The 121323-nt window shown below is 42.7% G+C and overlaps 5 protein-coding genes across 9 annotated transcripts; 4 read left to right on the top strand and 1 right to left on the bottom strand.

The window, feature by feature from the left end:
* The first annotated feature begins 42498 nt into the window (after positions 1-42498).
* Positions 42499-69369, top strand: LOC134879396 (prickle-like protein 1). Of its 2 annotated transcripts, none has more exons than XM_063905884.1 (8): positions 42499-42712; positions 61292-61489; positions 62721-62834; positions 63870-64007; positions 65778-65981; positions 66084-66270; positions 66420-67406; positions 67503-69369. In XM_063905884.1, exons 2-8 carry the CDS (start codon positions 61304-61306, stop codon positions 68489-68491), a joined length of 2805 nt encoding a protein of 934 aa, XP_063761954.1. In that variant the 5' UTR covers positions 42499-42712; positions 61292-61303; the 3' UTR covers positions 68492-69369. The 2 variants fall into 2 exon arrangements, with proteins under 2 accessions (XP_063761954.1, XP_063761953.1); XM_063905883.1 differs by lacking the exon at positions 42499-42712 and adding an exon at positions 57657-57991.
* Positions 69370-69519: 150 nt separating this feature from the next.
* Positions 69520-86266, bottom strand: pphln1 (periphilin 1). Of its 4 annotated transcripts, none has more exons than XM_063905885.1 (11): positions 86158-86266; positions 85479-85517; positions 85003-85067; positions 84607-84822; positions 84295-84356; positions 84061-84177; positions 82846-83024; positions 82389-82475; positions 79439-79494; positions 75984-76124; positions 69520-70317 (listed from the first exon to the last, which is right to left on the bottom strand). In XM_063905885.1, coding segments are annotated over exons 2-11 (1188 nt in total). In that variant the 5' UTR covers positions 85480-85517; positions 86158-86266; the 3' UTR covers positions 69520-70053. The 4 variants fall into 4 exon arrangements, with proteins under 4 accessions (XP_063761955.1, XP_063761957.1, XP_063761958.1 ...); XM_063905887.1 differs by having other exon boundaries at positions 82852-83024; XM_063905888.1 differs by lacking the exon at positions 82389-82475.
* Positions 86267-86805: 539 nt separating this feature from the next.
* On the top strand, positions 86806-89592 carry zcrb1 (zinc finger CCHC-type and RNA binding motif 1). Its single transcript, XM_063905890.1, has 8 exons — positions 86806-86982; positions 87422-87524; positions 87724-87752; positions 87902-88013; positions 88637-88744; positions 88861-88970; positions 89052-89130; positions 89251-89592. Exons 2-8 carry the CDS (start codon positions 87441-87443, stop codon positions 89401-89403), a joined length of 675 nt encoding a protein of 224 aa, XP_063761960.1. The 5' UTR covers positions 86806-86982; positions 87422-87440; the 3' UTR covers positions 89404-89592.
* Positions 89593-90553: 961 nt separating this feature from the next.
* On the top strand, positions 90554-106348 carry yaf2 (YY1 associated factor 2). The gene is made up of 4 exons (XM_063906014.1): positions 90554-90731; positions 91036-91161; positions 102370-102525; positions 103715-106348. The coding sequence occupies exons 1-4, from the start codon at positions 90706-90708 to the stop codon at positions 103965-103967; spliced, it is 561 nt and encodes a 186-aa protein (XP_063762084.1). The 5' UTR covers positions 90554-90705; the 3' UTR covers positions 103968-106348.
* Positions 106349-108350: 2002 nt separating this feature from the next.
* Positions 108351-117122, top strand: gxylt1b (glucoside xylosyltransferase 1b). The gene is made up of 7 exons (XM_063905054.1): positions 108351-108655; positions 109728-109932; positions 110215-110346; positions 110489-110740; positions 111001-111124; positions 111682-111854; positions 115684-117122. The coding sequence occupies exons 1-7, from the start codon at positions 108456-108458 to the stop codon at positions 115843-115845; spliced, it is 1248 nt and encodes a 415-aa protein (XP_063761124.1). The 5' UTR covers positions 108351-108455; the 3' UTR covers positions 115846-117122.
* Positions 117123-121323: the final 4201 nt, after the last annotated feature.

Below are 121323 nucleotides of genomic sequence, written 5' to 3'. Positions count from 1 at the left end.
TTTACATTTTGTCTGTATGTGGTATTTTTTAAACGGGAACATGATTGGAGTTGTGTGAACCAGCCAATGCCGGCACTAGATACGGAGCTAGCTAGCTTGCGTTAAAAAAGGATCAATGAAATCCTTTAGAGTAATTCAAATAATTGTGGAACACTGTGGTGCTCACAAGGGAGCCTGCTTAATCATCTTTCCATTGCTTAATGGGAACTAAACGTGCATCATGCTACCTTGTAGAAGAAAGCTATGTTTGCGTTGTGAACACAGCTCCATACACGCATTATCTGTGTTAGTATATTACCATGACCATCTGACTGAAGGCATTAACTGAAAGGATTTTCCTTCATTGAAACCTCCTCTTTCCACTTCCACATTGGATTCACTTTTCTTCCTTGGAGGTCGTCCCTAAGTTGCTACCTTGACCTTAAGTATCACCCAAAGGTGCTGTATTGCGTTCTTAATGTCTTTATTGTTCGCAGTGTGAAGAGGACAGATGACAAGAACAGGAGGAGTAAAGGTGCCTCTCTGTCTGTCAGATGTTTTAGACATTTTGTATCTTAAATCCAGATGGAGGAGCTTCGTTACGCAGTCGGTCATATCAATTCTTGGGACATAGGTTTGGTTTAAGCGTGGAAGGAAGGAAATAAAGGGTCTTCAGATATTAAAGACACTAACCGTGGAAACAGAGGAGACACACAGTTAGATGCATTTCCTTCAGACATAAATCTTTTCCTTCATCCTAAAGATTTAGGGTTTAATGCAGGATCTGCACAATGCTTTTCACACTTCCTCCTCATCTTCCGTAAAGGTGCGTGTCCAAAAGGAGGAAAACCAATCATAAAGGGAAGGAGAAAGAAAAAGCGCTAAAGGGAGGCTGCTCAGACAGGATGGGGAGGTTACGGCAACTGGGAGAGCAAAGGGCAGGGAAGGTAGACAAGGGTGAGAAAGGGGAGACAGAGAGGAGAGGGATATGAAGTGGATGGGAGGTGGAGAGGAGGAGGGGAATGCTTTAAAGTGTCTGGGACAGATTATCCTTGGAAGGCAATCAATCTTCCCTGGGATTTCGACAACTGCAGTAGGGTGAATGGACACACACACACACACACACACACACACGCACACACACACACACGCACACACACATATTGAGAGATCAGCCCTCTTAACCTCGTCTGTCTCTCTTTTTTTTTAATCTGTCCTTCCACTCTTCCCTCTCCCTGAACCTCTCTCTTTACACACTTGAAGTTTAAAGTCAATTGTGGATAATAGTGTTGTTTCTCAAGGTGTGCGTTTGATCCGCGCAGAACACATGGCTGCAATTTCGGAAATGCAGGGCGAACACGGAGAGGGTTACAGAGACAACGTGGTGCAGGGGGGTTCTGTTTCGGGGGAACATGAGGGTGCGTTTAGCCGAGTGGAGAATGGCAGGATCCATGTGAGGGGCTGGAAAATAAAGACAGTCTGCAGATGGTTGAAGCACAGTCCTGTATTGTGTCAAAAATAAACTGTGGCATCCTGGTTGGAGACATCCAGGATTCTCCACGTACAAACAGAGTACTATTTCTCCTTTTAGTTTAAAGGGACCCTATTACACTCATCAGGATCATATTAGTATGTTTTTGTGTCTCTACTGTGACATGTCTCCATGCTTCAATGTTCAAAATTCTTTCTGCAGCACCTCTTTTCACCCTCTGTCTGAAACCAGGGCGCAGTCTGCTCTGATTGGTTAGCCGGCCGGCTCTTTTGTGATTGGTCAACAGCTTCAAGAAGTCCCACCCCTTAGCCTATCACGTGCAGTGCGTTGGAGCTAATACAAGAGCAAGTGTTACATTGTGATGTCACTATGTTATAGAATCAAACAAAAGAGATACATGCAGTTTTTTCAGGCAGGGAGGGAACTTCGGGATTTTTGCCTTTGCAGACCATTGACATGCACAAAAAACAATATAATACACTACAGGGAAGGGAAAATCCCAAAAGGCATAAGGGCCTCTTTAATTCTACAATGTAAAATAGCCTAGCCTTGCTTTACCAACATTCTTCCATTCCTCCTTGACAGCTTCTTGTCTCCACACACACCAGAGGCCATCTGTGAATCCATTAAGTCCAACTACTTAGTATGGATGCCATCATGACACCCTATGTATGCGAGAAAATCAATCTGCAGGTAAGACATGGTCGGACATGCAGACAAAATATGCTGAGAGAGGAAAGAAAATGATTTAATTAGCTTGACGTGTCAAACGCTGGAACAAATCATCTCAAGGTGATTGAAGCTAATAGACAATTTGATTTGTATTTGATGATTGGGCAATAACCGCCACACTATCTGAGATTATGCAAATTAAAAAATGCTCATTAACTTATACGGACGTGAGGGGAATGTTAAAACGTCCCCCTCCTAAACTTTGCGCACTCGAGGAAAAACTTGCATTGAGCTCAAGATTCTCCTCATGACTGTTTCAGTTCATTCTCAATGTAGAAGAGGCTCTTGAATCCAGGGTTTGCAGGAAGTAGTTTCAGGTGTTTGTTGTGAGGGTAAGCAGACTCTTCACGTAGAAATATAGTTTGAACAACTTCAAAAGCCTCTTCACAAGCAATGCGTCTTAGCATCTGTCAGCGAGAAGGGTTTATTATCTGTGTCACTTTAAAAGAGCATGGATTTCAATAATTGTTTAATTCCAATTATGCTAACTCCCCTTGAACACACCACTGCAGGGTCATCAGCAACACTATACTATGACAATGTAGGCTCGGATAATTGCCTTTATACTGTATGAGAAGGAGAAGGAGAAGGAGAAGGAGAAGGAGAAGGAGAAGGAGAAGGAGAAGGAGAAGGAGAAGGAGAAGGAGAAGGAGAAGGAGAAGGAGAAGGAGAAGGAGAAGGAGAAGGAGAAGGAGAAGGAGAAGGAATGACTAAGCACTTTTCCAGAGGATATTTTGTTTGATGTCTTACTGAATAATAATTCTTCAATCTTCAGATCCTTATTTGAATAATGATATTCAGGTGAAAGAGTTTCATGCTCTCTAGACGTTCACTTTTTGAATATTCCCCTCCGTGAAGAATGGACTCCTTGTTGAAATACCAGCCAAGAGTGGCTCCACACACTGTGATAAATTGATGCCATGGATTCTGAGCTAAAACCCAAATCCCAGGATTAAATATCTCTCTTTTTGCTGTGTAGGACCGATTGATTCCCAAAGTGGTAGAGAGCGTTTGGCAGAACGTGGAGGATGACAAACTCTTTCTGTGTGCTCACCTCCAAGGCATGCTTCTCAGGTTGTTGTTTTAGATGTGCGGATGGTACTTTAAGTGGTAGAAGTTACAGAAACACTCACAAGGCGTGAAAGGAGGCCATGAAAAAGAAAGCAGCGCTGTTTTCCGGTGAAGGCCTTGTCCTTGGTTTTGTGCATTTTTCCAGCTGTGAGATCACTGCGAGCATCCATCTTCTTCTTTTTTTTTGGTGTGTGCCTCATCCACACACACATGTGGACACACACAGATGCAATCACTCTGTCTGTTCAGCTGCCAAGGCTAAGTGCCCTGAATCTGCTAGATCTCTATCAAATTTGCAGACCTACCGAGTGCAATTTCTCAGTGTGATTGCACATGCATGTTTCTCCTCAGTGTGTATCTCTCTGCATTTGTGTGTGTGTGTGTGTGTGTGTGTTGATCCTCAGTCTGAGTACACTCAACTCGGACCTCTGCCACAGCGTTTGTTAGCATTTCTTTGTGCTCAGCCTTTAGACAAACATCTCTTGGCAGATTGCATCACATGCTCTCCCTCAATTCTTAACCCACACACACACACACACACACACACACACACACACACACACACACACACACACACACACACACACACACACACACACACACACACACACACACACACACACACACACACACACACACACACACACACACACACACACACACTGCGGTCTGCTGTCCCTGATTGATAAGATGTCTGCTGTGAGGTCTATCTGATCATTTCAACATGGTTGTGTTGACTGTGGCTTTGCCCGGCTTAACTCGCCTCCTTTTCTTCTTTCCTTCTTTGGGTCGGCTTCACTTTCACTCTCTTTTCTTTACTTTTCTCCAGTTTTCAGTGCTTATCATTTGCGGAAAGTCAAAAAAGCACTGATAAGGATTGTTTCTGATTCATCTGATCTTGCCTCATTCTGGAGAAACAGTGATTCATACTTACGGCTAAAAAAGTTGGTCATCTGAAAAATGAAGCTCAATTGTTGCTCTTAATTTGGATAAGAGCATGAGGAGGACGACTGGGATGTAAATGTTTATACAGAGAATACAAAGTTGCAATGCATTGCTTGAGATGTAAGGCCTAATGAAAGATCTGGCAGGAGTTCAAAAGGGGTTTTTTTGTCTCAAGTGTAAAAGCAAAAAGTAAATGTTGACTTATTTTACCTTAATAGTACTTAATTCACGGATCTGAACTTAACTTAAGTTACTTACCCAAAGCTCAATGTTGACTTGTTTTAATTTACGTGTAGAACTAAACTTATATAGTCTGTGTATTGTTTTAAACTCCCGTATCTGGGTACAAAATCATTTGAACTCAAACCCTGATCTTCAAACCACACCAAGGAGGGGTTTTTAAAAAACAATTTACAACATAAACAAACAAACAACAAAAGAAAATCAGCTTTTGAGAGCTTGTTTTTGTTGTATGGGACATTGATATTTAGGAGATAGGGTTCACGTTTCATTAGTTTTGTGTTGAAACACGCATTCGTGCCGGATAAATATCCTGGCTGCGGTTTCCTTGCTATACCACCGATCAACAGTTGGTGGTGGAAATGCATCCTAAAGACAGGAGAATGGGGCTGTAAACAAGTTATTGATATGAAGGTTGAATATATTAAAAACATAAGCCTTGCAAATGTGTTATCTAGGCGAAACACATTTGAAGTGTTTGCTCGGGACACACACAAAAAAATGCTGAGACATTTGAAAGTGAAACCTTTAAGGTCAGTGCTGAAACCAACAAGGAACCAGATTTAATATAACAAACATACAATAATCACATGTAATTCTCTATAGACTGTCTTAAGTGTGCTTTAATAGTATTTAGCACACTCGACAATGATAAAGAGTGAAGTTTTATACCTTCCGCGACCCTCTCCATCTGTCTTTCCGTCTCCTCCTCAGTCCTCATCCTCACTCACAATGTGTCTGACCTCTCTCCCCGTCACTCATCTTTTGTCAGCACTGTTAACCGCTGCCACTCATTCTTTTGTTGCTGTCCGTCCGTAGAAATCCTCCACACATGTCAGGCGCTTTCCTGCAGCTACTTGGGGTGTTGTTTAAAGTGTGAGAGACTCTCTGCGAAGCCGTGAATCATATGTCGCTGCCTTGATAGATGTTTGAGGAATGCCCCAAGGCTATTTCAGTCTCCCCGTCTCCAGGCCTTTCACCATATCTCCCCCTCTCCTCGTCTTCTCTTCTTCTGTGAACTCTCTAATGTGACTTTCTCTTCCTCTTTCATCAATCTAAACTCCACTTTGACAGACAGACAGGAGGGATCTCTCTAAAAGAGGCCCAAGTGTCTGTGTATTTGTGTGAGTGTGTCCGGGTCAAGCAGAAAAGTATTCCTTTCCTCTGTCATAAATCTGCCATGAAGTCAGACACTGCATATTATTTTGGAGGCAGACACAATAGCGTCGTATCAGCATGACAGGGTGTTAATAACCTCTGATAAATGATGCTACAATCAGAAGTTGATGTTGTTTATACTTCCTCAGCAACTAAGAAGTGTTATTTTCAGCAATAAATCAGGATAATCTCGCCTTTTATTTGGTGTGTTTGTTCAAGTATTACTCTACTTCTAAGGAGGCAAATGCATAAATGCAAAAACATATAATGCATTTTACTAACACTTTGCCAGAATCCTGTTCCTATAAATGCATACACACATGCCTTGTACACATCTTTAGGAAGATTGGGCTTCTATCCAACTTTTTTTAGGCTGCTAAACTAGCTAGGAGATGTGCTAGCTAAATGCCAGGTACCATGTTCACCATCTTTAGTTTAGCATTCTAACATTTGCTCAAAGCATTAACCACAATGTACAGCTGAGGCTAATGGGTGTGTCGCTAGTTTTACAGGTATTTTAACCAAGAGAACATTATACATTTCACCTAATGATGACACTAGATTAAGCATTAAGGGGTTGCTCAGTTATTAAAAGTTGGTCTTGAAAGCGACCATGAATTTCTGTACCAAGATTAATGACAAATCGATCCAACTGTTGTTGAGATATTTCTCTGAAATCAACAAGTATAACCTCAAGGGGGCGCTAAATGAAAAGTCAAGGGGTCACTAAAGTCAATAAGCATTGGATTGCCTTCTCTGATCTCGATCAGGACTCAATCTTGACTTTTCCTGACTGCCTTTGGACTCTGTTTTGATTCAGACTGGGTCTGGTCTTTCTTGGACATTATTAAGTTGGCTTTCTAAATGTCATTGTGGCTTCAGCTGCAGTTTGTCAGAGCCCATCTGAAACCATTTCTCGTCCCTTAATTATTTTTCCACTTCCTTTGTCTTCTCTCCTTCCCTTCTGATCTCATCCTTTCTTAAATTGAGCTACATAAACACAATCTTAATCCTCTTGTTTCTTTTCTTCCCCCCCCCCCTGTAGTCCACTTCCATATTATCGGAGCACTTCTTGAAATCACATTAACCTAAACCATGGGGGCTTTATGAACCTCTATGGATGAGAGCTGAACTCTAAGCATTATTATTTCCTCCCGGTGAATCCAAGATCAACACATGCTCCGTGATGTCTAGTTCCTGGTTCTTCAGTCTTCCTATTGGGTGGCCCTTTCTCACCCTTTCTCACCAGAGAAAAAAAACATCTTCAAAACCGTATGTCCATTTTTAAGACATTCTTTCTTCTGTGTCACACCAGTACAGGTCATCTCACTCTGGTGTTGTAACTCCATCAATCTCTCCTTTCATTGGTTACCCACTGACCTCTGACCCCTGTCTGCTGACCTGCTCCAGGGGTTGTGGGTTTATGGTGTAATAGTGAGCCAACAAGCACACTGAGGGTGAGATAGTTATGTTTTGGAGTGTCTGGAGGAGGGGTTTGTTGGTGCATGTTTGTGTGTAGGTGATGGGTGGCAAATCCTCCTGTGACAACTGGAAGGAGCATTCTCCTCCCATCAGTAGATCCCCATTGTCTGCCGTTTTTGTTCATATGATGTGTCTCAAACCATCCCAATGCAAAGTGTGCTCAAAATGCACTTCTTTTTAAATACATCTTTATATTCTGACGTTAAACTCACCTCTCCAATACTTTTTTAATTGATTTAAGTTATATTCCGAATAAATGTGTGTGTGTGTGCGTGTGCTTGTGCGTGTGCGTGTGCGTGTGCGCGCCTGGTGTCCCTGTACCTCAAGGTCTGATAATCCACTTGTCAACTGACCGTAAACTCAAGAGTGTGTGGTCGCCGTGACGGCTGCTGCGTCTGCGTGTGTGATGTGTGACATTCCTGCCATACCAGACGATCACGCAGACTGGGAGAGAGAGAGAGGTAATGGGAGAAAAAAAGGAGAGAGTGAGAGATCAGACCGTTCTCCAACATGTAAGTCACCAGTGTGATCTCAGCAGAAGCCCATGTTGCTTGAAACATGAGTGTTAAAAAATGGAAGTCTGAGGGGGGGGCATAAAGGTGTTGACATCGAATCCGATGAAAGAAGTGACATTGAAGCGAATGAGCTGCAGCTGGAACTGGACTTATGCTAGACGTTGAACACTTGAAACACAGTTAATGTCTATGCATGTTGACTTTGCAAATATGATGCAGTGATGACATATTTTGGAAGGCCGACCCAGGAAGTTAGCATCGCAACGACTCGCTTTGACAAAAAGCAAAGGGACTTTCCATTTCATTATACTGAGGGAACAGGAAGTGGTAAAAGTTCTCGATCAATCCAGAGAATGCCTGATGCTCCTCCATAATATGCAAGCTCAACATTTCTCACACCCAATTTTGGTAATGACCAGACAGATTACATCCTGCAAAAGCTGAAAAATGCATGCATTGGATTTGTAGCCACCATTGAGCTCTCCTTCATCACGCTGGTGTTCATGTCAACCAGCAACAGTGAACACAACAGCTGTGTGTGCAACTCTATTATTACCGGTGGGTACATCACCACGACCAACACCATGGAACGTACACGTAGATCAAATGTTATCTCCCCCCAAGGAAGTGAAGTTTTTTGGTTCGGTTTGTTGATTTTTCAGCAGGATCAAGAAATACAAATGCCCCCAATTTTCATCAAAATCGTGGTTGGGTTAACTTCATTTTGGGAGATGGCCTTGGCTGATGTCGGTGCTCTCCAAGTGCCCTTCAAGTCAATGAAAAATATGATTGTAGCTGCTTGACATGATTCATTCTTTAAGGAATTAGGGTTAGCTGTGTGTGACAGCCAAGGATATACATTGCTTTTTAACGTGTTGACATTTTGCAATTTTGATCGGTGTATAATCCGTTCTATATAGCAGATTATTTGGTTGCTCTCTAATCTTCAATAAAATTCCTCCATTCTCATTCCCTACATCCCCCTGTGCTCCTTAAAGCTTGCAGGATATTCGTTGTTAAGCCTCTCAAGATGGGCCAAGAAAGAGCAAGAGCATCTTAAAACAATTACGGGCCTCTGCGTCATTAAAATAAATCTGTGTTTCAGCGGACAAACGAGCATCATACAGTTCATAACCAGAGGTAACCCACTGATAGGGATAATGTGACTGAAGGATCAGAGGGAACACGTTTAGACATATCATTCCTGTTTTGTAACTTAAGCCAGAGATGCAAACACACACACATAAGTGCGTGCACACACACTCAGATTTATGACATCCTCCAACATACAGAAGACAAATGGTAGTGCATAGTTGTGTGAAAGGGAAGATGAATGGTGAAGCTATAAAGCAACACATAGGGACCGAGCAGCTGACATTGTATGTCTTACCCAGTCCTGCTGCCACGTTGCATAAATCAGATGTTGTACCACTATGCAATGTTTATGGTTCTTTTTTCTATCCACATTTGTGAGATTTCCTTGGCCTTCGTTTGATGCATTCGATTCTAGTTGGAAAATAAAGAATCCAACGTTAAATGATAGCCAAGTTTCAACAATGCAAATCTCATTCCTCCGTGCAAACATCTCTTTATTGATTTAAAGCGCTCTCAGGTACCTAGCTCACTTTCACTGCTGCGTCTTATAAAAAAACCACATCCTCCTCCCATTGGACGGATAACCGCCTCTTAAATCACAGCAATAAAAAGTCCACTGTCTTGTTTCTTACATATTCCCTGGTTTCTTTCTCTCACAACAGTTATTTCCTCTCCTCCCTTGTTCTAAATTATCATGTCATTATCCCCCGCCCTCCATTATTCTCTCAATGTATTTATTTTAATTATTCTGCACACAAGCTTACAGTTTCTGGGCAGAAGTGCAGCGTTCACAACAGACTGAAAGGAAGAAATACTGCTCTGCTAAGTGTTCTGCAATGAGCCTTTCAACACTTACTCAGAAAACCAGCAGGAGGTCTGAGCCGATGTGAGAAGCATTTTCACGACTTCTTCCTGCAAGCCATGACTTTTAAAAAAAACAATGTTGGTCGCAAAACTATTCACTTCAGTGTAACAATGAGAGGTGGTTTGGAGCCAGAATCTTCTGGTTGGATGATCCCCTGTGAGACGACTATGGGGATATGATATCTATACGGTGCTATAGCGTTTCTTTTTTCACCAGAAAGGAAGCACTCTTTGTTGTTCTTGGCAGTCCAGACACATTCACAGAGCACATACAAAATTAAGTCCTGTATGATTAGATGACTTACCCATCCCACAGTTTTCACGCTGCAAGCAACACCATCAGCAAGAAGTCTAATCACTTCCTTTTGATAAGCGACCCAGCTAATAAAGGAGACGATGAACAAGTTTGAAGAAAAAAATGATCAAAGTGAGTTTCTTATGACAATCACCCAACGACAGCCAATCTGGTTTTCAAAATTTGAACTTTTTGGTGTGTTTTTGTTTCCTTTTGGTAAACTTTCTGTTTAAATTACCTTCATATATTTGCTTTCACCTCATTGTTAAGGGCGTAAGTTCAAATCTCTAAACAATAAGCTTGACTTTTCAATCTACCGTAAGGACTTGTCAACATAACAGAAGAACAAGACTGATTTCCTTACTGCACGTGGCTATAAGTAACACCCTCCAATTTAATCAATTGATTCAAGTAATAGTTTGACAATTTAGGAAATGGGCGTATTCTGTAAATCTTGCCAGACGTTAGAAGATTGTTTTTACTCTGTTTGGAGCTTGAGCTAGCAAGCATTAGCTTAGTTTATCACCAAATTCAAAAGTGGCAAGCTAAGCTAATGCCACCATTTGTGTAAAACCACAATTTTCTGTGTTAGTGGTTGAGTAAAAAAGGTAGATCATAATAGTGATTGAGCTTATGGGTATACTTGTTTTACTTTAGAAAGACAGGCTAGCTGTTTCCCTGTCTCTAGTATGCTAGGTTAAGCTAATCGCCACCTTTCCCCAGCTGTGGCCGTAGGCTACTTAGAAGGAATACACGAGTGGTATCGCTCTAATGTTCTCACTCTCAGCTAGTAAACAAATAAACATATTTTCCAAATTACAAAACTACTACTTTTTACTATATGTATTAGAAAGCAGCTGCTCATACAGTAGCTAGTAATTGTTAGCTTAGGTGAGGTTCCTAAGGTCTCAAACTGTACTGTAGTGTAATAATTAAGGTTTAGCATTTGCAGAAAGCCAACGTCCTCAGGCATTTTCTCAGTCAGCGTGAGTGATTTACTGTCTACTGGAGTGAGGAAAATGCCTGCCAAACAGATAGTATCAGCCCTACCTGCAGACGTATTAGGGCCCATCCCCGTCCATTAGTCCATTATCTCTCATTCTTTCTTTATCACAACTTCTCTCGACATTAATCAACAATTTCAAACAATACATCATTTGTATCAGCCCGGTTCTCTCTCTGTTTCCTTCTTCCTCCATCCCAAGTTATCTGTCCAGACATTTTTCAATCAGGCTGTTATTCAGACGACTGTGGGGTCATGCTAGTTCTCCGCCCACGGCTACATTTCACCTCATGGGGAAAGACTGATGAGCTCTAAATGTAATCACAAACCTGCACAGAGGCCATATTTCCCACTTAGCTTCCATTTCTCGGTTGTTTGAAAGTATTACATTACAGTCTTTAAAAAAAATGTGGCAACATCTCCAATGACTCGTACAGATTGCTGCTATAATTCATATTAGGGAGTTTATAGCAATGAATCGCTGTCAAGTGAAAACTGCAATATCTGTAAATTGCTTTTACATACTTAAACTGAACATTCGTGCAATTTCAGATGCACCATTTTGATAAGAAACACTGAGCCGGGTGAGGCTACCTAGCCTGTTATTAACTGGGGAAAGTGTTGCTGGACATCTCCTATCACCAAATCACAGAGATAACGGCTGCAATAGCAACATCCCAGAGACACAGCGAGGAGACATAGTGCTGCAGTGAGCTGGAATTTGACACCGACCCAGATAAGGAAACTGCATGGACAAGTTACAAAGAGAGACGTGCACTAATCATATCTTTCTTTCCCAAACTTCACTCCTCATGTATGTCAATTTTTCATACCCTGTGCTCCTGCTTCAGTCTCTTACCCTCTCCCTGCACCTTTTACCCTTTTAACCTCTCTCCTGTGTCTTTCTCCCAGTCTCGGTGCAGATGAAAAAGAGTCAGGAAATGGCCTGTGACACTCTTATTAAGTGCGTAAATCCAACTGTCGCAGTGTCACCGGGTAATATCGCCTTGTCTGCCCACACACTGCTGGCTGGCCCCACAATGATAATATGCAAAGGTACAGGGACTGCCCGTACATTCACACCCACTCACACAGATAAACACACATTCATAGTTGAACAATAACGTGTGTGAGAGTGCTTGTGATAATACTTAAATGCCCAGCACATGGTGGCACCTACTTCCCTCTTCCTCTTTTCCATTTTTCGGATGTTACGCTGAGGTCAGTGTTTGGCATTCAGTGCCTGATCGGCCATCTTGGTCACTCGCGTGTTTGTAGATGTGAAAGTACTCAAACCTGCGTGCCTTTGCCCACAGCTGGAGCCGGCACATTGTGTTGGGGGGAAAACATTAGTAAATCTAGGCCAAGCAGACCACATCCTTCACCTTAAAGCCCTGCAGGTAATGAGACAGGGGGGTTTACCTCTCAGAGGGGCAGCAGGATATGACATGGGCAAGTGAGAAACATTGCCAAACATGCCTTCCTACTAAAAGGTTCCCGGCTGCGCAGGAGGAATTAGCTTCGAATTTATTGCGCTGTGTTGCTCCCTTCCAATTCATTATTCTGTGTATTAACCTGCAGAAAGGTTTCTGAACTGCACAATTTCACTGTTTGCTTAATGAGAAACCCCCCAGCTGAGGGTATAAATGTCGACTTTTAAAAACTCTTTTTTTCTTTTCAAACTTCAGATTTTTTTTCAAATTTGAATTGCTGACTTTTTCTTCAAAATTATCACGTTTTTTTCAAAATTCTGATTTAAAAAGAAATAAATTTCGGCTTTTAAAAATCCTAACTCCTTCTTCAAGTGGTCCTAATCATCTCCCAATGTTTTTCCTTTTGATTTTCTTTTAAAAATGTTCGAAATTTCGACTTTTTTGAATTTCTGACTATTTATTCAAAATTCTGCCGTTTTTTCAAATTTCAGATTTTCTTCCTAAATGTCGACTTTTAAAAATGACATACTTTTTTCAAAATGATCACTTTTTCCTAAAAATTCTGCTTTTAAAAAAAATGCCCTTAGAGTTATGTGAACTATTTTAAAAGGCGCATCATGACCTGTCATCAAATTAGCTTCAGCTGCACAACACACCTAATGGGCACCATTTGAATCAGATTTGCATTCAAGTAAGGGAACAGCCAAACAAAGCGTAGCCATGAATGACAACTCCAATTATAATTTGAGCGTGCGACTGGGCAGACAGCAACTTCAATGCCCTGCAAGCACATGATTAGAAAGGCACGGAGCATCCGGTTAGTGTCATGTGAAAGTGAGAGGCCACAGTTTAAAACGGATTTGCTTAAGTGGCAGTATGCAGCACCATGGGGAAAATAGACTTAAGGAAACAGAATCTGTGTGTTTTTTTTTTTAGCTAAATGCTAATGTCAGCATGCTTACATGTTGTTACATCAGTCGGACATTATCCTCTCCCGTTGTCGTTGAGATACTTCCATCAAATTGGGTGAACAATTGACATGTGCTCATTCTCACCGCACTGCATTGAATAGAAAGCATTGTCCCAAAGTTCAGAAAACAAAACCATCCTTTTTCCAGAGTTTGTTGCAAACATCAACACATACATCACTCAGATATTGCATTGTATGCTATTTTGTTTCACAGAGCGAGAAGTTGTGACCACATCCTCTCCTCAGTAAAGGCTTGTGTTTAATCCCCTTGGTTTGATTCCGTTCCTCTTTGCTGTTTGTCTTTAGCTTAGCGGTACAACACTGTGTCCACATCCTGTCTTCTGAAGCTGCGAGGAAGAAAATTCGGCATAAATATGCTTTGCAGTTCACATGCATGTGTATTGGAGTCGCACACTGTCCATCTCCACATATTGTGGGGGACTGCCAGTGAACTGCCAAACGTTAAGCTTCAAACACAACATGCAATGCCTGTTCCAGTGCCAAGTTTCTCGTATGGAAAAACACAGCGATTAGTGCTGTTTATAGCGCAGCACGATGCAGGTATCCCATAGTGACGGACATTCTACTTAAACATTCCACATGTAGCAATCAAAGAAGCTTCAATCCGACTGCATTTCACTTTAAGAAGTGGAATTATTTCTGTGTTTGCAGTGAAGAGAGGACTGTCAGTCTGACTTTAGGAGTGAAAAACATGAATATATTTGGTTGTGAAAAAGATGCCAACTGAGGACAAGTCAGAGGGGAGGAGAGCAGCGCAGAGGAGAGCTGGCTGTTAGCAGACATAATGGGAACCAGGCCTGGTGGTGGAGAGGTAATTAAACTGCACAGCACAATGGCGTCACCACTCATAAACTCTCCCTTCAACAGTTTTTACCTCCTAGCGCTTCGTTCTTTTTCTTTGCACTATTGTGTATCTGAGATCCGTAAAAAGTAAGTGTGTTGAACATGGTGACAGGATTCAGGTATTATGTTCAGCTGCAGGAGGACAATCCCAGTTAATTCCCTGGAGGAATATGAAGTGACAAAGATAGACTGAAGTATGTAGTCTTAAGAGCATTTTCATGAAAAACAATCAGAATACTTCGGCCTTGTCAGTGTTGTTGATTTTCCAATTCACCCGAAGCCAAACAAACTCATGATGCTGTTTTCTGTAACTATTTTAGGATGACACTAGACAAGTTTAGCCCATTTATTGAAGGTCTAGTTATGTCGCAATTTGCAAAGAAAATCTGTTCCAGATTCCAGAGATGACAGCATCAATAAGCAATATTTCCATGATAACAAAGGATCTTGTAATGTGAACAAGAGTTGATTTATCATTTAGCTGCTAAGAAACCAAATATCCCTTTCAGGAATCAGGGATAGGGTCAGCTAGGGTTTACATCTTGGCAGAACAAATGTATTTATCAATGAATCAAATAGTATTAACGTACACCGTATCACAAACAAGAAGGTGCCTTTGGGGGTTTAACCATCTGTACAGCCTAAGAGACGCTCTGGTTATAAATCCAGCTTTAACGTGTTTGAAAGATGTTCATACTGCTAAGGTACGGAAAAAGACACAAAAGTTATATTGCATTGCAAGTAAACATATGTGCAGTGGCAGTTAATGTGTGTACACAGGGAGAGGGTAGACTCAATATATACTTAATAATAAGATATTCATTATTGACTTTATAAATGTGTAGGTAGATCAGCCATCTTTGGAGAGGTGTTACGGTGTATCTTGTTCCCTCTTTTATGGAAGTGAATCCATAAATTCCAGCTAAGCTAACAGCTCAACATGTCTTCATACATAATACAAAATAAAAGCGAATCCAACACCTAACCGAGCTTTCTGCTCAGCTTCAGATTCACTTTCACTTTTCTCTCACTCACTGAACCGGTACAGTGAAGGACCCACCTTCGCACCCAAGGCTGTGTGTGTGTGTGTGTGTGTGTGTGTGTGTGTGTGTGTGTGTGTGTGTGTGTGTGTGTGTGTGTGTGTGTGTGTGTGTGTGTGTGTGTGTGTGTGTGTGTGTGTGTGTGTGTGTGTGTGTGTGTGTGTGTGTGTGTGTGTGTGTTAGCCCCGAGGAGAGCGTCAGGGTTCAGGGGGCATCAGCGGGGTGCAGGTCACGACCGCCATGTCACGCTCTAATTGTGATTGTCATGTTGATGGAGAGGAAAGAGACTGGAAAATTAGCAAGCTAACATACATTTTAATAATAGGTCCTGGGCCGTGGAGATGTGTGTCTGAAAGTGTGTGTGCAACTGACAGTGTAAGAGAGAGAGTTTGTGTGTGTGTGTGTGTGTAGGCGAGGTGGGGAGTGAGTTATTTGGTCCTGGGGCAAACGGAAACCATTGTTTAAGCCACAGCTCTTGTCTCATAAGTGTTTGCTGTTGTGGGAATGCTGCGGTTTTTGCAGTCACAGAAGAAGAAAGCAATGCAACACTAACAGAAACAGAGAGAGGAGAAGAAGAGAGAAAGAAAGGAAGCGGTGGAGCTGCAGAGACAGTATGAGGAAAAGACGTAATGAGACACAGAGAGACAGAGAGCTGGGAAGAGTTGGAAATGAAATATGAAAGAGAAATGAGAGACAGAAAGAGGAAGAGCAGAGAGAGAATCGACTACACAAAACACAAGAAAATATAGAAGGGACAAGACAGAGGTGTTCCTCCCAGGATCCTTCTTTCTCAACCCCGGGCTGTGCGAATCCCCAGGCCAGCCCGCTGTAGGAATTTACAGTCCGCTCGGCCTGCCTGCTAATAAAACACATGTGGACTTGTAGAGGAATGGGGAGGAACGGGGTCCTGAGAACAGCCTCTCTCTGTATCCCAGTTTTTCTTAAAGCACACAGACATGCACAGGAACAAATTCATTCATACACACTGTATATACCGGCTAATGCAAATGCAAACACATGTTAAAAGCTTGTATACAGCACTGCGCATTCATAGCAATTCTGCTTCTATGATATCTCTCCTACTGCTGCTATTGTTCTGAATAAGTCCACATGTGGATATACATATGCAAACTTATTTATAAAAGCATCAATTCTCAACAGGCTGTGTTTTAGTCAAAGTTAAGGGCTCAGATCTTAGAATTAAATAAAATACATACAGGAATGTTGTATGTGGTGGTCACAAGCCCCTAGGAAGTGCTCCAGACTTTGAGAGAATATTCGTAGTGGCCAAACAGCAGGTATTACAACTTCCGTATCAGTCCGTGACGTCACCCGGCCCGGAGAGACTTTTTCCCATTGACTTACATTGTTTGTAAATTGGTGGAAATCGTTTTTTGAAAACCAAATAAACGACCCAGTATGAACCATTTTGCATCCCTTATTAAAAACACTAGGCCCTTAAAGTTTTACAATGCGCATTCATTCTACAGAGCCGAAGCGAGAGATCGGGGGCGGGGCTTAAGGGGAAACTCAACTGCACATGCTCTCGACAGCCAGGCATGATGGGTCATTTGTGACGTTTTGCTCTCGAAAATCTCACGCCATTTTGTCTTCATGCGCTAATGACCTCATAGGAATGAACGAGGTCCCATCTCCAACGCTGTATCCAGGTCTTATTATACATCCATGGGTGATCAATATCAATGCTTTGAACCAATCAGATTGCTTGATTTGAGCTACCCATTCTGTAATTACAGAGGCCCTACTATGATGTTTCCCCTTTCCAGTAGTATAGGTTTGTGTGCATGTAAATGGTCTGCAAAGTCTAAAATCCCAACGTTTCTTCTTTTACTTAGATGATAAAAGGCATATTGGACCATTACTCTTACCTGAGCATAATAGGGCCCCTTTAATTTAACTTGAAATGCTATTCCAAGACATAAAACAAAGGCAAACACATTTCAAGTTACTGAAATGATCTCCTGAGTATCATTGATAAACATTTTCTGAGACACAAATAGCTCTCCTGGGATCTAATGAAACCAAATTCCAAATTTGTAAAGCATCATTGGGGGATTAGGCTACAAATGTTCCACACGTGTCATTGATTTTCACTCGACAATGCATGGAAAGTGGCCTCAAGTCTAACTGAAATGAATCCTGCCTGGGCTCTGCTGTAAATATTGCAAAATAACTGTCATGAAAAACATATGCAGCTCTTCTTTATCCATTCACAAAACCACTGGTCGTAAAAGGACTCCGTTGTGCTTCTTCTTCTCTTTTTTCACGTCCTATTATTTCACTGTGATTCATCCTCCAGCTGTCCACAAAATATGTCCTCGCCAGGCAGACACACTCAAGGATTATCCCCTGCGTAGAGCAGCTCGCAATTTAATGTTTTATATACTCGCCTCAAGAGGAGTGTGTGTCTGACAGAGGGAAGAGATAGTGTGTGCTTCCAACTGGGGCCCTTCAGAGTTTTGTGAGACTCCAGGGGGGTCAGGAAGGGACGCATAGAGAGCCCTGTCACCGAAACGCTCCCATCATTAATCTGCAGTCCTCAGAGAGAGCGCGGAGATGAATGTGTGTGTTACAGAAATATGCTCAAAGTGGCCCTTTGGTCACGTATATGTTAAGTGATGAGTACACAGGCGTCCTCACTGTATGGGTAATACAAACCATCACTCACACTTGGTGGGAATATTATCTGAAAGACTTTGTAAGACAGTGGTTAAAGGCCATTGTAGGAAGAAGATATTTTAAAGGAGCCAGGGGAAGGGTGTGATAGCCATTGGAAAAACTCCCAGGTTAAAGTTGTAAATTAACCAGGAAAACAATGAGAAAAAAAGCTTCAAATGTACAAGAATTTCTCTAAATATTCTCTTAAATTATAAAAGGTTTGCGGTTGTCATATCACAGCTCAGAACCAATCAGATTGCCTGATTTGAGCTACATATAATGCTACCACACATCAACACAAGGACAGGAGATTACTGTTGGATATTGTCTGAGATTAAAGGGGTACATTTAAGTAAAAAAGGCTCTACATTTATGAGTCACAGCTGAGAACCATCCAGTGTAGAGGGGCTATTCTAGGTAGAAAAATAACTTACACGGTCAGGGACGTGGCTTTTTATTCATGGGAATAACTCCAAGATAAAAGTTGTACTTTGAAGAGAAAAAACACTTAACATTTCTGAGGTTTTTTTGTAATTCTCTCCTAAATAATAAAAGGCTATGTTTGCATCAGAAATCCCAACTTTCCTACAAAGAAATCTGTTTTTTCTGTAAAGGCGTGACAACCACGTGACACCGTAGACGCCGCCTCTTGCCGTTTATTATGCATGCAGTGGACGACCTCATAAAATTGTACTTTGCAAGCTTATTCTTGTGACTACAGCCCAAAAGCACCATATCAACATCGCATCAGCTCTGAAATCTAACTCTAAATGTGACCTTACAGATACCATCTATCACATGTTCCATAATTAGGAGGATGTAAACAAAGAGACAGGGGCAGAGAGGCCTCAGTTCCATTGTTTCTCCGAGCTGTCCCGCATCATCTGTACATACAGACGGGGGTGGGGGATGGGATGCGGCTGGGGTCAAATTAAGGCTAAGGCTCAGACTGTATATTATGAAGGCAGATAATGAGGGGGGATATAGTGATTACGTAGACTGCAGAACTGTCTTTGAGGGAAAGTTGGACATGCAATCGGCCGAAATGTATACAAGAATGGTGTGCGGTACAGTAAGGGAGTACAGTATGCAGGTTCCATGTCAGGGAGGGGCGCTTATTAGCTCGCAGTGTGTGTATTGTCTTTGTCTAATGTGTCATAATGAGCAGGCTGCAAGTATATAGGGCACAGAGCTAGACATCCAGTCACCTCCGTCCGCTGCAAATTAGTGAACTCTCATTAAAACATATAGATTATTCATGCTGTAGTTTAGGAATACTAAACCCTGAGATGTGTGTCATTTCGTAACAGCACCTTTTGTCCATGATGGATTTCTCATTATCAGATGAAACCAGTGGGGCCCAGCAGCAGACATCGGAGGAGCTTTTGACCCACCACTCCTTCAGCCGTGTCTGACGGCAAATCTCTAGAGACTCATAGGGAATCTTCTTCTGCATGTAAAAAGGAAATTGGTATTACATTTGGGAGCCCCCCCCCTTACCTCTACCGTGCCCTTTATCACGCCTGATTTAAGGTACGTCCCATGACTTGTTCCTGTTTGTGTGCAGGTTTTTTCCACATGTCTCTATTTGTTTGTTTTAATACCTGAGTTGTGTGTACGATAGGCTTAATTTTGGGCTGGGCTTGTGTAAATGTGGTTTACAGAAAAACCTATTCACATCTTTCACATCCCTGATCTGTGCCGCGGGCCTGTTCCTCCCGTGCCAGCAGCATGCCAACACAAGCTGCTACCCTCACCGATCGATCTCCATGATGAAGTGGCACCGAAGAGTCATCGCCCTGCTTGATTCCCAGGTTTTTTATCGTAATTGTGTAATAATAACGAGATTAAACTCAAAAACCCAAACAGGAAATGGAAATGAGGCGAGTAGTGAGTGCAGCTGAGACCGGTGAACCTGACACAATGATTTGCTTAAAGGCCACTGTGGTCCAACGTATAGATGCATTATCCTAATGGATGTATATTTATGTAGAGGGACCGCGTTCAATAAAGGAAAATGTTTTAGAATTTTTCATTTCATAATGACCAAAAAGCTGGAGGCCATAGGTCCCATCTATTTATGTCCTTCCTAGTAACAATGGTTACATCTGAATCAATGAAGGGTGCATACTGAAGCAATTAGGATGAGAGTGGACACCAGCTTTGAATGTTATCAGCGTCATAGATAGGGATAAAAAGGGGCCTCCTACACCTGCTAGTAGGTTCAGAATGCCATTATCATTTATTCACAAGTAGTCTACCAGAAGACTGTGACCTCGAGTGACTATAGTTTCCCATTTTGAATGTTATCAGTCCATTAAATGGCCATTATCAGTGATTAACACTACTACTCTAGTGCTTCAGAAGAGGCAAACCGCACCCCACCAGTACGCTAAAAACTGCTTATTAAACTTTATAAAACAGTTGGAATTTGTCCAGGTTTATTCACGGTTTTGGCGCCACAAATACTTGGTTTAGTTTAGGCGGTTTAGGTTAAAATACGGGTAAAACAAATGCCACATGCTCCACTTCGGCTGTGGAATCGCTTGTATGGAACAGCTTTTTCCTGAATAAATCATAAAGCAGCAGGTGCGTTTTTGAGCCTGAATCGCTCTATATATATAAACCATAACAATCATTTTGCTTTCAACTGTGAAATGGCCTGGAGTTAGTGCCACAGTTTGTTCAAATAAACCCTCGTTGCCACAGGTGCACATGTGTTTCGAGGTCTGATGGGTTGAGGAGAGCTGCAGGTTGACAGTAACAAGCTGAGACTGATGGGCTTTTGCTGGAGGACTGATGGGAAGTCACTCAGAGTTCAGACACAGCTAGCTGTATATATGTCTGTCTGTGTGGTCGGCAGATGATCGATGGGAAGCGTCTTTTCTGGATGTAGAAAAACCCCAGTTCAGTCGGCAAGAAAAAGCAATGCTGAAAGGTTAAAACCCACTGTGCAGCATGGCACTGAAACTGGACGATTTTGGCATTCAAATGAAAATAAAGTCATCAACATTGAAGAGGCAAACCTTGAGGAATGGAAATGGATGCACATGTATGTTTATTAATGTCTCAGGAATTATACCTGTGGATATTTTCCCATATTGACCTCCGCCAATGGGGTTAGGTGTAGAGGTTTAGTTTGCTGTTTTTTTGGGGGGTTTGTAATCAGTTTTATGGAGTAATTACTTTCCCAATTTTCATGAAACTTGGTGGAAGCGTCTAGCATGGACGTTGGACAAACCCATTACTTTTTGAAGCAGATACAAACCACGGCTTCACTTCACTTCACTTCACAAAGTCTGCAATTTGCAAGGTTGAAATGTATACAATATATCTCTTATTAGTTGTACTAGACCAATAGGGAGTAGAGAAATGTCAGCACACCCAGCGTGCCTCGAGAAATAGACGGGATATTGACATTTTGCCAATTCCTGATGTGTTTATCTGGCTATTATAACGGCCGTTTCTAGGTACAGCAGGAGTGTAATAGCTGGGCATGGTGGGGGAAATGATATAAGTGACACACAGTGCGACCAATAATCTAAATATACACACTAATAATTACTTTTGGCTACGGGCTCCGATGATATGGTCAATGTGTTGTGTGAGAGAGGGACGACGTGTCATCCTGTTGCCGATTGATTGGCCCTACAGCGCTCATGGTGATACTATGGACTCTTCTGATGAGGACGAGCATGTGACTGGATGGATTCATCTGACACACAGTGCTTCCCATGTGAAAGTAAATGGCACATTCAACATGTAATCTAACCTGTCAAGCCTTTGCATGCTAGAAGAAGCCTGTAGGAAGGAGGGTAGATAGATAGATGCATTTATAAGTCCTATGAAAACAACAAGGGAGCCTTCCATAATGACCATTGTTTTAGCATTTTCTAATATGGTGGCTCTATTGGGAAGAAGGTAGTTGCCAATGTCTTCTTAAATGCACATAAATAAAGATTGTTATCAATGTAGATTTTGCAGCGTGATGATGTCATACTTTTCCTCGGAAAGTATACATTTCGTGTTAAACCCACTTTTGAGACCCAGATAAATGTAAACATGTCAAATTTCTCTTAATCCTATAATCCTTTACCCTGTTTTACAAGGCTTCTCATTTAAAAAAAGTCTTGTTACCACAATAAAAGCTTTGCATGTTAATTCAGTGAGGACATAGAGGGTGTTTTATTTTGTTAAGCAGTGTATTTTCTGTTTAACTTAAAGATGTTTCATTAAATAGACTGCAACTTGTGGTGGTGGCCTAAATTGCCTGTGGGAAAACTGTAAACACTTGTGTTTATACTAGGACTAAAAACATCATTATACGTTAAGCCTTTATGTCTCCTTGCCCTCAATATAATCGCTCATTGTACAGTAAATCTACATAATGAACATGTGCCATACCTAATCCTGAATGCATAGATTATAAAACAAAGGGCCGGCTAATCCTGTGTCTCTGCAGAATTTGGAACATCACTTGTTAGTGTGTGTAGGTCTTTGTATTAATGAGTCTACGGTGCAACACTTTTACTACTTTCTCTAACTGTGCCAAACATTACAGCCACATCACTCACAATGGCTGTCTTAATGTGGTTGATGTGGGGCCGCCCGGTCCCCCAGGCTGCGGAGTGATGTCGTCTGTTGCTCTGCACAGCACCTTGTAATTAACCTGTTTATTTTTAAAAACGCTTTGTAAATAAATGTGGCTTTGCTTGATGTGATGGATGTGCGGTTAGCATTGTAGCCGACTTCTGAAGAGCTCAAGGCTCCGAGTGCAAAAAGGCCCTTATATGTACTGTGAGCTTTTAGCTGCAGGGGGCCACGCCACTGGTGCGGCTTTAATGAACGCCATTGCACAACAGCAGGCAGTTACCCACACACACATGTAAGCACACAAACAGTAGCATACATTGGCTACACAATGAGAGAAAAACACATGCACGGATGTATGTGCACGCAATATTGTGGTCACTCAAGCAAACCAGGTTAATCAAGCTAGCATGATTTAGCCCCCCTTCTTCACAGTCTGCGGTGCTGGGTGTACATATTTAGCTTAACCTCCATTTTTCCTTGTTTTGTTTATACATGAAGGAGATTTGACTGTTTTATAGTTTAGAGTGAACTGGGAGAGTTAAGATAAAACATTAGAAGTCATTTTTTTACACAAGCTTCCTTGATTTAAGCTCGGGGGAAAGACAAGAGCATTCGAACATCCAAAGTGAGGTTGCAAAAACGGAGTTAACCCTTTTTGTAACTAGTTAAACCATATCTAAAGGTCCCCTATTATGCAAAATACACTTTTTGCTGTCCTTTGTACATAAATATGTGTCCCCTGTGTGTAAGGAGAATCACAAAGTGTCAGAAAATACAACCCTCTCTCTTTTCCTCCGTACCCACACCTCTAAAAATGCGGGTACAAACAAGCTGATCCAGATTTGCTGCCGATATGACGTCATAACAGAAATGTGGGCTGGCTTTACATTGAACTCCTGGCAACGTCCCGCCCACGTCCCAACCTGTCGTCCGCAATATACTGTTTTACCAGTCCATGTAGTCTACACATAAAAGTGTTGCAGTGTAGCTAGGTAGACCTAGTGTTGTCATCACAATATGGAAAAATATACTATTGTTGTTTAGCTTATATAAATGGACATGCAAGACAGGAAAGGTTTTTAGGATAAGGACCTTATCATCTATAGCTTGGGTGGCTAGTTGATGTGCTCCTTAGGAACTATGCTGTATTTTTCCTAACCTATAACCTCACAAGATGACAAAATATCAAATGATGCTGGCCTTCCTAGAGCAGACAATTACACTGGTAATCCATTTGGTTCAAAATACGAAATGCCCATCCAACTGTACATACTGTACAAACATTATTATGCTACTAATTAGTCCCCAGAACAACACATCAATGTGTGGACAAATCCGTAGCTTGACAGGCCTGCCATGCCCGGTTGAGCAAACAATCAATTAGTAGGTTCAGATGGACATTATTGCAGACTGTAAATAATTAAAATATTCCAGTATGTCAGTGAGAGTTGTCACATCCTGATATAGGAGCATAGAACTGCTTTTAAATGTAGTGTATGAGTCCTTTTCTGGGACCTTTAGCACAATCAATAACAAGATTTCATCCTGCTTCCAAGCAAAACAAGCCTAGCCAATGATATTGTGGAGCTCAGGGAGGGAAACAAGTGTACAAACTGTACCTTATGTTAACCACAATGGTAATTTTCCTTCCTCCTCTATATAACTAACCCCCCTTTTAGGCCCGGAGAGTGTAGCTGTGCTGCTAAGCGGACTTTGCGTTTGGCCCAACGTTGGGTTTCATTGTGAGTCAATGGGGTGTGAATAACAAGCATGGGCTTTCTGTAGGACACAGTTGGGCATTAGGGGATGATCTGCAGTAAACAAAGGATCATAGGGTGTGAGGGACAAACTGAGCAGGACTGGAGAGGTTTACACACACACTTAAAGATCACACAATACAGTAGAGAGGTCAAACGAGAACAGATTATCTCGAGTGAGCCAGAAGCCATTCTTTTGTATGTGTTTTAAGTATGAGGGAATGCTGTTGAATGCATTAGGTGAAATGGATAGTGTTCTCAAATCGTAGAGCTAGACAGCTTACTCGGGACTCACATTTTGAATTCATCCAGGCAGTGGAGGTTTAAATCAGCATGTGTTTTCATGTTTTCTTCCCCCTCTGCCTAAATCAACAGGAATCGGGCCAGTACGTCAATGAATGGTGTCTTTATTCCACATGGCTGACTGCAGCATGGATCTACTCTCACTAAAATATCACCTAGGTGGTCTTGTTTCAAATGCAGACTGGAGCAGGGCTGAATTACTGACCAAAAGCGTTTCTCTTTATTCCAAACGACAAGATTAGCCATGCGTAAAACAAGAAAGTTCGAGGGTAGCCTTTAAAACTGGATTTAGAGTGAGCCCAGTAACAGCATTAGGAGCTTGTAATGTGATTAGCGGACTATCGGTCGGCACATGAATGTGACTTAAAAAGCTTCGGACTTGTGATTGTAAGGCTTCTCGGTAGCAATCAGTTTAACTAGAGATGGTGTCAGAGTTGTAGGGCGCACTAAGAGGGACATAATCAAACATGATGTATGGTTTTGGGTTGGACTCGGAGCTAGTTGGCAGGAAACACACATCCATCAAACCAACTGCCAACCCATTTAGACTCTGACTGAACACTTTAAACTATGCTTAATTTGATTGACTTTTGCAGAAAGGGGGTGACCAAACCAAATTTGCACGTGAATCGTATTAAGTATTGCTTTGTCTTGTGTTGCTGCATTTTGGCAGTTGAAGGTCGTTCAATATAGAAGTCATTTGTAGGTACATTTAGCCATTTAGGTTGATTAAGTTTAAGACAAAAACCCTGTAAAGATGTTTTTGATGTTAACTGGCAATCTACATATAAGTCAACCCATTTAAATTTCCCGCATTTTTCATGTTTTCGTCATTTGTGGTGAATTAATTGAACTCTTAGCTTGAATTCTCAATGTCAGGTTGCTTTTCTTATAACAGTTTAAAGCATATTTTACTCTAATAACCTTAAGAATGTATATTGATCTTATTAGATAGGAGACTAGGAGTCAAGTGTCAGTAGATGTGGAAATGAGAGAGGTGAAATCAATGGTGGTATGAATGAAAACACTCGATCAGCCATGTTAGAATCTCTGTTAGGCGTGAGGTATACTTGCTCCGGTGATTAGAGGAGTACCAAAGGGCTTAATATTCACCCTCGGATGACCATGAATGAGGATACAAATTGTCATGCCGATCCATCCAATTGTTGCTGAGATATTTCAGTGTGGGACAAAGGTGGTGGACCAGGTAAAAGTTCACCTTCGACCTCCATAAAGTATCATTATTCATTGGTATATAAGAACAGTTAATGGACCTTTACATATCTCCAAACGGCTTCTTTTTCTCAGAACTGTTGGTAAGAAAACAGTAAAGGGCTCAAAACATTTCAAAACCGTTTAATGTACCACGCGCGACCTTGGGAATGTCTTTGTTTTGGTTGCAGTGAACTGAGGTCACTGTGTGCTGTGTCCTCGGGCTAATGGCGGGTTAAATGAGCATGGCGAGTTGCAAAGAGGGCAAGAGTCCGTCTGAAGGGGTCTCAGAGCTCATTATCCTAGCAGATGTGGTCCAACACCAAGCAGTTTATGCGATTAATGAATCTGTTGGGATGAATAAAAAGGAAACTTTGTTGGACGTTACTTTAAAGTTCAGGCTGTCAAGTTCGATGTAGTGTTCAGACTCTTGAGTCTAGCCTGTAGGTCCAGAGTGTCGCCACTGGTTCCCCCGGGGACGAATGACCTTTAACCCCCCTGGTAGCCGAGGGGTCACCAAGCTTTGACCTCGGCAGTTACAAGGGCGCATTCCCACTGAGAGGGTTGAAAGCCGGAGACCCCAAGGCCGCAGACACACACACTCAGACAAACAGATGCACACAAACACACATTCACAGACATAAACACCTCCAGAATATCTGCTGCTGCTGCGCTCCTCTGCTGAATCAGCAAAAAAAAACCCACTCCCAGGCTGCTTCGTCGAGTTTGACTTTGAAGGGTTTTTCTTTCTGTGAACATTATTAAATTTCCCCCCCCAGAGTCACAAAGTCTGGCACGACTTTATTAATTAGTGCAACGCGTAGCGAGTGATTTACAACACAAGTCTTTGGTGTCAGAGTTTAGAGTGGTGCAAATAGGTATCATTAGTCTGCGAGACGCTCTAAGTAGTGGCCATATACATACACATAATGAGAGCTTTCATTAGGAATCTGGGAAGATCGGTTGAGCGAGGTGAGTAAGGGTGTGTGTGTGTGTGTGTGTGTGTGTGTGTGTGTGTGTGTGTGTGTGTGTGTGTTGTGGCAGCATGATATGCATGAGAGTATGCACGCATGTTTGTGTATACCTTTTCATCTGGCTTTGTTTCGCTTCTTTTATCATCAGGGTTACTGCATTGGGCAACAAGTGTCGCACGCATGAATGATTTATTCTCCTTCTTTTCATCCTCTTAATCCCACATCCAAAAACGACCAAAAAGTGGTTATTATTTGGCAATTCTTCCCATTTATGTACCTCATGTACCAGTCTAACATTGTTCATGTTCTCAAGCTATATCCCACTGCTACAGTACTTTATATTTACAGCAGGTTGATGATGTTACCAGGTTTCACAATCCTGGGAATGTACAATGTGCTACTGTGCACTGGTGTGAAGCAATAACTGTTTTACATGGTGGATCTGATTTATGCGGTAATAGATGAGGCTTTGTTGCCCAAGGGCCTCTCAGGTGAGGCTACTATGTGTGTGTTCAGATCAATTGATTAAGATTGCGTAAGAAGTGGAGGTAAAAGCAAATGGCTCTAGGTTTGGATTATTATTTTGTATAGTTATGTCCGTCTGTTCCTTCCTGCACGTCTGCTGTGTTGAGCTAAGATGTTAGCATACTCTCACAATAGTCTTTTTCAAATCGAGTAGAAGATAAGAACCTTTAGCAGTGTGGTTTTTACTGATGTCCTACAACAAAATGTGAACTTTTCTTAAGTTTCTGTTAACCATGGAGGATTTCAGGCATTTACCACGTTCCAAACACTGCTAACTTCGAGACGATGGAACCAGAAGTGGTAAATTGCTGAGTAATTTCCGGTTGTTAGGACTCATTCCTGCGTCACTCTGCTAACATACTCAACTATGATAGTAAATGACATGCATGTGTCAGGGTTGGGGAAACAGGACCCAAGTGCAGTAATTCAAGGGGAGGCAGGTAAGGGTCCAAACAAAAAGCGAGCTCTATTCAAAAGCTGTTGACGAAAACACGAAGCAAGGGGAACACAGGACATGAAAAACACTTAGCTCCAGACATGAAGGGCGACAGGAACAGGCAGGTATCATGGACAAGATCAGGGAAGAAATGACGACGACCAAACAAGAGACAAAAGGGAAACAGGGACTAAATACACATGGGTAATCACAAGACGACAGACAGCTGGAAGGGGGAGGAGAAACACAGGGGCAACAGGTGAACACAATCAGGCACAGGAGGGAAACGCAGACAGGAAGTGAAGCTTAACATGACACGAGAGGGGAAAACATTTCAAAATAAAACACAACACCAGGACATGACAGACACGAAACAAGGATCATGACAGCATTAGCTTCTCAGCATCGTCATTATAAGCACGTTAGCATACCGATGCTAGCAATTAACTCGGAGCACTGTTGTGTCTAATGACAGCCACGTAATGCAGCTAGCATGGTCAGACTCGTTGTCCTGTTTACGCAACTTAAAATTATGTTGAACAGTGAGATTGGCGAGCAACCCTGCCACCAAAACAATTACAAAACCGGAATAAAAAAACGGTTTAAAAAAAAGTAAGTAAGTATTTTTCCCGCGTAAAATCTACAGAATAGAAAAGTATAAACGTAATCCAGGAGGCCACCTGCCTCATGGTAAAATATCCAATGACCTCTTTACATTGTCTCTCTGTAAGATGTAAATCTATGCAGCACAATAACACTAAGTGGTATTATGAGCAATGCTTCCTGCCCACATGTGTGCTGCTTTGCTGCCAGTGGATAAAACTACATAGAGTCTGCACTTACATGACACAGCTCGGCAAACACTCTCTCTGTGTGTCACACACAAGCACACGCACTGCCAGTAAAAGCAGCCAATTAACTGCAGACCACACCAGTTCATCATTAACACTGTGGGTCTCTCGGTGTGTGTGTTTGTGTGTAGACAGAGGGATCTCTAACCTTATGTAATCTGTGTGTTTCCTGTAGGCTTGTCATCTGTTGGTAAATTAATCATTAAGTCCTGCTGCTGCACCGAAGCAGCTCTGGCCTCTATGTTTTTATCAAGCTGTGCGTCAAGCTGTTCTTTTATATAACACTAAAAATATATCACACTTTCATTCCTTCTTTCTGCTGATTGTTTAAAAATACATGCCTTCAGTGGATCTGCACTCGATGCGAACCAGGCAACGTTTAAACACCTTCAAAGGAAATTAACTAAATTAGACATAAACCAAAGGCTCTGGGAGACGGAGTCGCATTTGGGATAAATTTAAGAGCTTATCCACGGGGGCATCTTCTGATGGCTCTGGTCCTCGGAGACTCATTGATCTCAGCGGCAGGTTTTATCTCAATTTCTGTCCTTCCGGCTGCTGCGCACAGATGGTAACAATCCTGCAAACAGCTTGAAAGGTTCCTTAAAAAGCACCTTGAGTGCATATTTTTTGGTCAGTTTGGGTCGTTTCTCTGGATGTAGATTATTGTCTTTTTTTCCTTTGCTCTTACACACTCTCAAACACACACACACACACACACACACACACACACACACACACACACACACACACACACACACACACACACATACTGTGGGAGTTGGTTGCCAGCGTGTGTGTGGTGCCAAGGCAGCAGCCTGGTGCGGAGATGATGGTGAGTCATAGCTAGCAAGAACATAGCAAGGAGCCATGGCACCCAGTCATTACAACACACACACACACACACACACACACACACACACACACACACACACACACACACACACACACACACACACACACACACACACACACACACACACACACACACACACACACACACTGAAGGGATACAGACAGGGTAGAAAGCAGTCATTTCTCTGGTTGAAGTTAGAATGTGTTTGTTGAACTGATTCCTCCATCACTCTTCCTCGGTCTGTTTGTATATCGCTCTCATTCCTCCGTGTGTATTTATTTCTTCTTCCTCTGTTCTCACGTCAAAGTTACATGATTTCCAACCTACAAGAACACTGAGTATTAGCACCATCAAACAACTCAATTTTGCAGTTGTGAGCATGATCAACTAAACAAAAACCCTCAGCAGAAGAAAACTTTGGGCTCCAACTCAGAGCCTGGTGCCAGTTTTTGCAACTTGAGGGAAGCGCCTTCCATTTCCATGTGAATGCACTGTAAAAACACCAGGGTTTCCCCATTGACAATCAGATGAGTTGAGAAGCAGGCCTTTTCAGCATTGGCTGTTCCTAGATATTGGAGCTACAGTATATGACTTTACCGACTGTAGTTGGCAAGATTTGAACAGAATACAGAGGGGGAAAATTAGCACTGTTTTGGGGGATTTTTGTTGTGTTTTTTTACCCTGGCTCCAAAATTATGGAACGAGCAAACCATTGATATCAGGATAGCAGAACATCTACACGTTTCAGACTCAAAACCCACCGGATTTGGCCTTCTCCTTGGCCTACAGCATTTACAATGACTTGGTTTTTCTATAATGTACAAGCTAGTTCCTTGCTTCTCTGAATTGAAATCTTCACGGTCTATCGCACTTTTTTGAAAGTAAAGTCAAGCTGCTTTCATCAAATCTAAAACGTTATTGGATTGATTGTTGAGAACTAGATACTACAAAAAAGAAACCTGAAAGACAGTGCAGTTCATCTATTCAACCTTCAAAACCCTCCGTCTGATCAGGGCCTCAATCCTTTCATGATCACTTTGTTTGCATACTTGAGGAGACGGTGATGCCATGCTTGGTTGCAGAACTCTATGGTGGTTGCGCCACATGTCTGACTTTATGTCTGTGGGCCTGCATACACACTCCAGCGTTCATGCTGCGTTCACATCAAAGGCCCCAATTAATGATTCAGAGGTGTGAAAACACATGCAGCAATCGATGACTTTTCCCTCCTCTCCATTGGCTGACCTGTAGAGATCAGCTGAGGCGAGCACAGCTGGAGAGTGCAGCACCGCCTGGCACTGCTCTGGTTGCTCTACGCCTCATTGGACTCTAATGTAGCGTGGTGAGCAGCAACACAGCACACATCAGGTGGAGTGAGTCGGTCTTATCGCAAATGAAGAACTAATTCAGATCATTTGTGAAGACTGGGTGGAAATGAAAAAGACCCCGATAGCAGTAAATACCCTTTAAAATGCTGTTAATGCCAATGCGTATCATGCAGGAGCTTATTTACCCCAGATAGCAAATGGTAAATCATCCTTTATGTACATTAACAAGCAGTCAGTGTGGACAAAAGGTCCCTAGAACTCTCCTGCAGAATATAGGTCACAAGTTCACGCTATACAGCTTCCCATGTGTTGCCATTACGAGCCAAGTATTCGTTCACTCTGCGGTCGCTGCTGTCAGTGTTTACCATGAAAGATAAGAGCTGATGAAATGATCCAAGAGTCCTCATAACAAGTATTCTGTGTCCCCTGATCTGCATCGGCGAGGTCGTAAACAACATATGGGTTCCCAAGGGTGCCGTCTTTACTTACAGGAGATGCACTGTGGGTAGAAGAAACAGCATTCCTAACAGTTCTCTGTCCCTCTCTCTCTGCACACACACCTGAGCCCCCCTGTGGGTGTTATCGGACACCAAGCATCCTCCCCAGGAGGGCTCAGGCAGGTGTGACTTAACGTCACTGACACACTTTAACATTAGCTGCAGCACATTAGCGCTGACTGGTGCTCCGCTACTTGCTAATGGCTGCTCGGGAAGCTCTACTTTTACTCGGCTGGGTCGTCATTACTTCAGTGAAAGATGAGCTGTGAGGTTTTCGACGGCACGCATAGTGTGTGATGTTTTCTGTGCAGGCAGCTGGAGAAAACATGGTGTTCAGGTTCTCATAACAATATTTCATTTAAAGTTGCATCATGGTAGGAATAGCTGAAGAAAAAGTAGCTATTGCAGAAAAATGTGGTAAAAAAAGTACCATCGGTGGAGATTACCCAAGTACATTTACTGACTGTACTTAAGTGCCAAATTTAGTTTTTGTTTCATTTTTTAAAGAGATATTGTTATTTGTTCTATATTACCCTTCTCCGGCAGGGTTTTCTTTCAGATTTTACATAGTAATAATAGCATATATCCATATACCTACAAAGAAATACACTGAAATACAAAGACTCTTCAATGATTGGAACAAACTATCCATCAGTTTGTAAAGTTGTTCATTTTACATTCACTAAAATGCTCCTCCATACTAATCCAATATCCAAATACTCTCAAATATCAGTTTAATCCACACCAACATTTATTTTTTATCCAAGGGGCTATTAAACAGGTTTTACAGGCATATTTTGGGGAAGTAGGAAAAAAAGTATTCAAATATTGTATAGCAAAAGTGTATCGATACTAAAAAGGGATTAAATGCCCTCTTAGTAAATGTCTCCACAGTTTTCCCTCGTCAGTTGTAGCGTCGTCTCTCTTCAGCTGCTTTGCTACTGACTAAATGAAAACTGTGTTTGCATTGTGAATGTTTACATAGTGAAGTATATATAGCACACTCTGTTACATATTTTGCACCATCCCGATGCCCCTCTGTCAAGCGTTCCACTGTTTACTTGTTTTAATTCAGTATTTGTTGACGTGTGTCCCTGAACTAAAACAAATCCTCGCACCATTTATTGCCCTTGGCAAATAAAGTGATTTGGAGTCTGATTATGAGAGCTGCTGCTTTCAATACTTCCGAGAGATGGATGAGAGACGAATCAACAGAGGGGGGAGAGACGGCATGATAGATGGAGCAGGCCCAGCGGAGGCATGTTTAGTGGATACAAGCCAAGGTTTCTGTCGGAGGGGCTAAACCCAACAGGGAGAGCTTTCTCACATCCTCCCCTCGAGAGTTTCAGCCCCTCCTGACTCTACATATTCCCCCTCTCTCCTTCTCTTTTTATAGCTCTTCCCTCCCCTGATATTCCTCCATCTGTCTCTGCTCTTCCCTTCTTCTCTCCCTCTCTCCTCCGCTCTACACTGAGGTGATGACAGAACTTCCCTGGCACGTGTTTCGCAGATGAACCTCCAGAGTCTGTAGACCCACACATGCACACACACCACATGTTGAATGGATTAATTCAGCTGTACCATAGCCACCTGCGCTGAGGAGAGGCTGGCGGGATGTACAGTGAAGTCTGCAGGCGGTCTTACAGTACAAGAATCCTCACTGCCTTGCTATGATAGCCATTTTTTCCACAGAAATATATAGGAATATGTAAGCGTGCTAATGCTTTAGCTGCCGACATGCAGCCCACGACTAAACGATTAGCTCCTTTGAGACTAACTTATGTTCGAGCAATGGTTTGTACATATGAAACCCCAGCCAGCAGGCAATTAGCTTAGCTTAGCATGAATGAATTGTCACTGTCTATAGATCCAGTTTGTACAGGCTACACCATGCATAACTCTGTCTTAAGTAGGCTAGTATATTAAAACTACATGTGTGGTGATTATGAAAAGGGGGGTGGGGGTGGGGGGGGGGGGAGTATCCTCTTGTAGGATTGTGCGGATGAGAGAACTCATACACTGTGTTTTCTGCTCTGGATCATGTCTCAGGATCAAGTCATTGAGGTCATTGACAAACTGAAGAACCAAGGACTTTAATAAGTTTGCTGTCATGACGCAAAGGATATGCAAATATATTGTCCAAGGATGTGGAACAGATGAACATCTTGAGTAATTAAAACTGGGATCCGCGTACATAACACAAAAGCATATGCGTCAAATAACTCATTGAAGTTGAAACTAAACATATTACATCAATATGATTTGGAGCAGGATTTGTGAAGTTGCCAGGCACATTTCTTGTTGCCAGTGAAGGGTTTTGTTTCTTCTCAAAGAAAATAATGACCACATTATCAGGCCAAAATCTGCACTTGTTTTTCTCTTTGGGCTGTGGGAGCCTGCTGGCTGTTAGCACGAGGCTATACCGTACTCATTTCACAGGGCACGATTTATTAGGAAGGCATAAAGCACAGCATTGCATCATAAGCTATTTGTTATGAGGGCTTGATCGCTGATTACACTCGCTGTGTATACATTCAGTGCATACATCATCGGAAACATAACACAGCTATGAGTTTCTGTGTGGGTAAGAGGTCTCCTTCATACATCACAGACTGTCTGTGTGTGTGTGTGTGTAACATGTGTTTCTCATTGGGTGTCGTCGAGTTTTATTTGCCCATCTGAGCCAGGTTCTCACCTCTAAAGCCTCTGGATTTATGTGCAAAGGGAGATATGAGACAGGTTTGTAAAATAGATTGTTCTAACGTTACAGATGCTCAGAGTGCCGTAATGCTTCTGACTGCATTTATGACTGAATGAATGGCAGGGGATGGTGGTGCTGACCACACACTGTAGTTGCCCTGACCAAGATGATGGATACTTACTCTTATACTAACACAGTACTAAGACTTAAAAGAACTAGCTTGGTCTGTCCAAAGCATCAAATATATATAAGAAGTACAGATACACATCGTTACATCTACTATTTGTTCTTCGAATACCGTTTTGAAGCTTCAGGTTTGCCATTTTGGTCAAGTGGAGAAATATTTGGATGAAGAGGGTGGAGCTAGAGGAGCCGTGCATGTGGGGCTGGCCAGCATATCATGTTAAAATAAGGGCAAGCTTGGTTAGCATTTGCAAGTGCATTCGTATTTCACGTAAACTGTGTTTTTAGTCGAGATGCTAATTGTTCCTAGCCCAAAACATTATTACCTGAATCCATATCATCAATTTTACGATGATTATTACAGATGAAATGAATTGGAAGGTCATAAAGTTGGACCATTTCTTCATAGACTTCTAAACAATCTGCCTTTTCTTTTCCTTTCCAACCAGTTGATTCGCCTCCTTTTGTCTAGTAGAAACAATGTTGGTTTATGGCTCTTCCACATTGACTTCACTTTCTGGTTCCAGTCTTACATTTTTACGGCACACAATAATCAAATCACCCAAAATGTCAGTCAAATTCAAAGCAGAGTTCAAGGTACAATCATGATGGTAAACTGTGTGCCATTTCAAAAGGATCAGCCAATCCAATGAGAAGGACAGAGTTCCCTGGTATAGCTCAGTTAGGCAACCTTCAAAGAGATCTCAAATCAAGTCCTTTCCTAATATTTGATCCGTCTTCCACATGCTGAGGTCTGGGGACTATAGGGAGGGTTTGACGTGTTTGGCCACAGTTGTAACACCGGCAGGAAAATTCATTTCTGGACTGTCGAAGACATTTGTTCTCCACGGCCTCCCAATGCGAGACTACAATCCAAGGTCTCTCTCCCTCTCTCTCTCTCCCTCTCTCTCTCTCTCTCTCTCTCTCTCTCTCTCTGTCCTCACTCTGTTTCAGCCTGCCTTACGATCTCTAGTCTTGCCCTTGGCTGACATATCCCCTGGATTGTGTGTGTGTGTGTGTTGTACATGTATGTGTGTTTCTGTGTGAGACATTCCTCAGTAGAGTCCAGGAGCTACGTGCTGTCACACACTTCCTCCCTGAGGCCGAAGCCTTGAGGAGGGAGGAAGAAGCCGACTTTTGAAATACTTTTGAAACATGCACACAGGTAGGTAAAATCTCATGTATACAACACATAACAGAAATAGAATTTAAGTAGTGTGAGTGGAAGGTCGGTGATGTGATACCTTGCACAGTTGGCAGGTTACTTCCTTTATTAGACACATGCATACCAGTAAGCAACCCCCCCTCCCCCCTGTCATTCTATCCGCTAGGTGTGCATGTATGTGTGTTTTCAACTCGCCTAAATGCCTGATGTTTGCTTTAAGCGCGCTTCAGTGAGCAGCGAGCCAAAAGGCGCATTTGTTTAACCCCCCCCCTAAAGCACTTGCAGACACACAAACAGAGTCTAGTGTTTACATGTAGGAGCTCCTTTTAGTGTTGTGTCAAATACATCACAGAACTGTCACTTTGGATTTAATTCTGGCCCTGTTAGCAATGCTTATATGATTCATCAGCTCAGTTAACACAGTCTTTTCAAAATAGCTTTCCCATAAAACTTTTGAGTCAAAGTCCACAGAAGTCCTCGAAGGAAAAAGATTGGGGTTTGAATGGTGGGTCAAACACATGTGACTTCCCCCAGGAGACTGCTTGTTGGATCCCATGAGTAAAAACCCCCCAAAAAACGTCCGTACTTCTGCTGAGTTGTTGGTGGACATCTTTAAAAAAGGTGACCATGCTCCAGGAAACAGGTTTGCTAATACAACCTTAGCCCTAACTTCTCCCCATACCTGTTTTGTAAATGATGATAACTCAGTGTAATCTGTCAGCATTAAAGTTACAGGTCGCACCGTTAAAACACACAGCCATGTAAAATGCATCACTCAGATTTACTGCTGTGCAGAGTTGCTCATATATGGAGGTCTTTGGGTCTGCGGAGGCTTAAAGATTAGACAATGTCATATAGGAGAGGTTTAGCATTAACTGAGTGAGGTAATCACTTTAAGATCTATAGAGGAGAGCAGAAGAGTGGACCCCTCAGGGGGTTTCTATATATGGTCACAGATATGATCCAGTCAACAACAAACACGAGTGAAGAACTGTAGCAGACGATTTATACTTCATTAATACATGAAACATATCGGAGAACCTTACCCTAATGATTATACCAAGTAAAGCTATTTCATGGATGGTGTATCTTCTCTGTGTTTCACCCTTTTCAACCCCGAGGAAGGTAAACCTTGTCAACCACAATTGGAAATGAGCGCTCCCATGATACACTCTGGATTAATGTCCCAAATCTTGAGTTACAGGACGACCAATGCTGAAGCTGAGTTTGGGTTTTCACTGTCTTACAGCACACTCTTGTAAGGGGAAACTCACTGAAATGCAGAGAAGAGCAGTAGACCCAAGTTTAGAAGACAGAAACTCCTCACAGAAAAACCTTTGAAGCTTGGACAAGAAGAGGCAAAACAGAACAGAACTTCCCAGTACATGAAATATAAGATAGAAACCAGATGCAGACCACCACACACACAACAATACAGACTATAACGTCACTTTACTGTGTAACAACACAAGCAACAAGACAAAATAACACTGGAAAATGTATTCCTAATATTTACTGCTGCACTGGTTCTACTTTTAGAATGATGTTACTTATCTGTCATACCTTGAATGTGTTTGTATTTCTTTTGAATTAACGTGTGTTTGCCTCTTTATTTAATATGTTAGTCTTGTCTTATCTGCAGTGTCCCTTTTGCTGTAACAATGTAAGTCTCCCTGCTGTGTGACTAAAGAGAGTTCTGATTCTTAAGGGCTGCCATTGAATCCTTTGTCCAACGACAAGTGTGAGTCTCTCAGGCCTGGCAGTGACTGACGTGTCCAGTAATTGTGTTCAGGAGTGGGCACCCAGCGGGACGCCACAGGCAGCGATGTGGCGACTTCCATCCACTCGAGTTGGGCTTAACGACCACCCAACCTAATATGGTCACAGACTCAGGAGTTAAAAAGCCGGGCTCTGAGGGGTTCAAGTGTCTGACAAAGTGCTCAGGTATTCCAGCTATGGGGGCGGAACTGCTGGAGGTCCTCCACAGGTTAGAGGTAACACGCCGGATGTGATGTGTGTCCTTAGCCTAATTAGGGCAGTTTGAGAGGTATCGCCATAGGAGTTGTTTTGTGTGTGTGTGTGTGTGTGTGTGTGTGTGTGTGTGTGTGTGTGTGTGTGTGTGTGGGGACGAAATGTACCTTGAGCAACGAACAGCACATCCACCTAATAGGATTAACATTTAACCAGTGCACTCACTCGCTGTCACACACCTGTCTAAAAAAACACCACACAGTGAGTCAGGTGTGTGTGTGTGTGTGTGTGTGTGTGTGTGTGTGTGTGTGTGTGTGTGTGTGTGTGTGTGTGTGTGTGTGTGTGTGTGTGTGTGTGTGTGTGTGTGTGTGTGTCACCGTGGGGGGTGCACTGACTGTTGATTTACTTCATTCAACAATTACCACTCACAGGTGGCAGGAATTCCAGAAATGAGGAAAGATTGAGTTCCGCCCCGTCCACTCGGAGCCTTTCCTCTCATAAAAATACCGGAATTAGTTGCATTAGCTGGCTTAACCTCTCCTGTGTCACACCACATCTCACCCTTGAAGTTCCACGCGTCATTCTGAGTTATGTACTCGTCTTGATTTATGTTGCGCACGCAGGTAGGGGTGAGGTGCAGTGCTCAGTTAAACTTTTGACGGGGCATTGGGCCTTCAAAATATGTTTTCTGGTCTATTCAAAAAACTAAATTCCTTCTCCAATCCAGAATCAAAGTTTATTCCCAGTAAAATAAATGTATCCTGATTCTGAAAACTGTCCATGTTTACACGAACAGACTAAACGGCTGCAATGTGAAAAATGGACGCCAGAGTCATGCCTCCTGTAGATGCTTCCAGTAAGTGTAACTGAACCTCTCCTGACTCGAGTGAACTTACGCATCTGATGACAGCTCAGAGATAACAGTGCGCCCCCACCCTGCAACACTCGACCCCCATTCTGCCTGTGGTAACGACTGAGATGACACAAGCAGATAGACTAATGACAGGGGGGAAAGACAACATGTTACAGGTAGATAACTGCGATGAGTGACAGTGAGGCAGCGGGACGTCCTGGTAGAAACACAAACAAAGGGTGTGTACTTGTTGCAGACTTTATTTATTCTTCTGCTTTTTAACCCGAGGAGAAAGAAGCTTCCCTCTGAGTTTATTTTGAGTTTAAACAATCAGACGACATTCCTCTTCACTGTCTCCCCCAGATGATGTTTTGTGGACAATCGCAGATTCCCACAGCTTGATTGACAGTTTTCCTTAAGGGCCAAATCTGGAACCACTCTCACAAATGGGGGGGGGGGAAGGGGTTTCTGAGCTGGGTTATACAGGGTCACAGAAACAGAGGGGCCCGGTGGGTCACGACCAGGAAACTATATTTTTTTTCTGTGCATATTGGTCGATAATCCCAAAGCTTCTTGGGCCAAATATCAGGATTCAGAGCACATGGTTTGTGGCTATTTGTAGTTTTGCTAGCTGATTGTTTTCTCATCTGTGTGACAGGGTTGAATGTCACTGTAATGCATTAGTCACGTTCAAAACACGGTGTGTGGTTATTCTGTGTTTAAGGACAGGACATCAAATTCAGATCAGTCCTGAAATTGTATGCCACATTTAGTAGCAACTGGGTATTGACTGGGGTGTTTTTATAGTGGTCAAACCGTGGTACTACACTTCCTTGACGTCATTTAGGCCTAAAAATCCTCTTCCCATTGACTTGCATCGGAAAAGAGACGTCTGTAGATCAACACTTATCTTTTTTAAGTAAAGCAACTACCCAGTACGAAAGCCTGAAGCCCTTATTTAAGTCATTAGGTTATAAAAGTTGTAAAATGCGCTTAAAGCCATACTCAGAGTTATGTCGGAGGCGGGGCATCGTTATTACCTATGAAAGTTGCTCAATGGCGCATGAAACCAAAAATGGACTGACTCCGAACAAAAGTACCCAGATCATTCGGAGCCTTGGGTCCAATACAGCATGCGCACTTGACTTTTCCCTATGCCCTGCCTCTGGTGTGCCAATCTCAGCTAAGTTTAAAGAATGGAGAAGAACTTTCTATTCACTGATTAACAGACATCTCTTTCCCAATGCAAGTCAATGGAAAATAGTCATTTCGGGCCCATTACCACCTTTTGGCCAATAGAAAAATGTGCGTCAATGGATTGGAGGCGTGGCTTAAGGAAAACGCAAGTGTGCATGCTCTGGTCCCAAGTTCCCGGATGATAAGGGTACTTTTGAAACATCCAGTTAGTCCATTTTTGGCGCCACTGAGCAACTTTTACAGGAATGAACTGGTCTCTGCTTCCAATGCTGTATCCAGTTCTCTTTGGAAATCCATGGTTGGACCTTGTTGTCATCTTTTAAACTCAACACCAAACATGAGCAGAGGACCCTATCTTTAGTCTCTGCCACATATCATGGCTCAAACCAGATACTTTGCTGATAGGAAGATAACCTTTAGTCATCCAAGCTGGCGTCACAAAGCATGCAGTCCCACATCAATCTGGATTGTTTTCAAAGCAGTGTTCCATAAAGAAAAGAGAAGTGGGGGTGGAGATAAGAGTCAGGATCAGAGATGTACAACGTGGTGCGCCTGCCTCTGACACTTTCGTCATTTGCGCCGTGTTTCCACAAACCAGAGGGTGACAGGAGCAGGATTTACTGACCCAGAGGCCCCTTTTGTGCTCTCCACGCTGCACTGATCCCCGCTTCCTCTCGGGCCGCATGTGTAGGCCTATAGGCTTACCTTTTATACCCCTCTCTCCCTCTCTCTGTGTCTGCTGTAAATAGGCTTAATGTTACAGATGTCTGTGGGCGAGCACAAAGAGCCGAGGCGAAGCACAGAGAGTGGCTCTATTCCACGACCAGGCCTGAAGAACAGGTGGAAAGAGAGCAATCGGGACACAGAAGATGATCGGATTTCACGTTAAAAAGATTAGCGGCGTGTGAGGTGATGCACAACAGGTGAATTCAGAAGAGCTGCTCAGTCAGTGTTACGTTGTTCAACTTCTTTGGCACCAATGAGATATTTCTGCTAACACCCCCAGGTTTTCAGTGTTTGGGGATCTTGGAAATTAAGCTTATTCTCCTGCTTCACTTATTACACGTTAGCTAAAAGGCTAAATGTAAATCAAAGTTGTAAATCAAGCTGTCAGATGCTGTCAGAACTGCAGCCAGCAGGGTGAACAGGGGCGTCCGTGGGTCCCTCGCTGTGTGGGCTGTTGGCTGCTGGCGGGCAAGGACAATAAGCCATACTGTTTGACCCCCCCCCCCCCACCACCCCCCCCTGTCTGTCCCAATGCCAGGCTTACAGACATTCAAACAGCTCCCTTCACTCCCCTGACCCCACTGCTGAGAGTGAAAATGCAACCCAAGCGCAACGCTCCACAAATCAGATTCTGCTGCCTGTTGGAGCTCTTTATGATTATCCACCTCTGTGGAAGAGAAAGACTTTTGACAACCATGACCTTAAATAGTGTCATGACTTGTTCATTCTGCGCTGGCAGGAGTCATATTTTCATTAAGCTATGACGCCGGCTTCACAATAGGATATGTGTTTGCTTCTAATTTGGTTCCTCTCATGACTCAAACATTTTTATGATACCACCATTTATTACCTTGTAGAATGTAGCTCCAGGGTTGCACTAAAACTTAAGGTCAACCGGACCAAGGAATGTGACAAGGAGTCCATGCAGGAGTTTAAGGTTAACACAAAACAAAGAACGTGTGAATAGATGTGTATGATTTAAAGAATATGATGGATAGAAATGGAGGGCTACCACTAGCAATTTCATAGACTGGAATATTTAAATAATACCCTAACTGCTGATCATTGTGACCATAAAGGATATATGCTTGTTCTTAATCAGTGGTTATTAACTTCTTCGTGACATATCCTTAATTTAGCCATCAAAAATGCAACAAAAACAAGCAAAATCATGATTCAAGTTACACTTTTTGGACAATACTTTATAAAGAAAGGAGGAAAACTCTGTGGTACATTGTTCATAAATACAAAAAGTAGTATACAAGTCCATGTCTCACTGAAAAAAAACAACATCTGCTCATCCCTTTTGAAGAAAGTGGCTTTAATTAAGGCTACATTCACACTGCAAGCACTTGGTTCGGATTATTGCGCACATTTGTTTGGATGTTCACACTATTTTGAGTGTGCACAGATTCTGTAACTGTGGTGCAAATGCGTTACAATGGCCCAAAACATTTCAATTAAGAGAAATGTTCTGAAGTTTCAAAGCTTGTCGACGTCATCGTACCTAACTTGTACGTTTAATTGGCTTATTTGAACAATTTGATCACATGATTCTTTTATTGCAGATCTGCTGCACGTAGCTAACCTATTAACTTCAAATAAACTGACAAAACACTTACAGTTAGGAAAGAGATTTACTCTGCCAACAGTGACGTAGACCTATTGAACTGACCGCAGTCCTTGACTGACCCAAAAATAATTACAGCACAGTGTAGTGTAGTAAACACAGTGGTCAATGAAGCCAATTCCAATAGGACAGTTGAGACTGGGGTTGCGTTGCAGAGTATCTGATTTAGGAGCACAGAATTGATATAGCATCAGAACAGAATAAATCACTTTCCATGTGAAACCATAAGGTGAAGGCCATTTTTCCCTCAGTGTGAATGTAACCCGAAGGAAGTCACTTCAGGATCTTTGCAATACTGGACATATGTGGTCTAATATATCAGGCATATGATATACTCACACTGTACAGTACATAACACCTCCACGCACCATAACAAAATGCCAGTTTTGCATTTCAGGTCGCCTGGAATGTGAGCATATGACATACATGTTGCAAGAGTCAGTCTAGAAGTGTTTCATGTGTCTATGACTAACTCTCCGTGCAATAAATGATCCCATAAATAAAGAGAATAATGTATTTATTTGAAGAAATCTGAACCCAGAAGACATTGTATTACATACTTGCTGCTGTCTTAAGGACCCTAAGGAGTTTACAGTGACCTCATCCTGCTCTTTAAAGGTATTTCTCACACACATATTCTAATGGAAAACTATTGAAAACACATCACGTGGACTTGATAATGCATATCCATAAAGTCATGCTGTTGGTGTATGCTGTGTGTCTGTAAGTGAGAAGTTGAAGTGTGTGTAGAGGAGGGAGAGAGAAAGGGGGAGGGAGGAGTGGGGGGGGGGGGGGGGGGGGGGGTCGGTTCGTGTCTGAGCCAATAGGCGCAGAGCACAGCTAATGTCATTTCTCGACGCTTTAACTTTGTGCCAGAGCTGCGCAGCGCTCAACCCTGATAGAGCGTCCTCCTCTCTGCCTCCTCGTTGCTCGATCATGCACTGAAAGACTTCATCCTTTTGAGCTGATTCTGGACACCCAACGGCACCGAGTTGTGTTATTTGGTTGCAGTCAGCCCGGATGCCTCCAGATTCGTGATCTCATTCTGATAAACGGAATATCCAAACCCGAGCCCGGACCAAGTTTTTGCCTCTGAGGTGAGTTTTGACTCAGGACAATTCTTGTAACTGTACTTTTCCTGAATGTTGCATCCGTGCACACAGTTTTGTGTGAGTTTTAAATCGATGTGTGATGAAAAACAAATGTGCATGCGTGGAAATCATCATACAGCGAGATTTAGGGATGGAAATGATGTTCCTCTCCATGACTTCATGGCCAGACGCACAGGAGAAAATACTTAGTTGAAGCTCGGTGACATATTTTCCCTGAAGCAAGAGAGAAAAAGTGAAACTGTGGCAGATTCCGGGGTGGGGGTGGGGGGGTTAGCTTGGAGAGTGTGTGTGCGTAAAGACCCACTTAATGGTGGGTTGCATTTTGGTTTCCAGATGTGTGGACTCAGCTGTTGCTTGTCACTCAGGTGGTCCCTCTCTGTCTACTCTTTTTCCTGTCTTCACGAGCTCACGGACTTTAACATGGAGCGTTTTAGTATCACAACAGTGTTGACAGAAAACAGCCCATAATCCACAGAAAGGAGTGAAGCATTGCAATTGACCAAGGGAGACATTTTTCTTCTTTCTTAACCCTACTTTTAAAACAGGTATACACATCTTTTAGTGCAATCACTTGTTTTAATCGTGATTTTCTGGCATTTATTTCCAGTAATCTTGGTTTTGGATACTGTTGTTTTTTTTCTTAAAATGCGTAGAAAAGTATTAAAGAAAAAACATTTAAGGGGACATCAAGTCCTATATGATGTGTTCAGAGCTGCTGATCTGTTTTGAAGCCAGTGGTGGCACCTAGTGGTGGGAGAGAATTGTAAAGATGCTGCAGAAAGAGATGCAGGCCATTGAACATACCTCGGCATCACACTTGAAAAAAGCTTGTTCAGTAAAATGACTCCAATCTAATCTGATGTCATACTTATCAGTATTTAAAAGTAGGCTAAATCCTGGGGAGTTTTCATGCCTTGCAGGCTTGGTGGCTGTTATTGAATGAGGCTGTGTGGTTAACTGATCCAGGATGAGAGAGCCACGGAGTATCAGGTGACTGAGGTGTATTCCCCCTCTGTGGGAGGCCAGTCAGCCAGACTATGCAACACTTTGCTGGGGGTATACACACTCTGCAAAGCCTTTGTTAATGAGTATGTATCTGTGTGTGTCCTCGTCTGTGTGTGGTACTGGGAGCAAGTGCTCGTGGATCTATTACTTTGTATGCTTGTGCGCGCATGCATGCCTGTGTGTTTTTTTCTGACAGAGAGGTGTGTGTGTTTGGACCCAGGAGTTAAGCTGCTGTTAATTGGTCAGCCATTTGAAGCACCGGGGAGAGTCAAGTCAGGCAGGAGCTGAGTTGATCGACGTGCTTGGCTCCACTAATGCCTGATACATGACGTACAATTGACTCCAGGCTTTTGATGGATGCTGTAACAGGGTCTTTTGTTTCTATGTTTCAAATAGCCCTATGCTATCAGGGTTGGCAGGGGTGGAACCGTGAAGCTCAGTACCGGAACTTCTGTTACCTGCAATTATCTTCAGGTCTAGCATTCCCCTCAATCAGTGCAAGGCTTTCACATCCTGGTGACTGATTATGCTTGATTAGCCTTTCTAGACGTTGCAAATAATGCATACTCATTTTAATTTCAGATATTCCAGAGGACATCATGTTTAAATTGTCCCCCCGTGAATTTATATTAATGTATTTTCGACCCATTAGACAAAGTTTGTGCTTGTTCTGGATCAGGACAAATGATTGCTACCATCCACAGTAAAAAGTATTCAACAGTAGAACAGTCTGAAGAAATAGTTAGCTTAGCCTAAATACCGAATCAAGGGAGGAACCGCTAGCTTGGACTTTTTATATCTGATTAATTTAATCCATACAACTCTGAACGCTTGTTGTTCCCATCAACTTAGCAAGGCAACCAGCTTTAGTGTGTACCAAAAGAACAATATGTGTCTTGTCAGTGAGCAAGCTTCAGACGTGCTAGACGTTAGCTTTGTATTGGGCCAGGCTAGCTAAGTTAAATGAAGCTAAGCTAGCTGCTGGCTGTAGCTTAATATTTACTGGAAATACATGAGAGTGGTATCAATGTTCTTGTCTAACTCTTGTCGAAAAAGTGAAATTGAGTCAACACCAATGAGAGATGTTTGTGCTCTTCATTTGGAAGTTTGGTTGAAGGTCCTTGCTAGCTTCACAAAAAGGAGTTAGGGTTGAAAAGGTTGACTTTGCTTGAATGTCAAAGGGATGAAAATGTGCTGGCTAACAAGGATGTGATTCAGAGCAGGACGTGAAGCTGGTCTTGAAGTGATGACCTTTGAGGTATTAAAGGAAGGCAGAGAATGACTGGAGATGTATCATCAGTTAGCGTAGCCTTGGCACTTAGCGCTGTTTTTTCAGCCCAGTTTTTTGTTTATAGACACTTTTCCTCAACTGACAAACTCAGTGTCTTTTGATTAAAGTCTTCATCCTACAGTTCTTTCCTTTTTCTCATATGCAACCCAGATTCTCATTCTCCATTAGGGTTTGAGTGCCAGAGAGGAAATCCAGCCTGGAGATTGTTTTGATATTGTTGGACACTGTCCTGGAAAACCTTTTTGCTCAGCGACCAAGGGTGTTCTGGATTAAGAGCCATTGGCTTCTCGACTGAAACACCTCATCTGATCTCAGCAGTGTAGCTGTTCGACAGGCTCAAGATGTACCATGTTTCATGTAGCTATTGTTGTTTGAAGCTAAAGAGATCCAGTCTTGAAATGCTGCAATTAAAAACAACATGGAGATCATTTGCAACCTTGGAAAAGGTGCAGTTTGCTCCCACGCACTACTTAACTTAGTTTTTAAGAGCAGTTTCTCACATTTAATGCATAATATTACACACTAATAACGTATTCATCTGGGCTGGCTTGCTGCTGGCGGACTCCGGTTTGTCCCAGATTCTGAGCACAGATTGGTATTAGATTAAATGAGCGTGAATGTGAAGAGTCTGTGTTTGCACGTGTGTGTGTGTCCATAAGAAAAATACAGAGACTTCCATGTGTTAGTAAGTCAACACTGTTCTATCTGTGCACCTCTGTCAGCCTAATACCTCAGACCAGAGTGTGTACACACAGGCAAGTTTGTGCTGTCATACTGGAATTAATCGAGTGTGGGGTTGTGTAAATCATTCCAAACCTCAGAAAACACACACACACACACACACACACACACACACACACACACACACACACACACACACACACACACACACACACACACACACACACACACACACACACACATTTGCCAAGCGGCTGAACGGGAGAAACTGAACAGTGCACAGTGAAAAACACTCACTTCTTGGAAGAACGGAGATCAAACAGAGTGATATTCTGAATGATGCATGGGAACCACCCGGTTATCAGAAGCCTTATCACTGGTGTAGTAAGAGATCGCATACTGGGAAAAACTTTGACCAAGCAAAAACACCAAACATCCCCCCTGTAACAACAGAGGGTTTTTTTCCTGTTCTGCTCTGGTTGCATTATGTAGACTACAAGCTAAATCAGTTGAAATGTAATCAAAGTTTCTTTCAGACAGTTTCAAGGAAATACTGCACTATAAATGGTGAAAGAGAACCTAATGGTGTGCTTATATATTGGCCTACAGTAGCCATAAACCATGGCTATGCTTAAAGAGGTGAGTGCTGCGGTGTGTAAGTGTGTGTGCGGGGTTGAGACGGCGGGCCTTGATCCTGGAACACTAATCGAGATCCTTGTGCTCATTGAGTGGTTTCAGACCAAACCCTGCAGGCCGCATTGGCTCCACAAGCCTGGTATTATGGTCAGCTTGTGGGGAGCAAAAGTAATCCAAGGCTTAGAGGAATATCAGACTGTGAGTAATGGACTCTTGAGAGGGAGTTGCACTGTGTTAAAACTTGAAATACAGTTGCCCGCAGCACTTGCTAAGCAACACTGAGGTGCTGTTGAGAGTTCTTGACTGCGAGTGAGAGTCGATTTGGCACCAGCTTAATTACCCATACACACAGCTCTATTTGATGATTAAAGCCACTCACACACACAGATTCACACACCTGCCCAGACACTGCCAGTCGCCAGTCCCAGCGGTTAGGGAGACATTAAAGGTGATGATTATTAGATGATAATAATTAAAAGGCTTTAAAGCTCAAGTAAAAGGAAAACAGTACAGATAGACGCACAGTCTCGTATAGGAAGACAAGATTGCGGCGCAACAACCACGTAATTATTCCTCAAATGACCACCCTGAGGCAGAACACAAATGATAGCTTCCAGTTTTAGTTTTTGATTGGGAAAAACATAAAAGGTCTCCATAACAGATTCTGGTGTGTTGGGAGCTACTCAAAATGTCACCGTTGTGATGTGAAAACCTCCTAATTCCAATTTTAAAGATCACGTTACACAGTTTGATGTTTTCTTGTTTTCAGCTCAGATGAAGGGCCACCCGTTTCTAAATCCATGGGATAATGTCAGAAATGCAGCGCCGCAGAACCAAAAACAATCCCGCTGTTGTCGGTGCAAAGCTGACATTTCGGAGATAAATGGTTTACATATAACAATTGTGTCGTGAGCCAAGTCTGTGTGATAGAAACTTGGTCTTGTTCCATCAAGAGGGTTTGACTTGCAACAGTTTGCATCATGCAAAGAGTATATTTAGACGGTTTTGGGACCTAAAGTTAATTTAGTTTTTAAGTTACATTTCTGACTGTTATCTCAGAACTAAAAAAATCATGTTTTTAGACCAAAAATATTTCATTTCAGATTTTTTTTCCTCAGATTTCTAACTTTAATCTCAAAACAAAAACAAATGAGCTTTTATCAGATCTCAAAAATCGTTTTTACATGCGGCCCCTATTATTGAGCCATCATCGGGGGGAAAAAGCAACTGAAAGGACAAAAACAACATAAATATAGTTCATAAATATTAAAAAATGTGGACACTTTTTTTTACACAACTCCTGGATCAAAGTTTGGGTGCAGATGTCACGAAAACCCAATTTAGCTCCAGCCTTCCCTTTTTTAAATTGCTTTCATGTGTTGGACGGTGTGTTCAGACAAGCTCCTGATCTGAGTGTCTTATATCAGGTCTAATCAGGGACCGTCTGCTCCTTTCTTCCTCTTACCATCTCACCTCTCCAATATGCATAAAGTCTCAGATGGGACAGGATGTTCTCATAAATACAACTCTGTTTTTTATAAATGCCTAATCATTGTCAGTCCACCTCAATAAACAGCCGCAGATGAGGTAGAGGAGAGGTTTTACAGTACACAACTTCAGGAAGACATCCAGTTGGTGGACATTTACGTGGATCTGTTGGGTGGTCCCTGCTGAAGTCTCCGGGGACACTCCCTATCTGTCATCTTGCCTCACACTATCCCAAAGGAGTACCAGCATCTCAATTAACCCAAAGGGGAAATGGCTTAATCCAATCTGATGCCACTCCGAGTCAGGAAATGGCCTTTTCTTGATAAGTACTGTGTAAGTGAGGGCGGGGAAAATTACTGGTTTCTCACCAAATTTACCAAAAGCTGCACATTTTCTGTAGTGCTCACATGACTCCTGCTTTCCGAAGTGAATAATCTGAGGTGATGTCTATTGTTTTAGTGAATCGAAAGTACAAAGTGAAAAAACCTCTTCATTTCGAGAGGAAGTTATTGAATTATTAAGTCTATGAAATGTCAGAAAATACTTCCGTTTTCTAACCCTAAGTTTAAGGTGACATCTTCAAATGTATTGTTTGTAGTAGAAAACTAGAAAATCCCTTCATTCAGGATACAGAAAACAGCATTTTCTGCTATATTTCTGAAGGGAAAATCACTCAAATGTTTGAATTTATTAATTATTAAAGTGGTTGATGATATTTTCCTATCAATAGACTTCTAGCATAACTCACAAACTGTGCATTTCTTAATACTGCAAACCCCTCAATGGGATGCACTTTTTTAAACGTGCACTTTGCGGTTGTATGACCTCTCCTCCCATTAACAAGCCCTCAAACTGTCTTTTTCGCTCTGTGGCACGGCATCAAACAGCCGTGTATCCTTCAGCTAGGACAATTTCATCTCCAAGAGCGCGCGAGTGTAACAGATATTTACCCGCTGCGGTTAGCTGATGAAAGCTCGGGGCTTTCCGAGTGCTCGTCGCATAAACCAATACAAACAGTGATTTGACAGTCGTCTGGGTTCTTGGTTCCATTTTTTTTTCATGCCTGTGAAAGGGAGCTTCAATTTCCCCTTTGCATTAATGAGGTAGTAAATAAATGTCTATTGTGTTTACACTAATGACCTCAAAAACCACGCAGTAAACTGGGGGGCGAAGGCGCTCATTATCTGTCAGCAGTCACCCGTGAAATCCAACATGTGAGGGCTTGTTTATGTGTGTGCCCATTTGCTTGTTTCCATCATATGTTTTTATTTATTCCATTCTTTACACATGCCCGTAAGAGTGTGTGAATGAGTTTGAGTGCATGTTCCCTCCAGAGGAAGCTCTCAAGAATCCCCCCCAGGGCCTTTCCGACATCTGGTTGCAGATGGACAGCTTATATCTCCGAGTTATACGTCCAGTTAAGCCCCTGGGAGCCTCCGTCGTGCACATCATTACATCCCTCCTCCGGCTTTGCTTGGAAATTCGCTGAAACCCTATCGTTTGGTTTAGAGGGGTACAAATATGCTGTATATCCTTTTATACTACTTCCTCCCTGCGCTGTCTCCCATCTGTTGCAGATTAGTCTTCAGTGTGTGTTTAGAGAGCAGAGCCGGTCGCCGAGCGGGACAGATAGTAAACCCGGGAGGTTTTAGTCAGAACTGTCAGGTAGGTCTGAATTAACAGAGAGGCCAACTGAGGATATGGCTGGCTGAGAGGAAAGGGGTGGGGGGGGGTCTGAGGAGAGGGAGACAGCGACCAGCTCCAAAATTAAACAGTGAGGCCACCAAACGGTTCGTCTGTTTACCCATGAACCTCAGGCCCGTTACTCGAGGGTCAGTGTGGAATGCCAACAGCGGCTGCCTGGTTAAATTCAGCCGTGTCCCTGGGAGAGAGAAGAGGCAAACACCCAGCACAACGGCCAAGTCATCCAGCAAGTCACGCCTCCCCCCTTGTGATAGTAACTTCCTTAAAAGAGGACATATGATAATCATTTTCAGGTTCATATCAGTATGTTGTTCCTCTACTGGGACATGTCTCCATGCTCTAGTGTTCAAAAAGCTCTTTATTTTCTCCTACTGCCTGTGCTGCAGCACCTCTTTTCACCCTCTGTCTGAAACCAGAGCCCAGTCTGCTCTGATTGGTTGACTGGCCAGCTCTGTTGTGATTGGTCAACCTGCTAAGAGATGTGTCAGAAATGTCCCGCCCCATTTCACTTCGTTTGGGAAGTTAAGTAGTCCAATGGAGGCGGTTCAGTGTGTGGGAGAGAAACTAACTGGAGGAGACATTGGGATTTTAGCCTTTATAGACCATTGACATGCACAAAAATGTATTTCACACACTATAGGTAACGGGAATCCCCAAAATGCATAATAGGGACACGTGAAACTTAAAGCCTCTTTCATATAAAACATACCTTCAAAATCTGTCGCCTTCGTGGCAAATGATGATGATATTTGCTGTTTTGTTATCAGTTTTCTTTTCTGTCTCTGGCTCACTAACCCACATAAAGCCGGACAAGAAGCACCCAGGGAATCCGCTATTGGAACTACAGGCTATATGGTTTCACACACACGCACACACCCTTCTCCTCTCCGACACTATGCTGCCTAGAGAGTGTGACAAAGTGCCTGAGGCTGCGAACTTGGGCAAACCCGCCGTTCCCAGCTCTTGTTGTCTTTCCAGTGCTAAGTTATGGGAAAGTGAGGGTTATGGTTGTGTAATACACACTGAGTCTGTGCGTGTGTGATTGTCTGTTCCGCTTGACTGATGTGCCATCCCTTCAGGGTCCTGTCATTAAGCCTCTGTGTAAACAAAGCAAATCCCCGACCTACATCTATCTCATATGCAAAATGTGTATGTGGGATTCACACGCAGAAACCTAAACACAAACAGCTTTCCCATAATGATGCAATTCTGACGCTGGTCTTGCACGATATTTCATCAGATGAAGCTGGGTTTTGTTTTTCCTACGCAACGATTCGATCTGGTTTGATTGGCACAACTCATTAAAGGCTCTGATTTGTCTGTTGCTTTTGGCTGAAGCACGACAAACCGTAAACCAGTCAGAAGGATTCCTAGATTGATAGATGACTCTACGTAACGGCAATAATAACTTTGCCTATTTTATTGTATAGTCAAAGTATCCTGAAGGCCAGGAATAATAAAGCATACTAACAAGTATATTGTGCGGCTAAAGTCTTTCACTTTTGTTTCCCTGTGAACAAGAACAAGAGAGACTGGTTTCTGTCTGTTTCGGGACACCTGGAAAACATCACTGTTCCTCTTTTATTGAATTCATTTTAGCAAGGCCTTACATCAGTGATCACATCATGAACCCTTTGTGTTTCTTATCAAGGGAAGCAAAGCAGCGGTGCATTTTTCCTGTCAACAAGAGCAAGAGAATCTGGTTCTGGACCTTTTTTTATTTCTATCATCAGTCCATCACCATCTCTCTCTGTTCCAGTTATTAATATCTGTCTGTTCTTCCTGTTCTGCACTTTGTACGTGATCACAGCAGCCTGGGTTTTTATTAAGACACTTCAAACGCACGCACGCACGCACACACACACACACACACACACACACACACACACACACACACACACACACACGTACACAATCATGTGGAAGGAATACATCAGTTTACAAAATCAAATTAGTGTTTGATGGGATGCATGAGACATCACAGAAGTATAACCCTTATTTCAGACAACTCTCTCTCTCACACACACACACACACACACACACACACACACACACACACACACACACACACACACACACACACACACACTCTGCATAACAATGACAGTGGGTCCCTTATTGTTTCCTAATAGGTATTAGATTTTTTGTAATTGTGTTTCACACTTACATCCCAGTTTCTCACTAAAGTGTGTGAAAGTACTTCTTTACTGGATGCAAATGACTTGTATATAATGGATCTTCAAGCTTCTGAGAGTTTAGTAGAAACCCCACTCTCCACTCCATCCATGTGTTGCAAAATCTGACAAAAATAAAAGAGGAATTCATGAGATTTGCATATTATAAAATGTTTGCCTGACCCTTTTTAATGCCTCTAATGTACTGGACCAAAATATGAACTTATTAGGAAAAACTGTGGGACACTCAATACTGAGCCCAAGGTACTGTATGTACACAGCATCATGTGTGTATTTCTTTGACAAAGCATGAGCAGCTTTTTTAAGACCGTGATTACCGTTATTTTGAAATGCAGATTATTTCCTCATCTGTTATGAGTTGTTTTTCCAGAGTGGATATATAACCCTGATGAAACAGTTTGAATGCAAGAGGATACTTTAGCTTGGCAAGGTCTTTTAGCCTACAGGGACCATCTATCTAGGACTTGCATGCAGTCAGATTCAGGTAATAACTCGTGTTAAGCGACCCTGCCAAATCGTGAAAAGTAATGATAATATTGAATGAGTTACGTCTAGACATGAACTGTTGACAACGCTAAGCTCTAAAATAGCATAATTCCTCAACATACTCTAATCAGCCTGTGCAAAGTGAAGGGATTTACAGAAAATCCACTTAAACGACAGTATAATAGGCTACATATGCAGCAACAAAGGCGGATCCAAAAGCACAAATAAAAATGACAGATACACATGTAAGTAAGGCTGAACAGTAGCAGCATTTAGCCGGCAATTATTTTCATTTGCAATGATTTCTCCAAATTGATGTACGTAATATTTTGGAAGGGAATCAAAGGAACATGTCACAGCATTTGTTGGATCTGCTGACAAGTTAGCGCTAGTTTTCAACCCCGGAGCAAAATAGCTTATTGGATATTGTGACATATCACAAACACTGCCTGCAGATGCAAAGTCCACATCCAAACGTTTGCTTTCGAGTTGAGGAGGACGCTTGTCAGTTAAAGAAGAAGAATCTGAACATGTGTTTTGTATAGTAGTATCTTGAGCTGCTTTTGGGTTTTTTTAAAAGCTAGCGGTTATGTGAGGTTGTGCTCAGGCATGACATGCTAACAATGAGCTATCATGGTAATATTAAGCAGTCAGGACACATTTGTTTTATTCTGTTACTGATTGTAGTTTGCGATTTACGATGCTAACTTCTTCTTATTAGCACAAAACACAAAGTACAGTTGAGGCTGAAGGGAATGGCATTATGTTTGCAGTATTCGGGTCAAAATCCAAAGTATTGGACAAATTAGAAGGTTGACTTGATGATTTTGCGACCACCAAAGTCATTCAAATACATCCTCTGGGGAAAATGTGTCTGTAAATAAATGTCATGATTCTTGAAAGGGGGACTGGGACCAAGCTAGGCTGTAGCTTTTGTACAATGAAACCTTTTCAACCTTTGAATCTTGAATCCAACAAATATTTAGTTCAACCATCATAGTTATCCCCAAAAACGGAATTCCCACTCTGCAGTTTCCTCGTAAAAAGGGTTAGGAAGAGGTCTGAAGAAGTATAATCTTAGCGGAAGCATCCCAAACCAATCACTACCTAAGCTACCATCACAGGTACTTGACGATTTCCTGCATTTTACGGCCGCTTTATTGCTGCTCCCATTGTCCCGGAGGTGTGCAGGTAACACCCTGCAGTGGTTAACAAATCTCAGTCGAGGGTTTTATGAGTAGAAACTAAAAGCACACTCGGTCTGGGAGTGTCAAAGGAGTACTAACACTGAACTGGCGAGACCACCGAGCAGCACTTCCAACAACCTGATATGCAGCAGCGAGTCGAGCTGGTGGGTCTTGTTAGCAAAGGCCAAAGATCCGTTTCCTGGTGTGAAAGGCTGCTGAGAGGTGTCTGTCGGCATGAATGGGGCTGAATGAGGCATCATAATGGATGTGAATTGAGACGGAGGTTCTTTTTGTGACGCAGATATGTGTGTGAGCTGGTTTGTCAGCTGTTGTGACAATGACCTCTGGAAGTAGGACACTGCTGATTATAATCAGACAAAAAATACAGGCAGGATACAGAAGTCTTTAATTCTAAAGGCACTTTTAGTAAGATGTGTCTTATGCAGGACTTTTAAAATGCCCCCATTGTGATTTGGTCTGGGCTTGTCAGCTTTGGTTCAGTGATAATGGTTGTTTTGTTAGGAACTTATTCAAGATTGTATGCAACTCAAACAAGGAGCAGACAAAGGTGTGCACCATGCCCAATTTGTGTGGTTCGTTGGGTTTCATCCCTTTGGTATGACGGCAGACTATGTGCCCTGCCTTCAAGTGTGGAGCTATAAACATTTTTACCTTCACGTACAAACTAGTTTCTTTCAAGCTTAAACTACCCCTTTTTAAGAGTCTGGGAACATGTCATCTCTTCCTAGAAATTATATTAAATTGCAGATCATTTAGATCTCCACTTCCACACCCTTACATTTACCAGAATTATATAAGCATGGCGTAGCAAATGACAGTTGAGCGGGATGATTGTGTTGTCCTGCAAGACTTCCAAAGCCTATGATTTAATCCTTGGTAGGACAGCTTTATGCACAATCTTGCACTTTACACTACTTTAGCATCAAGAACGGTCTCCAAGTTTCATAGACGACCTGTCCTGCAACAAGTCGGGACATGTCACTGTTGATTTCTGTTTTGAACGACCAAAGGGAGGCCACTCCGGATATTTGCATTCTAAGGGTTTCAGTTAAACGGCCTCTTGCCTCCTGGGGATGAAGTGTGGTAGTGGTAGTAGAGTCCAGGTGTGAATGACTGCTTTACATTGAAATGAAGAAAAGAGCAGATTAGCACAATAAAGGTGGAGAAAAGGCCAAATTACCAGTTGAACTGTGTTCTAATAGATAGGAGTGAGTAAGCGTTGAGGGTTTGTGTGTAAGAGTGTGTTGTCCAGACATGATCTTGGATTTAAAGTATAGAAAAAGCCACAAGTTCTTGTCTGAAACATTGTCCAAAGCCTTTACCGGACCAATAACACTCTGCTCAGAAGATCTAAAGCGTTTCTTCCAAAATGACCTTACTGGGCTAAAGGTTAAACCCCTATTTGTGCAGATAATTTACTTTAAAATAATACTGGATGACCAAAAAGTTCCTCTGTGAAATCAGATTAGTTCCCATTAAATGTAAGTCACGTTTCCTTTGGTTAGAGTTGTTAGGGTTAGGTAGAATTGGTCTTAAAACCTGCTTGTGAAATCTGAAGCTGCTTGTCAAGTTATATTATTTGGAAAAACAGACAGAATTTCAACATCCACATTATGAGCCATTGTAGCTATTTGTGAAACAGTGCAACGGTGCACATTTACCATGTCTGCATCATCAATTTGTATTTGTAAGCACCCGTGTCAAAGGTCGCTGCATAAACCCTCAATTTGTTACTTCCTGCTCATAAGCCTCGGACATGTGAATAAGACGGGAGTATCATCCATTCAGCACATGTCCACGGGCTCTGCGGAGTCCTGATACATTACGCCATTGCCTGAGAAAAGACCCATTACTTTGGGATAACCCCCCCATTTATAATGCAAAGGAAGACCAGAAGATAGATGTGTGGTTGTGATCCGGCACATTTAAAAGCCACGTCAAAGACCTCCTAGTTGAGTCACCTCCAACATCAACGAAAGTCTTAAAGAGCTTTCTGGTTGTTTCTGAACTGGTGCACCCTGATCTTTTTCCAGAGGAAGCAGAGGAGACAGCAAGGTCAACTGTCCTCTTGTCTTTTCCAAAGGACAAGGGGTCTTTGGCCACAAGCCCAGGCCCAGTCTGGAGGGCTGATATCTGCCTATTGTGTTGGATAAAGCCACTCATCCTCTGACCTGTCCTCCATTCACACCAGAGCATTTCTCACCCACTCATTGTCTGTTTCCGTTATCTGAATTAAGTACGTGTCGGTCACAGAAATAGAGCTTTTTTCCGCTAAGATTTTGAGAGCTTTTGCATATCGAGATAAAAATCTTGATCACACAAAGTGGGTTTCACAGAGCGGCGCCAAGAGCCGTGGAAAACTTGAGAGCTTTTCTGAAAGGTTTACCCTCGCACCAGACTGCCAAGCTTCTCTCTTTCAATTTCTAAAAATGTGTTGGCATGCCAGGAAAGATGGCCATGTTGGCAAAAGCATGACAACTCCATCCCTGTGCACACAGAGAATCTCTCGCTCTTCTCGGAGACCATTTCTCATTTGTAACAGGTATTTTGACATGTGACAAACAGCTCCGTTGCCCCGTCTGCAAGTCACTTTGTGGGGTTGTCAAGGGAGAGGGTGTCTTTGTCTGCTGGACAATTGAGTAAACTCATTTGTCATTTTAGGCTCTTTAAATGAAGCCCTTGCTGCTTTTCAGCCTTCCACCATGACGGATGGTGCAGAGCTCGTCCAAAGAAATGACAACAAACTTCCCCAGGCATATTAAGTCAATTGTTTGTGTTTGTGTCTCCTGTTGTGTTGGTTTTCTGTGCAACATATCCTCTCTTTTAACTAATAAAGCACCTTTTTCCCCATGGTGGATATTTTATATTGCAACCAGCTCTTAATTTGTAGTGCTGCCGGGTTGTCAGGGGTTTCCTGACGCGAATTGCTCTTCCACAATAACGACTTTGGGATGGGCTGAAGTGAGAGATGATGACAGGGGACCCCGCTACTATCACATCAGGAAGGGGTGGTGGTACCAGTGATGGGGTGAGCTGAAAGATCCCCTGCGTGAGAACTTCCTAAAACGGATCAGATTGACTTGGGAGGAAGCAGGGTCAATATTTAACCAAAGAGCTTTAATTTTGGAAAGAAAGTCATTTGTTTATTTAGATGATTCCATACTTTTAAACCAGGGTTAGCCTTTGTACTGTACTTTATTCAATGGATATGGAAATCTAATACATGTTCTGTCCACGTGTGTGTGAAAGAGTTCAGTTGCAGTTATCCCATTCATATTACTACCCTTTGTATTGAACTTTATAGCATATTTTGGATCATTGCCTGCTGTAATTGCAATCTTAGGCCACAGCCAGAAGCTTTTTTGGCTAAAAACTGTTATTGCCTGTTTCATATCATTTAAAAAGTACCATTATTTGCGTCATTGTCTTAAACCAGGCCTCATTTTTCTAATCAAACCCTGTATGTTCTCTGGGTTTAGCTTGTATTTTTGCTCAAATGATCGATTTAATTGACACAATAGAGCAGCTGGACCACTTCCATTAACCGCCCTGGGATCTAATCAGCAGCTAAGTAGAAATAAATGTGACGTTATTAGAGTAAATGACATGAGATGCATGAAACTTAATGACCCCAGGAACCATTTAACGACAGAAATGCTGTTGTGGAGGAAAGCAAAGCGCAGTGATTCCAGAAGAGATGCAAAAAACGGAATAAAATCAGTTTGTTTTTTTATCTTTTACACTTTCTGAAAAATGAAGGCAACCCTTATTTTGGTGCAACTGAAACGCTGAGTTTTGTTTTGACAAAGAAAGACAAAGAGTGTGAGAGCCGAGTGGACATGTCATCTGGCTCTCAGGAATCCTGCAGCCGGGGTGGGGGGCTGGTTGGAGGGCTTGATGTCACTCTGCTGGAGGAATGGGGTGTGGAGATAGGTGGGGTGTTGACTCCGAAGTGTGTGTGTGTGTGTGTGTGTGTGTGTGTGTGTGTGTGTGTGTGTGTGTGTGTGTGTGTGTGTGTGTGTGTGTGTGTGTGTGTGTGTGTGTGTGTGTGTGTGTGTGTGTGTGTGTGTGTGTGTGTGTGTGTGTGTGTGTGTGTGTGTTTTAAGTGCAGTGGCAGGCAATTTGCTCTGGAGGGGAGGAATGAGGGAGGGGCTGACAAGGCTCGGCTGACCCAAGAGCACACACATCCACCCACACACCCACACACACACACACACTCACAGGCATCACAGACACTCCGGATAGAGACGCCACCTCTCTGCCCTCCTGCTTTGCTCTTTGGACTTCAATTTTTTTGGGGGATGACTGAATGAGCTGCTCCCCCAGCTGCCGAACGAGTGGCATCTTTTCAGACCTCCCTTTCACACAGCTGACGTTGACTTCCAAAAAAAAGCCTGAGCCGTTGAGGGGAACGCTTCTGGGCTGAGTGGGATCTGGATCTGATTAGAGCGTGGATCCGTTGAGCTCGATGCTGCGGACATGTAGCCAGAGCTGGAGCGACTGTGTGGGGGATTGTGGGAGTGACTGAGAGCTTTATGCATAGGTGTGAAGAGAGATGCTTTTCCTGGAGGTAAGAGAAAAAATAGACGAGCAGAAATTTGCAAATGTAGATTGATTTTTTGAAATGAAAAGCACTTTTGCAGCTCTGCTTTGGAAGTTCTTGCTCTTAAGGTCCACCATTGCTTAAGTCTGCTGATGAGGAGGCATGCAATGGATTTTGGGAGATTTCATTGTTTTTTGACAAACGCCTGAAGCTTAAAAAACCCACACTAAGCTCAATAAGTGCCCATGTATTGCATTGGTTGTGATATAGTGTATCGACAGTCCTTATGTGTCTTAGCAGGTGGTCTCACTCCAGCTGTGTTAAGTCGCCTGTGCAACCCCTGACACCCATTTGGCTTTTTAAAATAACACTCTTTGCCAGTGAAAGAGCGATGACCTCGGCCTTTGAACTCATCAATTTAATGCTTTTCCTAAAGTTAATCCAATGACGCAAAGAAAAATATACTTCTTTTTATGGTTTTGGTTTCAGAAAGTGCTCTCACCCAACCTGGGACTATTTTGCCTCAGCGAAAAAGTCCAACTTCTTGGTGGTTTTGGATGAATTCCTTTAGTGTTCCCTGGGTTGTGATCATTTAAAGTTCCCACGTGTTTGACTGACTAACTCTTTGCCAAGGGAGAGTCCCTTTTAAAAGTGTCCGTTGAGTGGGGGAGGCGCACACAATTAACCGTTAGCCAGCTACATCTGGCCCGTGTTTACACAGACCCAATGTTGTGACTCTTTAAATGCCTTTTTCAAACAGTTTTTCGCTTTCTAACCCCCTCAACCTCCTCCTGTCACATCTCCAGCACGGCTGGGCTTGAGAGGAGGGAATGGTTGGACATTTTGTTTTTGTTTTTCGACAAAGAAAACCATTGTGTTGTGGCCAAAGGGTGACACGGTGTAATGCGAGTTGCTGTGTATGTTGGCTCAGGAATCCAGTCACCTTTTTCTCCGTTACTTTTTGAAAGATAGACAGGAAGGGAAGAGGAGGACAGACAGAAATTGGTCGATTTATTGATTGTTTTGGTCATCTTTAAGCCTAAAATAACATAAACTTCTGTTTTTATCTTGAAAAAATGGGGATTTCTTTCTTTTTATTGCCACTTTTGACAGTCTAACCAATAGTTTAATGCTAAATTGACAAACTATGCATTTAGACACCTTTTTTCTTAAATATGAAACATTTCAAAAGATGCCCAACACACTTTGGGGGGAACATTTTGTAAAAACCTTTTTCTAAAACTCAATGTTCTTTTGTGACATGTTTAATGGGATCATGTGATATCATGCTTTGGAGACACAATGCAACCACTCTGCTCATAGCCAGAGAGCTAAATTGTATTTTTAAGTTTATGGTGGCCCTGGGGCTTTTGTTCCACATTTAGAACCCTTGCACTAACCCTCATGTTCATCAACAAATTACACGTCTTAATATTTTCTTTGGCCTCTTATTTTTAACACTCCAAGCTACACAAACAACCATTATTCCCCTGAGATAATGGCCCTAAAAGCGTACTTTGTGTAGTTCAAACTATGGTCTGAATTAGGCTATGCGAGATATAAAGCAGAACAGGTCAAGAAAAGCTTCCGGGTGATAAGATTATCTGTCCCACCATAAAACCTGATAGAGTAGTCACTGAAGAACAAAGCAACAGTCAAATAACCCTTTGAGCCTTGATAAGAGCTTTGGTTTGACTTTTTAACAGCATTTCTAATCTGTGAATTCAGTGTTTTGAGGCCCTGGGCTTCATCCAACTGTATGCTAATTGGCTATATGGCTAACATTTCCCAAATTGTGTGTGAAGCATTGAAGGCGAGAGGAGAGGACTGAGATATATTTCTGTTAGGACGAGCCTGCACGATTACACATTTGGATTGAGAGTCCAGTTGTAGCTGACCTGTGAACTTTAAAGGAGATTCTGTAGGGGATCAATATTATCTACTACTAAGGAAAAGAGGGAATCTTGAGCACAAAGTACAGTGAACTATGATACCAAGTTATATCTTAAAGAAGTGTCAAAGTATTCATATTCATAGTATATGATAAGGGACGTACACACATTATTTAGACAGAAAGGGGATTCTTTTTTGGGAGGGGTCTCCAATGTTTTATTATCCCAGATTTATATTTTATTTCATCGTTTTTAGTAGCTCTGGTTTCTTAGGTATAAAAGATTAGAGGGTTTTTAATATATTCATAGCACTTTTAAGGGTCTTTAAAGACAAAGTTTCACACACAATTCATTTTAGTACAGTCTCTAAGTATCATCTAGTACTTGCCTTGGTCTAAATGAATTTAACTGACAGTTAACAGGCAAAATGTTTGGTTAATAGAAGCCATCAACACCCTAATGTGCCTCCAAAGTGCTGCTTTTGTGTAGGAGATCAAACCTCGATTGAGGGTTTGAGGGCCTGTGTGAAGTTACTGACTGTTTTTACCCAAACAAGTTCTATTCTGGTACATATTAGCATGTCAAAGAGGCACATCAGTAAATCACTGGTGGCTTTTTCAACACCTTGAGACCAAAGTGGTGTTATCAGGCTGAGAGGGCTCACAAGAACATGGCTGCTGAGATAAGAGGGCTACTGCTGAAGGCAGGAGACTCACAACGACGAGAGCAACTAATCCCTATCGTGTTACAGTCCGACTGTTATCAGCCTGTAAAGAGAGAGCTGCTGAAAGTGGGTTTATGCTTTTGTGTCTTTCTTGAAAGATTTACACACATTTTTATTACTTTTTACATATTATTTATGTCCATTTAAGCAATCAGGATTTACTGCACATATTGGTAAGTCCTAGCACAACATTGAAGGCTGCTTACACATGTTTCACAACCTTCAGTACTTTGCAGCACACAGGATAAGAGCAACAGATGTTCAGCTGGAAATATCTGTTGCATCACATTTACAATCCTTAAAAGAAATGTACTTTTGTATGAAACGGGATCTACATAATAACATTCAAATGGAAATTCACTCTGTGCTGGTTAGTTGTTGAATAAATGCACCGTTCTGGAAAAAGCATGCAGGACTTTCCACTTTATATCTCTATAAAGATCAAGCAGTATTTTAGGGACTTTATCAAGCATTATTCTGTACTGGATCAACACAGGAAGTTTGACATACTGCAGTAATGGGATGGAAAATAACAAAAAGTTATTTTTGAGCGTGTCAAAAGGTTGAATTGTGTTATCTTAAAACCCTCCTGCCGAAACCGTTACTCTGTTGGGAAGGACAGATAAGCATAGGAAAATGCAGAGCAATTAACAATAAGTTCAAAAAGTATCCCAGCCAATGTGATTCTTAAATCCTCCCTTTTATCCACAGCGGCCGTGTGTGATGAACCTGGAGCGCAGCGAAAGAGGCGAACGCCCTCCTCCCCGAGGCCCGGAAATGGACCCTCGTACTGGGGGAAAGATGGGGAAGATATCCGTGGGCTTCCAGAGGAGCTCCACCTCCGACGATGACTCTGGATGCGCGCTGGAGGAGTATGCGTGGGTGCCACCTGGACTCAGGCCCGAGCAGGTAAGACCCCGTTACAGTTTCCCGCCAACAGGCTTATTCTGAAGGAGTCTTGATTGTATAGAAGTCTACGAAAAAATGACTCTACCGTCTAACTTGTTTTTTTTTACCTCAGTGAACATTTTTGTCACGAGTTTATGGTCTTCATCTACTATTTTGAGTCTTCTTTGATACATTAGGTGTTCATTTTGTACACATTTAAAGTAAAATAGACAATACAGCTTTAAGGAGGGGCTACCTTGTAACTGACTTCCCCCTCTACTTCTGGTTCCAAAAAATGGGGGCAAAAATTTCCACCAACCAACCTCTTCTTATATACAGAAGTGTCTTTGTCTGTTAGCAAATCTCGTAAACTCTTTCCATCTTTTTGAGTGGGAAAGTCAAATAAATATAAATATAATCAGCGCAAAATAATCTGCTTCCAAAGCTGGAAGTGTGCAGAGGATGAGAGTATAACCCCGTGTGCTAACAAGCGTGTAGTTTTAGTTCAAATGAGGATATGTGTGCAGACATTTATTCGGCCTTTTATGCCATAGTAGAAGATTAGTAGTGCCAAATGCCCAACATCTGGCTGTGGATGTTTCTACATCCACAGCCAGATGTAAAAGTGTGCTTTTAGGATACAGATGTTCAGCACTTTTCAGGCAGTCTGCAATTTGTATTCTGGAAATGCACACAGACAATCATTTAGTCTATTTCTTCCATCCCCTGTCAGCGGTGTTACAAGCCGGCCTGTTCTTGCAACGAAAGGAAAGGAAGCTTCCAACAAAAGTTACCAAAAACAATCATTTATTTACAACCTTAAAACTGGTCACAAATAACAAAAATGCAAGCATGAGGCGAGCTGGTTTGGTTGAGACCGTGGGACTGTTCTGGAGCCAGGTGCCACAGGTGGGTCTCATCTCTCCCAATTACCGGAGCTGACTCCGCCTCCAGGCTCTCTGCACGAAAAAACTCAATAACACAGCATCACAGCGGGAATAAGCCAAGGCAAACATGAACATTTCTAGCCTCACTGTCTCTGTGTAGAAACATTCCACAGTCAGATGCCTGTGACTGGATTGAGATGGACATGTTTTCCCCACAGTGTCACAGAGTAAGGACACATAGCAGCAGCTAGTCAGCACTGTGGTGGACAGACAGCTCATGACAATACAGGGTATCTTAAACTTTACAATGACACAAAAACAATCTCTCTGTCTATTAAAGTTCATTTATCCGTCTTCATCCTCAGGTCCAGATGTACTTCTCCTGTCTGCCGGAGGAAAAGGTGCCGTACGTCAACAGTCCCGGAGAGAAGCACCGGATCAGACAGCTCCTCTACCAGCTGCCGCCACATGACAACGAGGTATGATAGGAGAGATAGTGATCAAACAGACAGACATGCCACCTTATATTGAATTATTAAAGCTCCTATGGGGTCAGAAGCTTAAAAAAGTGGGTTTCTTCTTTCGAGTGTTGTCAATCCGACAGCCGAATAAGAGAATAAGGGAATTTCATCTTTGATCTCGATACGTTTTTGGTAAGGTCTGACATGTGACTGTAGCACTCAGTTTACTGTCTCTGGCTCTGCAACTGAAATGTAGCAGTCATCATATTTATATATATAGAGAGAGGTTGTAAGCTATTTTTATAGATGCTTGTGTTAACATTTGGTACGTTTAAGACCATGTCCTTAACACAGAATGTAAAACTCTCCACCCAGCCTTAACTAGTGTAAAGCCAGCAGTTGTTAAAGCCTTTAAACTCTTGCTCACCTTTTCTTGTAAAACTAAAACAATGGCCACATTCCCAAAATGTCTTGTCACAGTAAAGTACGTCCAGCCTCTCGTGTGTAACAGCTTTATGGTGTGTAAAGCAGCACTCCTTTCACATGTGTGTTAATAGAGTTTGCATTAGGAGATATGGTGGAGGGGTTATGACCTGAGGGGAGGGACAGGCGAGGCCGACTGAATGACAGAGGTGGTCTCTGTCTACACACACACACACACACACACACACACACAGTGTTTGACTGAGCAGTTTTTATCATGTTTGTCAGCAGACCTGGAGGGATCAAGCTGACGGAGGATTCTTTGCGTAACTGTGGTTCATATGGATCAGTGTCTGTGTGTGAGCTGACATGCTGGCATCGTTTACTTTTGTTTGGAGAACAACCGAGCTGGTTGTTAGGAAAGTCTTGGTCTTTTATCTTAGCCCTCATCACCATCTCTAAACACAGAGAAAGGGTTTGCTCACGCCATCATTTCAAAGCAACCTCGGGGGAATTAGCCACAATTAAACTCCTTTTCCAGCCTTATTTGGACATACACCGAAGAAAACCTCAATAAAAGATCAGAAGTTGAGATCTTTTTTTGGCTCATTCTGTTTTTATTTTTCCCAGGTGCGTTACTGCCACTCCCTGACGGAGGAGGAGAAGAGGGAGCTCCACATGTTCAGTGCCCAGAGGAAGAGGGAGGCACTGGGGAGAGGAACACCCAAGATCCTGCCCCGAGCTCTGCACCACACCCGCTGTGAAAGTGTAAGTGCCATACGTGGATACACACACATGCACACGTTTATCGCTCACATAGCCATAAGGTACGCTAGCAGTTACGACGAAACCAACCTGTGGTTCTCAAGCTATTTATATCGCGAGCAGCTAACATTCAGCAGCCCGAGGCTCAACCCTGATTGGCTAATGGTTTTGATCACGGACATAAACCTCCTCATTAGGGCGAGAGGGGAAGCGAGGAAATTAGGAGGCTCACGCTCAAGCCGAGCGGAGAAACCAGTTCCTCGCGAGGAATTCGTCACATTTCCTGCCGCCCGTCTATTTCTCAGCATGGGAGACTGCAAAGAGAATGTGCAGGTTAAGGAGTAATTCTGGCAGAAAGTCTTAAAAATCCTACTTTTTCCAAACAAGTCACAGTGTGAGGCACATTAATCCACATCTACTGGTGTAATGACATGCAGCTGGTCTATTAAACAGGATTATGTAAGAATGTACTGTCAAAGGAAAGGAGAAGGGCCAGCAAATGTGTTGGATTACAGTAACTTTTAAACAAAAAACAAACACAAAACTGAAAACCTACGTGTGAGTTGGTGATTTTAAACAAAACATCCAACGTCCTTCGATGCATCACACATAAATATTAGTGTTATGTGGCTTCTGGGAAAATGAGCCCTGACCAATAAGTACACCACATCCTCTGCCGTGTATCCAGGAAGAGCAGGCCGTGTTAATCCCCCCCAGACAAGTCCATCATCACTCAAACACAGATGCTACCTCAAGGATGCAAGGTCACACACCCTGAAATGACACATAGAAGCACGCATTCTTCGACATACTGAACATGCATGTGTGTCCATATATGCTCTGCAAACACACCCTCTGACTCATCCTACAAACGTGGACATTCATGCTGCACATGCCTATGTATTCAAAAAGGATATATCATAAAGACGTGGGTGTACACACACTCACACACACACACACTTCATCAGGCTCCAGTTTCCTGCTGGGGACACACAACACCCCCCGTTTCCAAGGCCCGTGTCTGTCCACCCTGGTAATAATGGTTAACAGCTGGGCATACTATCCCGTAGCGGCTCGGTTATATAAAGACTTCACGTTCAGACTTACGATCTCTGTGGAGTCATTCGATCTTTTGACTCAAGACCAAGGCCACGGAATTAAGCCTATGTGGCAAACATGCTGTCAATTCCTCAGCAACACCCAACTGATGACTCATTAGGCATTGCCCCCAAATGGAAACGGTCCTTTGAGTTTGTCCAACAGCCTTTCCGCAATAAATGCTAGGAGGGTAACTTTTAACCGTGTCTTTGAGATGCATTGCTTCCGAGTTAACCCTCACAATTTTAAAAGGTTGCATCTTCCCCAATGCCAATCCAATAAGTCAGGAATACACTGGGTGGGGTTGTCACAGGTGCAGCCATTATTAAAAGACATGTTATCAACTGATGCTGTATCTGTGCCATCGTAGGATTCACTGAGGTGGATCATATTCCTTTGGCACTTGCGGTGTGATCACCTGTTGTTTGGCTTTCCTTGTCCAAATAAAACAGCCGGAGACACATGATATATTTTGAATAGTTATCTCCATAATCTCTCTTTTGTTTACGCTGCATTCCCCATGTGTCACAGGCATACACTGTACTGTATCTGTTTTGAAATCTCATCTCTGTTTGCCACAGTTTCGTTCTCAATGATGAACCCCTATGACCTCATCCAGAGATGCCTTGAAATACAAATCTAATGGATTATCTGTTCTTTGTGTTTGATGATCAGTGTGGCGGAGGCATCAATGGAGGAGAGATGGCCATTTTTGCCTCCAGAGCCGGGCCGGGCCCCTGCTGGCACCCAGCGTGCTTTGTGTGCGCCACGTGTCAAGAGCTGTTGGTGGATCTGATATATTTCCACCAAAATGGCAAGACTCTCTGCGGACGACATCACGCTGAGCTTCTCAAACCACGGTGCTCTTCTTGTGACGAGGTAAGACACAGTACTAGCACTTCCAGCCTAATGTTTTCCTGTGTCAGTATCAAGTCCAAACAGTTCCACAGAACTAACCGAGTATGTGTCTTCCCTTTTTAGATCATCTTCTCCGATGAGTGCACTGAAGCAGAGGGTCGTCACTGGCACATGAAGCACTTCGCCTGTTTTGAGTGCGAGACAATGCTAGGGGGACAGCGCTACATCATGAAGGATGGACGGCCCTACTGCACCGGCTGCTTTGAGTCGCTGTATGCAGAGTACTGCGAGGCCTGTGGTGAAAACATTGGTGAGACTCGTTTCTCCTCCAATTCGAATGAAGCCTTTGTATACCCTACGTTGAATACAAGATTCCTGCTGATGTAGTTCTTCGTCTACTTGTGTTGAAGTTCTATTCCCAAACTTATGATCATTTTCTTTCCATCCTACCATGTCCAGGTGTTGACCATGCCCAGATGACCTATGAAGGTGTACACTGGCATGCCGCAGACCAGTGCTTCTGTTGTGCTCAGTGCAAGACGTCCTTGCTAGGCTGTCCCTTCCTGCCAAAGCAGGGTCGCATCTATTGCTCAAAGGCCTGCAGCCAGGGGGAAGATATTCTTGCCTCCGACTCGTCTGATTCTGCCTTCCAGTCTGCCCGTTCACGTGAGTCACGGCGCAGTGTGCGCATGGGGAAGAGCAGCAAGCCTGCCGAACAGTGGAGACAGTCACAGCTGATCAACCCTCCAGCTACCGTCCCCGCGTTTGAGGACAAGTTTGGAGATGGAGATGCTGATTGTGACATTGGTATCGTAGGGCGTAAGCTGGCCCATATAGGCTTGGAGGAGGAGAGGTTCTGGAGGGAGCGGGAGGAGCAGGATGCTGGTGGAGATGAGGATCCAGAGGAGTGGGCCCAGCATGAGGACTATATGACTCAGCTCCTTCTCAAGTTTGGAGATCGCGGAATGTTACACCAACTTCAGCAGCCGTCCCTAAAATCTCCCAGTCCTAGCAGTGACAGACCAAGGCTAATGAGTGTCTCCGACCCCTGGCTAAAGCCTGATACTACATCTTTGGGGGTCACCGCCTCCTCTCCCACCCCTGCCAGTCCCACACAGAGCCAGACTTCCAATCAATCCCGGACCAACAGCTTCGGCCCCGGACTGATGAGCAAGAAGCATATGCCTGAAATGTACTGGGCACAGTCCCAGGACGGGTTGGGGGACTCAGCCTATGGAAGTCATCCAGGCCCTGCCAGTGCAAGGAAGATTCAAGAGCTGGAGTTGGACCAGGATCAGGACCAATCTGGGACAGGAAGACGGGCCTTCTGGCCAGACAACAGGGAGTGGTATGATGACTCCCTTGAGTGTATCGCTGATGAGCTGAGGAAAGTTGAGCAAGGCGCAGGAGACTCCATGGACTCCCTGGCACTCTCAAATATCACTGGTAAGCAGACTGCTTCATAAATGTGTTCAGAGAAAAGATTTGCTTTCTTGTATCAACAGCTTTTCACAACATGTCTCTCCTGCTTTCTCTTTTTAGGTGCATCAGTGGATGGAGATGGGAGGGAAAGACCCATGGTCTACAACCTTGCCATACAGGATCCATCAGTTGCAGATGACTGTGAGAAGATGAGCAACATGGGGACCTTTAACTCATCCCATCTTCACCACAGTGCCACCTCTCTCAACCTTAACATGGAGAAGGGAAATGATGACGAGTTAGCATTGGCAATGAGGGGAGGAGCACCAGGAGGACATCTCTCATTGTCCCCACATTCAGAAGGCGTCCCTTCCTCCTTCGTCCACGCCCCAGCTCTTAGGAGGAGCAAGTCCCAGTCTCGGCCTCCACAGATGGTCAAGTTTTCAGAAGATACTGTGGACAATGGATATAACGACGGGTTTGATGTCAATATTAGAAGGCATCCCATGAGTGAGAAGCCACAGCGGAGGGCGTACTGCACGGATGAAATGGGCCAAGAAAGAAGCCGCCCATCCAGCCACCACGGGCGCAGCAGGCAGCATCACCAACACCGAGAAGGCCGGCACCACAGGAGCCGCAAAGCCCGCTCAGACAACAACCTTCACTTGGTGCCTTTGGAGAAAGCACAGAGGCCATATGAGCCTCATCAGCAAGCACAGAGGCCTTTTGAGCCCCAGCAGGTGGGTCTAGTGAACCCCCCTTGTGGAGGCATGGTCCCACAGCATCCTGCACACAGGCTGCCTTTGGCCTACTCCCAAACCCAGTCAGACTATATGCTTCAGGGTTCAGCTCAAGGAGACCCACGACTAGAGCAGTTTATGAATCTGTACAGAGATGAGGATGACTGTTGTTCTACTTGCTCTTCCTCATCATCGGACTCTGAGGAAGAGGGCTATTTCCTGGGCCAGCCAATCCCTCAGCCGCGAGCCGCTGGGCGCTACTACGCTGAAGACTACCCTACAAGGGTTACAGCCCTCACTTCCCTGAGCCACGGCTCACAGACTGGTCGCAGGAAGAGCCACCGCTCCAAAAACTGTATCATCTCCTAACGGCTCTGTGCAATTACATTATAACCTGCACTAAGTTCAGCAATAAAGTCCGATTTTCTGTTCATTCGATGGTTTTACGGACCCATTAAGACAGCCCATTACAGAAGGTGTTTGGCCAAATGTTAAGATGCATATCATATTTTAGGCCTACTGAAAGAAGAAATACATTCGAGACAGATCTGTGTAACATATATTCACTAAAGATATTCTTTGTGTTTCAAATCCGGCCTTCAGACTGGGTTTTGTTGAATTTTAGCACTAACATAACAGATGGACTGGTTCATTTGGAAGTCCTTTTTAAATCAGGATTATACAGTGGCCACAAAAAACCTTTTGTTCATTTCTGCGTTTGCCATTAAGTTTTTGATTTTGTTTCTATTATGTTCTGTTCTACATTTTTGCAGCAATATCTTTGTGAGCATTCAAAAGGCAACACGTTGTACAAAGAGTTTGATAACTTAGAATCAAACCAAATAATTATTTAATGCATTATAGTACAAAATGATAATGTATATACTAAGTTAAGATTTTAATACTGGTATTTTTATATCCGTGGTTTAAAGAATTGTTTCCTTGGAAGTGTATGTTATAGAAAAGAGCAGTTGTAACGGTAAACGAACAGACCTCGTTAATATTTCACATGAAACAAAGAAGGTGCCACTTAATTAAGTGCCATGTTACTCCGTAACAATGTCTATTATTACATATATTCCACAATGCTTACTATCGGTGTACCAAATATGACACAAATGGCAGTAACACTTGTATTTTCCATATTCAGCTGAACTGTTCACTACCCTTGCTCTGACATAACCAGCTAAATGCTTTGTGATGTAAAAAAACGCTTGTAATAAATGTTTCTCCTCTCAAAAGCTTCAGGGATGATTTGTCGTGTCTTCATACATTTGATCTTAAAATAACATTGTGTATCCATCAGAATATAGTGTTTTATAATGCCAGTGAATTGATCCTCAAAATAGCTCAAGTGTCAGCAGGATGTTTGTGTAAAAGACCACAAAACCTCAAAGTCAACAGGAATCATGTTTACTGAAATCTGCAGAGAAACCTCAGTTTGTGCAAATGCTTGTCTCAACATCATCCAAACAAAGCCTTGTGCAGGTTTTTCTGGGAAAGAGAGAATATAAAAAGTTGAAATGAGACGACATAATCAAGCCAAACCAAACTGGCATTTCTCTAGACAGTACAAATGTATACAATAATGTAAATTAAGCAGCACCGAGTCGTTCATCTCACTGCTACACCAAGTCTTTGTATTCCCCAACAACATATTTTCTCAAATAATAAAACCGACGTTCACCATTTCCACTGCGACTTTTAAATAACCACACATTTTTCCGATAATATTTTAGATCTTTCAACACGGACCTTGATAGTAAAAAAAAAGGGTCAGTTCAAAAGTTAACACTGTTACTCCACTCATGCAAGCTGTCCCATGTTCGAGTGGAAGCTGCTGTCGGAATTGTTCCAACAGATCCAACAATCCAAAAAATATCCGAGTAACCGTCGTGTTCATTCTCTCACGGAGCAGATGGCCCGATGTGTCAGTAAGTCGAGCTGTGATTGGCTCCTGTCTTTATGAGTTTATGACCCGTTGACGGGGTGGTGGAGTCGCACATGGAGGGTTCTGGCTGCCGGACCACCTCGTCCAGCTCGTTGATGAAGTGTTTGAAGTCCTCCAGGCACCGCTCGCGGATCTCCCCGAGGTTCTCCCTCAGGGGAACCTGCAGCTGCTTCTCCAGGTTGGGGTCTTTAGCCACCAGCATCTTCACCACCATGCCGAATGTCTCGCAGTCCTGCCGGTACACCTGGAAGTGCACAGAAGCATGAGTTAAAGAGGCCTTATCATCCCTTTCCTGTTGTGTGCTATTTTAGATTTTGGTGCATGTGAAGGGTTTGCAAAGGCTACAATTACAAAGTTATGGAGCAGCACAGATAGTAAGAGAAAAATAAAGACCTTTCTGAACATTAAAGCATGTAAATATGTCACGGAAGAGGCACAAAATACAAATATGAACCTAAAAATGAGCAAAATGTCCTCTTTTTAAAAAGCTTATAGGAAAAAATGATGAAAATCGAATCCTTCCTCCAAGGAAATAATCTAGATTCATTTGTATGTATATTTTAGGAATTAAAAGTCTGGGCTGGGCGATTTATTAATATTTTAAACGACACAAGACTAGTCATTGATTTAGGATCTTGTGATATCTTAAGTGGTTTTTCCCTTGTTCTTAAAGGCTGTATTTTGAGGTATTTGGTCGCCCTAACCCTTTTTCCTTAAAATCGCCCAGCCCTACTGATGAGTGTCAAGAGGCAAGGGTCAAAACCTATAAAAGAAAACTCTTCACCCCCACAATTAGGTTTCTTGTTTCCTTCCTGCCTGCCTATCCTGGCGCCTAGGTGTAAACATCCCAGTGTCATTGAGGCCGAGCGGATCGTTCTGGTGTCAACACACATCACGCAGTGTCAAAAGATAAACACTTTTCCTCTCAAGTTTAATAAGGGCCCTTTTATATTAGGACAGGGTGGCCCAAGAAGCAATAAAAGCTCCGGTTTAGAGGCTCATAACAGGTGTGAGAGGGACAATGAGGAAGAGGCGCTGGAATCTTGTTTGGGAGCTGCCATTTCACACCCAGCCTCAAATGTCTCATAAAAGCAATGGAGGGGGTGGGGGGGGGGCTTTTGTATGAAGAGGCCTGATTAGCAAAACACAGAACAGAGGATCGTTTCTGATTCCAGAAGAGCTGATAACGGCATTTAAGTACTTTTAAAAAATATCTATATAGAAAATATGTCTATTTTCCAGAAGATGTTCCAGATTGGCTGTGGATGGTTCACACACATATCTGGCTTGGGTCCTATGCTGCATCTCTCTGCCTTGTTTCCTGTTGTCCCTTCCCTAGTGTAATCTAATAATAGCCCTAAGTGCTCCAAATATAGACGAGAATTACTGCCTTGCAGCGAAACGCCCATCGAACCAGTTACGTTGCAGTTTGAGACGTTTGTGAAAGTGTCTTAATTAGCACATGGGGTCACAGTGAACTTGATCTTAGACCACCAAATCATTTCATCCTGCAGTCTAAGTTGCGGTTTGTGGCAGAAACCATGTAATTCTCTCTAGGAATGGACGGATTACTCTTGGGTTGTTTCTAGCTGGAGGCGGTGTAGAAATACACATCAGGACATTTTGTAATTGGCCAGCTCTACGGCTCTTCAAAAACCGTCCAGATTTTAGACACACACCTCAGTTTCTCTGTGGACTGCTGCTGTTCACTCCCGTCTCCATCTGTCCCTTCATTATTCTTTCCCTAGAAAGTTGCTCTCCATTACCGCACCTGATACGACTACTTATTAAGTCGTGCCGCGGGCGGACGCAATGGCACCTACAGTGACGAGGCCTGTGTGTTTATACGTGTGCCTGCGAGTGTAAAATTAGGCCAGGCTGGGTTTCAGTCATTCACCGGATACCAACGCTGGCTTCGGTGCTGCGGGGCTTTCTGGCTCGCTGGCTTATTTATAGCTTTACACTACGTTCCCAGAGCAGAGAGCATGGCCGGAGTAGAGGAGAGATCAGAAATAAAGATCTGTTGTCAAACAGAGTGTACGTACTCGCAACAACAGGAGGCAACTTTCCAAAAACTACGCAGGATTTCTGTGGCTTAAAACATCGGTCTTTGGCGATATTAATGACATCATATAACACAATGTTTTTGACTTAAAAACATCAATATTAATGAGGTTGTGTGACCATATTGTAGCGTTAGTGCTTTAACAACATACTGACAACAATGAGGATTTTGATAAATGACTGCCTTTAAAACTCTTTTTTCATAAACAAGCTCTACACGAATAATTTCAAATATATTTTGATGTCCTTTGGCATCTTATTTACATTAAAAGACGTTAATTGTGGATCAATTTAGGCAAACTTTGATATTGAAATATGGTTGGCGAGCCACTCCGCACCCAATCAAGAGTCCAGATTTGGCCCACAGGCTTTGAGTTGAGTATCACTGACATAGACCAATCCTCCTGATACTATCCACTATACAACTTCCCTGCCAAGATTTCTGTTCGGGGATTAAGATCGGCGTCTACGCCTCCTTCTTGACCCTCAGAAAACTCTTTCAGTGTTGGAAGCAGTTACCAATCCAGAATCCAACAATAGGATAAATGAATTTACAGGAAATGTGAGGACACATGTAGAACATACAAACACTTTCAGGAAAGAGTGCTAGAGTAAAATAAACAAATTCTGGGAGTGTCTACACCCCATGCACATTCTCCGTGTACAATACATGATGAAGTGGACGATGTGGCAAAGATCAGACGAACGAAACTCAAACCTGTGATAGCCCTACGCTGGATTTAGCAACAAAAAAAATGGTCCTATTTATGTCTTATCATAACCTCAACAGCTGATAACTGACAGTCAACGTATCGTAGGAAGTATCCAATCAATGGTGCCGACTTTGAATACAGGGAAAGTTGTTCCGAGATAACAATGTGCTGAAAATGAACTTCCCGAAACCCCGCCTTTGTCAGGAAGGAGAAAAGGCCAGTTCTTGACTTTGGGTGGGGTCGGTCCAGAGCCGTCTCTGCCTCTCAGAGCTTCTTTAACTTTCTTTAGCAAGGTTAGGAGCAAGCATTTGAGCCCGAGTGGCTTTAGAAAAATATAGAGGAGTTGGGGCCTGCGTCTGGTTTTCGAATATATTTAGAAACCTCAACAAGTGAAATGAAACTCCCTCTGTATCACAGCCTGGACTGTGAGGAGTAAAACACAATACCCTTTATTGCCTCTCGTGCCTTGTAACTCACTGTAACCACTTAGTCTGTCCTGCAGCCAAAGTCAACCCTGACAATGAGGAGGGCTTCAGGTTGAATTTCAGCAGACCTATTTCACTTAGCTACACAAACATGCGGTGGTACGATGCGGCTCAGCACCATGCCGGGCCGATGATGGAAAGTCCCGAATGAAAAAGGGTAGTTAGTGAGGAGCTACTGGAACGGAGTGTGTTTGTGTCCGTGTGTACAGAAGAGATGGCTAGACCAGATCGGCTGCAGAAAGCCAAACATCTGGACGACACTTGTCAGGAGGCTGAACACGTCGAGTGCCTGCTGTGACAGAAACCGTGCTGAGGCTTTGTTGTTTCAGACCGAAAAGGAAAGTGTGTCCTGGGCATGCTGGGAAACGAATACCAGCCACCAGACCCGGGCCAAGACATTTCCCAGTTTGTTTTGTCTGCCCTTTTTTGGCAGGTAACATACCATTATGGAGGCGGTTCTCACAGTTTTAATCAGTATTTATACACGTTTTGAAAGGGTTACAAATGTCTACTCACCAAAATCTGAAAGACCTTCCTGATTGTCCATTTATTTTTGGGAAAATGTCTAGTTGGACGACATTTTGAATAATTGGGATATACGGGATGTTTAATCTGTTTTCATAAGCAAGAGAATTAGATTTCTCAACACGAGACAAAAACAATTAGAACTTTTTTTTCGACTTTCTTTTTTGTTTTGAACTTAAAAATGTTTAAATACATTTTTAAAAATGTGTCAGATAATCCCCCCAAAAAATGTGCCCAAATCCTCTTCAATGGTTTTACATGGTTTGTTTTACTTCCTGTGTTTTGAAGGTATTTACTTCACTTCATTTTTTGTCTTAAAATGTGTTCTGTCTTTATGTAGAGCACTTTGTAACCCAGTTCGCAACGATGTAACGATGATATCTGAGCATAGAAATGCAAGTAAATCATTTCAAACAGACATCTCGTTTTTTATAAATATCCAAGCGTTGTAATATAAAAATACTTGAAATAAATCAAACCTTCAATAAAATAAACTCTGGCTCTGTTAACAAAAACGGGCAATGTCTATATAATGTTGATCTCTTATAGAGGTAGGGGAAACCTGCTGTTTATCCTGCCATCATATAGGCTTACATTTTGGGGTCATTCTCATGCAACATCAAATCCAATGTAAACACAACAGGGAGTATCGAGGTCAGAGAAATAGATCGAGGTTGTGTCCACACGTGGTACGCCAAGTCGATAACGCAATTATCGTCCCAGGCCTCGTAGTGTGTTGCAAAGTGAAATCTACTGCATCTGGCAACCCCAGAGAAACTTCATATCCCTGAGAAAGTGGAATACACAGTTTGCACAAGGAGGCTGACAACTGAAACACACCGTTACCTGAAGACTATTCTCAACATGCGTCTTGCTAATTGTTTTTGCGTAATCTGTACCGTATGACAAAAAAACTAATAACCACACTGCCGAGCGGGAATGACGTGAGGAGATGCAGGTGTGGAGAAAGAGACAGAGCTGTAAAACAGGCCAGAAGCTGCAGCCTCAGCCACCCTGCTGGAACAGCCTATAGGCTCTGTGGCGCAGCTCAACGTGGGGGTGCAGTGTGAGCTCCAGGGCAGAGCTGGCTGGGGTTTAATGGTCCCAGTAAAGCAGCGGTGGTGCTCACTGGTGCAGGAATGGCCTTCATTAGATAACTGGGCAGAGCTGGAACCTCGAGCCCCGGGGCGGTTTGAGCTCCGTTGAGCCCGCGATTTATTGTACGCACAAATCTATACCATGCCTGAGCTTTGCTTGTGTTTCTGCTTTCGTTTATGCGTTCGTGTAATGTACATTAGCCTAGTGTTTCTATATCCGTGTGGGTAAACAATGGAGGGTTGTTCTGTGGAGCTGTGCGGGATATTAAAACTGCTGTAAACGTTTTAATGAGCAGTTTTTGAACCAAGAGCCATCAGGACCAACCAGCTTTGCCAGATAGTGAACCATCATTCGGCCGTGATATCCGACGGGCAGCGGTGACATTTGGCGTACCCATCACTGTGCCTGGTGGACAGAAAAGTTAATTTCCTGACTTGTTAGGAACATAATGACAGGTGGAGGTTCCAGGAATGCCTACCCAGTGAAATAATCCAGAAGAGAAATCAAGGTCACCATATGTAGGGGATTTTGCCAAGGGTACAGTGTGTGTCACGCATGAACCAAGACTACAAAGCGCTTCGAGTGGTCAGAAAGACATCGAAAATAGCTTTATTACACACACTCCATCTACCAATACTAAATATATTTAGTTTCTTAACAACTGCTGCATAAATACCAGTAAAAATATGAATCTAATTCAGCATCCATCCACTCTTCTTTTATCAGCTCATGGTGGGTTTACAGAGAACAGGGTTTCTACTTTTTCCAGGAGATATTTAGTGATGATGTAGCTGATATTACAGACAGAGATAGAGGCATACTCTTAAATGTCTTTGTGGAAGTTTGGACACAAATTATCTGTGAAATAATCTTTTTGAAGCTTGGAATTTATGACAAATGACAGGAAAAGCATTTCACTTAAATGGGAGCTACATTACAATCAGGCTCACGACTCTAATGCTACTTTAGGATTCACGTAACTTTTTCCCCAATAAAAAGACGAGCTAATGTACACTGGGCAGTACCTTCTCTATCTCCTGAGCTTTTCCTGAGATGGCCAGCGCTCGTCGCTCCTGGAAGTTTCCTGTCGCCAACATTTGGTTCTCCTCCTGAACCGGAGTCACCAGCGGCTCCTCTCTGTCTTTTTCTGGGGCGTGGTTGTCCTCCTGGAAAAAGGGAGAAGGACAGCCAGGTGATTAACTGTCTGAGGAAGACTCAGAGAGGAAGAATTGACAATTAAAAACAAAAACTATACATGAAATGGAAAACAATGATCAGCAACTTAGAGCCAATCACATCATCCCAGTGCAACCTGACCTACTGACTGTTTAACTTCAAGGCAAAGATGTGCTCGATGAGGCGTACCAATGGATGAAGCTCAGATTTACAGGAGTTCCTGAAGCTGAAAAGCCAGAGTATACCCTGAGAAAGTTTGGTGCTGTGGATTTCTGGTTATAACTATTCAAGAAATTCATAGAATTACATCAGATTTATACACCACAAAAGCTGCCACATCATTTTTTTCCACTGATCTTATTACTTAGCAAACCATGACTAAAACCTGGCTCAACAGGGCGCTCGTTTTCCAAAGTAAATTGTAGAATGTGATATGTTTTTATTTCTTAACAATGGGAAATGGGGCCAAGATGAGCCGTTCTAATGGATAGCCTGGAAACCCTATCACCCATCAGTATTGCTGCGAGAGCCAGAAGAAATAGCAAAAGGCAGAAATGAGGCCAATTTGGATCAACGCTCAATTTCTTTTGCTCATTTCCTGATTCTATTAGAGTTTGAAGGCCAGGGAGCAGAGTTGCCCAGCCATGACTAAGGTCCACTCATACATTAAAAAGGGAAACGGGCCGCGGACTAAGTCATATTAAATCTACAGATGAACGCGGGCAGACATCGCAGTGCTGTCGAAGATAAAAAAGAAAAAGGCAAGATTCATAAAAGCATCATCCAATTATTCCTCCGTCTGATTCTCTCCCTGAAGCTATGCTGGGAGGAGTCCAGAGTGTACGCCTGTACGTTTGTCAGAGTTCCTTAGTCTCTGAGAATATATCTGTCTGAGTCTTTCACTTCAGCCGGCTGGGCTCGGCGTCATCAATATATAGATGTACGTTATACAAACGGAACAGAACTGAAATGTGGTCAGGATGATCTCTGTCAATGGGTTAGCTCTACCTACCGGCACAGGCGGGCGGAAAGTAGCAATTTGCTAAAACTCAAACATCTTGTTCATTGTTCTATCTATTCTTAGTGCATTGTCCCTGTTCAAATGAAGAAACATATCACGTAGACATGGATGTTTAAAGAGGTTTTTGGACCTAAAAACCTCGTGAATTGGTCTGGTGAATCAAGAACTGACCATTAAATGAAATATGACTGCTGAGGATTTCTAATTACTGCTTTAACAAATGATTTAATTCATCTTGTCCCCCCATAATACATAGCTGAAAGAATACACCAATCCAAGTGGGAACTAAACAACAGATGTTTATGAGCTTGCCGGTCTAGCTTGCCCTGATCCTATGTCTTTACCTTCAATGTAGACATGCTGGAAATCCAAAAGGAAGCCAAATTAAATGGCATTCAGCCAATTTGTTTTGGAGAAATTTCACCCCTGAATTGAAACCTGATGGTGACGCAGTCCGTCTAAAATGTCATTATTATATATTATCTCATCCTAAAAGACATTTGTGTGAACAGGCCATTGTAACTATGAGGTACGGCCCAAAATATGTGTTGTAACGACAAAGTTGCCTACTGTGACGGCAAAATTCAGATTGGACTGTAATGCCAAATTTCCCTCAAAACGTATTGCCATAGAAAACATGATGCCACCGGGAATGGCTTTCCTCAGCATGTAGGCATTTCAAACAATAGACTGACTGACGCTACACCCCTAAAAATATCACAACAACTAAAACCTGTCCTTCTGAAGTTACAACAGGTTTATATCCCATGATCCTCTGCCTGCTTGTGTTCCCTGTTAGCATCCTCAGAGCTCAGTAAGTAAATGTCATCCTACTGTAATGAAAGAGTCTGCCTCGCACAGGGATGCATCACTTTGGTGACCTTTTCAGTTACAGGGCATGCTCTCCACACACTACGCCAGCATGGCTGAAGCTGCTCTTTGGAACCCCCCCCCCCCCCCCCCCCACCTTTCTTCTGTCTGGGATGGCTCCAGAGAGCCTGCCAGTGTGTTTGTTGAATCCCCACAGCAGGCAGCGGCCAGGGCCATAAGTGCAAGCTTTAGAGGGGGCACGGTGCAGGCCTTTCATCTCGGCCAAGGTTACGGGTCTGTGCCCCCAGAACACAAAAACAACAATGCACCACAGGCTAGATCAAACAGCAGTGTGTGTGGAGGGGTGGGGCACTTTGTCAAACTTTCATCACAGCTGGATGGTGGTGGGTGGCACATAAGGAGGAGAGGACTGTGTTTTCACTTTGTTACGCATCTTGTAATTTCTCGAGTATAAAGCAAGTGCATGGATTTGCAAATATGTCGCCCACTCAAGAAGAACATTCTGATTCACTCCAGCGTGCTCTGGAAAAGATCAGAGGGCTGCTAATGGGAGAAATAACGAGCCTTGGTTGACATTACAGCGGCATTTAAGGATAGTTTTATGGGCTTTTTGATCAAAGAGCACGTCAGGAGAATGAGGGCGCAGTTTAGTTTACAGAAGAAGGGTTTAATGCTTGACATTGGACGGCAAACTGCGTGCCTCAGTATCATTTCATTAATCTAAATCATCTATTCCATATGAAATGGATGAGACACTGTAGTTACACATCAATTTCTCTCACATGCTACATCCCCAGCTGCCAAACACAGTATATTGCTCTTAAACAGAAAAAAAGGGAGCGATTGTTCTTTGTAAATGGTCTAAACTCAGTCCGTTGAGATCCACAGGGACTCCTCCTGGCTCTGCGGCTTAGATCGCGTGATAACGCCTGCGACTCGAGCGACCGGGCTAGCCTCTTCCCTTCTGGGTGGCCGTGTCCAGACGCACTGCGCCTAATCACATCTGATTCTATTTACACTCCTCTGCGTAGGTGGAGATGGAGGATATCAGCCGAACAGGCAGGAGATATCTAAATTAAATACTCGCTAAAAGTTTGAAGCACGGCTCGTACTTTCGTAGACACTTGAGGCCCGGTTTTTTAACTACAACTCTTGTGATGGAAGTCTGCTTACAGCACAGGTAAACAAAGCGCAGGCCCGATGGCTTTTATGCGCTGTGCGACGGCCACTTTAAAACCCATTAACATACTTCAATGCAACTAAACACTTATTAGAAGGATGGCATTTAAGACGTTCCAGATGTATCCTGCTGTACAGTGACAAAAGCCTGGGTGTATAATAAACAAAAAAGGGTCTTTTTTTCAGGATGGAATTGTTATTTGTAATAGAAGACACGTTTGAAAAGAAGTAAACAGGCTTGTTCTTAAGCACATTAGGGTTGTAGTTTGGTACCTTGATTGAGATTGCGCTGTGTGGGGAGCCTTCTCTCGACAGGCCGGGGATTTTATCTGGAGAGAGAGAGAGTGAAAACAAAGGCAAAGAAGATTTAGAATGGAGAAAATGAAAGGAAGCAGTGGAAGAAGACCGTATGTTAGGAGAGTGTTTGTTGTAAGTAAGGGGTGATGCTTGGTTCCAGGATCCAGACCGGTACCTAGGCTAGAACAATCAGGACACACATGGTTCACAAGCATGCTGCAAAGTCAAAATGAGTGGAGTCAACATCACCAGACCCCTCATATCGCTTGCCCTTTCTTACTCTGACATGTTTATCCCCAGCTAGTACTCCAACCAAGGTTTCATCCATCAGACATCCTATCCCTACTCCCTCTCGCTCCACACACACGACCTGGTGGCATCTTTACGAGGCCTGACAAAGTGGCAGACGGAGCGGGGAGTGATCCGGCTGCTGAACACATTACAAACACTCCTCTCTCTCTCTCTCAGGTTACCCACACCGGGAATAGGTTGAGTTTAACGATTGTAACCTTTGTATGTTTCTGAAACAAACCCTCCTGCATGTCATTTCATCCCGCTTTCATTCATCTGTTCGGGAAAACATCACTTGGAAGACATGGGGCTATATTACGTACGGTACGATGGAGGAGTTGAATTGTGAATTGGCAGTGGTTTTCTGGTGATACCATGGAAATAACAGACATTTCAGATTAGTTGAATAAAAAATCAAATAAAATGTAATTACTTTTTGTCTATTTTGGTGTCCCGACTTAAGTCACCAAAAGTAAACATTAATGATGTCTCCTTTCTATTTTAAGACACAACATTTCAATAATATAATAATTGTCTTAAAGCAAGTTATCAGTGGGGGATGTGTCATTGTGATATCTTCGATTTATACGTTATTCTCCTTAAGTGTCCTGAAAATGTATGGAATTTTACGTCTTCAAAATCCTTTAAATGTTTGTTTTTTTCTGATACCAACTCAAAACTCTCCATTTGTACAGAGGATATTGTTCATATACCATCTTTAGCCTGATAAATAAATGGTTTTATTCCTTAAAACATGGCAAACGTATATGATCATTTAAATTATTTGTTGGATTAATAAACGAGCTTTAAAAAAGGTTCATTTCGGTTTAATGAATGCAAACTATAGCATATTTAACAGGATAATACCGTACTGGCACATTTAAACAAAACGATTACCTTAAATCAACTGTACCCTGTTAACCGGAGGAGTTTCCCTTCAAACGTGGATTTCTGATGAGCTTTTCTATTGGTCTACAACATCTATACTGAGCTGTACTTACTGGAGAAATTGCTCTGAGAATAAGTCTCTTCATATCCTGTAGGAAGATCAAACCGTAAGGTCACTGACCGTGTTTACACAATAACTACACTCTCCCTCATCCGACAGCAATCCAGCAGGCACACTCACTGCCCCGATGTTTCACTGGAAATACGATTAATGATGCTGTGCTCAGCTTCTTAGAAGTCGCCGTCATGCATTACAAACATTGTGAGGCAACATTACTTTGAAACAGAAGCATGATGACCCCTGGCCATTGTAATGAGGTACACCGAGATCATTCTTGCGTAAAAAGGAGCAGCAAAAAGAATATGGTAGCACACTGTTTTGGTGGGGGTAAGATAAACAGCCTATGAAAAACGTGCCAAAAACAAAAGGTTATGCTCGCACTTTTAGCGTCCCATAATTTAAGATCTGTTGCTGCAAAGCTGGGAAATTAGTCATGTAAAACTCCAGGTGCAGAACATGACCTGTGTGAGTAACATGTATGATGGAATCAAATTCTAAGAAATCAAACTGGGATAGAGCGGTGCAAGAATGAGTCCTAAAAAGTGGAAATTAGTTAGCATTTTACCACTTTTGGGTCAACATCTTTGGAGGGGTTTTTATTTAGATGCCTGAAAATAAGATCTGTGGTTCTATGACATAAAACACCAGTAAATCCCCTACTGGTGAAGTCTGAAGCTTCTATGTTTCATAAAACAGCAAAAGTATCTCCCCACCGACCATTAGCCGCCTTTAGCTTAGCGGTGGTGATTCACAGCTATGGCCCGTGATGTAGTTTGTTTAAAGCCCAACGTTAGCATTTACTTCTGCCGGTTTAAGCTTCAAAAAATAACCCGACAAAATTGGGGTTAGTGTGGAAATTATCCCGCTAAACTAAACATGCAAGTCTCATAAATGCTTGTTCGCCACAGATCTTATTTTCAGCAACTCCAATCCGATTTTTGGAGGGACACTTTGCTTTTCCCTCATCCCTGCACTGCTCTATTAAGAAGAGGCAACCGTCCAAGTATGCAGTTTGTCCAAATGAAAGCAAATGACATACAGCTTAAATATGAACTGTAATATGTACAGTTTGTAAAACAAAGCCTTAGTAAATGCGTCATTTGCAGAGCAGACGCACACTGACTCATAACTAAAGGGGGAATAATGTAGGCAAACATTAAGAGGATCTTATGATCTACTCTGGACAATTACGTTAAAAATGTATCTCCAAGGTTAGCATATGTAATGGTATATTTACAGATCAGTGCAGGATGGGGGAGTGCTACCACAAAAGGAACCAATTACTGCAAAATCACCTCTAGCTGCTAGGGAAAAACAGAATCATGATGCGACGAGCTTCAGATCTGGGTGAATAACTTCAGTGTCAATTAGGAGTTTATTTTAGTGTGGATAACTTAAATGAGGTTAAGTTCAATTTGTTTGATTGTCTTCTATAGGATTTAAGCTTTTCCAGGCCCTTCAGTCTGTCCTCCATCCTTGCATCCTTCTCCAAACTAAGTGTCAGTAAAAGGAAGCCGCAACATTTCCCTATGTCAGGAGAAGGATGCAAGGAGACGAGTGAGGAGCGACGGCTCTGCTTGTCGTCACCCAAGTCCGAGCTCGCTTCACACAGCTTTATGTACAGACCCAAAGTTTCATGTCCAATCTGTTGAGGGTAGAGCGCCCCCCAGAGGTGCTCAGCTACACCTGCATGACCCTCTGGACCGTCCACACCTGAAAAGCCGGTCACCCACATTATCAGTTAAAAGAGGAAGCCGAAAAGTAAGAGAAGAACATGAAGACAGCATATGCACACGTTGGGAGGGATCGTCCCGAATGAACGTCCTGACATTGTGTGTCTCTCTCTTTTGCCCCCCCTCTTCACCCAAATGCACACACACTTATAAATGATCCCTGATTTATTTATTTTTATAAAAAGTATAATTATTATTTTTTTACAATTTTACCGAGTACTGTTATTTATATGCTTTTTTTAATAATTAATTAATTTGGTACATTTTGAATAATTACTATTTATATAAACATAAAATACACTGCATCAGGGGAGTGGAGGGGCGGCGGGGGCACTACGGGATCTACATACTCTTGCCTTGCTGTGAGGGAAACGGCAGGCTCTTGGCTCTGTCCGGTGAGTAACCTCTGCTGCTGACGCTGGAGCCGGAGCGACTGTGGGGGGAGCGGGCCACCTCCCGACGCAACGGGGAGCGGTCTCTGAGGGGGGGGAACGGCGCAGTCTTCCTCCTGAAGTGGTCTCTCTCCTCCCTGGGAGAAGCAGAGGGGAATTATTAGAACAGTCAGATTATTGTAGGAGTTTGTCTGAATGTTAATAAGCTTCTCTTCCTCATCAGACGCTTCAACCAGGGAAGGAATATATCTAAGTACACTTTACTTTGAAGTACTCGTAGTTTCCTTGAGTCTTTTATTTTCAAGTCATTTCTACTTCACTACATTTCAGTGGGAATATAAAGTATGTTTAACACTATTGCGTTATCTGACAGCTCGAGTTACTCTGCAAATTTTGAGTCAACAAAAAAAGTGCATAAGATGGTTTGTTATAAATTAAGCTACCCAACAATATACAGGACTACAAGTATTAGAAATGATTAGACAGTTCATCACATTTGGTTATTGACTGATTTTCTTATCATTTTTTCCCCCAGCTTCTGTAATGTGAAGACTTTTTCTGCATCGAGTACTTTCACTTTTAATACTTTGAGATGAGTTTCCTTATATTTACGTGTAACACAATATTTTAACAAGTGGTTTTAGTCACATAAATCTGAATACTTTAAAAACCGCAGCTGTTTGAGAGAATCTGAAACACTTCTATCCCTTTTAGTACCAACACAGTGCAACACTGCCATCTAGCATTACGGCCTTAACATACGACAGGTTTAGATAAGATAGATAGAAGTACTTTATTGATTGAAATGTTTTTGTTGCAGCAGCGTAAAAACGAGACATTGTAATTACAAATAAAAAAGCATTAAAAAGAAAGTAAAAAAATATAAATTTGGGACTAAAAATTTACACAAAGTATAAACAAAAAATATCATATGCACATTAAATGTATATGGTGTGGAATATTAAAATGTAGAATGTACAGCATGGTTTAACTCCAGTTATCACAGTGAAGCTATGGAGCAGAGAGTTATAAGTCAGCCAGAGGTAATTCTGACTATTTACACAAGGTGTGTTCACTAATTACACACTTCCTTTCTGAGTGCAACATTTATAACTTCACTGAATAAACCACATAAACTTTGGCTATCCAGGGTTAGCATGCACTCAATCGTACCCTCTGTCCAGGTTGAGGATGGCCTGCACCAGCGTGTCCTCCCCGCTCTCTGGCAGCGATCGGGGCGCCGGGTAGATTCCTTGGTTTCGTGCGCTGTGAGGTTGAGGTGGACGGGCGCTGAGGGAATAACCACACAGATGTGAGGTCAGTTGCATACTGTGTACAACATGGCATGCCTGAGTGGAAGATAAGCTAAGAGTGTTTTAGTAAATATTGAAACAAGAAGCTGTTTACCCAAACTCCAGAGGCCGTCCTGGGAGGGGCTCTTCCCTGGGTACTCTGTAAGGATAGTCCTCCTACACAATAAAGAATGTGGAATATCAAACCATGACAGTGACCTTTGCTTGCTTTTTATATATATAAATTAACCTCATTTTCCACTTTATGTAACAGCATATCAAGATGAATGCCTGATCATTTTAAGTCAAACGTCTTTAAGACACAAAGACATTTGACTTTGAAATGAGTTGTGTTGGTCTTTGGAAGTTTCTTTTTATTTACAGGTTAAAACACAACATTGATTAGTATGACTTTGAATTTTCTCACCCTCCTTGAAGGGGGAACAGCTCTTCGCTCTGCAGGGAAATGGATGTTGTCAGCATGGTAGCCCCTCTGTTCTTCATGATAATTTCGTGGACCTCCTCCGTTCGGGAAGTAGCGTGGTCCCGCTTCGTATTCGTACCCGCCGCGGCCATAATCTTCCTCCGGCCTGCCAAAGGGAACCCTCCGCTCCATCGCCCCGGCAGCACGTGGGTACGCACCCTAACAGGATGGGTATATGTTAAGATATGCAGTTATAAAAAAAGGTTATGTTATAACAAAATGATATTTAATGGCTGCTGCTTTGGTTACAAAAAAAGTCTTATTTCTTGTCTTGCGCTACAAGGTCAAAAGTGATAATGGGAAAAAACAATAGACAGAATTCACTTTGTTCACACTAACCGGTCTCTCTGTTAAAAAGCGTTCATCGTACACCTCTCGTATGTTCCGGTCTCTCCTGTATGTCACTGTGAAAAGAAAAACAGTTAGAGATGCTTAGAGTATGTACATGGAATCGTACAAAAATAAATAAGCCAAGAAGTTGATGTAGTCCTTGATGGTGTGTTTGTTCAGGTCAACCAATTTGGGCAGCAATATTACAGTAAATCACTAGATAATGCAAGTATTACTTTTGTGCAATACCCCCGCTCATGTGCAATATACACTTATGTGCAATTTGTTAGCATTCCCAGAGCGTTATATATTTTTACATGCTAAATCAATTTTTGTTTTTGCCTGAAGTGCATGATGCAACGTGAAGAAAGATCTTGCATGAAGAAATATATACAAGTGTGTCCCAATTCTTGAATGTGCCACATTATTCTGTTTTCTTTTATGTGTTCTCTATCAAAGGCAATAGTGGCATTTCTCTTACTTACTTTTGGACCTCGCAGTGATTTAACGATCTTGAACACAATCTGTAAAAAGATTTAGATTATACAGTGTTAGATTAAACACTTGGACAACATTTCTTCATACTGAAGCGTATACAAATAACAAATAATTCAGGGGAAACACGTGATAAGATGCACATATTTTAAAATGATTAATTATTAATAAAATAGAAAACAAAGTTTGACAACTAGATGTCATCACATAAGATAAGTTAATACGAGATATATTTTATTGATCCCAATTACTTGGAATACGTTTTCGTTCAGCTATTTGGGAAAACAAGTAGATGTCATCACAGAACATTACATCAGTTATTGAGCTGGCTGAGGGCTCATTTCTGCAGAACAACAACACAGTAAACATAGCTTTAGCTAGATAACACCTAGACTATTAATTACAAAAACCCTTTCATGTTCTGTAATGGTAATACACTGCTTAAAACTGAAGAACACCTACAACAAAATACAAGCAATGCTAACATTAGCCCTCATAAGTGTTGAAAGCTTTCACACGTTCAAATTGGTCGGGTTTTTTAATAGATATCAACACTCAAAACACCAAATACTAATTCTCGTCAAAACATTGCATCTAAGAGATGATTGCATTTTAAATAACGCATAGTAAAGGGCATTAATTCCAGTTAAGGAGGCAACGAAATCTTACCTTTCTCCCTATCGTTTAGTTAGCTTAGCATTTCCCGGTAGCTACATGGACAGGCGGTTCTTTTTATTGGACAAGGATGCGCATACGTCATCAAGAGGGGACGTTCAGGCAAGGCGTTTGTTTCTTGTTTTTTTTTAATATACATAATATAAAATTGGACTCAGTAAATCTGTAGTAAAAGAAAAAGCAAGAGTGGCAACACAAAACAAAGCGTTGCACATAATTCAAAATTCAAAAGGAGTAAAAAATAAATTATTATGAAATATCTCAAAATATAAATTAAACAGAAATTATACAAGTTCACCGCGAAGATAAACATCTGTAAACTATCTGGCAAATAAATCACTATTAAAGGGCCAATTTACAGCTAACACAATATAAAAACAGGATATTATTTACATTAAGTGTGCAAGGAATTGCATATTAAATTAAATATAAATGTAAAATGTACAGTCCTGTTAACGAACGAGAAATGTTTTATTTCATGGTTCTTTTCATACAATTTATCTTCTTTAACTGTGTCTATGTATGCACCAAATGCAGCATATTTCAATTAAATATCAGACATTTGACCAGGGCGACTATTATATTATTTGAGACATTTTTGGGGGAGTAGATATTTCTGCGCCACACTCCAATACACTAGGTGGCGCTAATGCACCGTTAACGCTGGTGCTCAGCCGCCAAAACACCGTAAAGACAGGAGGAAGAAAGCTTCTGTTTCTTTTTGCTCAACATTAGCTTCAGACTTTTATATATATCATTCTACTTCTTTTTAAAACACTATCATTTTTAGATTGTTATCATACGGTGGAGACTGTTTTGGTAAGTCATTTGTACTCCTCTGCTTGCACTTAATTTTAAATGTGAAACGCGACGTGCACATTTTGCTGCTTTACACTACTGTATTTTGATATACTATCATGTATTTCTGTTGCGCTAGTATATTGGCCTTGTATAGAACAGTCTTGAGTAAATATATGTATGTAATGCCTAAGCCTCTGTAACTATCTATCTATCTAAAGATAAACATTACAATTATCAGTCAAAAATACCTATTTTCAAACATTGTAAAATATACAGAATACATTAGAATACTCTCTAATGTACCAAGCTACTGTACAACTAACATTGTGTACAGTAACTTGAAACTAAGTGTTAGGCTGCAATATGCTGGTACAGTATGTGCAGATTGTTCATGCTTATGGAGAGGGAGAACCTGGACTAACTATGAAGCAAACTATGTGATCTTTTTCTCTCCCAGTGTGTTGTATGCATCCAGTATGAGCGGGGGGTTGGCACCGAGCAGAAGCACTGTGTATGTGTCAAACCTGCCATTCTCTCTTACAAACAACGACCTGCACAAGGTAAGATCCTACACAAGTTCATCAGTGCTAGGAAATCAGAATCAGAATCAGAAATACTTTATTTATCCCAAACTGGGACATTTTTTCAAATAATGTGAAGGATGCTTTTGTTTGGCAACAACAATGAGTGAAATACCAACCGTTGTATCTGAATGCAAGAAACCTCAATATTGAAACAGATTGCTTTGTTTCATTTCAGCTTTTCACCAAATATGGAAAAGTTGTAAAGTAAGTATGGCTTTGACATAACAACCTACACCAAAACAGCAGTTTTGAATTCTTAATTTGGGTTTAAAGACTGTACTGATCTCTGAAGAAGCCAGCCTGCATCATTATTATCATACGATAGGTATTAATAACTGTCATGCTTATTTCAGGGTTACAATCGTTAAAGATAAAGAGACTCGCCTGAGTAAAGGGGTGGCGTTCGTTCTCTTCCTGGACAGAGAATCAGCTCATAGCTGTGCAAAAGCAGTGAACAACAAACAGGTGAGTCTGTCATATTACATTTTTCAATCTTATTTATTTAAGAATATAAATGATACAAATACAAATAAGGTACAGAATCAAAGTACAACAAAAATATTAGTATTGTTCAAATATGCAGTTTGTGTTGGTTGCTTTCTTATTTCTATTTTTTTTAAATAGTGGTGCCATTTTGCTGTAGTTCTTGGTAATAGGGTCCAAAATGTGATTTGGAGACAGAACACCTCTTTTTATGAAAGTTAAATCTTACCATAAATAAAATAAACAGTAGAGAAAAAATAATATATTTATGGATTCCATCCCCTTTCAAAAAATATAAAACATCTCTTCAACCTGAAGTTGTATTGATTGTCAATTTCTTTCTTTTGAATACTGTCGGACCAAAGCATTACAGATTAAATACACTGATAGAACAATACTATCTTCTTCTAACTGACAGGATGCACACTCGTATTCAACATCAATTAAAACCTTTCCCGTGTCTTTTTTTGCAGGAAGTCATATTAAGACCATTTGTGTTCACATACTGTGTGTCACTGAGCACACACTGCAGTCTCCCAATCAGTGATGTTTTGATGAATAACAGATATAAACTTGATATAGTTACACATATGTTTGTCTCCCAGTTGTTTGGCAGAACAGTGAAAGCCAGCATTGCCGTAGACAATGGACGAGCAACTGAGTTCATAAAAAGACGCAACTACACGGACAAGACTAAATGTTACGAATGTGGGGTCAGTGCTTATTTTTTTCATGCCATGTCTTCACATTTCATTGAATTGCTTGTAGTCTTCTCTGAATGTGTAGAAAACTATCTCAGAGAATGTGTAGTGATTGTGATTTCTTTCAGGAAACGGGTCACATGAGCTACGCATGCCCCAAAAACATCCTGGGAGAAAGGGAACCTCCGAAGAAGAAAGAGAAGAAAAAGAAGAATAAGGCCGAACAACCTGAGCATGTGTACGTGTTTTTTTGCTGATGTTGTGAGATACTAGATTATTTCCTTTTTGTAATTCCTACATTTTTCCTTTTCCGTTAAAGTGAGGAAGAAGAGGAAGAAAGTGAAGAAGAGGGAGAGGACCCAACCTTGGACAGTCTGAGCCAAGCCATAGCTTTTCAGGTAAGCGTGCAGGGATAGAATTCCAATAGACATCTTGACTTAAATGCACCATACAATGAGACTATAGTTATGATCTTTTAGCAGTGTTATCTTCGCTTTTCAACCCGTTTGTCCCCTCAGCAAGCCCGTATCGAGCACGAAGAGGAGACGCAAAAGAAGCGAGTGCGTTTGTCCCAAGAGGAAAATGCTCACGCTTCAACATCCTCAGACTCCAAGAAACCAAGGATCAAAAAGAGCGCGTACTTCAGTGACGAGGAGGAGCTTAGTGACTGATGATACAGGATTTAGACATAAGCCGTTTGTTAAATATTCCTTTATTTTTGTAAGTTGTATTGTATTATATGGGAGATGCATCCTTTTCACGGATACAATTTGTTTTTGTTTTTTTACTTCTTGTAAATAAAATGAAATCATTGTAGTACTTTTTTTTTTGTATGTCAGTCAATAAAATCTTACACCAAATGGGTTGTTGTTGTTGTTGTTCCGGTGTTAAACAAATAATGAGAATGGAAAAAGGAAACAAATATTACCAAATTGTATTCATTTCATTTATTTATATTTAATAACATGTTTCCAAAAGTGAGGGTGGGTCCAATGAGTATTTTCTGAATGAGTAATACGGATATACTTATAGTGATTTAGACTATGTGTGTAAATAGCAATTATTGCAAAAGCTGAAAATACAGCAGTGTTCTTTCTCTAAAATCAAAATTTCTTTACATGAAAGGTTCAGGAACCCCAGGCTATGGTCTTTTTCCCAGGCCCATTAGAAAACCAGCATGCGTTTGGAAATGTGTCCTTTGATTCCTGCTTGCGTCAGCACGTAAATTAGGAGAGGTATTTCCCGCTGTTTAATGCAAATGATCTAAAATCCTGCGGAATGTCTGCAGTCTGAGAGTCAAATGAGAAAATACAGGGATGAGAGAGGAATCCCTGTACAGTGAGATGATCTAAACGGTTAACAGATGAGCGAGTGCGACTATAGCTTTTGTTGTATTTACGTGTTGTCGGAAATTAAAGATCTCCAGACAAGGAGTGTGGATAAAGAGATAACTGCTGCAAATAAAAAAAACAATAGCCGTTGAATAGATGTGCTCGTAATTGCACCTGCATGTGGTATCCTGACATGTAATGACGCCAATTACTGCACAATAATGTTCCTACATGAAATAAAAATATTATTTTTAAAGAAATAACTAAAATGCTTCAACTCTTTCCCGATTTCAGGTGAACATATTGCTGTATTTCATAATCAGCTTTCAAACGGCGTCTAAACGGGTCATGTTAGTCATAATAAACTCCATAATATGGATTTTTAACACCCCCCGTTTCACAGAAGTACGACCCTACAAGCGGGTAAGTGAATGCGGCATAGATTCATCAAGAGGAATGTCAGCCTCGGGAAGTAACCCTACCTCCGATTGGCCGGGGCGAATCACGTGACCCTCTCCCAAGCGGAGTTTCCACGACAGCTGGAAGCCGAGCGGCACGGGCGCATCGCTTTCTTTGCTAAAATAATCGGAAATAAAACGACTTGAGCTCGTCTCAGCAACTCCACAGAAACCCTGGTCTGGCATGGGCGACAAGAGGAGTCCCACAAGGTAAATACCGAGTTAATACGGGCTAAATATTCAAGCTAGGAGAGGGGAGCGGACACGGAAAAAAATGGGTTTTCTCCACGGTCTCTCTCTCTCTCGCTCTCTCTCTCTCTTTTCTCTCTCTCTGCTTGTGTGTGTGTGTGTGTGTGTGTGTGTGCAGATGATTTCCTAAATCCTGTAGGTTTACACAGATGTTTGCTACGTTTCGTGCGTTCGAGTCGAACTCACTCTTGTCTCCGCGCAACACCACCACCTCTCTTCGGTTATTTTTTTTTAATTTTGTGTGTACATTTTTTCTTTTTTAAAGGCCGAAGCGTCAACCGAAGCCCTCCTCCGACGAGGGGTTTTGGGACTGCAGCGTGTGCACGTACAAGAACACGGCAGAGGCTTTTAAGTGCATGATGTGTGATGTCAGGAAGGGGACGTCAACAAGGTAAGGATTCATATACATTATCTCTTTCAATGGCGGCTTCCCAAACTGGAGGAGGAGGAGGAGGAGGAGGAGGAGGGGGGGGGAGGTCCCCTGGGAGTCAGCCCCCACTAACACAATGAGGAATAATCTCACTACCACCCCTTTATCCTGTTACCAATGTGTGCATTTGTAAGTGGATATAGTTAACGTTAATTCAACAAATGACAACCTTCCCACTGTTACTGTTCTATTTACAGGTCAGGTAGTAAACAAACATGCTGTAGGCCAGTTGTTCTCTTGTATTTTACTAGTATTATTTAGGTGATGTATACTTGATACTAGATATTTTAAAGGCTGGGCTGTACTACCGAGTATTTCCTCCATTCAGTTGGTGAAATTCACATCCAAATATCTTGTGTCATAAGTCCAAAACCCAAAGATATTCAGTTTAATTCGTTTTTAAACAGAGAAAAGCGTCACATGACCAACATTTTGAGCATTTTTAGACATGAAAAGCATGAACGGTTGACCAAAAAAAGTAAGTGTGTATCAACCACAATCATTTCAATAATTTCTGTATATTTTAAATAAGAACTACTGAATCCGTGTTTTCCTTAAACTCTACTTTTCCTTGGAGCTGGGGTTTTCCTCTACCAATGACATTCTTAGTGGCCTAATACTCAATACGATTTCGTCGAGTAATGATTAGTTTATGTGATGTGACAGATCTGTTTTTGCCAGAAAGAAACACCACCGAAAATCACGTGTTCTCCAGTTCTTAAAAATAAACCAGTAGGAAAAAAATATTTTGCGATTTTATTCGACTAACACTGAAACAGGGGCAGCTACTATAAGCAGTGCATTAGTGTCCATGTTCCAGCCCGGGTGTTCACACACACTGACCTCCATTAAATGAGGGAAATAGATGGCTCACTGCACACACACAAACACACACAAACACACATCCATCTTGTTGCCCCGGAGATATTTCTAACAGACGAGGGTGGAACACAAACAGACACACACTCAGGTACTCCAACGTACAAATACACAGCATGTAGGTACACACACACACACACACACACACACACACACACACACACACACACACTGTGTTCCAGGGCTTCTGACTTCAGTGATTCGAGGCAGGAAATGACTGTTATCCCTGAGTGGCTCATCAGGATGAGAACGCAGCAACAAAGGGTGAAGGAGAGGAAGTGTAGCTCTGGGAAACAGTGTGTGTTACATGAGCTCCCACTCCAATGTATCATCCTGCATTAGCACAACTTTCCCAATCATTTAACTACAACAAGAACACATCAGTGCAGTTGTGGGCTTTGATGCCTTTTCATAAGTGGGGTATTTTCTCGTGTCGTTGCATGCACTTCTACGCCTCTGTGTGCACAAAATGTGTGTGTGGGAGGGTGAGTTGTGAAAGGAGGTGGTGAGAGCAGCTGCCAGACAGACATCCATAGCTCATTACTATGCAACAGCTTAATCAGCCCGCTGTCATCAGAGACACACACACACACACACACACACACACATTCACATACAGATGCACTCGACATGCAAATTTTACCCATGACTGCATGCGTATTGGAACACAAACAAGCACATTTCCTAATACGCGCACCCTTGATCGCACACATAAGTGCACGGGTGCCGCTCGTGCAAACAAAGCGATTTAGCGAGACACACACACACTGTTACCATAGGAGTCCAGCTTATTGCTGTAGAGCGTTGATTGTTAAGGACACTCCAGGGACTGAAAAAACAACGGCCTGCAGCTTTGCCAAGAACCTGTCTGAGTCCTCACGTCACCAAAGCTGTGACACCCTTTGTCTTCCCCATCTGGGTATTTTTGGGGGGAAGTTGGCAAGGACACAGAGGACATAGAATTCCACGCTTCACAGCTGACAGATTCAGAAAGGCGTCCACGAGGAGGTCATATCTAAATGCTTTCCCAACTGCATTGCCGCAGAAACGCTGTAGTTTGTCTTGTTTTGTTCCCAGAAGGCCCTAATCCTGCAGCAAAATGGCCACACAGGTGGTCGCAGCTGTTAATGACCCGAACACAACAGACAAGCGGATTTCACTGCAAGCAAGCCAAAGGTGGTAAAGGGCATGGCACGTGCAGAATATAAATGTAGGACAGGACCAATTCCCTCGCTGGTTACTAAACAAGCGTGACTGAGCTATTACTGCGGAGCAATGAATTATTCCTCGACAGGGACATGGAGCGTCCGCTGGTGAGCCCCGTCGCCTGAAGGTCGCAGGTTTGACAGCCAGTGATAGCTCTGTGGAAGTTAAATCAACTTGTCATAGATGGGAGAGAAACACTTTTTCTGACGGGATCAGCGAGTTCATTCCAAGGCAGAGTGTATTTCAGGGGGGAAGAGCATGTAGATAGCCGTCAAGAGATAAATGTTTTATGAAGGTGAGGCTGAGCAGATCCCGCTGCCTAAATTCCTCTGATGTGGAGAGATGATCTACTGCGGGGACTGGAAGCTGGCAGCTGATTGAGAGCAGTGAAGACAGGCATACATCAGCAGGATTGGACTCGCTTATCGGGGGAAAAAAAGGGCGAGTGAAATGTAGGAGAGACGGAGATTGGCAAAAAAGGGGAACCGGCCAACGTCACGCTTATTCTGTCAACGGCTCGGAAACTTTTCCAGGGAGTCGAATGTGATGAGACTTGCATCTACTTGTACTTTTGTGTTAGGGAATGCAGTCTGGCTGCAAATGTGATGCAAACATTTGTGCAGCAGATGAATTAATATGGAAAAAGATGTTGTTTTTCCTGCAGCAAGTGAAGAGCTTTTAATTAAAGCCATCCAAGGGGAGCTTTGGGATCATGCAGCCTCATTACCTTTTCTGAGAAAACGTGGGAGAGACATTTCATCTTTCATCCTGTTCCTCTTTGAAAACCAAAAACGATAAAGATGAAAGTCACAGTTCAGCGGCCGATAAAGGAAGCTGTTTGATAGGTGCTAGGTCGCAAGTCTGATCAGCTGAAACACACCAGGCAGAGCGTCCTTGAGACCTCCCAGTGCACCCATTATAGGACTTGTCCCGGATTAGAGTGTCATCTTAATGGTTAAAGACAAAGATGAGGCATATGTCAGAGTTAATGCTCCCGTCTGGCGTTTGGAAGAGCCGGAATGAGCTGAAAATGTCATGTGAAGTGGTGCCGACAGACAGTAGTATTTGGCCGAGCACGGGTGTTTAGGTTTGAGTTTAACAGCCTGGTGTAATAGAGCGCCGTGTGTGACCTTCTCCTGTGTCTAGCCTGCACCACCTGCATCTGTTCACTGAGCTGAGCCCTGACAAGCCGGGCCCGCCAGGGAAACACTCGGTGTGTGCCTGCTCTGCGTTCAGCAGCTTGTTCCGCAGCATTATATTTCTAAGGGTCAGGACAGTGAGCGCGATCGTGTTCGGATTAGTTCTCCCTCTGCCTTTCGGCTCCCCACCTCTCCTCCTTTCTCTCATATATTCCTGTTTGGTCTCTCTTTCTGCCTGCCTTTCTCTCTCGCTCTCTCTACACGAGCTGAACTCAACCTAGGGCGTCTCTCGGTGACAGATTGACTGATGTGCACGTTTCGTCAGCTCCACCTAAACAAGCACAAGCCATTCTGGCTGGCTGGCAAACTGTCAGCATCTGTCTGCTTTAGATGTTGTTTTATCATCCTCCGCACAGCTCGCCCTCGCAGTTCACATGCACTGCGCACACACTGAAAAGAGGGCCGTGATTGCGCAATTGGCTCAGTTGTTGATGCACACTTTTTGCTCGGTTAACAGTTCAAGTAGTCCTTCATATCTAAAAATGCAGTTTTCAGGAAATGGGATGCTTTTCTCGGTTTTATAACAAATTAAACCGAATATCTCATCTGGACTCATGAAACCAGATCTGAACATAGTCATCTTGGACTTTTACTATCTGGTATGCACATTACTCCCCATTTTTTACACCAAATTAATGGAGAAAATTATTGGCAGTTGCATCCCAGCCTTAGGAGATAATGTAGTTCAGACTATTTGGTGCAGGAATACAGCATTTGCAGAAAGTAAAAAAATACCAAAGACTCTGTTATCAAAAAATATGTCCTTCATTTTTCAACTTTAGTCAAAACAAAAGGTCAAAAATAGAGCAGGTCCGAAGGTAATATCTTGTGAACAGGCAGAAACCCAACAGTACTACATTTATCAAAGAGTATAACAAAGACAATCTTTATTGTTGAGCCTGGAAAATGTAGCCCTGTTACCAGAAGAAGACAGTGGTTGATCACTTTTAAAAAAATAAAACCACTGATTCTGATGCATATATCTGTGATGACTTGTTTCCATTTCCAAAAATGTGCATGATCTTTAGAGAGCCAGTCAGGGATTGGCTGCAGGAGATGCCTAATGTGAGATACTGATCAGCCTGCCGGAGCCATCTGATTAATACAAATGTTCTGTTGCAAAAAGGAAAAGCATGAATCATCTCTTTCTATCTGTTTATTATCTCAAAGAGGGTACATTGGTAGAGTTGTGTCCCAGGGAATACTAATATGTTCATACATTAAAATGCTGCCTGGAGGAAGATGAATCTGTTTTAAATGCACAGTGTGAACCAGCTATATTTCCATATCGTTCCACTGCCTGTGCACACATGCTGCATATACTCAGAGAAAAGCAGTTTCCTTTTGGCTATATAACCCCTTCCTACCATATCAATTATGCTTATACATTTAACTTCCTCCGTTAAAACCTTTTACAGGGTCAGAAATCCTTTTAAATCTCAGCAGTATCTGGTTGTTTGGCTGGTAATATGTGTGGGAGGAGAAAGCTAATTTATCGGACGCGACCGAAATGTGCCGCCATTTAGCTGCCGTGTTAATGTCACTGTTAATTTACCCAAACCGATTACATAAAGCGTGCAGAGAGCCAAACATTGACTCACACCTCAGAGCCGTCGTGTGTTTTCATTCCCTTAAGCCCACGAGTAAAAATGCTGGGTTTGTTTTGGTAAGTTTATATTTCAAATGATAGTTAAAAAAAACTATTTAGCATTCTTATTTAGTCCTGAGTCTAGAGTAGATTGCAGAAAAATGATTTTATGAGCCGTATTTTCGACTAACAGTGACAGGGTGTGTTATGTATATGAATAACTGTTAGTAAAATGAATAATTCAACACACTTGTATCACCAATCAATGTTTGATCGCCCTACCTAAATGATTAGATGCTCATAAAAGTCCTCTCCGTCACAGCACACACACACTGAGAGTGCACCAGGGACAATGAAGCGGGCTGTTATCACGTCACTATGGCTCAAGATTATAGCTACGTGATAAGCCTGTAATTACTGCGCTGACACTGATGCATCACACACTGCTCTGTGTGTGTGTGTGTGTGAGAGAGAGAGAGAGAGAGAGGAGAATGTGCTATAGTGTGGCTAGTGGGCTGCACAAGGTGTCATAAACCACAGGAAGTGGAGAGCCATCTGTCTCTCACACACACACGTATGGTGATAGCATGTACAGGCAAGGAGGGACATTAATCATGGGGTTGGAGGAGCTCCCAGGATCAGTCTACGACCCGCTGATGAAAGCCGGACCCACACCTAAACCTTTAACAGCGCATAAAAAAGAAGCTGTTTCACAACGCTCGTAGAGTCATCGCTGAACAGGGGGATGAGATTTGTTTAGAGAAGCGTACTCCTGAGCTTACTCACCGCCCATCAGCTGTCCGGTGGGATGTTTGCCCATCACACCGTGTTCTCCACTAATGTGAGCATGCAGTTCTGCAGGATTCAGACATGGGCTGTCTTTTGGATCAACTGGCTTTTGTTAAAACAAGCATTCTGAAAGAGAACATAAGAGTTAAGATTTATTGAAAGACTTTTGGGGACATTTTTAACCTCTAATTTCATACAAGTATAACTGTAAAGGAAAAGGTTGTGCTGGATTTACAACACAAATGCAGCATGTTGTGCTTTATTTATTATTTTAAAGCCCAAATCCTTACTGATCTTACACTTTCATTAACCAACCAGCTCTAGGATGGAACCAGTTAACATTTTTAAACTGTAAATATTTCGGACTGAAGTGCCCTGTCAGGTCTCAAAACATCCATGAGAGCTTTATACTATCACTGCTAATAGTTAGACTGCAGTATAAATCCTAACTTAATGCGCTTCCCCTGTAACTGACCCACATTTCTGAGCCAAACACTAGTTTTTAGTATTACAGCTACAGCAGTACACCTCACATGAACAGTTTTTTGGATTGGATAGACCCCAAACTGCAATGGTTCCTTTCCTTTTCAAAGTGTGGGATTAAAGACGTTGGTAGTCGTAGTTTGGTTATTAAAAAAAAGTAGTTCTCACTGAAAGGTTCAACCATGGTCCGTGTGGAAAAGTGGGTCATATACAAAATGTGTACGTCAGGGAAAAGATGCAGTTCTGATTTCCAAGTGACCATTGAAAGGCCACAATACCAATCTTCAACATGTAGTGAAAACCATCCATCTATATATATGTAGATTTTTAATTGCGTCAGATAAACTGAAGGTATAGTTAAAACTCATTGGATTATCTGACAAATAATCAGCTGAAAAAAAGCAGTTTACTGTTTAAAATCAGAATTTGGTTAATTGGCGATTTCCCTTTGTATATTGGAGTAAACAAACACAATGAAACAAATTCAAATGTTAAAAAAGAGCACACATGGACGTATTATACAAAATATTGTGTCCAATAATGCTTTTAAGACCATCTTTATTGTTATCCATCTGCTCTACAGAGGAGGACAGCCTGGGCACATAATAATGAATGATGCAACACTTAGTGGGAGTGAAGCAAACATAACATGATGTCAATATCCCTTATTTACACTAAATGAATCCTTGTTTTTTTAGGGCGAAAAACGTGAATTACTTTGACTGGAGGTAAGATCAGAGAAACGTATCTGGGTGGATTATTAGCCGCTTAAGTTTAGTCAGGATTCATTTGAATAATATTAACAAAAGCGAGTCACTTTTGACCCCAGGACAACAGCAGGGATAAGTAGAACAGAGCACTTCGAGTCACTTTAGGCAAGTTATTATGATAGGTCTATAAACAGATTCTGGCTCACACACACTACACTCCACCACCCCCCCCCCACCCCCTCTGTACCGAGTCTCTGTGGTGTTGATGACCTGTTTGTCCGCTGTGGCCGTGAGTCATAATAACTTTGTTGTGTGACCAAATCAGGACTCGAGGAGATGTTTCCTGGCAGCGCTGTTTCCTCAAGCCTTTAGGTGGAGGAGTGCGAGGTCAGCGTGGGGGGGGGGGAACAGGGGAGGGAGAGAGATAGCGTTGGACGGTGTGTTTGCAAAAGGGTCAGCCAGAGTTTCCCCGTCAGTGAAATGCGTGCAGGATGAGGAGCAGCGTTTGTACTTTCCAGAGTGTGTCTTTAGCTTGTGGCTAAAAAGCTAAATCATGCTCCTTCTGTCGGAGTATGGGGGAGTGTTTGTAAGGCAGGACGATTTAGAAAAAGGACTGATATTGCAGTTTCGATATGATTCACGGAATTGGAGCAAATGATCGTTTTTCTTTCTTGTTGTTGAAACATTTATTTAAGAATTATGATGTTATGACTTTTAAATGAGATCTGTACCAAACAAGTCCATAAAATATAATATATTAATACAATACACAATACGCGTTGCCAGGCGTATCTCTGCAGCGCCACACTACTTTATTCTAATGTCGGTATTTTAGGGTGTGTCCAAATTGTGTTTTCGATGTAATTGTGATAGTGTCTTGCAGTCACGCTTTGAACATTTTAGAATGATCTGAAGCAACGAAACGTGAGCTGAGTAAACTATAACTAAATGCGTTAAAAGGGATTGGACGATATTGGGGTGCGACTTAAAAAAAAAAACATTGGTAATAATTTGACCGTGGTGAGTTTTGACTGCTGTGTTGCTCTAGCAAGTGAAAAGTAGAGCCCGAAATGATCATGCACGTAGAATAGACTACCACAATTTTGATCTTTTTTGTAGATGCAGGAAAACCGTATCCTTTTTTGAATTAACTTTTATTAATATTTGTTTGTTTTTGATTAAAAAAATATCTAGATTTTAAGGTAAATTGATTCCAGTCCACTTTAGTACCCTTTAAAACACATGTTGATGAGATTCAGGATGATATAGTAAGCTGTGGATACCATTGTGACATTTTCCTATTTCCCCATGCAATGAAACATCATTAAACACAAGTGCCTGCTTAGTCTCCAAGATGTTCTCCTGGCTGAATTGAAAGAGATACAAAACAGAGAGATTGTGATTATATTTTCACGAACAAAAGCATTCGGAGTGTTTAAGCCCTGTTTCCCAGGGAGGATCTCCATTAGCTGCTGTGGAATAAAGCACAAGTGGAGCAAATATTGATTGGAACAACAGTTTCAACACGCCGTATTAATGTCCAAAAGAATAGGGCTCTTACATTAGGCCTAGAATTTCCTGTTGGAATCAATAGACACACACAAACAAACAACACACACACACGCACACACACACACTCCGCTTCCAGATGGAGGCCTAAGTGCTAAGATAATAACCGTTTGATTGGGTTAACAGAGGCAGCTCTGTTTAGGCTTGCCGCTCTGCCTCGCAGTCAAATCAGCTTTTCTCCTCGTTCACCTCTAGGGTTATTGAGCTGGCTCTATTAGTGGAAATCTACTTCATTGTTGCACTTGAAGAAGATAGAATGTACAAAATAATTGCCTCTCGGGCACAGGCGGTCTCAGTTTTAAATAGAGAGGAGCGTGATCAGCCCGAGGCGACATTCCTCTCTTGATCGCGCATCAAGCAAAACATACAGCACCCGTTTGGCGCATTAATGGGGCAATGACAGGAGCGATTCATCCGTAATCCTAGCTGGAAGTGCATGCTGATATCCTGAACAGAAAGGATGCATCACAAAAGGTTACAAACGTTTGCTTGTTTTTATTGTTGGGAGGTAACATTTGGCCTGAGGGCAGCATGGTCCAGACAAGTGCCGTTTTGTGTGCGAGCCTCGCTGAATACGAAGTTCTTCACCGTGTCGCTATGAAAGGCTGTCACGGATTGCTGCAGATTACTTGAGCTGGATACAGAGGGTTTTAAACAGTACTCTTTTTTTTTTTGTTTTAAAAGGTGTCAGCAGTTCCGTAGCGTCGTGCTGACAAGACAGAGGATCTCGACATCTCCTCCCTATCAGACGCTTATGTAGGCCAAGAGACCCATTTGCATTTCACTCCAGCCTCGTAAGCATCACTGCATGTTCTGTGAGGGTGATGTTGTAAAGAAATAAATAAAGAAATCTGGGAGAGACTCTTTGAAGCTCTGCCCCAATTTAGGTCATCCCAGAGCTGTTAAACAACAGATTTGCCCTGAGAACAAGACGGCAGACCAGCAGCCATGGTTCATGCATCTCCTCGTAGAAAATGAGGGAAAAGGCCATAGCGACATCTTATTCCGAGCTCCTTTTCTGGATGTTCTTCGTCGAGTCCAGTGCATGACTCCTCTCTGTACCGTGTGTCACCCTTATAATTACATTAGTGCAAAAGGGGATTTCTTTCAGGAAGCACCTGGAGGCCAGTGTTTTGTAATTGCAATGCTCTTCCAAGGGTTCATACGCAGGTTACGTGAATAAGACTGATTTACTGTGCGGTGTTTAGCAGAAAAACTATCCTGGTATACATACTTAAATACAGAGTGTGTGTTTTATGAGCAGCATCGCACACCAAGTAGCTGATGATGAGTTAGTCCCATCATGCCCTCACTGCCGTGTGTGTGTGTGTGTGTGTGTGTGTGTGTGTGTGTGTGTGTGTGTGTGTGTGTGTGTGTGTGTGTGTGTGTGTGTGTGTGTGTGTGTGTGTGTGTGTGTGTGTGTGTGTGTGTGTGTGTGTGTGTGTGTGCAGCCGCTTGCATGTCCTTTAAAGTGTGTGTTGGTGTTTGGTTGCATTTATAAAGCATGCATGAGTTTCCTTGAGTAGCCATTTCTGATTTGTTTACCCCACTATGGCTTTTTGGTGCAGTATAGGTGCGTTCATACATACAGCCGTGTCCATGTGTGTGTGTGTGTGTGTGTGTGTGTGTGTGTGTGTGCCCGTGCAAAATCAGGCACTAGATAGTGAAGTCTCTCTCAACAGATGGCCTTTTAAAAACACTTGCCTCTCAGCTAGGACTCTTGCCAGCCCCAAAACACAAACACACACACACACACACACACACACACTGCCACAGAAATACGATCGCAGCCTTCTTGCTTGCTAAGTCTTGCCAGACCAGTTACATAATGCATCAATTTTGAGACAGCAGGCACTCATGGAGGCTGGTGATGTGCCTGTGAGGAGGAACATTTAGGTGTTTGAATGATTTCTATGATCGGATCTGGCTTTTAATTAAGCGTTCTGTGTGTGAAGGGGCATCAACGTCAATAGGACATGACTCTTGAAGCAAGGCAGCAAAAATATGACCGTGCTTTTTGTACGTAACCTGAAATCTAAATCTAGGAAATCCTTCAGGACAAATGCAGGTGGGAATCCAGAGAGGGATCAAGCCCAGGAAGTAGATACTACGGTTTGCAACGAGAAGCACCCGCAGGTGTCACGCTTTATGGCTGTTTACACACCTAAATACACAAACTGCAGTGCAGGAGAAACAGGTCATTCCACATTTCAGGTAAATTACTTCTCCCTGGGTGTGACCTTTTTAATAACACTTACGGTTCATTTGCACACTTAAAATGATTATGTTGATGTGATGTTGCAAGTTTCTCCGTTTTGTTTTTTGACATATGACAAAACATATTATGGTGTATTCCTATTAATTGAGATATCCACGTTGAAAGTTTGATAATTGCTCTAAACGTAGCGGTGTTTTCCTAAGTGACGCGAGTACTGCACAGTTCATTAATTACACAATTCACAGAAACCTCACTCAGCTCGTCATGTTTATCCTCTTAGTGCTGGAACAAGGCTGAGCAGGTACACGTCTCACAGATGGCTGAGTCGGGGGTTTATTCTCGGTGTGCGGTGCCACTCGCTGCCGGTGTTAGGAACGCTTCCGCAGCTCCATCCTAACCGGCACTGGCAGTGATCATTTCCTCTTGATTACGGTGCTGCGCTCGCATTGGAACCATGTGCTCAATGTGATTTTCCCTCTCATTAATCTGTCTCTCTCCCTCCCCCCCCCCCCCCCCCCCCCGGATCAGGAAGCCTCGTCCCGTCTCCCAGCTCGTCTCTCAGCAGCAGGTAACGCAGCAGTTCGTGTTGCCCTCGCAGCCCAAAAAGGAAAAGAAGGAGAAGGTAGAGAAGGAGAAGAGCGACAGAGAGCCGGCGCTTAAGAAGAACAGTCACAAGAAGATGAGGTAAACAAGCTGACACGGGGTTGGGGGGGGGTGATGCATGAATAAACTGGAGAGGCTGTGGATGGTGTTTAATTTTGCCACCTGAAGTGAGGATGTCATATTTTATAAAGCGCTTCAAAAGGCAGACCTGAAGAGGGCGGGGAACACCAGGATGAAACTTCATATTTGTGTCTCATAGATGCTCTTTGGAGTGTTGCAAAAAGATCAAGGTGCTTTCACTCACGGCTAAATCAAAGAGGAATAACTGGCAATAAACAAGTATTTGATTTTACTCATTATAAAGTAAGTGTTGATTGCACAATAATCGGCTCAGGAATAATGAAACAGTCCTTGGCTTTAGACTGTGACAAAAATTGCTGCATCTATCTGAGCCTAGGCGTTAAAACTGTATATGGATGCATGATAATCTGTACCCAAACTGAGCAGAGACATCGGCGTCTTCATCCAGGCCTCTAAAGTCCAAAGTGAACTTGATGGGTTGTGGGATTTAAGCAGATTCTCAGCATAGGGAGGGTCGAGAGTTTGCACATCAGGAGACTGTGTTTGTGCATGCAGAGAATAAATGGTTTCCTCATTTAGGAATGCTGCTATCAACTGCATGTCAGGTTTTTAAGTGCAACCCTTCAAAGACTATTTAAACCTCAGTAGTTTGCAGTGCACAACAATGGAAAATGTTCCGAAACAATCCATTTAGCGGTTAATGTGGTCCAGAAATGAAGCTGTGTTGCATCAACAAGTCCCAGAGCCCAGAGATGAGTGTTGTTTTTCAGCCTATTGTTGGCTTTTTACTTCTGGTGATTACATTTACTCTTCATATATCGTATACCGTAAGAAGTGTTTATTTGTTAACATTATCCTGCCTGTGTAAGTATGAGAAACGTGTGGTGGCAGGATGTTTAAAAATCCATTGGAAAATCCTGTTGCTTTATGTTTAAGAAACCAGTGCGATGCTAATCCCAGGTCTGCGTACAAGCATCATCCCTGCACCTGATTAATTGATACCCTGATTTACATATTTGTCACGTCACAGTGCTCAGTTGGTTACAATGAGGGACAGAGTGCCTGCTTTTCATCTCTTAGCTGTCTGTCACTAACACAAAACCTCAAGCCGGATCTTTAAAGCAATATCTTTGAACATGCTGTCGCAGCTCTATCTCGCTCTCATTGTCCCTTTCCCCTCCCTCACCAGGCCGAGGTTAAAAAACATCGACCGCAGCAGCGCCCAGCACCTGGAGGTGACGGTCGGCGACCTGACGGTCATCATCACGGACTTCAAGGAGAAGGCCAAGCCCACGTCCACCTCGGCCCCGCCGGCCAGCACCGTGTCCGCCGCCGACCCCCACAGCCAGAACGGCTCCAGCTCAGAAGCCACAGAGAAGGGGCTCTCCCGCTCTTCCTCGCCCAGAGGGGAGGGCAGCTCGGTCAACGGAGAGTCCCACTGAGTCCCCCCCCCCCCCCCCCCACCCTCCCCACTCACTCCTCCCCCCTCCTCAAAAACCTCCCCCTGCCCTCCACACACATCTCATCTGCGAGCAAGGTGGAGAGCTGCACATTACCTTCTTTTGGAGATATAGGAACTGTGATCAAAACACATTTAGAGAGTTTGAATGACTCTCATTCAGAAAAGCAATATGGAAGACCTTTGCTCCGTCTTGGACGTTTTTTCTCCTGAACATTCGGTGTAATGGAGACGTTCTCGCACGCTGTCTGCTAGAATACTTACTAAGACAGTTTTATTCTGACGAAGAACTCCCTCAGAACTGACCTGAGACCTGTCTGAATAAAAGATCTGGACGAGCTTTAAGGACCCTGTGCGGTTTTCCTTCCGATGCACCTGCCCTTTCCTTTTTCTGAAATGTGCAGCCCCGACCTTACCTTCAGTGGCCGGCAGAGTGACCTCTCCCTCCTCCGTGTGGAACGTTGCTCTGTCTGGAATCTGACGCGCTATAAACGCTCTCCCGACGCTGAACCTTCAACCTCACTGCAAACCCTCGCTCCTGCTCGCCATTACTCCCAGCCTTCACTCGTGGACTGCCTCTGCTGCGGAGGGACTTTTTTGACGCAGCATTGCCGGGTGCCATTTGGTGCTTTTGGGTAATGTTCGGAGCGGGATGTTTAGTTCAGGTAATGCTTGCTATGACTGTATACGGTTAAAGCCCTGTTTTATATGGTGCGGGTAAAGGTGCAGTTCATGATAGTAAAGGATAATACCGGTAGTCTACACTGCCCCTTGCGTCACATGTTAGAAATACTTTCAGGGTTTGGTTATTCTACGTTTGCAGACATTCATTTTGTGCAGAATATAAACAACCGCACACCTGCATTAAGTGATTATTTTTTTAGCTAGCATTTCTCTAGCTAATCTCATAGTTTTGATGTCCATATATAGACAAACCACACACTATCCATGTGCAGCAATGTAAAACTGTGGTGACACTACATGAGCTACGATAGAGGTGCAGATCAAACCTGACCTAAAAGTAGGCTAAACATTAGGGCTGTGAGAAAATCTCACTTTGAGTATCGTCCGAAACACTATTGATCTTCATTTAATAGTTTACATGCAGGCAGTGTGGCTCAGAGTGCACTAGTAGAAGTGCTCATGTGCGGTGTTGCAGGGACTGTGATAAATGCAAACGCAGATCCCGCTGTTTTGATTGCATTAAAAAAAAGTTCAAATGTTCTTTTACTCAGGTTTTGTTTGTTGCTCATAGAGTTGTGGTTTTAATAACACAACAGTATTTAATTGTCACACCTGTATCATGATATGTTTGATTGTAGCGCTACACCAGAAACGGTAATCCAAGAGGATGTTATGTTAAGGTAATACCATGCTAACGTATTAGCCATAACAGCTACAATCTGTCTGTGTCATGCTACTGGAGAAAAAAAAATCACTTAATGCAGCTGAGTCTTAATTCCTTAACATTGTAAGAACATGATTTAATGGATTTCTAATTTCAAGTCTTCAAGTTTGTTTTAGAGACGGAAAGAAAATGTTCAGTTGTCGACTAAATGTTTAGTTAAGGGACTGTGGCTGCAAAAGACTCCGGTATTCTCCTTTTTCAAATATCCGCTGCACCTGCTCAGCGCCGCAGTGGACGACCAGAGGGGGGGCTCATGCTGCTTGCCCCCCCCCCCCCCCCAGCGTGGGTCCAGTTCGGACAAAGCATGGTGCTTCTACAACGAAAAATGGGGCTTTGACTTCTGGACACGCACAATTAATGTGACGGCCTGCGGTGTGATGGACTTAAGAAAAAAACGCTTCCTCCATTTTGACGTAGCAAAGTGGGGGAGCTTTAGGAATATACTAAACCCCCCCCCCCTCAGCAGAACAACTATAGATCAACACGATAACTTATGAAACCTGTAGAGTACTTCACAGATACATTTCTAAAAAAAATATTGTACTGCAATGTTTTGATGTGGTTGTATTATCCATCATAGCAGAGTTGTTGTCCAGATCTTTACTTTTGACATGTTTAGCACAGATCCTGAGAACTGTCATGGCATGATGATATTACGGTCTCGGTATATTGTGGGACAGGCTATGTCTCTTAGTTTGTTTAGCATCGTTTCATGTGTCGCAGGTCTCAGGGGTTCAACGCACTAGCTGGGACTAGCTGTGTGGACCTGTGGGATCTGTCCCGACTCACACCTGTTATCCGTTTGTGGCGAAATTTGACACTTAAAATATGTTGGTTGTCACCTGTTGATATTATTTTTTTTGTCTTGCTTTGCCATGTTCAATTGTTTTCGAAAATGTGTGAACTTGTTTATTACATGTCTGAATAAGAAAATTTAAACAAAAGCTATCATTTCACTTTCTGTCGTTTCGATTTGCTTAAAACTTCATAGGGCACTATTAGGCTTTTCCCTCTTCCTGTAGTGTGTTATCTAGGTTTTTGTGCATGTAAATGGTCTGCCGTCTTCCCTCCAGCTCGAAATGCCTCCATTGGACTCACTTGTTTACTTCCTGTACGTAGTGACATCATCATGTAACACAGGAGCTTCTATTGGCTAGCGCTCCAACACATTGTACGTGATAGGCTAAGGGGCGGGACGTCTCTAAATTGTTGATCAATCATAACAGAGCTGGCCAGCTAACCAATCAGAGCAGACTGGGCTCTGGTTTCAGACAGAGGGTGGAAAGAGGAGCTGCAGCACAGGCAGTATGAGAACATAAGAGCTTTTTGAACATTAAAGCATGGAGACATGTCCCAGGAGAGGCACAAAATACACGTATGACCATTGTAGGGCCCCTTTAATGTTGTCACTGGTTTACAGCAGGGTGCTTTGTTTGTGTTTTCAGCTCCATCTGGTGAACGACTAAAAGACTGCAGATCAGGCCCACGATGCAACTCTGTGTGCATCGAACAGATACTTTAAATTTAAAAACTCAAGCCTTTCTGACAAAATTGAATACAGGGCTGCACAAGTAAGCGAAATGTTATCAAAAGTGCATAAAAGACTAGAGCAAAATGTGTTTAAGGCTACATATGTGTTTAAAAATGCCATTTTTAGTATGTTTCTTGGTGCTGCAGAGATATCCAGGCCAACAAATCAGACTCTACAAACATATTACTTTTGCAAATGGTTTAATCCTCCTGAGGAAAATCACATTATGATCAATTTAAGGTATTTTTCAAGGTTATTGGATAACGATGCAAATGTTCAATCCTCGCCAATTGAAAACTCAGTCAAAGAAAAAACACATTACCAAATCATATAGCCCTAATATAGGCTTTCAGTACTGCTGAGCATAAGGTAGGGTTTTGTACACACTCATTAATCAACCACCACATTCATAACCTCCATCTCCCCACACTAAATGAAAATGCAGTACAGGTCGGTTGTCTTGTGGAGCCACCACAATAAAGACTAGTCATTTAAAGGCCTGAAAGGCTCTTTTCAGAGGTGAAATCATAATGCGGAGTAGACACAGCTGAGGGGGGAGGGAGAGGGGAGAACCAACTTTGCTTATCGCTCCCACCCTTCCCCCCATTAAGGGTCTCGACCTCCGGCTTGTGTTGCGTGAAGAAGCATCAAGTGAAGCTGGTGGAAAAGGGAAACCAGGAAGAGTGTCTTGGCCTTCAAAATAAAAGCCTAAGACTGTGATTAAAGACAGCAGCTGCACAGAGGTACAGACCCTCCTAAAGCTCAAACCAGCCTCAGTAACAAACGCTTATAGACCAGTAGGATATTACACAATTAATTAGTACTTTTCCCCCCCAAGCATCCAAGCTTTCAGGAGTGGGTTTGTGAGCTGTGAAAACTCATGCATTTTTAGGATGTGCATGGCTAGAAATCTGAGCTATGATCTGTTACTATTTTGTTTTAATGGCATTAATCTGGGCTATGATCCAATACAAATCTAGAAAAATAGCAAACAATTTAAAGCACGGCCTAAATGTAAATCTTAAACAAGATTAAATTGACCAGGTTTTGCCTTTGCCCACTCTGAAATGTATACAATTTAAGTAAAAATGCTAAGTATCAAACATGAAAAATAAAATGAGCAAAATGAAACAGAAATAATGTACTTTAGAGTTAAAAACAAATTGTTTTCTGCACTGCTAATTTGTTACTGACTACTTACATTTTTGCACAACCTAATGTGATCTGGTGACATAGCATGCACTTTATGTATTATTTATAATCCACCCTATCACTCTCATTAGAGTACAGATTAACTAACATTTCTGACACAATTAAGCCACATGTTTTTTTCCAAGTCTAAAAAATCCGTTGAAAAAAACTGCAGAGCTTAACACGACCACCAGGGGGCGGTGTTTCCACGCCGGATGAGAGCTTTATTTTTCAAACGTCCACCGGAAGTGCTTTACCACTGCGTCAAGCTTCGCACTTATTATTTCACACTAGTTTCTGTGTCATGACTTTAGCTCCGAGTTGCGTTTTAAAACTCCAAAATGCGGCGCTACATTCGTGCACTAATGCTGTGCACAGTGTTTGCCGTGTTTTCGGGTGTGTATGTTTACAGTAAACTCTTTTACTCGGACGTGTCGCTCGGGGGAAACGGACCGAGAGGTTTCATCCCACAGAGAGTCCCCGGAATCAGGCGAGGAGCCGTGGACAAAACCGGGCCCCAAAGCCCACACTGGTACAATAGGTATGACTGAATTATGCAGGTTTTTATTATTTTGTGGGAATAATACATTTCATACAGTAAGCGTGAGTATAGTTGTAGGTATCTACTCTGTACCGCACTTGTTATGTATAGGAATGTGACACTGACTGACAAAACGGGACAATGAGAACTTCATTCTGTGATTACTGTAGTAACGCGAGATTTGAACAGATGTGCGATCCTCCGAGATTAATTGATACGTCACTCAAGAAAGCAGACAGTAGAGCATGACCAAAACTTGACTTGCATCAACCATTTTTCACTGTTTAATATATGATAAAAACAAGAGAAACAAAAAGGCGATAATGCACTTTTTAGCATGTGAAACTTCAGCTTTACTGCTGTATTGCTTTCACACCTGACTGTTTGTGTGTCTGCCAGATGTGCAGGTTAGAGGGGAGGTGTTAGGATAAATAAGAGAAGCTAATTAAGTTAAAAAGGAAGAGTCAACAGTTTTATTAAGCTTTCCAATCCCTTACAGAGTTCACTGTAAGCAAGTTAGAGTCCAGTGAGGCAAGAGAAAATCCATGGGACAAAGCCTGCTACTGTTTAATAAACATCGCATTAGGTTCTGCATTAGTGGCTCAGTGTGTGAAAAGACCAGACGATATTTTAAAATGAGATATATCTTCAATCTTCTTGACCAAAAGTCCAAAATCATAAAGGTTTACCACTGCTATGTGAAAAGCTGGAATCAGTTTTGGTTAAAAAGGGGACTTCATTTAATCACATACTCATTATTAACAGTGGAATGTGGGGGTGGTGTACTCTAGAGAATTTGCTAAAATGGCTTAATGATGTTAAACCATTTTCTGATGGCTTGACATTGATGTATTTGAGGTACTGTTTTTCTAAAGTAGAACTCTAAAAGCAGTATTAGATGCATTTTATTTTTTCAAAGTAGAACTCAAATAAATTGGACTTCACGTTAAAGGGTCATTACACATTTGAACACCCACGCCAGCCTGATTAAACCTTTCAACATTACAAACCTATTCTCTGGAATCCTCTTTTTATAACCTCTGTTATCCTCTCCATCCTCTCTCTCTCTCAGGTACATCATGCGACAGCGGGGTCAGGTGGAGGCAGGGGGGGGCCGCGTCCAGCCTGAAGCCCCCATGCACCTGGCTGTGGTGGCCTGTGGGGAGAGGCTGGAAGAGACCGTCACCATGATCAAGTCGGCGGTAATCTTCAGCATCAAACACCTCCAGGTGCACATCTTCGCTGAGGATCAGCTGCACGCCAGTTTCATGGAAGCTGTGAGTTCAAACAGTTCAAAGTTCAATGGGCTTTATATTCATATGCACAGTGACAGTGTAGATTTGCAATAATATTATAAGACATAATCAGTAATCATTTCATTTGAACGACAGCTAAAGACACATCTTTTTAAATGAGCTTTTTATTAGCTAGACCTCTTTCTTAAGTAGCCTTAAGTGAATATGTGAGATGCAAACACATGAGTAGCAAGTGTTTAGAAAATTGCATGCCGTTAAATGTAAAGACTTTGTTTTGAACCCTGTTTGTTCTCTGTTTTCCAGCTGGAGTCGTGGCCAGGTGTCATTCGCTCCAGGTTCAACTACACCGTGTACTCCATCAGCTTCCCCAGTGAGAACGCAGCCGAGTGGAAGAAGCTCTTCAAACCCTGCGCTTCTCAGAGGCTCTTCTTACCCGTGAGTTTTGATCAAAAACACTAAAGCCACAGTGGAAATCTGACGTCATTATGACATGTTCTGCTCAATAAGCACCACAGACACCACAGACTGCATTAGCATCATTAGTTTCCTCACATCCATCTGTGTGTCTGTTCTGCAGCTGATCCTGAAGGACGTGGACTCGGTCGTGTACGTGGACTCGGACATCCTCTTCCTGCAGCCTGTAGACCGCCTGTGGGCCTTCCTGTCCCGCTTTAACTCCTCCCAGATGGCTGCCATGGCCCCGGAGCACGAGGAGCCTCGGATCGCCTGGTACAACCGCTTCGCCCGCCACCCTTACTACGGCAAGACGGGCATCAACTCCGGGGTCATGCTCATGAACATGACCAGGATGAGGAACATGTTCTTTAAGGTAGCCTGAATTCACATTTTCAGGATGAGATTTGTTCTGTGCTTCTTTGTTTGGCCACTAGATGTCCTTCTCCTGCTGTGAAACCATCTCATGTGAGGCCTCTTACTCTATCTTTTAACCTCTTTCCTTCTCTCTGTTGATCCTCCTTAGCAATGGGGACGTTATGCTTAGCACCGGTGTGTCATCGAGTATTAATACCTCCTAAACGTCCAATCCGGATCAAGTATTCAACTAAGCCGTGTAAAAAATTGTGTTGACAGAATGACATGACCTCTGTGGGGCTGCGCTGGGAGGAGCTGCTGATGCCTCTACTTCAGAAATACAAACTCAACATAACGTGGGGGGACCAGGACCTTCTCAATATCATTTTCCACCACAACCCGGGTAAGGCTGCACTCACAACATGTGTATTTCTCTTTAGACAACTACACATGATGCTCTTCTGCCACAAATGAAAGAGGAATGAATTGTTGTTGAATGTCCCATCGTCACAGTACTTTGTAGCACTTGTTTATTAATTAATTTGCAAGGGAATGTGAAAAATAATTGCTTTAGGGAGATAAAATACTTGCAATCGCCCAGCTGCATAATAAGGAAAGGAAATGTATTAATGTAAAAGACACATTTTGTATTTATCCAGCCATCATTTTGACACAAAACAGACACACAGTTTGGCATCGTACATAAAGAAATGCACAGACTTATTATAAACAAAGAGAAAAAGAAGCAATGATCAGACTAATACTTTATCTAGTTTGAGAGTAGTACATGTCAGAAGGACCCAGCTTACATATGGAAAATATTTGTTGGTTAAAGGTTATTTCGTGGCGTTTTTGAGCCCCTGTGAGGACATAATGTAAAGGCAGTAGTGCACAGTAAAGTGAGACTGGCACTGATTGGTTGACTACATTGTTTTTGTGTTTCTGTGTCTCCGTCCACAGAGTGTTTGCTGGAGTTTCCCTGCATGTGGAATTACCGCCCTGATCACTGCATCTACGGCAGTAACTGTGCGTCAGCGGAAGAGGAGGGTGTCTACATACTGCACGGAAACAGAGGGGTGTACCACGACCACAAACAACCCGCCTTCAGGGCCGTGTACGAAGCCATACGAAAGGTGAGCATGGACGAGAGAAATACCTAAAATACACAGGTCTATGTATGCAGATATTGATGGTCCAAGAGGAGCAAATGCAGCCTGGGTGTTTCTCCTAGGATGACCGCTTGAGGGCGGCAGATGAGCCAAGGGAACACCACTTTTTAAAAGAAAATGTGTCTCTTAAAAGCTCACATGAAACCCCGATTCTCTTTGCCCACTGTGAGATCGGACGCAGAGTCTTGCGGTGAAGACAGCCAGCTACGTTTTGTTTCTTGCTAGAAATGCTTCATACTAGCATGGTACTCTGAACCTTACGGCCCGTGTGTGAGTAAATGACTGCGCTCCATGGAAACCTTTTTTTTGTGCGTGTTTCTTTATCCACTGTGGAAGGATACATCTGTACATCCTTCCACCTTCCCATCTGTTTAACTCCCTTAGTAGCTTGTGTTGCTTCAAAACGTTACAAGGTCAGCAGCAAGTTTATATAATTCAAATCAAAATGCAGCGCTCTGCAATGTTCTGAACGTAGCGCTTTCGCCTAGTTTGACGGCACCGTTTTCCACATAGAAACTTCTATTGTTTTTATTTGATTGTTCCAAAGCACTGGTGAAAACACCAGACACAAATGCCAGGAGTTCAGTTTTCTTTTCAACTAAATGGTGACTGGTGTGTAACGGCATGACCAAATTCATCAGAGCACTCAAGCCGGGTTTCCTCCCAAGTTACCCTGTCTGTAATTCAGTGCAACGTCTGAGCTGTTTTCTGACCTCAGTGACCCCTGCTCTGCTCCGCTGCCCCGCTCCTTCACCCCGCTAGATGAGATTTTGGATTGGTGCTGACCCGAGACACCGCCAGTGTTGGTGACTTTGGACTGTCTGCGCTGGAAAGCTTCCCAGGGGGAAGTTTACGGGTTGTTTACCAGCAGTGTAATGATATTGACGACACCGGTGGCATTTACTTAATGAAGCCATCAACGCTGGAAGTGTCATTGCTTTCCTATTAACGAAGCATTGAGTGTGCATCACAGAGAGGGCTGATCCATACCTTATCCATGGCCTGCAGTTAAACCTGTGGCTCTGTAGGACAGGATCAATTAGAGCGGGACACACACGTGACCCTGTGCCGCACTAAAACACTGCATCTCCCGTCTGTATCGACACTTTCATAGAAATCTGACTAAGTCTGTTTTGCCAGGAGTAGGGATTGATCTCCTGTGTGTTTCAGTCCACCAGACAGATCGTTTCATCCACTTCTTTCTTGTTCATCTGCAGCAGAACCTGAAGTGTTGGGAGGGAATAACAAACAGGACAGTGCTAGATTGGCGAGAGGAAAACTTGAGCAAGTCATTCATGGTGTATTTGTTCTCAAACAAGGAGGACAGGCCGAGTACAACCCAGCACAAAAACATGCCCGATGTGCAACCCTCAGCTTCTATCCTGCTTTACTGAAGGTTAGCCTGAACATCACAAACTCCCACGTGAAGCAGACACAACTAAAGCTGTTCACAAGCAAATCTAACAGGGTCATACAGCGAGACGTTTTAAAGGAGAAGCTTCTATTCCTCTCATTTTCAGGTTCATATGTGTGCTTAGTGCCTCTACTGTGACATGTTTAAGTGCTTTAACATTCAAAAAGGCCTTTATTTCTTTTCCTGGAGGGTGTAAATACAACTCCCCTCTCCACAGCAGGAACTTTTCGTAACCATATAACGATAATTAAAATGCTCCAAAAGGGGGGGGGGATAGAGCCATTTGCTGGGGCTGATTACTAATGTGGAGCAGGTGTGTAATCAGGTGAGGGGTTGAGGCGGGGAGAAGAGCTCAGGTGTTCAGGCTCATAACCTTAACGATGGCTCTGATGTTAAAGTTGAGGCCACAAGCTAACTTTCTGTTCACCAAAATCCCAAAACCTGCCACTGGGAATGCTATTAAGGATGTCCGACACATCACTGCAAAGCCAATAACGTTAAATGAAAGATATAGTCACGCCCACTGCAAGATAAAACTGATAAATGTCATATGTTGGATAAAATAATGTTTATTTCTCAGTTTTGTTATTCCAAAATATAGAAAACACACATTTAGTTTGTCCAATTGTCCAAGACCTGAACACATACTTGTTACAATAATGTAAAATGTGTTATTACGTTTTATATCAAAGTCCAGCAGTGGCTCAGTCAGTAGGGGCTTGGACTGGAAATCGTAGGGTCGCCGGTTCAAGTCCCCGAACAGACTTGAAATATGGAAAGTGGACTGCTACTTGGAGAGGTCCCAGTTCACCTCCTAGGCCCTGCTGTGGTGGCCTTGAGCAAGGCACCGGACACCTCCAATCCCCCCTCCCCATTGCTCCCCGGGCGCTGCACGATAGCTGCCCACTGCTCCTAGTACTAGGATGGGTTAAATGCAGAGGACCAATTTCACTGTGTGTGCTCTGCTGTGTGCATGTATGTGACTAATATAGAGGGTTTCATCCATCCTTCGTTCAGCACTTTCACTCCTATATACCCGTCCCACGTAAGGGTCACACCACCTTCAGGTTCAGTTGTTTGTTTAGTTGATAGCAGATAATATAAACTGAGACGCGTCTTAAATCAACGTCTATTCACTTTCTCTTCAAACAAAGACGCTCCTCCCTGTCTGTCTGCCTGTCTGTCGCAACACAGACCTCAGCGGGCCGTCCCCCATAAACCCTCCCCTCCCTCCCTCGATGAAAAAAAGCTGAGCCCAGGAAACCACAGTTAAATTTTACAGCCGATGGTGCGTTTAGAGTCGAAGCCTGCACACCAACAACGCCCCATCAGCCGCACAAAATCAATACAGCAACTGTAAATGCAACTTTATGACCTGTGTGTGTGTGTGTGTGTGTGTCGGTGTGTGTGTGTAAGTACGTGCTCATAAAAACACAATTTTCTTTGCGACCCAATATCAGAGAGCTAACCACAAGCAAATGAGCCGGCATAAAGAATGGTAATTCCCCTTTGATTTCCTCGGAGCGCCGTAAAGGCTCCTTCATTATCGGGAAGACGTGAACCCTCTTCCCGTAATCCCCCGGTTATCACTAGACGCTAAGCCTGTAGCATAAAAGTGACTCCAGCAGTGTCGCCTGCTTTATGTTTTCCCCCGTTTGAGCCGTCACATTTAACCCGGAGTCCACCGAGAGTTCAGCATGTCTTGCAGGTTTTTAATTTACCCAGGGAAAACCCAAATGCTGCCCAAAGCAATACTCTGCTCACCGTGAGGGAATCTGATCAATTCCTCGAGAGCAGGGGAGGCATCGTAAGTCTCGTTCTTAAGGATATAAGTCGAATTCTTGTTTAAAAGCTCAGTTTTATCCGATGCTGACAATTAACTGAGTGTTCCAACAGGTAAGATAAAGAGATTACAACTAAGCGTGTCAATCTTTCTATACATCATGATTCCATATCCATTCCTGGGGTCACCATCCATCCATCCCGATTCAAAACAACATCCAATTTAGTTCATGGGGCTTCTAATAATTAAGACCTACTTTATTTATCTGTGCTCTAATAAAGGTGATTAAAGGCAAAAAGCAAAGTTAAGCGTGTGAAAAGTTACCTTGACCGATAGTTTGAACACAGAAAGACACACATTCATGCAAAATTTGCACAAATAATCCCTTTCTGGAGTTTGTAGTAGTTCTCAATTGTTAGTGACTTGAAGAAAAACAAGTAAAAGAGGAAACGTGCTGCCTGTTGCATGCATAAAAGTTGTAGGCTTATGCTAACATGCTAATCGGGAAAGAAAAGGTACTAAAAACGCTGTAAACTGGTGATTTATGAACTACACATCACACCCAATCTAACCCGTGAATCATTTCCTCGTTGCAGTACCCTTTCGGCGCCGACCCAGTGACGTCTTTGTTGGATCCGTTGGAGGCGGAGCTGTTGACGACGACACACACCTACTGCGGTAAATCCCACCCGATCCTCACCAAGAGGCTGGCACACAGTCTGGCCTACATCAACAGGAAGTCCCCCGGCGGACGGTGACAGCTCACTCACAACGATGGGAGAAAAGAGGGAACTGTGGCGACAGGACTGGACGTACAAACCCGTCCTTGAGTAAGACACTGGACGCTCAACCCTGCTTTGAATGATGTACGGTACAACCACTACCTGGCTAAATGTTCATCAAGGGCCTGTGTCCACATAGCGCGCCCCAACATGTGTTACTGTTTTTAATGCAAAGATATCCCCGCAACGTACCGCCGCTGTTGTAAGACGGACTCGCTTCCCCCCTTTTGGATTGCATCATCTGTTTCTGCTACTATCTATTTGTTTGGCTTTCTTTGTTCACCATGGGCAGCAACCAGGTGACTATTGCTCTTACGCTTTCACCGCTCGATCTGACGGACATTAAACGACGGAGGAGGAAAATAGAAGTCTTATCGTTAGCAACATGCGGGGTCCGCCTGGCCGATCTGCGCCAACGAACAGGCTTTTGCTTTTTGGTGTGACATTCAAAACAAACTTTCTATCCAAACTCTACAGCGACGTCAGCAGCGCTTCTCTGAAAAGTCTTCCACTCGATTGGCAAAACCCTCTGAAAAACGACCCTAGCATTTAGAAAGGAGCTATGTGGACACAGATCCCTAACAATGAACCTGAGTTGTCCTAAAATGCATCGTGGACGACTAAAGAGTGGAGTAAACGCTCCATGTTGGGTTTGTCTCAAAGTGAGACTTATACTGCTGTCTCTTTGTAAATTGCTCTGGATTAGAGCGTGATGTAAATGACTCAAGTCTACTTTAAGTGTTGCAAAGTCCGCTTATTTACTACTACTGATGGATTCTGTTCCTCCAGGTGTTTTTATTGCATATTCTTTGGGTCTCTTCCCTGTAACTCCTCTCAGTGCCTTTGGTAAAGGTGAATAATCTTCATGTTGCAAAAGATCTGAAGAGTAGCTCTTGACTTTCCATATTGGAGAATTTATTGAACCCTGTGAAACACTGTTAATAAAAGAGACAAAGGAGTAATGTGAGAACTGGAAAAGGCTCTCAGTGACGCCTCGTGTTATGCACTGGAACACTTTCTCAACCTTCTCCAACAACTCCAGTGTCAACGAGATGGGTTCCAGAGGACATGCGTGGAATAATAATGAGAGCCGTTTCTGAGTTTATCTAATGGGATTATAGAAATGGAATTGGTCAGTATATATGATTTTCTTCAGGTACAGATCCTCTATCACAGTAAATATGTGTCCTATTCTATGTTATTTTATCTGTTACACGGGTCATCTTGACCTCACCCATGTGTCTTTTTTATTTTTTATTTAAAAAAAGGATATGTTACAGTGTGTCCATTAAATGCAAATAAATCCTGTTAGTAGTTAGTACAGAAAAGTGAATAAGCTACACGTTCCTCTGCTGATGCCAAAGCATTTCTTTTATTACTAGAATTATGGGTTTTGCACTGTTGAATGTATGGGTTGAAATCAAAATGTCATTATGTTGTTATGGTTGTAATGAGAAGATATAATTTGTGATATATTTGTTTTTACATTAAAGAGTATTTGAATTTCATTTGAACAGCACTTCGTTTTTGAACCACCAGAGGGCAGCATACTTTTTACAATTTCTCCCCTTTTCTGAGGGATAAGGTATATTCTTGATAGTAGAGTATACTTTAAAAAACAATTACAAGGGGAAAGTAACTTAGAAAACAACACTTATTTCACCATGTAGTTGCACACTCACAACAGGCACCTCATCAGCGGTTGGGAGGGTTACTTTAAAATGTATTCTGTACCAATTACTACTTTTCCGTCACTTTCAAATGACCTCAAAATGAAAAACAATCCAACAAAATCATAATAAATATCATGTAAATCACACAGTATTTTGGGTTGGAGGTTTCTATCTATTGCAGTCAAAAGATGAAGATATGTCCTTGTGCCCTCCCCAGCTGTGTGTTGTCAGTGTGATGAGTCCTGTGTGTATTAATGCCCCTTGTGTTCTATGTCAGATTGTCATCAAGGTTTCCCTAGTGTGGTTCAGTTTGTCATTTTTCCTGGTTTCCTGTCTCCGTCGGATTCTTGATTTTCCTCCTGGTTCTGCTTTCCGTGTTCCCCAAGTCCTCCCGGTTAGTTCCTCGTTGAGTTTGAATGTTTTACTCTATGTTTCACCTTACCTGCTCGCGTTAGATTCATCTTAACAATATATGAAAGAGAAAAGAAGAATGAAAGAAGCCTTAATTAAAAACTAAATTCAGGTATACCTATCCGGAGTAGTGGATGACAGAATGGCATTAACCTGTGAATGCCTTTTCAGATTAGATGTTGACTCCTTGGATAGTGACGGTATATTCACAGCTTTCATCCAACGGTGATGTTGTTTCACTTTTTTCTTAAATGCGAAATTTCCTCCCAGTGAAAGCATTCTGTGAACTGGAAGCCAATGATGATGAACTGGAAACTGAGCTATGGTTGCACTCATTCCTTTGGTGTTCTGAGACTCGAGAAGAGTTGTAATGTGCTTCGTAATATCGTTCTAAATGTTGGTATGGACTGTCACATTGCTATCTTGTCTCTAGAAAGACTTCATATCTTACGTTGCAAACTGAAAACACACCTGGCTATTAAACCCAACACACCCCAAAATAAAGCCTATTTGAAGCTAATGCATAAACACTCAATGCTTTGGCTTTTTTTTGAAGCCTTCTTGGACTGAGTTATGTTTATTGTGCTGTAAGTCGCTTCGGTCGTTTACATGATTCCCCTTTTACCACACGAGGCATCTTTGTTAGTTCATCCCATAAAGATCCAGCGTGAAGAAGATTGATGCTTCATTTCTAACGCCTTCCTTGCGGATCAATAGACTTTCCGATAATCTATGAGCCGGCCACCGGTGGTGCTTCACCATTTCTGCTTCAGCTGCGAGGCGCTCATAAAGTGTAAGTGATGGACCAATAACACACCCTATGGACGCCTGTCTGTGACACTGTATGTCATTGACTGTGGAGAATGAGTTTATGCTTATTCCCATTAGTTGGGGGACACCACCGCCCATTTATGGCTCCGGAGGTGGTTTGATTCATTGCAGCAGAAACATCCTTCATTCATCACTATATATCCGTATGAGAGCTTATCAATTACCTTTATTGACCTGTGTGCTTAAATGCAACATGTAAGGGGCCAGGTCCCCAGAGAGAGGCAGACAATGGCTGGGGATTGAGCACCACGTTGAGAAATTCAATATTGTCCCTCCTCCCAAGGTTTCATTTTTCCTGAAACTCCATGTTTTATACCGTGATAAATAACCCGTATTTTATTTCTTTTTGTGCCATCATGGCTGACAGAGAAACTATTTAAAATAGATATGTGACCTCCAGCGTTTAGAGTGCCGGGGTCAGAGTGGGAGATGAGGGGAAAATGGGCGCATCTCAGAGTAATTAAATGTGTGTGTGTGTGTGTGTGTGTGTGTGTGTGTGTGTGTGTGTGTGTGTGTGTGTGTGTGTGTGTGTGTGTGTGTGTGTGTGTGTGTGTGTGTGTGTGTGTGTGTGTTTGTGATGGAGAAAAAAGAGGCATTGATTTTTTTTTTCAAATCCAGGTAAGGTTGGCCATTTCTCTCCATTGTCACGGGACAACATGTTGAAGAGGAGAGATGAGTGCATAGAGGGAGGACAGAAAAAGGGGCTGATGGAGTGCGTTAGTGATGAAAGAAAAGAACAAGGCTGTCATAGCCAATATAGCAATTAGGGCACTTTAAATGGCTGCAAAGCTCCATCTTTTGGTTATTGCTTTCCTGAAAATACAGTTGGACCTATAAATGGTGTCATCGGAAGAAGATAGCAACAGAGAGATTTGTGGAGGAAACAAACATATTCTAGGTATGTTTCACAATATCAGATTTCAATGTCATGCTAATTTTGGCCTAAAGAAATCATGATGATAAAGATAAAATCTGTAGGAAATTTGAAAGAATTAATAATAACACTATTGCTTAAATTCTTTAACCTTATTTTTGTATTCATTTTGTTTAGTTTTTGGAAAATGTATTCAAAGTACACGTGTACGGTGAAGAGAGATTCTGTAACTGTTAGGAGACAATGGATCATTTACAGTGTATTATACACTGCCTGGCCAAAAAAAAGGTCACACACTCTGATGTACGGCCTTTAGCTTTGATTCCGGCACGCATTCGCTGTGGCATCGTTTCTACGAGCTTCTGCAACGTCACAACATTTGTGTCTGTCTTGCATTCATTTTTCGCCAAGATCTCGTATTGATGACGGGAGATTCGGACCACTGCGCAAAGTCTTCTCCTGCACATCCCAAAGATTCTCCATCGGGTTCAGGTCTGGACTCTATGGGGGCCAATCCATGTGTGAAAATGGTGTCTCATGCTCCCTGGACCACTCTTTGACAATTTGAGCCTCGATGGATCCTGGCATTGTCATCTTGGAACATGCCCGTGCCATCAGGGAAGAAAAACTCCATCTTTCTTTGGGCACGTTGCTGAACCTAGACCTGCAACTGCAGCAACCCCAGATCATAGCACTGCCCCCCCCCCCCCCCCTGATCTAGTTATGAACTGTATTTATTGATTGATTAATACCAAAACAACATTAAAATGCAGCATGAGAAATGTATCTTGTCATATTTCTAGATACTTTTACTGGAAATACATCAGCAGTAGTAGTAGTGCAGAAATTAGGCCTAAAACCCGAGTGAACCAGAGTGGGCGGTGTTCAAAGCCTCCATTGCCGAAGTTGCGGCAGGGAGCTGTGGTCTCAAGGTCTTAGGTGCCTCAAGGGGCGGTAACCCTCGAACCTCCTGGTGGACACCGGTGGTCAGGGAAGCCGTCCGACTGAACAAGGAGGCCTTTCTCCTGACGCAGTTGCAAGGTATCGACAGGCCCGAAGGGCAGCAGCCTCAGCCGTGGCCGAGGCAAAGCAGCAGGTGTGGGAGAAGTTAGGAGAAGCCATGGAGAAGGACTTCCGGTCGGCACCAAAGTTGTTCTGGAAAACCATCGGACACCTCAGGAGGAGGAAGCAGGGAACCATCCAAGCTGTAAGGATGGGACACTGTTGACCTCAACTGATAGTGTGTTAGGGCGGTGGAAGGAACACTTTGAGGAACTCCTGAATCCGACAACTCCGCCCTCTATGTTAGAGGCGGAGCTGGAGTATGAAGGGGGATCAACTCCAATCTCACAGGGAGAAGTCACTGAGGTAGTTAAACAGCTCCACAGTGGCAAAGCCCCGGGGGTGGATGAGATCCGCCCAGAAATGCTGAAGGCTCTGGGTGTTGAGGGACTGTCACGGTTGACACGTCTCATCAACATTGCGTGGAAGTCGGAAACAGTACCGAAGGAGTGGCAGACCGGGGTGGTGGTTCCTCTTTTTAAAAAGGGGGATCAGAGGGTGTGTGCCAATTACAGAGGCATCACATTACTCAGCCTCCCCGGGAAAGTTTACTCTAAGGTGCTGGAAAGGAGGGTCCGGCCGATTGTCGAACCTCAGATTGAG

The sequence above is a fragment of the Eleginops maclovinus genome, chromosome 17 (assembly GCF_036324505.1).
Source record: "Eleginops maclovinus isolate JMC-PN-2008 ecotype Puerto Natales chromosome 17, JC_Emac_rtc_rv5, whole genome shotgun sequence".
Taxonomy (NCBI): Eukaryota; Metazoa; Chordata; class Actinopteri; order Perciformes; family Eleginopidae; genus Eleginops; species Eleginops maclovinus.
The sequence above is the reverse complement of the archived record's forward strand: the minus strand, read 5'-3'. Positions and strand labels throughout refer to the sequence as shown.

Bases quoted from the DNA above. Each gene is read 5' to 3' on its own strand.
- zcrb1 (XM_063905890.1), top strand. From the start codon at position 87,441: ATGAGCGGGGGGTTGGCACCGAGCAGAAGCACTGTGTATGTGTCAAAC. The intron at 87,753-87,901 runs GTAAGTATGGCT...TGCTTATTTCAG, and splicing joins AAATATGGAAAAGTTGTAAA to GGTTACAATCGTTAAAGATA. The intron at 88,971-89,051 runs GTACGTGTTTTT...TTTCCGTTAAAG, and splicing joins GCCGAACAACCTGAGCATGT to TGAGGAAGAAGAGGAAGAAA.
- LOC134879396 (XM_063905883.1), top strand. The intron at 64,008-65,777 runs GTAAGTGCCATA...TTTGATGATCAG, and splicing joins ACCACACCCGCTGTGAAAGT to TGTGGCGGAGGCATCAATGG. The intron at 67,407-67,502 runs GTAAGCAGACTG...TTCTCTTTTTAG, and splicing joins GGCACTCTCAAATATCACTG to GTGCATCAGTGGATGGAGAT.
- pphln1 (XM_063905885.1), bottom strand. The intron at 79,495-82,388 runs GTCTGTACATAA...CTCTCTCTCCAG, and splicing joins GATTGGACATGAAACTTTGG to ATAAAATCCCCGGCCTGTCG. The intron at 76,125-79,438 runs GTACCAAACTAC...CCCTTTTTCCAG, and splicing joins ACAGCGCAATCTCAATCAAG to GAGGACAACCACGCCCCAGA.
- gxylt1b (XM_063905054.1), top strand. From the start codon at position 108,456: ATGCGGCGCTACATTCGTGCACTAATGCTGTGCACAGTGTTTGCCGTG. The intron at 110,741-111,000 runs GTAGCCTGAATT...TTGTGTTGACAG, and splicing joins TGAGGAACATGTTCTTTAAG to AATGACATGACCTCTGTGGG. The intron at 111,125-111,681 runs GTAAGGCTGCAC...CTCCGTCCACAG, and splicing joins CATTTTCCACCACAACCCGG to AGTGTTTGCTGGAGTTTCCC.
- yaf2 (XM_063906014.1), top strand. From the start codon at position 90,706: ATGGGCGACAAGAGGAGTCCCACAAG. The intron at 90,732-91,035 runs GTAAATACCGAG...TCTTTTTTAAAG, and splicing joins GACAAGAGGAGTCCCACAAG to GCCGAAGCGTCAACCGAAGC. The intron at 91,162-102,369 runs GTAAGGATTCAT...CCCCCGGATCAG, and splicing joins AGGAAGGGGACGTCAACAAG to GAAGCCTCGTCCCGTCTCCC.